The sequence below is a fragment of the Thamnophis elegans genome, chromosome 16, assembly GCF_009769535.1.
Source record: "Thamnophis elegans isolate rThaEle1 chromosome 16, rThaEle1.pri, whole genome shotgun sequence".
NCBI lineage: Eukaryota > Metazoa > Chordata > Lepidosauria > Squamata > Colubridae > Thamnophis > Thamnophis elegans.
Genome location: NC_045556.1, coordinates 6,188,347 through 6,293,250, shown reverse-complemented (window position 1 = coordinate 6,293,250; position 104,904 = coordinate 6,188,347). Strand labels below are relative to the sequence as shown.

Here is a 104,904-nt window from a genome sequence, read left to right as displayed (position 1 = left end):
TAAATTTTATTTACAAACATGTAAAATACACACACACACAACTTAGGTGTACGCCACATTTACACAATACAATACGAACAGGAGCTTCCTGTTCTTTCTCATAGCAATTGCCAATCGATATATCCTCACCTTATATTGTTTCCTCTTTTATTATATTTCATTTGTATTTCACCATTCTTAACCCTCTTATCTTACTCCTCTGTCTGCTATATTGGCTATTTACCTCTAGTAAGTTTAAACCACTTGGATACATATATATGTGTTAATTCTCCTTAACTACTATTTTTGGGCTTTGTTGTCTTCCTTCATTGATTCTTGTTTCTTTCCTCCATCCACCTATACCATTTATCCCATATCTGGTAGTATTCTGATTCTTCTTTTCCCTGGATTTCTTTAGTTAGTTTGTCCATTTCAGCACAGTCCATAACCTTTCTTATTATTTCATCTTCACTTGGGATTAATTTGTTTTCCATTTCTGGGCAAAGGCAATGATTGCCGCCATAATTATATGTAATATTAAATAATGAATTTCTTTTTTATATTTCACAGTCATTATTCCTAATAAAAAAAAACTTCAGGTTTCCATTCTATTTTAACACCTGTTATTGCCTCTAGCCACTTCGATCCTTTTCCAAAAATTTTTAGCAGCCTCACAGGTCCACCGTAAGTGGTAGCATGTTCCATGTATTGATTCACATTTCCAGAATTTGGGGGAGGTATTTGTTGAGATTTTAGCTAACCTTGTTGGTGCCAGGTGCCATCTGTAAAACATTTTGTACTGGTTTTCCTTGTATGCAACTGATAGTGTCATTTTTAAGTTTGTTCCCCAAATTTTTTTCCCATTTATCCAATTCAATATTATAGCCAAAGTCCTGTGCCCGTTTTATCATTTGTTCTTTCATGATTTCCTCTTCCATTTTATCTACATCTATCTTAACATGATTTTGGAACTGCTTTTCCCCCATCCAATTCAAAAAGCCTGTATTTTCTCAGTGCCTCCAGTTAAGAGGAATTCTCAAGGCTCTCAAAACCTTTTACACCAGCATTGAAAGAATCTGAAGATACCTGTGAACCAGTGACCCTTCACTTCTCTCTTGCCCTGCTTGCAACGCTGTTGAGTTTTGAGAGCTGCCCTTGGATATTTTTAATTTTCAATAGCTAGCAAATTTAACCCTGCCAACGTGATTCATATTGTCCAGGCCTGTTCCCATAGAAACAGCAACATTTTCTTGGGCTGATCGGAATATTGTTTCCGTCGTCCTTGCACGCTGGAACATTTTTAATCACTTCATTAAATAATGAACAAATGCAAATTTTGCAATGGGTGCACTGAATAACAGACCTTCCTGAGCACCACAACCAGGCTTACCAATAGGCATTGTAGGACAGTGTTTTTTTACTGCATCCCGGGTAACCAAGTTCCATTAAATGCTGCTTAATGATGGATGTTTACAATCCAACCTAGAAGAACAGGTTAAGTATGAAGGAAGAAGACAAGCACTTCTACCTCCTAGTTATGCAAGCTCTCCTTTGAACTGTGTGCCCTATTTAAAGCTTGAATGAAGTCAACGCATATATTTTTTCCTCGCAACAGGTGAGGGCTATAAATTTTTGTCCTCCTGCCTCAGACATCCGAGAGTTCTTAATTGTGGTCATCATAAGGAATAAACAAAACCTGAATAGCTGCTTCCGCTTCACTAAATTTGCTGTTTTAATCTTTATAACAATCTATGCAAATCAAAGAGCATGTAAGACTGACTTTCAAACTTGGCCACAACAGTACCTGGGCACAGCAGAAAGACTGTGGCAAAAGAAAATGAAAATAGTCATAGGCACCTTGGGTGTGATGTTAAAACATCTGGAGCACCACTGGAACACCATCACAGCATTGAAGAGATCACCATTGGTCAATTGCCAAAGGCAGCCTTGCTTGGAAACAACTTCCACCCTGCAGCGATATCTTTCGCACCATCAAACGTCCACCTCTGCCTATCCCAGGTCTTTGGGAAGGATTCAATAGATCAGTGGTAGTCAACCTGGTCCCTACCACCCACTAGTGGGCGTTCCAGCTTTCATGGTGGGCGGTAGGGGTTCGCTGTGACTCTTGCTATTTTATAAAGTAAAGTTACTTCCCTACTTTATAAATCACCATTGCTGTGGAACCGGTGGGCGGTTAGAAAATGTTACTACTAACAGAGATACAAAAGTGGGCGGTAGGTATAAAAAGAGCCGAGGTGGCGCAGTGGTTAGGGTGCAGTACTGCAGGCCACTTTAGCTGACTGTGATCTGCAGTTCGGCTGTTCAAATCTCACCGGCTCAAGGTCGACTCAGCCTTCCATCCTTCCGAGGTGGGTGAAATGAGGACCCGGACTGTGGGGGCAAGTTGCTGACTCAATTTGCTAAAAAAAATATATATTGTAAACCGCTTAGAGAGGGCTGAAAGCCCTATGAAGCGGTATATAAGCCTAATAAATAAAATAAATAAATAAAAGGTTGACTGCCCCTGCAATAGATGGTTAAAAATGCCAAATCCAGACTAAACACCAGGTTGACTTCAATACAGAATGAGAATAGAACTGGAAGGGACCTTGGAGGTCTTCTAGTCCAGCCCCTTACTAAAGCAGGAGATCACGCACACGCATACATATGGGAGAGGGTCTCCTGCTTGAACAGAAGGCTGGACTAGAAGACCTCAAAGGTCTCTTCATATATACATAAGGTTGGAATGTTTACAATCCAACCTTATATATATATAAAGCTCTCCAGATGGAGCGATCCCCCCCAAAAGGGCAATTCTAAGACTTTTCAGACTGAAAAAAAAAATATGGAAACTGGCTTCAACCTCAGAAATTTTAGGTACATGGACTTCAACTCCCAGGTTACCAGGTTCAACTCCCAGGGAATTCTGGGAGTTGAAGCCCACCCATCTCAAAAGTTGCCAAGTTTGGAAAAGTGCTTTGAAGGGCATCTCAGTGTTTGTGGCTATAGAAACTCTTGCAAAAGTCTGGAAATCCCAATGCAATTTTTTTTTTAAAGCAATCCTTTTGGCATTTGCAAGGATTTTAGACGGAGCCATAAAAATGCAAAGTAATGCCTATAAAAAAAATCCGATTCCTCAAACGTTAACAGGACGCTCAAAAGGAAAGGCAAAGCGTTTCTATCTTGCAAGGGGATTTTGGATCATTTTTTTTCGTCCCCCCCTCTGGCTGTTCAAAATAGTTCACTCCCTCATATTGCCACCAATCACGGTGGGCGAGTCCAATTCACAAAAACGGGGGGCGGGGAGGAGAAACCTGAAGAAGCCAGCCAACCCTTGGAACCTCCCTTTCCTCGTGCCCGCCCTAATCCAGATCGAGATGCGTGACGTCACTTCCGTTCTCGACGCCGCGGCCCCCTTCAGGGTTCGGAACCGACCTACCCGGAGAGAGGTTACAGCTCAGAGAGACCGGAAGTTCGGGTTACCCTTGGCAACAGGACATCCGGGCCTTCTGTCCTCGGAGTGGAGCGATTACTTCCGGTCCGGCTGGTCACCTAGGCAACGGGGCCTCTTGGTGGAGGCTTGTAGGAGCCGAGGCGCGATGGCGGAGGTGACAGCTCGGCCGGTGAGCGGGATTCTCCGTTCTCCACTGTTGCGCCTCTTTCCCCTTCGCTGAGGGCCGAGGGAGGGCCCTGGAGGGACGGGACCCTTTTGCCCGGGGATTCCGTGGCCTAACTGTGCCTCTCACCCTTTCTACCACCGCCTTCCTGGGCTGCCTCACCCACCAGGCCCTGCCCTGTCCTGCCCTGCTGGGTTCGGGGTGGTTCTGAGTGGGCGGGATCCCGGCTAACTATGGTTTCTTAGTTATAGGCCATGGTTGTATGCCATTCGGCCCATTGTGGCTTTTCCAGCAGACCGTGGCTAGGCAGATTATGTGGGGTGTAGGAGCCTGGAAGGGGGGGGCATATTATGGGGGTCCCAGGCTAGGCAGATTAGTGCTTATATGGGGTGCAAGACCTGGGGGGAAGTTTATGGGGGTCCAGTTGGCAGATTATGTGGGGTGTAGGAGTCGGGGGGCATTTTATGGGGTCTCAGTCTGGGCAGATTAGGGCTTATATGGGGTGCAAGACCTGGGGGGCAGTTTACGGGGGTCCCAGTTGGCAGATTATGTGGGGTGTAGGAGCCTGGAGGGGGGGCATGTTATGGGGTCCCAGGCTGGGCAGATTAGTGCTTATATGGGGTGCAAGACCTGGGAGGGGGATTTTATGGATTCCCTTGATTCCTGTGAGGGTCTCCCTCCTTTTTTCTTTTCCTTTCTCCTCTCTTTACAACACCTGCAAAGACACGCTTCATCTTTGCTTGGTCCCCCTGCCAAGCCCCTCTGTCTTTTAAAAAATTAGCCTTTCCATCTTGTATTTATTTTATTCCACTGGAACCCTCTCTTTAAGCCTACCCTCTGTTTTGGTGGCAGTACAGTACAAAGGAGAAGTATTGATGTGGGGGATTGGCCAACTGGAGAGCTAGTTTGGTGTCGTGGTGAAGGGCCTGTTCCAGAAACCAGGAAACTTGTGACTCATTACAGCCAGAAAAAGTCGTGCCTTCATAACAAAGGTGGGCTTTGGGGCAGATACCTGAAAAGAAGCGTGAACCTCTTGGCTGCACTGTTCTGATTTCTGGATTTTGGCAGCTAATATATAGTAGTCTTTATTTGGTGGAGGAGTGTTTGTTTATTATCATGCGCACATATATAAATTAGTGTCCTGTGGTATCCTAAAAACCAAGTCTTTGGTTTAGGGAAAGGCCAAGGTCTCCTCACTTTCCCTGGAAGGATCTCAACAATTGTTAGTTGCGAAGTCGTGTCCGACCCATCGCGACCCCATGGACAAAGTTTATCCAGGCCTTCCTGTCCTCTATCATCTTCCAGAGTCCATTCAAGCTCATGCCTGCTGCTTTGGTGACTCCATCCAGCCACCTCATTCTCCGCCGTCCCCTTCTTCTTTTGCCCTCCATCATTCCCAGCATGAGGCTCTTCTCCAGGGAGTTCTTCCTTCTCATTAGGTGGCCAAAGTATTTTGAGTTTCATCTTCAGGATCTGGCCTTCTAAAGAGCAGTCAGGGTTGATCTCCTCTAGGACTGACCCAGTTTAATTACCTTGCAGTCCAAGGGACTCGCAGGAGTCTTCTCCAGCACCAGAGTTCAAAGGCTTCAATTCTTTGGCGCTCAGCCTTCCTTATGGTCCAACTTTCACAGCCATCCATTGCAACTGGGAAAACCATCACCTTGACTAGATGCACTTTTGTTGGCAGGGTATATCTCAACAATACTTAAAAATATCTCAACAATGCTTAATGATAAATAAAAAGAAACCATTTTTGCAGTGAAGTCTAGAGATTAAGAAAATGATATAAAATGAAAAAGACACAAGAGTAGGGCATGAGAAGGAAAAGTAGAGCGGAGGTGGCGCAGTGGTTAGGGTGCAGTATTGCAGGCCACTTCAGCTGACTGTTATCTGCAGTTCAGCGGTTCTAATCTCACCGGCTCAAGGTTGACTCAGCCTTCCATCCTTCCGAGGTGGGTAAAATGAGGACCCAGACTGTGGGGGCAATATGCTGACTCTGTAAACCGCTTAGAGAGGGCTGAAAGTCCTACGAAGCGGTATATAAGTCTAACTGCTATTGCTATTGCTAAAGTAGAGACTTTGCATACCATTTCTAGCTACCCTGTTTCCCCAAAAATAAGACCTCCCCGGATAATAAACCCGATTGGGCTTTTGAGCACATGCGCTAGAAGAAACCCTCCCCCCCAAATATTGCAACACAGCAGCAGCCATGAGGTGACCACGCACCTCAAAAATAATAAGACCTCCCCAAAAATAAGCTAAGTGCTTATTTCGGGGGTCAAAAAAAAATAAAACCCTGTCTTATTTTGGGGAAACACAGTATTACATAAATTTCATTTCCCCCCCCCCCCCCCCCACTATCTGATGTAATGATTGCTGGATAATCACCAAAAATGGTTTAAAAAAATCAACTGCTTTCCCATTGTAATACCCAGAAGGGTGATGATAATCTTTTTATTGTTCTCTGGGCTCAGTACTGTACTGTAAAAATTTTAAAAAATCTTCCCTCCCTTTCCCAGTGGTGTTTCAAAAATGATAATACTGTAGTCCATTCTACAATTTCAGAACTTTTACATTTTACTCTGCTGTGAATAAAAAACCAGGCCTTAGTAAAGACAAGATCACACACACACACAAATCCATCTGTACCTTTGCAATTTTTAAACTCTGCTCTCTGTTTATGGCAACCTGGTTTAATACGGAATTTGTTAAAATATTTCTTTCAGTATTTCTTTTCAAAAGACATGACTCATGGATGTGCCTTTTTTTCTTCTGATGGTCACAGTTGGAGAGTGTACTTAGAATCTTGGTTCTTCATGAACACATTCCAGGATTTTTAATAGTTCTTTTAATAAAAGCTCCAGCACAGCATGCTGTCTTTGGCAAAAGAATTGCAATGTAGGAGCCAACTGATTATCTCTTCTGCTTGACTATATTTTGTGCCTCAATAGGAAAGTTTGATATTTTAATTGGAGTAAGATTTTTAGACTGAATTTTTCACTGGAACACCATTCTCATCCAGCATAGTTAATTCGGCATCTCAAGGTATTATGGAAAAAGCTTCAAATTGCTTTTAAAAAAATCTCTCTGTTCATTTGTTCTGTATTACCTTAGAGTACTGTTTAAGTCGGAAGTGCTTAACAGCTATGATTCTGTTGAAATTTAAATGTAAAAATTCCTCTCTGACTACTAAAACACATGGGCTATGAGAAATCGAAGCGTACTGGAAGATATATATATATATACACACACACATACATACACACACACACACACACACACACACTTAAAGTCACAACCCCTGGTATGCCCAAGTATGGGAGGAAGGTCACACTTCCACTCTCTGTCATTAGGCTCGTCACAAGAGACCATCCAGACAGAAACCCAATATTTTTTACTGTTGCCTTTTTTGTTACATTTGTTATATTTATGCTGATAAATAAATAAAGGGAGACTAGTATAGATCTATTTCAAGCTATTTAGCTCTCATCAGCTAGCCATACCCAAGTTTGGGAATCGAACCTGTGCTCCATTCCCTCCCAGGCAGGGAGCTCAAATGGTTAACTCCCTGCCTGGGAGGGAATGGAGCACAGGTTCGATTCCCAATCTTGGGTATGGCTAGCTGATGAGAGCTAAATAGCTTGAAATAGATCTATACTAGTCTCCCTTTATTTATTTATCAGCATAAATATAACATATATATATATATATATAATATAATATATATATATATATATATATATATATATATATATATATATAATAAATAAATAATTGGGGGAAAAAGAAAGAATCAAAGCAACAGTTTACTTAAACAAAGCTTATTCTTGTTTCCAGTGTTTTATCCTAGGTACAAACCCTTTTGCCTGAATTCCAAGCTATTTTGAAATTAATTCTATCTATCTATCTATCTATCTATCTATCTATCTATCTATCTATCTATCTATCTATCTATCTTAATCACAAATGAATATATCTTTTAAAACAGCAACAAACCATAGCAGCATATAAAGTCTTACAAAATCTCACATTTTAGAATAATCTGGGAAACATCCTTTAAATGTTTACTATTGGTTATAAATTTTTATCCCATTCTTTTAATACATAATATTCGGGCCTCTTTTTCCAGCAACAAAAACACTCCTGTGAGGTAGATTGTGTCTGGCCCATCAGGACTTCAGGTGGCTTTTATGCCTAAGGCAGGACTAGAACTCACAGTCTCCTGGTTTTATGCTGGCATCTTACCCACCACACCAAACTAGCCCTTTTAAAAAGTCTTAGAAGAAAGATGGAGTTGCTGCCAGCTAAAATCAGCCCAGGAAAAGAAAATCATGTCATCATAAGCAGTGAAACCTAACTGAAATTGCCCTTTTACGGGTCATCGGCAAGGAATCCAAATGAAAGCATCTAAAGAGACTCTCAGGCACCCAGAAAGTTTGTGCGAGAGGTTGTAAATAAGGCCATTTCCTTTTCATACGCCATACTGCAAGGTTCAACTTTTCTTTGAAAAGAATTCTTCCATTCCCTCAGCTGCCTATTTTTAAGGCTGCCACGAAAAAGGATTTTGCTCTAAAACAGTCTTTGCAAACCAAGCTACAAACCGCAAATGCCTTTGGAGTAGCTGAAGTTGTTTTGTGGTTGACAAGGTGTATTCCCTATGGGTTTTTATTAGGTAAACACTTATATCACCCATAAACCAGTGGTGGGATTCAATTTTTTTTTACTACTGGTTCTGTGGGCATGGCTTGGGTGTGGCATACCTTAGTGGGTATGGCAGGGGAAGGATACCGTAAAATCTCCATTCCCTCGTGATCAGCTGGGACTCCGGTGGCAGAGAATAGATGGGGGCGGGGCCAGCCAGAGGTGGTATTTACCAGTTCTCTGAACTACTCAAAATTTCCGTTACCGGTTCTCCAGAACTGGACAGAACCTGCTGAATACCACCTCTGCTATAAACCTAGCTGATGGTGCCTGTATCGTGTTTCTTATTCTTATCTTATCATGGCCCGCAGCCCACATATCAGCTGATCCAAAGAGGTCCGGAAGTTCTGTCTCTGTTTCTGGCACATTCTTGCCAGCCTAGTATGGCTGGGCCTGCTGCTCATTTTGCGGCCGCCACTAAGAGAAGCAGCGTGGTAGCTAGGGTATGTGGGAGCAGCCTCCGTGAGGCTGTTCCGCATGGATCCCAGGGGCATATGGGGTGCATGGGGCATGTTCCCCCCCCCCCCAGGAAATGGCAGGGACCAGCTGCATTTAAATATTTTAGAGGAGGGCTTATTTTTGGGGGGAGGGCTTATTTTAGCACATGCACTCAAAAGCCAATTGGGCTTATTATCCGGGGAGGTCTTATTTTGTGGGAACAGGGTATTGTTAGAGAAGGGGGTAGAGCTTGTTTATGGGAACTTTGGGGCTAAGGCTAAATCAATTGAACTGAAAAGGAAAACGAGTTTCCTGCTTGCTTTGAGTTAGTGATGTCACTGCCTGTGATTAATATCACCATTTCTTCTCGAAATGGCCAGGCAGGCCTCAACTGAATGCTGAGCCTACAAAGGAAGACTCGCTCACAAAGAGATTAGCGACTCCTTTTTTAACGCTTTGCTTTGAACCTAATCAGCAGTTCTGGCCCTTCTTATATCCCTGGTGTGTCTTCAGCCTTCGGAGGAGAACAGAGGTGGTTTAAAAAAAGCAGCATGCGCTTGCTAAAAGAAATGCAGCTCAGCACCTTGGGCTGTTCTTAAGATGTGTGTGTGTGCGTGCGTTCCCAATTTCCAAATGGGTAGCAGAATTAGGTTGTCGCAGTAACAAACAAGGTCGTGTCCGAAGGCACCTTAATGTCTAAGAATTATATTGTGCCATGATATATATACAAGATGTTATTCGAAGTAATGAAGTCAGAGGCAATGAAATGCAGGAAATATTGGCTGTGACAATTACCTTATTAATAGTTAGGTAATTATCACTCCCTGTGTTCTCGGCATTTCATTTATCTGATCTCATTGTTATCCCCCTCGATGAGTGCTTATAGGTGCCTAGAATGACACTTCGTATATTTAATTACATAGTTGGCAGTTGCTATACATTTATGAATTTTATTAGGAACTTGGTTGTGTATTTGTGAATGTATGGAGAGAGAGAGAGAGAGAGAGATGATGGATGGATGGATGGATGGATGGATGTATATAGATATAAGATATAGATATCTTTTACTTGCTATTTATATGTACACTGTGAGTTTATGTGTCGGAGACAAATTTCTTGTGTGTCCAATCACATTTGGCCAGTAAAGAATTCTATTCTATTCCTATCCCTATCCTATCCTACGTGCATACACACAAACACATGCATACACACACACACACACACACACACGAAAACATGACTTCTGCTCTCCACAATGAAAAAAAACAAAACCCAAAACTTTTCTGGATTTTTTTCATGTCCTTTCTGTTGGTAGCCCCCAGGCAAGAAAAAACACTATTCCACATTTGAAAATTCTGCACCTCGTAATCTTCAGATTTAATAATAACAGAGGGAAGATAGCAAGCAGAAGGGAATTAAATTATTATATTGCTAATGATAGCTAATCAGCTAATACCCAGCCAATGAGCAGCAATTTTGTTGTTAACAGAGAGCATTTCGGTATGTTCTCTTGCAGCGCTTCTAAACATCCATTCTATAGAACTGGCAAGCTGTAGGAAAGAGCCCCCACAATTACTGAGCTTGTGGGTTTGTTTATCTCCCCCCTAAGAAAATAGTCCTGTTTGGAAGGGGATGCTATTTTGGAAAAGGAATCAAAAAGTGATAAGATGGCAAAGTTGGATACAATTTGTAGCCTAATTCAGTTACTGTAATTCAAAGAGTTTCTGCTTCCCAGGAACAAAATTCAAATATGTGAGATATTTAGAAGAGGCAAGATAAAATACAGTCTCATATAGAATGCCATTTGTGTTTGGGAATCGCAGGAGCAAAAGAGTTAAATAACTTTTAAAAAGGCATCAGAATTTAAATATATTAGCTAAATCGGACCTTTGTGTCCAGAGGCAAGTACTACAATGCATTTAAATTCTCACAAAAAAAAAAATCCTAACAAAAAATAGACATGAGAATGGGCTGTTGGCTTTCTCCTCTTTGTTATTTCCTATAGTGGTTTCTATTTTCTGATCTAAAGCTTGGAACTCATGGAGGGTGAATAGGGTGATTTCTTTTAAAGTTTATAATTCTGACATTTGCTACTTTTTTTTTTTTTTAATATTATTTCAGACTGCATCCCTACCAGCAGCAACAGAACTTCCCAGAGGCAGGTCAGGAAGAGGTTTGTTCTGATTTATTTTATTCATTTATTTAGTTAGTTAGTTTGTCAAACCTGTACAAGGTAGCAGGTATAAGTATAAACATTGACATGAACAAAGGAAATGAGTGCAAATAAATAGGGACAGTACGACATGGGTGATAGGCACACTGGTGCGCTTATGCACGCCCCCTTTACGGACCTCTTAGGAATTATATCTCTATAGTTATTTTAGCCATTTTTAACTACTGTCTCCAAGGCGTTCTTTGCAGAAAACACTTCAGCTTAGTAAACTTCAATTAATAATCCCAAATTGGTAATTTAGGGCACAAACTGATTCTAGTTATTCACTGATATTAAACTACAGTTGCCTCAGCTCCCATTAAATGGCCAACTGTGTTTTCCTTAAACAAGAATGCTCATATCGTTTCCTAGGGAAAGCCTAGGCAGTTGAAGACAATGGTGGCACCCTCTTTGATTGTTTTCCTAGTTTGGGGGTCTTCAGGTGACCTAGAGCAGGCATCACCTGGTGGGCCGTAAGAAAATGTTGGTGGTTCGCAAAAAAGTATTTGCATTTTTTTAATATTGCACTAAATCAGAGGTCCTCAAACTACATGGGATGGACACGTGCAATGAATGTTTGTGTTGCTGCAGAGAGTCTCCCCATTCGGAGTGTTTTTGTGTGGCTTGGAGAGGGTCCGCTTCGACCTCCTGGTGTGGGGCTTTGGGTGAAGGCTGGATGGAAGCGCTGCTGGTGGCAAAGAGCCGGAGGGCCTCGTTCCAGTGGGACTGCATCATGGCCTGGAACTGGCTGACCATCTCAGCCTGCTGAGCCTCCAGGCGTCGGTACCCTGGCCTTGCACTCCACAGGTCTTCCCTCTGCTTGGGAAGCCTATGCTCGTAGTCCTCAGTGAGGTGCTTCTTCTGAGCCACTGCCTCGGTCAGATCCAATTTGAACTGAGCTGTTTTGCCAACTCTTTCTCATGGTGGCTGCTTAGCTCCAGCAACTGCTTCCTATTGGGGCCTTAAGGAGCCCGGGTGTGCAGGCGAGGAGAGAGTGGGAAGGGGGGTGGTGGTGAGTAGAGGCTGGTGAGATGCCCCTTGATGTGAGTGACATTGAGTTGGCCATGCCCACCCAGTCACATGACCACCTAGCCACGCCCACCCAGCCGATCATTAGTCAGATCACATTAGTGGTCCCTGGGTTTTAAAATTGGAATGTAGTGGTCTCTGAGGTCTGACCCCTGACCTAGATTTCAAGACCAAGGAGGTAGGGGGTTGGTCATTTAATCTCAGAATACCCACCCAGCCATATGATCCTGAGCTATTTAACCCTTAGTTTTGTGGGTGCTTCGATTAATCTTAATAAGTGGTATTATTGCCAGTATAGTTTTATAGCCATTTATCCACTGAAGTCCATAACTCCTTTAAAGGTCTTGTATTACTCACAACGGTGATGTTACCTAACTGCCCATCCAGTATATTAAAGATGATTTTAATAAATATATATATATATATATATATATATATATATATATATATATATATATGAAGGTTTTAATAAGTAACACAGTGAGATAGATGGGTTTATTGGGCAATAGGATGCAATAGTGCCTGTTTTATCCCTTCATAATGTACGGTACCACAATCGGAAGAGGTGCCATCTCAGTTTTATTTCGAAGCTCAATAGCCTGCTTTGTGCACTGTTTCCAAACAGGCAAAGAAGAACAGAGAAATCTTTCTTTCTGGAATTTATGAGTAATGCAAAGGCAGTTGAGTATTCAGAATAAACTTCCTCCCTTTGAAATAATTCAAACCAAATGTTGCAGGGGGGGAAAAAGAGGGGCGATTCTGCTGTTACAACGTTTTTTGTAGCTTAGCAGCAGCAAGAGCAAATAACTGTGGCTGAAATAGTTTATTGGAAACTGAAGTTGTTGGAAGTAAGCTTGGGAAATGTACTAATCCACTCTTGTCTTCTGGGCATTTGCGGCCTAGAATTTAACTGGTACCAAGTTCTGTAAAAACTTCAGATCACTCGGAGTCTATTTTGCCTTAGAGTTGGAAGGGACCCTAGAGGTCTTCTAGTCTAACCCCCTGCTCAGGCAGGAAACCCTACACCACTTCAGACAAATGGATATCCAACATTTTAAAAACTTCCAGCGTTGGAGCATTCACAAATTCTGGAGGCAAGTTGTTCTACTGATTAATTGTTCTAACTGTCAGGAAATTTCTCCTTAGTTCTAAGTTGCTTCTCTCCTTGATTAGTTTCCATCCATTCCTTCTTGTCCTGACCTCAGGTGCCTTGGAGAATAGCTTGGCTCCCTCTTCTTTGGGGCAGCCCTTGAGAGATTGGAAGACTGCTATCATGTCTCCCCTAGTCCTTCTTTTCATCAAAGTAGACCTACCCAGTTCCTGCAACCATTCTTCATATAATTCAGCCTCCAGTCGCCTCATCCTCTTTGTTGCTCTTCTCTGCACTCTTTTTAGATTCTCAACATCTTTTTTACATTGTAGTGACCAAAACCTGGATGCATTATTAAAGCCTTGCTGTAAGCCATCCAGTACTTCGACCACCGTAGTCAGCCAGTTTCCAACAGGCAATGGAGCAAGCTGGATTCACTTAACGGCCACTGGATTCGCTTAACCTCAGTGATTCGCTTAACAACTGTGGGGACAAAAAAGATCATAGAATCAGTTGCAACTCTTTGTCCACCTGTGGCCTTACTCCCAAGTCGACCCCTGTTCTTTAGCTCTTCCCTTCATCTGGCAGCTCTGCGCATGGGCACACTGGGAACAGGCTCCAGCTGTTCTTCTGCCTCACTGATGTCTGAGTCCGAAGGCAGCTGATAACTGGCATACGGCTCTGGCCCTCTCTCTGCCCTCCGACACAGAGGCCCCATCAGAGCCTTCCCCAGACCCCAGGACTGGCCCAAAAATAAATTAATACCAAGCGAAGTTGAAATAAGGTTATGGACTGTGCCGAAATGGACAAATTAACAAAAGAAATCCAGGGGAGAAAAACATCCCATATTTTCTTTGCTGGATATTTGCAGCGGAAAGAAAAGATGAATGTAAGAGATCGGTCGGAGAACCCAGGATAAGGCAATTAGATGGTGACATTATGCATAAAAGTCTGTGAACGGTTTCAGAGGCCAACGAAAGGATCAGCCGGAAGGATCCGGGGTTTTCAGGCAGATTCATCCCAGGCTTTTTAACTGTACACCGAAGCAGAAGACTCAGTGGAAATTGCTGGTTTGAATTTTCCTCACTGAAAGAAATGCGGAACAGCCGAGCGGAGTAAATCTTTTTCCGATGGAATACGGTTGAGGTACATCGAATTTCCCGCTGGGTTGAACGCAGACACCGTGGATAAAATTATTCATGAGGATGCCTTTTTCTTTTGCTGCGTTTTATTTTTATTCGTTTTTTTTTGTCATAACGTTTCCAGAGCTGCATTTCGTAGCATTTCCCACATCCAACGCGTTAGCAATCCCACCCACCCCGAGAGATTTGGAGCATGCCAAGCGACGACTTCAAAAAAAAGGGCCAACGGTGGTAGGGGATTTTAACTGCTGCCACTTTCGTCTTGCGAGATTGTAGCACAACAAAAAAGTTTTCTGTTATAAAGACCCTCTGGGCCTTTTGAAGCATTGAAGGGTAGAGCCTGCCTGTTTTATAACTCTGTTCCAGTGGAAAGATTAAGACGGTGGCAGATTTCCGTGGAAAACAAATACTGTATGCTTAATGGGCCGGATTGTATACTTTGGAGGTTTATGTTTCCACACAAGCCTTATGAAAGCTGATTAACTTTGTGGAGACTTTGTAAGAATAACCGTTGCGTAGATAAGCACCGCCGTTTATATGATATATATATTTTTAACCCTTCTTTTTTTTAAAACACCATTCAAAGATGTGAAGTTATAAATTGGTCTTAATATTACCGGAACACTCAGACCTAAAGAAGAAGGAAATAAATGTATAATCCTACATGAAATCCTGTTCTTTTTTTCCTTTTTTCCCCCCTGATCTGTTTTGAAACTCTTTAAAATGATTTGTATGCTCCATCTTCTGCCAGAGTAAAACGGCTTTAGATATCGCCCTAAGCCACCATCGCTTTATGGGCTTAATGGGATGTGTGAACGGGAGCCCTGTCAGACGGAAGTAATTCGTCTGGCGGAGAGGGTAGCTCTAACCGTAAGACCACCTGCTCAGTTCGCTTTCAGCCACGGTGGATGTTTCTAAATAATTTCGATACTTGCAAATGCTGCTGTTGGTATAACTGCAGGCAGTCCAGTCCTTGGCTTACGACACAACTGGGACCAGGATTGGAGTTGCTAAGCAAGGCAGCTGTTAAGTGAATTGCACCTAACTTTTTTTTTTGCCACAGCTTGTAAGCAAGTTACCCTAGTCGTTAATAGCAATAGCACTTAAGACTTATATACCGCTTCGCAGGGCTTTACAGCCCTTTCTAAGCGGTTTACAGAGTCAGCATGTTGCCCACCAATAATCCAGGTTCTCATTTTACCCACCTCAGAAGGATGGAAGGCTGAATCAACCTTGAGCCAGTCAGGATCGAACTCCAGACTGTGGGCAGAGTTTGCCTGCAATGCTGCATTCTAACAGGAAGGAGGGAGGGCGGGAGGGAGGGAAGGAAGGAAGGAAGGAAGGAAGGAAGGAAGGAAGATAGCAATAGCACTTAGACTTATATACTGCTTCACAGTGCTTTTACATCCCTCTCTAAGTGGGTTACAGAGCCTCTTGCCTCCAACAATCAGGGTCCTCATTTTACCCACCTCAGAAGGATGCAAGACTGAGTCAACCTTGAGCCTGGTGAGATTCAATCTGCCAAATTGCAGGCAGCCGGCAGTCAGCAGAAGTAGCCTGCAGTACTGCACTCTAACCACTGCGCCACCGTGGATTCAATTAACGACTGGTTCACCCTACTCGTTCATTGAATCATGCGGTCGTTAAGCGAACCCAGCTTCCCCCAAACTGGCTGGAAAGGTCGCACAGGATGCTCGCATGACCCCGGGACACTCCAACCATCGTAAATTCACGACAGTTGCCAGGCGCTCCAAATTTTGATCAAATGATTATGGGGGGGTGCCTTGCGCACTGTAAGTGCGAGGACCGGCCATAAATAACCTTTTTCAGTGCCGCTGTAAATTCCAACAGTTGCTAAACGAATGGGTGTAAGTCGTGAACTACCAATATATTAAGAGATAAATGATTTCTAATAACAGCGGAAAGTCTCCATGCTGTATAAAATCTGGAAAGAAAAAAGAGATTTTGCCATACTGCTTGTTTTCCACTAAGGGGAGATACAGAGTCAGAAAATACCTTCTTTTTCTTTGTTTGCTTAAATGCTCTCTTTCTCTCTCTCTCCCCTCCCTCCTGCTCCCATTTCAATCACACTTTTTGCCTTTCTGGTGTACGGGGACTGTTAATACAGGATAGCGCGATAAATTACAGCTTTGTGTGCAAGCCTCAGAATTGTTTATGACGGGTTTTATTAAACCCAGTTGACTGTAAATAACTGTAAGCCACACAGGTTTATTGTTTGATTTAGAGTTGATTCTGGTGGCTGTTGGGAAGAGGGGAAAAAAGTGTGCAAAGAGAACATTAAGCACGGAGACAATAACAGTGGTTTGGGAATACAGAGATCTCAAAACTACCTGCTCCGCGTTGCTTAGGGGAAGAAATAGGCCTCTAACCTTCGGATACCGTATCTGGATTATGTACAGCGTGATGCAGTTAAGACCCCTCCGGTTAGAGAATTGATTGGGCATCACTGATTAACCTCCACCCTAGGTAAAGGGAACCGCATATAAATCACCCCTTACCAACTGGAACTTTGCAGAAATGTTGTACGGCAACGCCAGTCACCGATCTTTGCCACTTTTAAAGCAGCCAGATATAATATTGGGTACCTTTGTTGATTTTTTCCATTTTCCCTTCTTTTAAGAGAAGCATTGGTTTAACAGAATAACAGAGTTAGAAGGGACCTCGGAGGTCTTCTAGTCCTACCCTCCTGCTTAGGTAGGAAACCCTACACCACTTCAGACAAATGGTTATCTAATCTCTTCTTAAAAACCTCCAGTTTTGGAGCATCCACAACTTCTGGAGGCAAGCCGTTCCAGTGAATCATTGTTCTCACTGTCAGGATATTTCTCCTTCGTTCTAGGTTGCTCCTCTCCTTGATTAGTTCCCATCCATTTGTCTCTTCTGCTGCCCTCAGGTGCTTTGGAGAATAGCTTGACTCCCTCTTCTTTGGGGCAGGCCCAGAGATATTGGAAGACTGCTCTCATGTCATAGTCCTTCTTTCCTGAAAAGAGAACCTATCCAATTCCTGCCATCAGTCTTCGTATGGTTTAGCCTCCGGTCCCTTAATCAGCTTTGTTGCTCTGTTCTGCTCACTTGTGTACACGTCGTGGGAACCAAAGTGGATGCACAATTCCAGCGATTTTAAAATGATGGTCTGCAAAGAAAATGGCAGCCGACATATTGAGATTAAGATTAAGATTTAGTTTATTTGTATGCCGCCCTTCTCCGGGAGGGACTCAGGGCGGCGAACAACTCAAAAGGGGAAAGGGGATACAAACACAATACACGTAATTATTGACATGTTCTCAGTGGTGGGTTTCAAAAAAATTTCGAAGCTACTCTGTGGGTGTGGCCTCCTTTGTGGGAGTGGCTTGCTGGCCATGTGACCTGGTGGGGGTGGCTTGCCAGCCATGTTTTCTTTCTCTCTCTCTCCCCCCCCCCACTCTCTCTCTCCTTCCTTTGTCTCTCTGTCCCTTTTTCCTTTTTTTCTTTCATCTCTCACTCTTTCTTTCTTTCTTCTTTCTCTTTCTCTCTCTGTGTAAGTCTGCCTGTCTGTGTGTGTGTGTGTCAGTGGTGGGTTTCAAAAAATTTGGAACCTTTTCTGTAGGTGTGCCTGCTTTCTTGTGGAACCTCTTCTAACCGGTTCAGTAGAATTGACGAACCGGTTCTACCGAACTGGTGCGAACTGGCAGGAACCCACCTCTGCATGTTCTCCTTCTCCCTTGTTCCTTGCTGAGGGGAATGAAAAGGCACCTGGCTGTCAGCGTAAGACCAATTCACAGAAGCCTCAGGTTGGGTTGGACGTGTGCCAGGGCCCTTTCCTTGGCACCTCTGCTGCTGTCATCTCTCTCCTTGTTCCTGCAGTCCTCTTGGCTTCTTCGGAAGTTGAAGCACGAGTCCCACTGACCTAGAAGATTCAAAAGCGGGCACAAAATGGAAACGTTCGTGTTTTCATTTTATTTTTTAATTTTCCTCGTATTTTTAGCGTAACGAAGCAAAGCTAAAAGCAGGAGAAGCCGCAACAGTTGTCGTTCTCTGAAACCAGGAAAGCAAACGTTCCATATTTGGAGCTGCTAAAGCTGGAGGCTGCCAAGATTTTTTTTGCGCTTTAGAGGGATTTATCGATGCGTTTCTTGGCCCGCCTGCAGGACAGAAACGGGCTTGAGGAAGAAGGACGCAGCGAAGGATATGTTGACATATTTGTTTCACTGGAAGTGTTTGTCCAATCTTTTATTGAAAACCTCCAATGTTGGAGCATCCGCGATTCCTGGGGGGGGGGAAGCTGTTCCACTGATTAATTGTCCTATCTGTCGGGAAATTTCTCCTTAATTCCAGACTTTGCTCCTTGATTAGTTTCCACCCATTGCTTCTTGTCCTGCCTTTGGGTGCTTTGGAGGATAGCTTGACTCCCTCTTCTTTGGGGCAGCCCCTTGTTCTCATTGACGGGACTTTCTCCTTAATCCTAGGTTGGATCTCTCTTGGATAAGCTTCCCCCCCCCCGTTGCTTCTTGACCTGTCCTCGGGGGTTTGGGGGAATAGCTCGACCTTCCTCCTCTTCTCTGCAAAGGTTTTTGCATCGCGAGCCGCCCGCTTCCAACACCTGGCCTCGACGTTCTTCCCCACCACCTCTGCATTTGCTGCCTCAGCAGCCCTTCTCCCCCCCCCCCCCCCGCCCCTTGTTTTCTGCTGAGCTCCTTTATCATCATATCCACTTGCACACATTTTTTTGGGGCCTCCCTGTGAGTTGCTATGGTTACCTTGGCTCATCAACCTCTCGGATGCAGGGATGAGTTTGGCGCACTCCCGAGTCATGTTGGTTGGATGTGAATGGCGGCGCCTTCTTAAAAACTTCCAAGCCAACATAGAGGTGGTTGAAAAAAAAAAGCCATATCGGATCAGGGTTAGTTGCTGGGGGCTCTCTCGCCTATTGATAGTATGGGAGCCAGAGTTCCACCCCCTCTCCTTCTCTTTTCTTTCTTTCTTTCTTTCTTTCTTTCTTTCTCTCTCTCTCTCTCTCTCTCTCTCTCTCTCTCTCTCCTTTCTCTCCCTCTCTCCTTTCCCTCCCTCTCTCTCCTCTCTCTCTCTCTCATTTTTTCTCTCTCTTTCCTCTCTCTGTGTCTCTCTCTCTTTCTCTCCACCTCTCTCCATCTCTCTTTCTCTCCTCTCTCTCTTTCTCTCTACCTCTCTCCATCTCTCTTTCTCCTTCTCTTTCTCTCTCCATCTCTCTCCTCTCTTTCTCTCCTCTCTCTCCTTCTCTCTCTCTTTCTCTCTACCTCTCCATCTCTCTTTCTCCTTCTCTCTCTTTCTCTCTCTCTCCTCTCTCTCTCCTTCTCACTCTCTCTCTCCACATCTCTCTCTCCTCTCTCTTTCTCTCCTCTCTCTCTCTTTCTCTCTCTCTCTCCATCTCTCTCCCTCTTTCTCTTTTTCCCTCTCTCTTTCCTCTCCTTCCATCTCTCTCTTTCTTTCTCTCTCTCTTTCTCTCTCTCTTTCTCTCCATCTCTCTCTGTCTCTCTCTCTCTCTCCTTCTCCCCCCCCCAAAAAAAAAACAACCTCTGGTAAGAGCAGAAGATTTGTCATGCTATCTCAGTCTCACTTCCCTTCTAGCGATAACCAGATTGATGCTCCACAGAATTCAAAAGAGGAGTGAAATTGACTCCAGTTCAGTTCCCCGCTTTAAAGTATCGGTGATTCTCTCTAAAAGACTTTATATGGTTGGTTGGTTTTTTTTTTAAACAGGAACCAGTCACTATTTCCAAGCCAGCGGCTATCATCTTTTAAAAAAAAAAAAAGTGTGAAGCGACAGGACCGGAATAAGAACTAAATTTGGCATTAACCTGCATGTCGTTAAAAATAAGAGAAAATCATTTGACGACGATTTTGTAAACGGCAAAAATCACGCAATGACAACCCGGGCATGGAAGGTCGTTTTCCCATCTCTCCTGGGAAAATCAGCATGCCTCGCCTGGTTTTAGAAGGGCACGGGGGTTGACAAGATGGGATGTACAGATGTATCTGATCTGTATCTGATAGGAATAGTGCAGTGGTTATCATGACTATCAGGACATCTTCAGCATCACTGGCTCTCCAATCTTTCAAAAATCTTCTCCCCTTACATAGCCCGGCCTCTGACTCCTGCTGGCGCCTTCTGCCACGTTGGAGCAAGAAAAGCAAATTTTGCTTCATGTCACCCTGGTTGGAAGCCTGAGTCAGTGACTTATTTAAATTTCAACCTTGGCAGGTTTTAAGATCGCTGGCTGGGAAATTCTGGGAGTTGAAATCCCAACATCTTAAAAGTTGTTAAGGTTTGAGAAACCCTGCACTAAAGATTTGTTCTTCCCGTGTTTTTCCGCAGTGCCCGACCTTCCCATTCTGGAGAAGAGAAACTGGCTGATCCACCTGTACTACGTGCGCAAAGATTACGACGCATGTAAGGTAAGGAACGAGTTTGGCGACGTGATTAAATCCCCAGGGCTTACCCATTGCCTTAGGCATGGGTGGGAGGCTTTGAGCCAGTCACTCTTTCTCAGCCCGAGAAAGAAGGAAAGGGCCGCAATATTACTGGCAAAAGGGTTGCCAGGATGATCGCAGGGAGTTGTCTAGGCCAGGGGTCACCAACATTTGGGACCTCAGAGACCACTAAATTCATAATTTTAAATCCCGCGGAACACTAATACGATTGTAAAAAAAAAAGATAAATAGTATTTAGTGCAAAATAAAAATTGCAAATAATTTTTCTGCAAACCACCAAAATTTTCTCACGGACCCCCAGTGATCCGTGGATCACCAGATGGTGACCACCGGTCTAGGCAGTCATCGGTTAAAACTGAGCGAAGCGCCAACCACAGAGGAACATGTCATACCTTAAAACAACCGTTCTCAACCAGAGAAGAGGAAAAAAGGTCTTTGTTCCCAGGATGGCGTTCGGTTCCGTTTTCCATGACTCTCCAAACCAGGATTTGGCTTCCCCTCCTTTCTTTATGCACAATCCAGTGGTGGGGTTCAAAAATTGTTCGAACCTACTCAGTGGGTGTGGCCTCCTTTGTGGGAGTGGCTTGCTGCCCATGTGACCGGATGGGAGTGGCTTGCAACCCATGTGACCGGATATGAAGATGCCAACGACACTTGTAGTTTTTGTAGTTTTATTGACATTTATAGGCCGCCCTTTTCCCTGAGGGGACTCAGGGCGGCTTACAATCAATGGGGAGGGAGTGTAAGACAAAACACAAGAAAGAAAAAAAATGTGAATAAAAAAAAATAAACCGATAAAACACAACATTCATTCAGTATTCGGGTGGGGCGAGAACCACCTTAAATGACCTCACCCACAGCACTGGCATGCATAAGAATATGATGTAAACTTGTTTTTTAAAAGGCACCTTTGGTTTGCGTTAAAACAACTTCAACACACGCAATGTTCTGATTGCACCACAAACGCAGTAGTCATCCTTCCCTTTCACAGAGGCACTGAGTTTTATAAATAGGAGCATGAAAGTGTAGAATAATCACATCCAAGGATCAGTGGTGGGTTTCAAAAAAATTTGGAACCTCTTCTGTAGGTGTGGCCTGCTTTCCGGGTCCACTGGTGGAACCTCTTCTAACCGGTTCGGTAGATTTGAAGAACCGGTTCTACCAAATAGGTGCGAACTGGGAGGAACCCACCTCTGGCACAATCCATCCCCCCCCCCCCCCCAAAAAAATCTTAACTAGTGTGGCTAACACTAACCAGGATTGCCAGCCAGTATGTTCTGAAGTCAATTGGGGCACTCTTTGGGATAACTCTTAAAATTGCGGGCAATGCCACACAGTGTGTGGGAGAGAAGAGGGGGGAATAAGTCTTCCCTAGCCAGCACTTTGTCAGAGATATCTGGCATCAAGTTGCAAAGTGTTGTGTGGCAGTATGAAACCTGTCACGGCAGAGGGGAAGAAATATGTGACGCGTAAGTTGTGTTTCACTCGAATGGCCTTTTTCCTGACAAAGGGCTGTTTTTACTTAACAACACTTGCATGCCAAAACCATTAGACATAAAGATCAGTTTTTCCCTCCCGGGCCATCACTCTGCTGAACACTTAATTCCCACAGCACTTGTCTTATTTCTCATCTTCCCTGCTCTCCTATTGGTTACTTGTGATTTATCAAGTTGTTCCTAATTTACGATTAATGATTGTAATTATTTTATGACCTATGACCCATGACTTGCTATTTATGTGTACACTTATATACCGGAGACAAAGCCCAGTAAAGAATTCAGTTCTGTTCTGTTTTGTTCTGCTCTGCTCTGCTCTGCCTGTCTCGTCCCACCCACCCCACCCCACCCTATCCTATCAAATCACTTGTTACCATTCATCCCACCCCCTCAGGCACAGCTGGATCTGTCTGCTTCCTTCTTTGTTCTGATTTCACAAACTCAGTGTTCCAGATGGTCTTTGGTTTGATGAAAAATGTAAGGCAACATTGTCATAATATAAAACATAGCGATAATAAAAGCATGCACACATCCTGTACCCTACCTAGCCCATCCCTTACTCTTAAAGGTAAAGGTTCCCTTGACTCTAGGGGGCGGTGCTCACCTCTGTTTCAAAGCCAAAGAGCCAGCGCTGTCTGAAGACGTCTCCGGGGTCATGTGTGGCTGGCATGACTCATTGCCAAAGGCGCACGGAACACTGTTATCTTCCCACCAAAGGTGGTTCCTATTTTTCTACTTGCATTTTTTACCTGCTTTCGAACTGCTAGGGTGGCAGAAGCTGGGACAAGTCACAGGAGCTCAGTCCGTTACACGGCGCTAGGGATTCGAACCGCCGAACTGCCGGCCTTTCTGATCGACAAGCTCAGCGTCTTAGCCACTGTTCCACCACGTCCCTTCTCTTACTCTTAGGAGACCCATTTTAAGTTCCAGTGCCAACTTCCCCCAAAAGACTCACCTACCGTAACTGAAGGTTGAGTGGCTATTGTAAAAGGTCAGTCGGACAGTTGATGACATTCTGCCTCTTCTGCAAAATAAAATAAAAAATGCTCACGATTTGAATCTCTCTTCCTTTTGGGGTTCAGATTGCCATAAAAGAGCAACTGCAGGAAACCCAAGGAATGTGCGAATACGCCGTCTACGTTCAAGGTAAGCGGAAAACCACTCCGTGATTAAAACAAGCTTCAAGCTGACTTGAGGTGCTTTGTAAGAAGACACGGCCACCTCCATGGGGACCATCAGAGCTGACAGTGCTTTAATAATCCAGCCCCTCCTGTTTGATAGCAAAACCAGAGAGCGGAATATTTGCACAAGTCTCGCTGGTTGTTTGGTGAAGGCTAGACTCGAAATTCAAAATTCAAAAATGAATTTACCTCCAGTGACTTAAGAGAATCTTGGATCACACCTCCAGGCAGCTTTGGGGCAATCGATACGTTACTCATTAGCTTATTTGCTGCAACTTCAGTGTGTTTTCAAAATTAAAAATAGTTCTGGGGAAGGGGTAATTTTGGAATAGAGGTATAACCAAGAGAAGGATACCTGAGCTTCTGGTTCATTCATGCATTCTTCAGTGGTGAAATGTAAAGATTTTTACAACCGATTCTCTGGGCATGGGTTGGTGGGCATGGCTTGGCGTGGGGGGGGGGGGGTCATGTGACTGGGTGGGCATGGCCAACTTTGTTTAATTTTTAAAGCATTTTTTTTTTACCACCAGTTCGGGCGAATAGGCAGTAAAAAAAAATCTTTAAAAAGTGGAAAGAAAAGATTCCCACAATTGCACGGCACAGCTGAACTTTTCCCCCCCACTTCTTAAAGAATTTTTTTCCTGCCGGTTCGAGCGAATAAACAGGAAAAAAATACTTTAAAAAGTGGGGTGGAAGCTTCCGACGATTGTGCGGCTTACAGCTGATCCGTGCGATCATTGGATGCTTTCCCTCCCGGCTTTTTAAAGCATATTTTTCCTGCCTATTCGTCCTAACCGGTAGCATTTCACCACTGCTCTGAAACATTTTTAGGATGCCCTTTAGGACAGGATGGTTCCGTAAAGCCTTAGCATAAATTAAAGTATTAATATTAAAATATGATACGGGAGCCTTCTGATTAACGTGCTGTGGCAATGCTGCTTCCAGCTTTGATCTTTCGCTTGGAAGGAAAAATCCACGAATCTCTGGAGTTTTTCCAGACGTGTGCTATTCTCAGGCCTCGATCTGCCGACAACCTCAAGCAGGTGGCTCGCTCCCTGTAAGTGTAATTTTGTTCTTCCTTATCTAAGAGGTCATACGGAGTGGGATGGGACTCCTCATGAAGGTGTCGGTGGCATTGGCATCCCTACGGGCACCATCATCTTCTTAGAATGTAGGCCCAAAGCAGTGGTGAGATTTTAAAATTTTTTACAACCGGTTCTGTGGACGTGGTGTGGCAAAGCCAACGCTGTCCAAAGACGTCTCCGTGGTCATGTGGCCGGCATGACTAAACACCGAAGGCAGACAGAATGCTGTTCTCTTCCCACCAAAGGTGGTCCCTATTCATCCCACTTGTTACCATTCATCCCACCCCCTCAGGCACAGCTGGATCTGTCTGCTTCTTTCTTTGTTCTGATTTCACAAACTCAGTGTTCCAGATGTCTCTGGTTTGATGAAAAACCAACGTTGTCATAATATAAAACATAGCGATAATAAAAGCATGCACACATCTTGTACCCTACCTAGCCCATCCCTTACTCTTAAAGGTAAAGGTTTCCCCCTCGCACATACGTGCCGACTCTAGGGGGCGGTGCTCACCTCTGTTTCAAAGCCGAAGAGCCAGCGCTGTCCGAAGACGCCTCTGTGGTCATGTGGCCAGCATGACTCAATGCCAAAGGCGCACGGAACGCTGTTCCCTTCCCACCAAAGGTGGTTCCTATTTTTCTACTTGCATTTTTTATGTGCTTTCGAACTGCTGGGTTGGCAGAAGCTGGGACAAGTCACGGGAGCTCACTCCCTTAACGCGGCGCTAGGGATTCGAACCGCCGACCTTTCTGATTGACCAGTTCAGTGTCTTAGCCACTGAGCCACCATGTCCCTCGTTTCTGGTGGTAAAAGAATATAAGTCTTCAGGCAGCTCTTGGCTGCTCTGTTATGTCTGAGAATACAAGTGTGGCTTCTTCAAAGCTCCCTTGATCTCATTCTGAGAAACCCTTAATCTCCAGTAAACAAGCAGAAGAAAAAAATACGAACGAATGAATGTGTTGCAGGTTCCTTCTGGGCAAGCACAAAGCAGCCATTGAAGTCTACAACGACGCAGCTCAACACAACGAGAAGGACTGGGTATGTGTGAAGAAGCTCTCCTTATTATTGCAAAAGAGGATTGTCGGGGTTGGATAGGGACAAATTGCTTTTTATACACATTTTTTTCCTCCTCCTTTAAATGAGTGGCAGCCACTTCTTAAAACATGACTCGGGTGGAGAAATGTCTCAGATGAAACTGGTGGGTGGCTTGCAGGAGAAAATGCAGTTTCAGTACCCCCCCAGAAGTTTCTGCTGTACAGGTAGTCCTCGACTTACAACGTTTCAGTTTCCAATGACCGTTCAAAGTTACGATGGGCCTGAAAAAACAGGCTCCATTCCCTCCTCACTCCAGGGGAAGGATACTGTAAATTCTCCATTCCCTCCCCACTCCAGGGGAAGGATACTGTAAATTCTCTATTGCCTCCCCACTCCAGGGAAGGATACTGGAAAATCTCCATTCCCTCCCCACTCCAGGGGAAAGATACTGCAAAATCCCCATTCCCTCCCCACTCCTGGGAGAAGGATATTGCAAAATCCCCATTCCCTCCCCACTCCTAGGGGAAGGATATTGCAAAATCCCCATTCCCTCTCCACTCCTGGGGGAAGGATATTGCAAAATCTCCAATCCCTCCCGATCAGCTTGGACTCGGGAGGCAGAGAATAGATGGGGGCAGGGCCAGTCAGAGGTGGTATTTACCGGTTCTCCAAACTACTCAAAATTCCTTCTACCGGTTCTCCAGAACTGGTCAGAACCTGCTGAATTTCACCCCTGCCACTGTACCATAGAGGCTGCTGGCCTCAGAAGAAGGTTTAATGGACCCTATTTGATTAAATCTTCACTATGTTGCCCTTTCCATTATATTTGTGTCCTGGCAATCTTTGCCAACTTCCTGCCCTTCAGATAGGTTGGATGTCAACGCCCAGAATTCTCACCTAGGATGTCTTTCAAGGGAGCAGCAGGTTGGGAAAAGCTTATCTTAATGTCTTGGTCATGTTTGGCTGAAACTGAATCGTTCCTGGGTTTTCAGTGATTTGCAAGGCGTGTGCTTGCTTGAATTTTGTGGTCGATTGCCAGCTTCACAATCAGCAGTTTGCGATACACAACGAGAAATGGTTTCCGCTCACTTTGTAAACCTCCCTTCTTTTTATAACCAGGAGATCTACCATAACCTGGGAGTGTGCTACATGCAGCTGAAATATTTCCACAAGGTAAAAATCACCCGTTCAGCTATATTACCTGTGTTTCCCTGAAAATAAGACAGGGTCTTATTTTCTTTTGATCCTCGAAATAAGCCCTTGGGCCTTATTTTTGGGGAGGTCTTATTATTTTTGAGGTTGAGACAGTGAGCATGGTCACCTCATGGCTGCTGCTGTGTTGCAATGTTTTCAGGGAGGTCTCATTTTGAGGGGAGGTCTTATTTTAGCACAGGGGTCCCCAAACTTGGGAACTTTAAGACTTGTCGACTTCAACTTCCAGAATTGAAGGGGGGGGGGGTGTCTCCAAACTTGGGAACTTTAAGACTTGTGGACTTCAGCTTCCAGAATTGAAGGGAGGTCCACAAACTTGGGAACTTTAAGACTTGTGGACTTCAATTCTTGAAGTCCACAAGTCTTAAAGTTCCCAAGTTTGAAGACCCCTTTCAAGAGCCCGATCGGGCTTATTATCCAGGGAGGTCTTATTTTCAGAGAAATAGAGCATACGCCAAGCAATTCATGATGGCTCAAAGTCCCAGCTTTGCAGAAATCCTCCAAAATCCCAAGTGGCTTAAAAAGCCGGACTCTGCCTTTCATCACTTCATGCCTTTAAGCAGTGGCGGAATCTATTAGCAGATTTTTTATTATTATTTTTTCCCTTCTACAACATCTTACAGTCATTACATCAACATTGTTATGTCATCATACCTGTACATGTATATAATATTTTGCTTCTATATTTACACACCTTTATACACAGTTCTATATATATTTATATATATATTGTTTTTTTGGCTTAATTAATTTTATTCTTGTTTTGCAGCACTAATGCTAAACTTTGTACTAATTGTTCCAAATTTCATAATATTCCGACTCTTCTTTATCTTTTAATTTCAGTGTTAATTTGTCCATCTCTGCACAATCCAAAGTTTTTTTTTATCACTAATTCATCCGGAAAATAGATTCATAACGAACATTTACAAATATTTATTAGAAGTAACATTAGAAGAAGAAAAAGTTAAAGGTTGAATGATAGCGTGGGCCAAAATCTTTGGTTACAACATAGATCTAGTGGATTGGGAAAGAATTTGGAACACAAATTATAAACTAACACGATCAGCAGCACTTAAAGAAAATATATACAAAATGTTTTATCATTGGCATTTATCACCAACAAGATTGGCTAAAATGTACCCAAACATGAAGCCGACCTGCTGGAAGTGTAAAAAAGTATAAGGGACCTATTATCACATACGGTGGATCTGCCCGGAAACACAAAAAATATTGGACAAAAATTTGGAAATGGGTGCAAGAAATTACAGGAGAACAGATAAAATACAAACCCGAAATCTTTCTTCTGGGACTAATCAAAGGGAAATATACAAAGAAAATTAAGTACATATTAAGACATCTGCTAACTACAGCTAGAATAGCATTTGCCCAATGCTGGAAACAAAATAATACCCCCTCGGACGAATTAGTGAGCAGTGGCGGAATCTAATTTCACCACCACCACCACCGGTTCTGTGGGCGTGGCTTGGTTGGGTGTGTGTGTGTGTGTCATGTGACTGGGTGGGCGTGACCAACTTTTTTTCCACTTTCAGCTATTTTTGAGGCATTTTTTTCCCTGCCAGTTCGCACAAAAAAATGCTTTAAAAAGTGTGTGGGGGGGGATGAGGAATCAGCTGTGAGTCCCGCGATCTTCGGAAGCTTTTTTTGTTTTTTACTACCAGTTCACAGAACCAAGGACAATTGTCCCTATCGGTTTGGCCGAACCGGGAGGATTTCACCCTTGCCTTTAAGCTGCCCTGCGAAAGAGAACCTCCAAGTGAGACTTATGCCATCTTGAAGCTTTAGCTATCCCTCTTAAGAGCCCGATTCTCCCGTCTCTTCCCAATTCAGGCCTTTGGGTGTTAATGATGCTCCCTGGTCCTCGTACCGAGGTTTGATTCTTCCAGTAACGTTGCAGTTCCCGGGTCAGAACCTGCCAAGACCAAGCCAAGATTTTATTAAGGGAGAATTCTTGGCTTGCGTCACTCGAGCCATGGGGGAAAAACCGCGCTCCCTCCCTTCCCTCTGGGGTGATGTTTACCCTTTAAAAGGGAAGCTTTCTTGTGTATTTTGCTGTCAGGCTGAGGAGTTTCCTGTGTCCCTCTTATGCTAACACGCCAAGCCCATCAAATATAATGAAGTCTACAGAGGGCTGTGCTATTTATACCTTTTAGTAACAAATATGCTGTGTTACATAAAGGCATCCCTTTTTAAGAAAAGAAAAGGAAAACGATAAGCCTTTCTCTCCCTCTCCCTCTCTCTGTCTCTCTATCTCCTTCCCTCCCTCTCTCTTGCTCTCTCTGTCTCTCGCTCTCTCTCTGTCTCCCCCCCTCTTTGTGTCTCTGTCTTTCTCTCCCCCCTCTCTGTCTCTCTCTGTCCCCTCTCCCTCTCTCTGTATCTCTCTGTCTGTCTCCCTCCCTCTCTCTTGCTCTCTCTGTCTCTCGCTTTCTCTCCCCACTCTGTGTCTCTCTGCCTCTCCCCCCCCCTCTCTCTCTGTCTCCCTCACTGTCTCTCCCTCTGTCTGTCTCTTTGTCTCTCTCTCCCCCTCTCTCTGTCTCTGTCTCCTTCACTTTCTGTGTCTCTCGCTCTCTCTGTCTCTCGCTCTCCCCCTCTCTGTGTCTCTCTATCTCTCGCTCTCTGTCTTTCTCCCCCCTCTCTGTCTCTGTCTCTCTCTCCCCCCTCTCTGTCTCTGTCTCCCTGTCTCTGTGTCTGCACCTCTCTCTGTCTGTCTATCTGTCTCTGTCTGTCTGTCTGTCTCTGTCTCTCTCTCCCCCCTTTCCCTGTCTCCATCTCTCTCGCCCTCTCTCCCTCTCCAACCCCCTCTCCCTGTTTTTTAAATGGGCCTGGGGGAGAAATATCAAAACTGGCAACCTTTTCCATCCTTCCCACCAGCTGGGTCTGGGGGAGAGGCAAAGAAGGCTTTCCAATCGATGCCTTTCCATGGGGGAGGGTTTTTAGCAGGAAGAAACCGCGTTGTCTCCGTGCCCTTCATCAATTCTGAACTTCATGCTGGCGTCAGCACTTTTGGGCAGGATGACCTATAAAACCCTGCTGGGATCTTTTGTCTCTTCCTCACATTTGCTGCAGCTCTAGTCTCAGCCCGTTTATTAAAACGGGCCCAGTTTTTTTTTGCCAAAAACGGGGCGTGCAGAGAGTTTGGAAGGCCTGCGGTGCTCTTGGGGGCTTGGGAGGGCAAAAACACCCCCATTTGTGAAAAACAGGTCCCTTTTCACTCACTTTTGCCCTCCCCAGCCCCCAGGAGGACTTTGAAGGCCTCCCAAACCTTCTGCACATCCATTTTTGCGAAAAAAGGGATGCGCGGGGCGGGATTTCGGGAGGCCAAAATGCCGTATTCAGTGTATAAGATACACCCAGTTTTTCACCCTCTTTTTGGGGGAGAAAAACTGTGTCTTTGAAAAATATGGTAGTTCCACTGTTGAATTGTTCTTACTCTCAGGAAATTTCTCCTTTGTTCTAGGTAGCTTCTTTCCTTGATTAGTTTCCATCCGTTGCTTTTTGTCCTGCCCTCAGTTGCTTTGGAGAATTGGTTGACCCTCTCTTCTTTTTGGAAACCCCTTAGATATTGGAACCCTGCCATTATGTCACCCCTAATTAGTTTTACAGGAGGATGGGGGGGGGGTTAAGCCACCAAGACTCTTCCCTTGAGCAAAGGGTTGGACTAGAACCGTGATGGCGAAACTATGGCACGCGTGCCATAGGTGGCACCTAGAGCCATTTGTCAGGGCACGCGAGCTGTTGCCCTGTCAGCTGGCCAGCGCACATGCCCGCGTTGGCCAGCTGATTTCAGCCTTCTTTTCAGCCCATTTTTCGCTCTCCTGAGGCTTTCTTGAAGCCTCCAGAGCGTGAAAAACCAGCCCTATGGGCGAACCGAAAATTCAGGAACGTACTTCCGGTTTGCTCATGGGCTGGTTTAAGCCCTTTGGAGCCTTCAGGGACCTTCAGGAGGCTTCCCTGAAGGCTCCGGAGGACGAAAAACGGCCCTACAGACAAACTGGAAGTACATTCCCAAACTTCCGGTTTGCCCATAGGGCTGGTTTTTCGCGCTCCGGAGGCTTCAGGGAAGCTCCTGAAGCCTCCCGGGGGTGGGGAGGCTGTTTTAGCCCTCTGCAGGCTCCTATAAAGCCTCTGGAGCCTGGGGAGGGAGAAGAAAGCATGTCAAAAATGGGGGGAAGTGCTGGTCGTGCATGTATGCACACTGGGGTCGTGCGCATAGCATTATGGGTGTGGCATGCCCGTGCGCAACACACACCCCTGCGCACCCCACTCTTGGCATGCGAGCCAAAACACCGTCACTGGACCAGAAGATATATTTGATGTATTTTGTTCCTTCTTTCTCGTCTCCAAGCAGCTGCTTAACATGATTGGGGAGGGTGGGACCTTCAGCTCAAGAATAAGAGCCCCATGTTCGGACTGGCTCAGGGTCACAGTGACGAAACCAAGCCCATCCTCTCGCTTGCATCCAGGCCAAAGATCAACTGAACAACGCCTTGCAGCTCAACCAACATGACCTGACGTACATGACACTGGGGAGAATCCACCTGATGGAGGGGGATCGAGACGCAGCCATTGAAATCTATAAAAAAGCAGTGGAGTAAGCTATCTTCTTGATTTCTACTTCCTACAGGATAGAGGGAGAGACGTCCTTTTTCAATGAGTGTTCAGCTCCAGTTAAAAGCTTCCTTTTGGCTGTGTTGTTATTTTTATTAATTCAAGAAAGCAAGGAGCCTTCCCATCCTCCAGGAAATCCTTTGAGCCTCACATTTAATTTGCAGAAGGGGCGCTGGTGGCTCAGGGGCCAAGATGCTAAGAGCTTGTCAATCAGAAACGTTGGCAGTTCGAATCCCTAGCATAATGGGGTGAGCTCCCGTGACTTGTCCCAGCTTCTGCCAACCTAGCAGTTCGAAGCACGTAAAAAATGCAAGTAGAAAAATAGGAACCACCTTTTGGTGGGAAGGGAACAGCGTTCCATGCGCCTTCGGCATTGAGTCATGCCGGCCAAATGACCACGGAGACGTCTTCGGACAGCGCTGGCTCTTCGGCTTTGAAACGGAGATGATCACTGCCCCCTGGAGTCAGGAACGAGTAGCAGATATGTGTAAGAGGAACCTTTATCTTTACCTTAATTTGCAGACCTATAGTCCTTCCCAATACCCCAATTCAATAACAGAGCTAATGGGGGCCACCACGGAGAAGACCGCCCACCCAGCCGAAGTCTCACAGATCTCCCCGAAGAAAAAAGAATCCTCTGGAGGTCTCCCAACCAGACGAATGGAGTGAATTGTGGCAATAACTAACAAATTGGGATTGGATTTTCATCAAAATATTGCACGCTAAAGATGGGAAGTGTCGAAGAATGACATCAAAGCCAACTTTTTTCTTTCCCCTTCCAACGCAATATCTCAGTTGAGAGAAAAGGAGAGGAGACGGGTTGGTTTTTTAAAAAAAATCCTGAATCCACTCAGCCTAGAACCAGGGATCTTGAAATTAAATGTGAGGCAAAAGGGATTTCCTGGAAGACGGGAAGGCGCTTGACTTTCTTGAATTTGGGAAGATTATGAAAGACGTCCTCCTCCCCCCTCCCAATTTTGGACAGCAGCCTCCTCCATCTGCCATCCTAGAGCAAAGCCCAGCACAATCTCTGGCACGCTCATGGGTGGGTAAGCCCGTAAACCTCTAATCCAAAGCCAATTAAATTGGCTTTCACCTGGAGGCAGGCCTATTTTGACTGGCTCATTATCGGTTTCCATTAAAAAGGGGGTGTGTTTTTAAATCATCAGCATAGAAAACATTGATATCCCTCAAGTACTCTGATATTTTGGGTCACTTTCCTTCCTTCCCCTGCAGAAGAATGAATGAGGGTTTGGATTTAATGATGGCAACAGACACTTTAAAACCCTGCAATCTGTATTTCTGCGTTTTTCAGATTCTCTCCTGAAAACACAGAGCTGCTTACAATTCTGGGCTTGCTTTACCTCGAGGTATGAAAATTTGGTAATTCATTCATTGGAATAGTATAGTAGAATAGTATAGAAAACTGAGTAGGAAGGACCTTGTAGGTACTTATAGCCTTCGGCTTAAAACCACAAATGAGCCCAGAATTTCTGCTGCTAAGCCAGACAGTTGTAAGGTGAATTTTGCCTCATTTTACCACTTTCCCACAGTTGTTAAGTGAATCACTGCAGTTGTTAAGTTAGTCACATGGTTGTTAAGCGAATCTGGATCCCCTGTGAACTTTGCTTCGTCAGAAGGTCGCAAAAGGGGGTCGCATGACCCAACGGCTCCACGGCCGTCATAAATATGAGTCCATTGCCAACATCTGAATTTTGATCTCATGACCTTGGAGACGCTACAAGGGTCTCCAAGGGTGAAAAACAGTCGTAAGTCCCTTTCTTCAGTGTTGTTGCAACTTTGAACAGTCACTGAATGAACTGTTGTAAGTTGAGGACTACCTGTAGTTGGCAGTAGATGTTTTTCCCTTCTTTGCATTGAAAGTAAACCTCCACTGTGTTGCCCCCTCCACCTCACATCTGACTTGTAAACTGAAGACTCTCCCTCTTTCCTCTTAAGCCCAAAATATAATATGTAGGGATGTGTTGTGACCCCTCAGCTGCCACCAGAGCTGGCACAGACTCGGACGATGAGGAGTTTGGGGAGGAACTTAGGCCAGTCCTGGAGTCTGGGGAAGGCTCTGATGAGTGCTCTGTGTCAGAAGCAGAGATAGAGCCAGGGCCGTCCAACATTTCCCAGCTGCCTTCGGAGTTGGAGATAAGCGGGGAGGAAGAACAGCCGGGGGCCTGTTCCAGATTTGCACATGCACAGTTAGGAGAGGTGAACAACGGAGGATAAGGAGCCGACTCGGGAAACAAGGCACACATGGTTCCACCACAAAACCGCGTTCGACTAAAGGGCGCTCGACGAAACCGTGTAGCTGATGTCATCACAGGGCGACAACAGCGCGGAGACAGAAGCACGCTGTAAACGCTAAACCTAAAATTAACCCCTAACCCTAAACCTAACCCCCCTAAACCTAACCCTAAACCTAACCCTTAACCTAACCCTAAACCTAACCCTTAACCTAACCCTAAACCTAATCCTAACCCTTAACCTAACCCTAAACCTAATCCTAACCCTTAACCTAACCCTAACCCTTAACCTAAACCTAACCCTAAACCTAACCCTTACCTTAACTTGAATCGGCTTGCTTTCAAAGCGCTATTTAAAGCGCCCTTCTTTCTCCGCGCTCGCTGTTGTCGCCCTGTTGATGACGTCAGCGACGCGGTTTAATCGGGCGCGCTTTAGTCGAGCGCGGTTTTGTCGTGCCACGGGCTCACATGGATGCTGAATTGCCCCTTCCTGGCTGGGGAATAAATAGAAGGGGAGTGGTGGTCGTAGAAGACAACAGTTGGGATTTCTTTCACAGGATTTGCTTATCATGTTTCCTGCCTCAGAGACTGCTTGCCAGAACTTAATTTACAGCTTTGCGGCTGGATGCCCCCGGCCTAGCAAGTATCCCAAAGAACTGATACGGTCTCTTACTGCAATTAACCCTTTGAAGGATTATTGCCTGCACTTTTTAGTGCGTGAATGCCATTAATTCAGGGTAGATAAATAAAGAGGGGGTTTTCGGGACGAGTCTGTTTCGTGGTTCTGTTAAGGCTGGGTCAGAACAGAATGCCTCTCTCCAGATGCAATGACAGTAGAATAATCCACAGGGATAAATATGTCAAGTCCTTTACACATTTTTATTCTTTTCTTAGCTTGAGATTTATCAGAAGGCCTTTGAATACCTTGGAAACGCTCTTACCCTCGATCCCTGCAACTATAAGGTAAGTTGGAGAATAGATACAGAAGCTCAAGTTATGAGTGTTTTTGTACCTGCATAAAATTAATTGTTGAGTGCACCGAGGAATAGTCCAAGGCGGAAGGAAAGGAGGCCTGAAAATGCATGGATTGCTTAACAAATGGCTTGATGCTAAGACGGAATTAAGATATCATATATCCCCTTGTTGGTTTAATGTATTTACGATGAAATGTACAAATGCGATGGGTTGTTAGAGGTTAGAGAATGAATAACTGCCCGTTATGCATACATGACAAGTCCATTAATTTATCTTGCTAGGCTATTTACAAAAAAACTGGAAACCAGAGAAATATTAACGTGTGCAAATGAGGGTAAAAACGTTCAGAGTGATGAATGTTTTATTTTTATTTTTATTTTTTTGAAATTAGCAGAAAAACAGCAAGGTGTGAAACGGGTTTCTGTCCCCTTTGTTACATGGAAAATCAGAGCTGAGTATCTTAGCAGCAATGGGGAAGTAGGTTGGATACAGCAAGAATGGGATAGTTGAGGCTTGCAGTAAAAATGAAAGAACCAGAATGAGAGGGTGGTAAACGCATATAATATATGTGGGTATATGCATAATTTTGTGGGACGCAGTGGCTCAGTGGCTAAGATGCTGAGCTCGTCGATCAGAAAGATCGGCGGTTCGAATCCCTAGCGCCGCATAACGGAATGAGCTCCCGTTAACTTGTCCCGGCTTCTGCCGACCTAGCAGTTCGAAAGCAGGTAAAAAATGCAAGTAGAAAAATAGGGACCACCTTTGGGTGGGAAGGGAATACCGTTCCGTGCGCCTTCAGCGTTGAATCATGCCGGCCACATGACCACACATGTCTTCGGACAACTCTGGCACTTTGGCTTTGAAATGGAGATGAGCACCACCCCCTAGAGTCGGGGACGATAGCAGATATGTGTAAGGGGAACCTTTATCTTTACCTTAATTTGCAGACCTACAGTCCTTCCCAATACCCCAATTCAATAGCAGAGCTAATGGGGCCACCGCGGAGAAGACCGCCCACCCAGCCGAAATTCCACAGATCCTCCAAAGGAAAAAAAGAATCCTTCTGAAGGTCTCCCAACCAGAGGAATGGAGTGAACTGTGGCAATAACTAACAAATTGGGATTGGATTGTTACTAGGACTAGATGACCTACAAGGTCCCTTCCAACTCTCTTAATCTGTTCAAGGTTTCTTTTGCTGGCCATCTTCATTGGGGCTTCTTGTCTTTCAAAGGCCATTTTGGCAGCTGGCAGTATGATGCAAACCCACGGGGACTACGATATGGCTCTCAGCAAGTACCGGATCGCGGCTTGTACCGTTCCCGAGAGCCCCCTGCTCTGGAACAACATCGGGATGTGCTTCTTTGGCAAAAAGAAATACGTGGCGGTGAGCGTCTTGCCTTCCTGTTACTTGTCCCCTCCCTGCATGTTTCGATAGGAGGAAGAACAGAAATTCTCTCCCTCCCGTTTCCCGCTTGACTCTCTCTCCTCCTCTGTGGCCGGGAGGTGTATATAAGTAGTCCTTGACTTACGACCGCGATTGGGGACAGAATTTCCATTGCTAAGCCAGGCAGTTAAGGGAGTCGTGCTCAATTTTACACCTTTAATAGCGAAGTAATAGCAAAGCACTGAGACTTATATACCGCACTCACAGTGCCTTACAGATGGAAGGCTGAGTCAACCTTGAGCCGGTCAGGATCAAACTGCTGGCAGTGGACAGAGTTAGCCTGCAATGCTGCATTCTAACCATGGGAAGGGGAGGGAGGGAGGGAGGGAGGGAGGGAGGGAGGAAGGAAGGAAGGAAGGAAGGAAGGAAGGAAGGAAGGAAGGAAGGACGGAAGGAAAATAGCAATAGCACTTAGACCTATATGCTGCTTTACAGTGCTTTTACCGCCCTCTCTAAGCGGTTTACAGAGTCAGCCTATTTGCCCCCAACAATCTGGGTCCTCATTTTACCCACCTCGGAAGGATGGAAGGCTGAGTCAACCTTGAGCCAGTGAGAATCAAGCTCATGGCAGTAGGCAGAGTTAGCCTGCAATACTGCATTCTAACCAGAAGGAAAGAAGAAAGGAAGGGAGGGAGAGGGAAGGAAGGAAGAGCAACAGCACTTAGCTTTATATACCGCTTCACAGTCCTTTACAGCCCTCTCTAAGCGGTTTATAGAGTCAGCCTCTTGCCCCCAACAATCTGGGTCCTCGTTTTACCCACCTCGGAAGGATGGAAGGCTGAGTCAACCTTGAGCCAGTGAGAATCAAGCTCATGGCAGTAGGCAGAGTTAGCCTGCAATACTGCATTCTAACCAGAAGGAAAGAAGAAAGGAAGGGAGGGAGAGGGAAGGAAGGAAGAGCAACAGCACTTAGCCTTATATACCGCTTCACAGTCCTTTACAGCCCTCTCTAAGCGGTTTACAGAGTCAGCCTCTTGCCCCCAACAATCTGGGTCCTCGTTTTACCCACCTCGGAAGGATGGAAGGCTGAGTCAATTTTGAGCCTGGGGAGATTCAAATTCATGTCAGTGGGCAGAGTTAGCCTGCAATACTGCATTCTAACCACTGAGGGAGGGAGGAAGGAAGGAGGGAGGGAGGAAATGCACTTATATACTGCTTCACAGTGCTTTACAGCCCTCTCTAAGCGGTTTACAGAGTCAGCCTATTTGCCCCCAACAATCTGGGTCCTCATTTTACCCACCTCGGAAGGATGGAAGGCTGAATCACTCTTGAGCCAGTCAGGATCGAATTGCTGCCAGTGAGCATTCTAACCACTGCGCCACCATGCCATGATTGTTAAGTGAATCCCTGCAGTTGCTAAATGAATCCAGCTTCCTCCATTGACCCTGCTTGCCAAAAGCTCTCTGGGAAGGTGGCTCAAATGTTGACCCCCAGGACACTGCAACCGTCCTAAATAACAACAACCAAGCAGCCAAGTGAATGTCGATCGCGTGACCATGTCGACGCTGTGACAGTCGTTAAGTGTGAGGACCGGCCGTAAGCCCCTTTTTTCCCCAACACCGTTGTGACTTCTAACGGTGGCTCAACGAATGGTTGTAAGTCGAGGACTACCTGCCTGTTTTTCTCTTGCGACTGGACTCCTTGGGCGTGGGGAAATTAGGTGCCCTTTCTTCACCCAATTTATTTTCTGGTGCATTGCTTTCCTTTCAAGGCCTCTGGCTGAGGGGAAGGGGGGGGGCTTCACACACACACATACAGAGGAAGAGAGTGGGGAGGAGGGAATATCTTGCTCACCCTCAGACGACACTTGGAGAAAATAAGAAACAAGAAGGAAGGGACCCCTGCTGTTTCTCCCTCTCCCCGTGCCTTCTGCCTCTGGCGTCTTCTCTCCAGAGTCTCCTGATTTGAAGGATTTGCGAAGACTCGATCAGGCGCCAGAGCCTCTCCGTCACCGACCCCCCCCCCCCAACCTCGTTCTTGAGGGCTTGGGGCCATCCGCCTCGGAGGGGCACAGGCGCTGTTTGATTATGCAGCTGCTCCAGGCGAGGAGCATCCCCGTTGCAAGAGGATTCATTTCCCCGTTAAGCAATTAACTGTGACACCTCTTTCCTTCTTTAAAAAAAAAACTGAACTATTTAGCTACATGGCCACATTCAACACTCGACGGGGCTCTTTTCTAGCAAAAAATAAAATAAAATAAATGACCATGAATGAACTCTGGTCTGTATGTCACACCTTTGGAGCTTCTGCTGTGCCACCCAAACCCCGATCCACAGATTGCCCTGTTGCTGGGGTTGGGAGCACCCTGGAACTGGGGAAGAGGAAAAGCAAGGGAAATTGTCCTTTTCCCTTCTCCAGTTCAGCTCAAGACAAAAAGGCATGTGTTTCTTCCATGGCACTCATGTACCTCTGTATGCCCCTGGATTTACTCTCAGCACTGATGGGATTCTTAAGGGGGAAGCAGGTTTTCATGGATATGGCAGGACTAGCTGCCTTTCAGGCTTAAGGTGGGAGTAGAACTCACCGTCTCCTGGTGGTTGGCCCCAAGTCACCCAGCTGCCTTTCAGGCTTAAGGTGGGACTAGAACTCACCGTCTCCTGGTGATTGGCCCCAAGTCACCCAGCTGCCTTTCAGGCTTAAGGTGGGACTAGAACTCACCGTCTCCTGGTGATTGGTCCCAAGTCACCCAGCTGCCTTTCAGGCTTAAGGTGGGACTAGAACTCACCGTCTCCTGGTGATTGGCCCCAGGTCACCCAGCTGCCTTTCAGGGTTAAGGAGGGACTAGAACTCACCGTCTCCTGGTGATTGCCCCAAATTCATCCAAACTGGCTTTCATGCTTAAGGCGGGACTAGAACTCACAGTCTCCTGGTTTCTAGGCTAGCACCTTAACCAAGACACCAAATTGTCTCTCAGTGGATGGATCAATCAGAGTAGATTGAATTACATCTCGTTCTCTTCACCTTAGCCACGGTTTGTAAGTGAAGAGTAGGATTTCTTTTGGAGAAGGACCGTGTTGTGTTGAAGAGGCAGCCAAGGCCCAGTAGGTGGCCTTGGGGACATCCAGGGATTCTCCCCTCCTGTATTTATTGTAATTGTATTTATTTGTCTTGTATGCCGCCCACTCCCGAAGGATTCCGGGCGGCTCACAATAGACAAGGGAAGGGGGAAGACTAGACCAAGACAACACTTTAAAAACAAAACCGCAACATTCACAATTTCCGCGGGGCTGGATGTTTCACAGCCCCCCCCCCCCCTCCCCGGCCTGCTGGAGCAGCCAGGACTTGGTGGCTTTGCGGAAAGCCGGGAGGGTCGTAAGAGTCCGGATCTCGACAGGGAGATCATTCCAGAGGGCTGGAGCTGCAACAGAGAAGGCTCTCCCCCGGGGGGGTCGCCAGCCGACATTGGCTGGCGGATGGAATCCGGAGGAGACCTAACCTGTGAGATCTGATCGGTCTATGGGAGGTGATTGGCAGGAGGCGGTCTCTCAGGTACCCAGGTCCGATGCCATGTAGGGCTTTATAGGTAGCGACCAGCACCTTGAAGCGGATTCGGAGACTAATGGGTAATCCTGACCAAACAATGTTCTTCCACAGGCCATCAGCTGCCTGAAACGGGCCAACTACCTCGCACCCTTTAATTGGAAGACCCTGTACAACCTCGGACTGGTCCACCTGACGATGCACCAATACGCCTCCGCCTTCTACTTCATCAGCGCAGCTGTCCATCTCCAGCCAAAACTGGCAGAACTTTATATGTTGTTAGCAGGTATCTGTTGTGGCCCACCAGTGGCCTGTGGAGCTGGCAGCAGATTCGGACAGGGAGGAGGTCGGGGAGGAGCCTGGGCCAGTCCTGGAGGCTGGGGAAGGCTCGGACGAGGGCTCTGGATCAGAGGCAGAGATGGGGCCAAGACTGTCTGGCAGTGATCAGGTGCCTTTGGAGGTAGGCAGCAGTGAGACAGAGGAACAGCTGGAGCCTGTTCCCAGTGTGTGCATGCGCAGAGCTGCCAGAAGAAAAGAACAGCTCAGAAATCAGGGTCGACGTGGGAGTAAAGCCACAGGTGGAAGGTGATTGGCCCCTCCCATAGGACATAAAAGAGGAGCGAAAGGGGAGGGGGCTTTTGCAGGAAACAATTTGTTCATTCATTGAATCAGATCTGAATCTCAGATACTCTGTGCTCAATCTTTCCTTGCACCGCACCTCATTTGGAAAATACTTACATGGCAGCTTTCCAAGCTAGATAAAGTCTGTAGTCATAAATATTCCTTTGAAAGACTGTTTACCAGGCTTTGGCTGAATGTGAATGAGAGGAATTCACCTTTGTTTAATGAAAGGGGTTTTGTCGGGACCAGGAATCTGCCTCCTGCTTTTTGTGGAAACCTAGGTCAGTATCAGTATCCATGCTGCACCTGCCCTCCATGCCTCCTTACTTAAATTTCTGATTCCTGGCCTCCAGAAACATCTGCTTTGCTACAATCATGCATCGATAATAATATTTTAGACATACAGTTCTTATTAATGATCTTCTTAAAACAATTATGCTAAGATCATTTCACCGTTACGAGTCAGGACGAGGTTCATTCTTTAAATTGAAAGTGTCATTGGTTCACCGGTAAAATATAATTCAATACTCTTCCGTATTAGGAAAATAATAAACCCTTCTGGTTCCCCCCCCCCCTTTCTTTCCTTATTTTAGTTGCCTTGAGAAATCTTGAAGATCTTGACAATGCGAGGCTAGCCTATCAGAAAGCTTTGTCGCTGGACACGTACGTCTTCTCTATTTACTTAATGTTAGGGAGGGCATCTTCTGAGCTCAATGGGAAGTGATGCTGTTAGAGCAGGGAGTGTCCAGCCTTGGCAACTTTAAGAGCTGTGGACTTCAACTCCCAGAAGAGCAGGATTCCACTATTTGAGGGGCTGCCACAGAGAAGAGGAAGTCAAGCTATTCTCCAAAGCACTTGAAGGCAGGGCAAGAAGCAGTGGATGAAAACATACCAAGGGGAGAAGCAGCCTAGAATTAAGGGGAAATTTCCTGACAGTGAGAACAATTAATCAGTGGAGCTGGTTGCCTTCAAGAGTGGTGGATGCTCCATCACTGAAGGTTTTTTAAGAAGAGACTGGACAGCCACTTGTCTAGAATGGTATAATGTCTCCTACTTGACCAGTGTTGTGGCCCACTGGTGGCAGCAGAGTCGGACAGTGAGGAAGTTGGGGAGGAACATGGACCAGTCCTGGGGGCTGAGGGAAGCTCAGACGAGGGCTCTGCGTCGGAGGCAGAGAGGGAGCTAGACAGCAGTGAGGCAGAGGAACAGCTGGAGCCTGTTCCCAGTGTGTGCATGCTCAGAGCTGCCAGAAGACAAGAACAACTAAGAGAGCAGGGTTGACTTGGGAGTAAAGCCACACCTTGGAGGTGATTGGCCCTTCCTATAGGAAACAAAAGAGGAGCAAATGGGGAGGGGGCTTTCGCAGGAAACCATTCATTCATTCGGTCAGTTCAAGAGTGAAAAGTTCTGTTTGTGACTATAAGAGGCTCTGTGCCAAGTGCTGCCTTGCCTGCGTTTGGAAACTAGTTATCTGGCAGCTCTCCAAACGAGATAAGGTTTGTGTTCATAAACATTCCTCTGAAAGACCGTTTGCTAAGCCTTGCTGATGGTGAATGAAAGGAATTCACAGTCGTGTAAATCAGAGGGGTTTTAATGGGACCAAGCTTCTGCTTCTTGCTTTTTAAGGAAGCCTGGGTCAGAACAAACGGGGTTAGACTAGAAGACCTCAAGGGTCCCTTCCAACTCTTGTTATTTTACTATTCTCTCTCTTCCTATCCGTATTCTGATCCACGGCCTTAAATCAAGCCTCTGTAATACTTGCTGTGTGAAAGAATTTGGGGACTACCACGCAGTTGGTCGCATTTGTCTACTTTTGCTAGTGACTGGCCAAATAAACCCGAGGTTTGTTATTTCAAGGTTAAAACTGTGTTTCCTCTTACAGGAGCAACCCACTCATCAGTCTGAATTACGCAATCCTGCTATACAATCAAGGTGATAAGAAGGAAGCTGTTGCCCAATACTACGAGATGCAAAGAAAGGTTAATGCGTTAAAAGGGAGCACGCTGGATTTTGACCCCGAGGTATGTTGATTGCAAACTACTAATGGGAACTTCCACAGCAGGGGGGAGCGGAGTGGCTGACTTACATCAGAGGTCTTCTGTTAGAGAAGATACCTCTGTTACTGAGAGTGGGCGTCTTAAACCTGTACCTTATTAAATGTCAGAGGACTCAATTTGTGTCCCTCTCAAATATTAAAATGGCTTCTGGCAACCGCCGATAAATTGAGACCTTTTTCTGAATGGATATATAAGCATCTCTCGTGGTTCTCTTATTTCCTTCAGTGAAGGCAAAAATTGGCGCAGGTCTCGGGTAAAATCTGCCACTGTTGTGGCCCGCCAGCAGCTAGTGGAGCTGGCAGTACATTCGGACAGTGAGGAGGTTGGGGAGGGACATGGGCCAGTCCTGGAGTCTGGGGAAGGCTCTGATGAGGGCTCTGTGTCAGAGGCAGAGAGGGGGCCAGAGCCGTATGCCAGTTATCAGCTGCCTTCAGAATCAGGCATCAGTGAGGAAGATGAACAGCTGGAGCCTGTTCCCAGTGTGCGCATGCACAGAGTTGCCAGACGAAGGGAACAGCTAAAGAACAGGGATCGACTTGGGAGGAAGGCCACAGGTGGACGGTGAATGACCCCTCCCAGAGGGAATAAAAGAGGAGCGAAAGGGGAAATGGAGTTTGCAGGAGACAATTAGTTCGCTTCATTGGTTTGTGACTCTCCAAGACTCCTTGCCAAGTTTTGTAGATCTCGGCCTGGCAGCTCTCCAAGCCAGAGAAGGTCTGTGACTGTAAATCCTCCCTTGAAAGACTTTGCTGGATGTCAATGAGCAGAATTCACAGACAATTAATAAAAGGGGTTTTTGTTGGGACCAGGAGTTTGCTTCATGCTCTTGGGAAGCCTCGGTCAGAACAGCGGCCAGATTTGACCAGGCATTGAATTTTCCTTCTTCTTTTACTCTTACGTGGTCAGATGGTGGACATAGCCCAGAGGCTGGGCGCTTCCTTACAGCTCGGAGAGGTTGCGATCTGGAATAAACCCGGTAAAGACTCAAAACCGAAGCCACGAGGGGCTGCACCCAGTGCGCAGCCATTGGGTTCCAATCAAGCTCTGGGGCAGGCCATGTCTTCTGCGGCTGGCTACGCAAAGACCATGAGTCAAGGTAGGTCTTCGGGCCCTCGTTGACAAGCAGAATCCGCCCTGCCTTCTCGGTTCTTCTCAAGAAGTCCAAGAAGTAGGAGCTACTCAATCAAGCTTGGCTCCTGACATAACTTGGCAATGGTTGGTTTAAACTTTAAGACTTTGGCACATCTGGGGAATTCTGGGAGTTGAAGTCTACAGGACTTAAAGTTGCCAAGTTTGGAGAACCCTGGTTTAGCCACACCTTTGTATCTAGTGTTTCTCCTGCCTAGATTAAAAGGAAGGGTGACCATAACTAGAGATAGGAAGAGCATTATATCTTGATTCCATAGCTGTGTCTTCTTCATATCAGTTATTTATTTATCTATTTCGATTGGGAGCTGCCCGGATTGAAAGATGGGTGGCTGTATAAGTGTTTAAAACAAATAACTATTTACATCACATCACCTCCCATCTCACAAAAGTGACTCCAGGCAGCATAAGGTAAAGGTAAAGGTTTCCCCTGGCACATATGCGCTAATCGTTCCCGACTCTAGGGGACGGTGCTCATCTCCGTTTCAAAGCCAAAGAGCCAGCGCTGTCCAAAGACGTCTCCGTGGTCATGTGGCCGGCATGGCTCAACGCCAAAGGTGCACGGAATGCTGTTACCTTCCCACCAAAGGTGGTTCCTATTTTTCTACTTGCATTTGTATGTGCTTTCGAACTGCTAGGTTGGCAGAAACTGGGACAAGCAACGGGAGCTCACTCCGTTACACTAGGGATTCGAACCACCGAACTGCCGACCTTTCTGATCGACAAACTCAACGTCTTAGCCGGCAGCATAGAAGGGTTAAAAACCACAACAGTTTAAGCACAACTGGGGCCACAAGCACAACCGGGGTCAAAAAAAACATTAAGCAGCAGAACTCTTCCCCCAAATAAGGGGAAGGATAAGAGGGAAAAACCTCCGATGAAATCTCGGCTTCGCAGAAGGGAACTTTTTAATTAAAGGAGGAAGCAAATGAAAAAGGGAGGCGGGGCAGAATGAGAAAGTGGAAAAATTCTTCACTGACTAGTAAGCCCTAATTGTGTCCTTCCGTGCACCCCCCTCTCTGAGGGTGATGGGCGGTTAAGAAATGCAAAATATAAACTAATCCTAAAGGGACATCCAGATGTCTCCAACATCTGTGGCAATTTAGGTCCTTTGCCATATTTCCGGTCCTTTGGTAATAGAAAGCATAACAGATCCATAAAATAAACATAAGTGGTGGAGATCAAGAATGAAGGATAGGAATGTTGACCTTCCAGCATCATAAAAGAAGCGGTAATATCAGTATGCGTTTCACCGCTTTTTAATCGGAAGCAAAGGATATAGGTATCACTGCTTTGTGCTCTCTCTCCTTCTCCAGTTATTGGAAGCTCAACAACACACCTGGCAAAGGTTCCTTCCGTACCTTTGGCCCCTAAACCCGACGAACCTCCTCCTCCTGAGGAACTCTCGTCTACTCTAAAACCGCAGGAGCAGACTCAACCCATCGCACAAGCCGAGGAATCTTGAAGAAATGGCCAACTTGGAACTGCCTATTCAACCTATTGGATGCATAGGGACAAAGTGCATTTCGCGTCCTACAAACTTTGCACCAGACCAAAGAGTGCAGCAGTCCTCAAGCTCACAATTAGCTGAGCAGATCCTCAGGAGTTGGGTGGTTTCCTTAACATTCCACATGTCGGCTAATGAAAGATAGGGGCAAGGTTTGAGTAGCTTTCCCTGGAAGCCATTGGACCTTCCCGACAGGAAGAGAAGTGAGTTTATTAAGTTTCTACTACGCGATGTCTATAGATTTTTGAGAGTAGTAAGCCCTTTGTAGTTTAATATTTTTCTAGTGAGGCCGAGTTACTTTTTGGTTGCATTACCAGCCGTGGTGGCACAGTGGTTAGAATGCGGTGTTGCAGGCTAATTCTGCTGACTGCCATCAGTTCGATCCTGACCGGCTCAAGGTCGACTCAGCCTTCCATCCTTTCTGAGGTCGGTAAAATGAGGACCCAGATTGCTGGGGGGCAATATGCTGACTCTGTTAACTGCTTATAGAGGGCTGTAAAGCTCTGTGAAGTGGTATATAAATCCATGTGCTGTTGCTATTGCCCTTCCTTCTTTCCTTCCTTCCATCCATCCATCCATCCATGATGTGCAGTTAGAATGCAGCATTGCAGTACCATTCTGCCCACTGCCAACAGTTCGATGCTGACCAGCTCAAGGTTGACTCAGCCTTCCATCCTTCCGAGGTGGGTAAAATGAGGACCCAGATTGTTGGGGGCCATAGGCTGGCTCTATAAACCGCTTAGAGGGGGCTATAAAAGCACTGCGAAGCGGTATATAAGCGTGCTATTGCTAGTGTGAGTTCTGGACTCGTCACCCAACTGTTCTGTTGAATGGCAACCAGAGGGATCTATTTGTATATTCTGCAAACAAATAACTTTGGGTAGAATCCATCTACTTTTGTATGACTTCTGTTTTTCCTGCCGCTTTTGAACCCCGTGGAAGCCCCTAAGAGGCGCAAATTTCATTTTCCTTCACCAATCCCTTGATGGTGGAATTTACTACTAGATGATATTCATAGTAGAGAAGTACGTATGTGCTCGCTTCGGCAGAACATATACTAAAATTGAGAAGTATGTGTATTGGATGAGTTAAGGATTTTTTTGTATAAATAAAAAATGTGATAAATTAACTAAAATCCCGTCTATATATTATTTTCCCCATGTTATTGAACTCACATACATACATACATATATACATACATACATAAACAGCTCTGTGTGTGGTGTGTGTGTGTATGTGTGTTCCAGCATAACTGTGGAACGCTTCAAGCAATTTCAAGCAAACTTGGTACACAGATGACTTAACTCTCTGGAAAAAAACACTGTGGGCGTAAGAAACCCCTAATACCTCTCAGGGTGTGTGTTCTGTTAAGATGCAGCCTGTTGTGCCTTTCAGTGGCTTCTCCCGTACTGCCGTAAAATGGCTTCTACTGTACAGTGCAGTGGAGTTGCCATGGTAATGGCTCCACAGTACTCCACAAGGGGGCTCCCTCTGGTATGGGGGAAAATCCAACATTAGAAACTATGTTTGATCCGGACATTTTCCCACTATAAATACCCGGAAAACGCCAGGTTATCAGCTAGTTGTGAATATAGTAAGGTCATTAGGCTAGTGCAGAACCAGAAGTAGCTGTGGGGCACGTGTGTGTATCACATCCTTTTTGTACACACAGTGTGATGGCATTTTAACAGAAGCATCAGCTCCTTTGGATGTCTCTATCCACACCTCTCTCGGAGAAATACTTAACGGCTGGAAAACAGCCAACAGAAATTACCCTTGGGAAATAAGTATATACACATTTGATCCAGCTGACGACACCCCTAAAACTAGTTACAACTCCTGAAGCAACCAAGAGAGTTCCCATACAGGTTACCTTGATCAAAGCTTTTCCTGGAAAATCTGGGCTACCTCTTTGAAGGGGACAGCAGAGACCAGACTGTCTTAAAAGGTAAAAAGGTTTCCCCTCGTACCTTTCTGAATTCCAGTATTTGAGGGGCTGACTCTGTAAACCGCTTAGAGAGGGCTGTAAAGCACTGTGAAGCAGGATGTAAGTCTAAATGCTATTGTGCTTCTCTATTTTGGTGAGAAGCAGCATCTCGTTCCCTTAGCTTTTGGGGGTATCCGTGAAGTATTAAAAAAAAAAAAAGAGGCCACTTTTATATATTAAATGCAAAACAACATTTATTGAAAACACAGTTGCACAGCATCATAAGATTTGTTTCACACCCATATATATATTATAGAGACCTCGTACATGATTAAAAAAATACTTATTTCATAGGAACTGTGCAGGCAGAATACTTTGGCAAGAAAAGTAATTCAAGACATCTCTTTAGAGAAGGCTTCTAATATGGTCCACTCAATCCCTGCTATCATTTATTGGAAAGAAGAAAGAAAGAAAAGAAGGAAGGAAGGAAGGAAGGAAGGAAGGAAGGAAGGAAGGAAGGAAGGAAGGAAGGAAGGAAGATGCAGTTTTCATATCACAGTTGAGTTTTTCAACTGTTATGTTTCACAACTGCCTGGCACCAAGAAAACGGATGCCAATGCTTTACCCCAGGGGTGGTCCAACCTTGGCAACTTTTAAGACCTGTGGACTTCAGCTCTCAGAATTCCCGAGCCACCTGCCTGGGGAATTCTGGGAGTTGAAGTCCACAGATCTTAAAATTTGCCAAGGTTGGACACCTCTGGTTTACCTACAGTCGTGGCCAAAATTGTGGAAACCTTTTGGGAAAAGTGTATTTTTGAGGTTTGATGGCTAATGACACCACTTTTGTTTTTGGAGTAGTACCATAATATTATACATCAATGGAAAGATAATTTAATCAAGAATGTAATGCAACAAAGTTTGTTCAATTATCTGTATTCTATGGAAAGTTATAGCCAAATATAGCCAGCAATAAAATCAGAAGCAATCATTCAATCTTGGTTTCATATTATAACAGCTGCAGAACTAAAAGACTTGGTTCACTCCAGGGGAAGATGTCGTAAGGCCGTAATTCATGCTAAAGGTTACCCAACTAAGTATTAACTGACGTGGTGATAATTTTTGTATACCTCGTTTTTTCTACGTTTCACTTTTCTTCTTTGTAACTGCTATTCTAATAGCAAATCCTTCATAAACGTTACCGCATTACATTCTTGATTAAATTATCTTTCCATTGATATATAATTTTATGGTACTACTCCAGTGGTGGGTTGCCAATTTTTCTACTAGTGGTTCGGGCATGCTCGCGGGAACGCATGACACTTATGCGCAGAAGCATCCGGGCGGGTGGGCGGAGCCTTCCGCTGCTGCTACTACCGGTTCGGTCGAACCAGGAGCAACCCACCTTTGTACTACTCCCAAAAATAATGGTGTTATTAGCCATCAATCCTTAAAAATACTGTACGCTTTTCCCAAAAGGTTTCCACAACTTTGGCCACTACTGTATTTAATCTGCACCATTTAAATCACTCATTTGGACCTCCAGCCATCAACTCCCTGAGATTTTGGCTAATATGATTGCAATGAATTAATTTTGATTTGAATGAAAAACGATCGGGCTAATACTATCTACAAGGGAACCATAGGAAGCAGCCTCCGGGGATTCCGAAAAGCTCCCAAATCTGTAATTATAATTTCTCTAGGAGTCATCTTGAGCCATCGTAGCTCAATTCTCCCCTTCAAATGTATTTGGGCAACTACGGAATTTCTATCTCATGTGTCAGTTGGGAGTTTTAACTCCCCCCACACTTAAAGGAGGTGTGTAAATCTTCAGCTGGTGTTGCTTTAGTGCAGCGTTCACCAAACTTGGTAACTTTTAAGACTCCTAGACTTCAACTCCCAGAATTCCTCAGCCAGCACGGCTGGCTGTGGAATTCGTCTTAAAAGTTGACAATTTTTCGAAGCCTCTGCTCTACCGTGGTGGTGTTTCTCAGCCTTGCCAAGTTCCTCCGTCAGAATTCTAGGAACCGAAGTCTACCCACTTTGACCAACGTTGAGAAACAGAGTTCCAGTGGAATGGATAAGGAAAGCTATCAAGGAGCTACCAAAAATGGGCACTTTTAGTTTTAACAATTTGGGGTACAAACAAATACACTTTCAAAAGATCTCCAGTAAACTTAGCTACTCCAAAGTAGAAGGAATGCAGTGAAGCAGAAAGGCCACAGATGAGGAAATATTGTGAGCATGGACAGGATGGATGGGTAACTAGGATTCATGATCTAGCCAGGATGAGTGATTTAACTAGGATTAAATTGCTGAAACAAAAAGGCTCCCTCGGTTTGAACAAGATGAAACAGACGTGAAATCTAGAAGGAACTGAGACAAGGAGCGGAAGCGACAACCACGGAGTGTTTTTCCCCCCCATGTAGCCACCACATAGTGGCCCCCGTGGAATTAAAGCAGCGCATCGTTATAAGCAGCGCAGAATCCGTACAAGGAAGCTGCACATTTAACTGCCGCCATTTCTCTCATTTAAAAAAAAAAAACACCCCACCACATATTCAAGTTTTCTAAGTCTGCAGCTTCTGATTCCTCAATGCCCAGAGGTGGTTTCAGGAGTGAAATCTACTTATCTTCACTACTGGTTTGCAAATGTGAGCGCACGCACCACCTCCGCGCATGCGCAGAGCGTCAAAAACGGATGTGATGACGTTTGGGTGGGTGGGCGGAGCCTGCTACTGAGCGCGCCTGCAAAGGTTAGAAGAACAGCGGGGAGGGGGGAATCCGCTGTGCCACGCGATTTAGATTAGTTCAAAAGCAAGAAATCCTGCTTCCTAGCTAATCTGAATCTCATGTCACAGCTGATCCGTCAGAAATACCGGTCCAAGCATTTTTTTTTACTACCAGTTTGGGCGAACTGGTCCGAACCGGTAGCATTTCACCACTTGTTGGTATTCAGCCGATTTTCACAAATTCAGGCGCGGACAGTAGTGGGATTCAAATAATTTAACAACCGGTTCTCTGCCCTAATGATTTCTTCCAACAACCAGTTCACCAAACTGCTCAGAAACTTAACAACTGGTTCTCCCGAAGTGGTGTGAACTGGCTGAATCCCACCACTGGGCATGGAGCAGTAGCGGCGGCTGTGGGAGGCTCCGCCCACCTGCCCCAACGTAATGCACAAGGGCTGGGCACGCGCAGGTGTGCTCACATTTGTGAACTGGTAAGGGAAGGGAAGCGAATCCCACTGTTGCCAACGCCACTGTTCCGGCGGTCACTCTTCCAACTGGACTTCGAGCAGAAGCCCACCCAAAGCGCTCCCATTTCCATGGGAGTTCTCGCACCTTCAGTTGGGCCAAGAAAACGGCACCTTGGAAATGACAAGTACAAAACAACACACACACACACACACACACACACACACACACACACACACGATGCAAGCCATATCATGGGGCTTTCCGGAGGAAAAGATGGGGGCAATTTCTTAGAACTGGATCCAAAGAAGCGTTTGAAGTGAACACCTTGAAACTGGAGCACTGGAAGCCAGAAGAGAGCAGTTGGCCGATGCGTACGACAGAACCCGGAGGAGCAGCCTGGCGACGGCGCATGTGCCCACAAAGAGGGCTCTGCCTACCACCTCTGGCATGTGTGCCATAGGTTGGCCATCACGGATCAATCCCTCCGTCACTTTTTATGAGCCTAAAAGGAAAACGTTTCCCTTGCCTATTAATGCGAAGGTGCCCCGTTGGAATTAGGAGAAATTAAAGTAAATATGTTGGTCTTCCAAAGAAGCAGAAGGTTGGGTCTTCTTCCTATGTCAGAAATGTGAAGAAATAAAAGAGATGTGTAGGTATGCTGGTCTTGTTGTATTCGGGTCTTTTCCCGTGTAAGATTGAGATTGTCTTGGCAACGTTTCGGCGAGGTCTCACTCACCATCTTCAGTCTGGGTTTGGAGCTTAAAGCGTGGTCAGAGCTGCCGTCTTTCTATAAATCTTGGTGGGGGTGTGTGGAGTGCTGGCTTTGTTTCTTAAGACAGCCTTCAACACTGACCCAAAAATAGCCAACATCTTAAGAAACCCCAAAGACAAGATCCAGCTAGAAAACCAAGGAGTCTACAAAATACCATGCAAAATCTGCCCTGCAACATACATGGGACAAACGAACAGGAGAATAAATGCACGCAATGCAGAACACAAGAACGCAGTAAGAAAAAGAGAAAAAACGTCCTCCCTTTTTCCAGCACCTTGAAGCTACAGGACATGAAATTAATTTTGAAGGAACCAAATTAAATCTCCAAAACTGAACACTTCAACAAGAGAATAATTATGGAAGCTATCGAAACAGAGAAACACCCCCACAACATGAATAAACGTGACGATAACTCCCGCCTACCAGACATCTGGAAACCAGCCCTAGTCAACAAACGAGCCCCACCCACCACCTAGGCCGTTACAACACAAAACAACAACGGACACACAGCCAGCACCAATCAGCACCAATCTACCAATCATGATACAACCACACAGCCAATCAATCCACTTACTGAAACAAAGCCAGCACTCCACACCCACCCACCAAGATTTATAGAAAGATGGCAGCTCCGACCACGCTTTAAGCCGAAAACACCAGCCTGAAGATGGCGAGTCTTTTTAGAAATCATAGCAAATTAAATGGACTTAATCAAAAATAAATAGAGCGCTTTGCTTTCTCGCTGCAGCTCCTTCAGATGAACCTTCCTCCCTGACCGTTGCGTTGCAAACATTCCTATGGCAATAAATCCAAGTTCTGGATCGCATTTATTGTTCCCCTCTTCCCAGCTCTGGTTCCTGGTCCCATCTGATGTCCAGTCTGTAACCTGCTTGGTCCGAATTTTGGAGCGATCTCTTTATTCAGTGCTTAGTGAGGATAGACTTCGGAATACATGAGTCCTTCGGCAGAGATGGCGTCTCCGAGGCCCACAGTCCGCAGGGGGCTTTTACACACCAGCACCGGGGTGTAATGGAAGGAGATGCCATTCCGGCGCCACACTGATATGGGCTCCTTTGGGTTTAAGGAGACTCTGGAGGCCCCGTCCGTCTTGGAAGTGGCAAACTCCAGTGGTGCCTTCAGGAAGACTTTGTCGGCGTCAATGATCTGGGTGGCACAAGCTTGGGTCCCCGCCACCCTGGCTCCGGCAGCCACCGCCGCCACCTGGTTGGCCCAATACCCATCCACGGTAACCAGGAGGTGGTAGGCCAAAGTATGGAAGTGGATCGGGTTAAGTCCCGAAGCCTTGGCTGAAGTCCTCCCGTGTTCTTTCAAGATCCAGAAAAGGATGTCGCTGACCACGGCCACGTCGGGGACGCCGTTCCAGGAGGCCAACGAGGAGTGAGGTCCCGAGGCTGCCTGGGTGAGGAAGAGCAGCTCTTGCTCGTTCAAACCGATGGAGCTCACGAGAGGGAAGATCTGCTAACAGAGAGACCAAGCGATAGGTTGGCAACGATAGGAGGTCCAACTTCTAAAGATTGAGGCGGGAGGGGGGGGTGTCCAACCTTGGACTTCAGCTTCCAGAATTCGTGCATGGCTGGGCGAGGAATTCTGGAAGTCCACAAGTCTTAAAAAGTGTCCAAGGTGGGAAAACCCCTGGATTAAGGCATACAATATACTGGAAATTAAAGCATAGCTTTGGATCAAGCATGTCAAAAGTCAGCTGGATATCCTTACCAATAGAATAGAATAGAATAACAGAGTTGGAAGGAGACTTGGAGGTCTTCTAGTCCAACCCCCTGCCTAGGCAGGAAACCTTCTACCAATTCAGACAAATGGATATCCAACATAAAGACTTCCAGTGTTGGAGCATTCGCAACTTCTGGAGGCAAATTGTTCCACTGATTAATTGTTCTGACTGTCAGGAAGTTTCTCCTTAGTTGCTTCTCTCCTTGATTAGTTTCCACCCATTGCTTCTTCTCCTGCCTTCAGGGGCTTTGGAGACTAGCTTGACACCCTCTTCTTTGGGGCAACCCCTGAGATATTGGAAGACTGCTATCATGTCTCCCCTGGTCCTTCTTTTATTAAACTATACCTTCCCAGTTCCTGCAACTGTTCTTCCTATGTTTTAGCCTCCAGTTCCTTAATCCTCTTTGTTGCTCTTCTCTGCACTCTTTCTAGAGTCTCCACATCTTTTTTACACCGTGGTGACCAAAACTGGATGCAGTATTCCAAGTGGGGCCTTACCAACGCCTTATAAAGTAGTATTAACACTTCACGTGATCTTGATTCTCTCCCTCTGTTTATGCAGCCTAGAACTGTGTTGGCTTTTTTGGCAGCTGCTGCACATGGCTGGCTCCTATTTAAATGGTTGCCCACTAGGACTCCAAGATCCCCTCTCACAGTTACCACCTATACTGTAGCTGTGCATTTCATTTTTCTTGCCTAACTGTAGAACCTTACTTTTTTCCGCATTGAATTTCATTTTGTTAGATAGCGCCCAATGTTCAAATAATAATTGACTCATAATAAATAATTGACTTTGGGCCCATGGGGTCTGTGGCGACCTGCCTTTTGGTACTGTACGCCTGCATCTCGACCTACGACCATGCGGGTTCCTGACTCATCATATATAAAATAGGCAGGTCGTAATCTCCAACCAAGGTCTTCCCTCCCCGTGAAACAATTTAACTCTGTCTACCGCATCCCAGTTATTTAAATTCATCTCACATCTTCCGTATCGTCTGAAGGTGAGAAGAGACCCCACCATTGTGATTACCTGGTGAATTATGTCTCTCATGAGGTCTGGATCGGTCATACCGGCTAATTCCAGATGGATCGGGACGTCGGTGGGAATGTCAGAAATGGAAGTTACGGCCTGCAGAAACACACACATACACACACCAAACAATTCAGATCAGGAGAAACCAAAGGCATGTGGGAAGACAGCAGAGGGGGGAAACCATCAAATGGGGTGAGCTTCTTTCTGACTGAATGGCTCTTGTGTCAATGAGTGGCTGGGAAACATTCAAACGTATCTCCTTACAGAGCAAAAGAAAAGGTTGGATTCATCTTCCTAGACCAGGGGTTGCCAACCTGTGGCTCTGGAGCCGCATGTGGCTCTTTCATCCTTTGCTGAGGCTCCCTGTCGCTGGTCGGCTCCACAATTGATAGGGCTTTTGGTTAGGACAGGTGGAGGAAAAAGGACGCTGCGCTAGGAGGAGACTCTATGGTGGGGGGAACCGGACTTCTGGTCAGCAGAGGAAAAAGGACGCCACGCTAGGAGGAGACTCTATGGTGGGGAAAACAGACTTCCGGTCGGCAGAGGAAAAAGGATGCCATGCTAGGAAGAGACTCCATGGTGGGAGAACCGGACTTCCGGTTCGCTCCAGAACTGAACGGGGGGCTTCCGGTTACGACCTTTGTGGCTCTTTGAGTGTTTAAGGTTGCCGACCTCTGTCCTAGACCATCATGCTGGATTCCCACTCCCATCATCTTCAGCATGGCAGTCAGGAGATGCGCCAAACTGGAAGATAATGGATTGGACCAGGAGTCGGCAGGCTTTATCCATAAAGGACCAGATCCTGTCCTTCCTCCATCTTTACGGGCATGGCTGACAGATCCCTGGGCCAAGGAGCATGGCAGCCATTGGACAGCATTGGTGCACCAGCGAGGAGGCAGCTGAGAGGCCCAGGATGCTCCATCCTGGCTCTCCCCTCACCTTAGGAGCTTGCTTGAGGCTCAGCCTTGTACCATCTGCTATCGGCCCAAATATTCCAACTCGTGGACCATATAAAAACCGGATGGGCGACATTTGGCCTGCAAGCCCATCATTTGCCAATCTCTGGACTGCAGCATGTATCACTCCCAGCACCCTGACGATAAAAGCTACATCTGAAGTCCTTTTTAAGTAACCAAATATTTACGGGGAAATTTTGGAAAGAGAAAGGCAAAGCACTTCGGATCTCACCTCTCGGAGCCTCCTCTGGCGTAGCTCTCTGGTCTGACCTTCCATCATATGGAAGCCCGAAAGCACCACCAGATCTGGCTGAAATTCCTCCAGGCTGGATACAAAGACTTCTAGCATGTTCATGGCCCCGTTGGACAGGTCGTGGGAGAAGATGAATCGGTTGGCGTTGGGGGCTCTCAGCTCTCCCCATTCTTCACCTGATGAGCACATTCCCCACCCCCCAAGACAAAAAGCCCACATTACACAGAATCTTTGCATTCGCGACTCTGTAAACCCCTTAGAGAGGGCTGTAAAGCACTGTAAAGTGGTATATAACTCTAAACGCTTTTGCTATTGATATAATCAATCTGTGATGTGATGACCAAACCTGAACCCAAGATCTAATGGTTAAGCAGTGGATTCGTGATGGTGTCCTGGTTACAACCAGGGTTGTTCATTGGACACATCCGTGCTGTGTTCCTCAACCTTGGTGACCGTTAAAACCTGGCTGTTCCGGCAGGCCTGGGGCTGTTGACCTTAGTGTTAAGGTCCAGCCCCGCTTAGAACATATGTGTGTTGTGAACTTTAAACTATTTTTTACTTATTTTGCTTTTCTTTTTTCTTCTTTCGTTGTAAGCCGCCCGGAGTCCCCCAGGATTGGGCGGCCTATAAATTTAATAAATGAAATGAAATGAAATGACTTGAAGACATGTGGACTTGAAGCTGAGTGCTTAAGTCTTCACGTAGCCAAGGTAGTTAGTAATTATAATACATTAATAATGATACTCCTTTACGCTGTTCCACCAATGACCTTTTTTGGATCTTCAACAAGCACACACCTGCTTGGTATTCCAAAATAAGATGATATTCATCTAATTCTTGCAGTGATTCCGGAGGGACCATTACGTTCTCGTCAAGCAATTCGTGAAGCTTGGGCCCAATTGGGCCACAAAGTAGAACCTACAAGAAAAACAGAACGGCAATAACTTCCCGCAAACTTAACTGCATTCTTTTCGGATTTCCCCATTTTGATCCTGGTCATTTAGAGGCGATGGGCATGCTGGCAAAAACATTACCCTATTGATGAATTAAAAACAGGACCTAAAAATCCATCACGCATGTCTGCAGAGCTACATTTCTTTTTTCGGGGTTCTGTTGCTGAAGATCTAAATTTGGTGAGCAGACGGATGTCACTGTGCCTGTATTATCGTAATACAGAGAGGTATTACGATAGTACAGACACTACAATAATACAGGTAAATTATATCGTGTTTCCCTGAAAATAAGACAGGCTCTTATTTTCGTTTGACCAACGAAAGAAATAAGCACTTGGCCTTATCTTCGTGGAGGCCTTATTATTTTTGTGGTGCAGGAGGTGGCGAGCGTGGTCACCTCATGGCTGCTGCTGCGTTGCAATATTTTCGGGCAGGGCTTATTTTAGCGCATGCGCTCAAAAGTCCGATTGGGCTTATCATCTGGGGAGGACTTATTTTCAGGGAAACTGTTGTGGCCCAGCAGGAGCCGTTGGAGCTGCCACCAGACTCCGACAGCGAGGGGCCCTATGAGTCGGCCCTGGAGGATGTGGAGGAGCCGGGACAGGGTTCCGACTCCGAGCAGGGCGCAGAGAGACTGGTTGGCCACCAGGTGGCGCCTGAGCCTTGGACCAGTGGGGAGGAGACAAGGGAGAGTGATCCAGAAACCAGCAGTGAGTTGTTCCTGGATGCACGCCATCAAAGAGCTACTCGGGCGTCAAGAACAATTACACAAGTACTGGAGGTAATTGCGCTCAGCTGGTGGTCATTAGGCTCCTCTCCAGACTATAAAAAAGACTGCTTGTGACACGCCCTTCTTGCAGAAGTCAACTCATTGACTAAAGAGAACGTAACTAACTTGGCAGGCCTGGATTGCTGCCAAGGTTTGTCTGAATTGCTGCCAAGGTTTGTCGGACTTGCTGCCAAGGTCCTTATCTGTTTGTTTGCTTGGCTTTCAGCCACTGAGATTCTGGTCTTGCTATTAAAGGACATTCTAATTAAGCTTGTCTCGGCTTTCGTTACTGGACGGAGGAGGGGGTCAGAACAGAAACAGGGTAGAAAAAACCAGTGGGACAATACAGTGTACAGTTACAGGCAAAAGAACAAAGTTTACCTTTAAGTCTGGATGAGATGCGATTTTCTGGCCAATGAGAGCAGCATTTCCTCCAACATACAACTGCAAGAGAGTAAGAAGTCACTGAACCTCCCTCTCCAGTGAGGGGGCATGGTTAAGTCTTTGGCCAGTACCATCAGACAGGGAGATAGGTGGCATTTTAAAAACTGACCAATTACATGCAAGTATAAGGGTTCACCAGTCATTTCCCAGTTCTGCAGATATCTGCGCAGGAAATTTTACAAGGGCACAAAATTGAAGATGCAAATCTAGACAGCAGACTAAAAAGCAGAGACATCCCCCTGCCAACAAAATTGCATCTAGTCAAGGCGACGGTTTTCCCGTTGCAATGGATGGCTGTGAAAGTTGGACCATAAGAAAGGCTGAGCGCCAAAGAATGGAGGCCTTTGAACTCTGGTGCTGGAGAAGACTCCTGTGAGTCCCTTGGACTGCAAGGCCATCCAACCGGTCAGTCCTAGAGGAGATCAACCCTGACTGCTCTTTAGAAAGCCAGATCCTGAAAAGGAAACTCAAATACTTTGGCCACCTAAGGAGAAGAAAGGACTCCCTGGAGAAGAGCCTCATGCTGGGAAAGATTGAGGGCAAAAGAAGAAGGGGACGGCAGAGAAGGAGGTGGCTGGATGGACTCACTGAAGCAGCCGGCGTGAGCTTAAATGGACTCCAGAGGATGGTAGGGGACAGGAAGGCCTGGAGGAACATTGTCCATGGCTTTGCAATGGGTCGGACATGAGAGTGGGGGAGGAGGATAGTGAGAACAGGCAGGATTGTTTGCTAAGTTCTCCTGATTATGAATTCTCAGTTCCTGGATATATCTCTTTATTCAAGCTTTCTGTTTCTTGACATATTTGCTGACTCTTGCAGCTATTTTCAGTTCTTCGTTGCTTTCAGTTTTATTTTAGCTGTCTCATCCGCTGGGCATATTCATTCGATGAAGAACAGAATGCAAACTCAATTTTAAAGAAAAAGGCAACTAATCTCGACAAGCAAACACTCCCACTGCCCAGAGAGGGCCAGTAGTTTTGCCTACTTCCAGAAACACATTCTGGATCAGCATCAGATATCATCTAATTCCAGTCTGCTATTAAACACCCCCCCCCCCCCAAATAAGTACAAATGAGATAACTGTGTGCTTGTTTGTATAGAACCGGGGAAAACGGACGTACAAATAAGAGTTCCTTTAACCTCGTGCAAAAGCCCTCCAACCTCTCAAAGGTCTCGTAAACGCAAGCGTGATAAAATGAAGAATTTTAAACGCCTGACCCAAATTCAAAGTGAGATTGAGCAATGATAAAATAAGCTGTCAACTCACAGTGGATTTAGAGCTGCCTGTGCATTTGGCAGCCGCCAAATAGCATGACTTTGCAGAAATTTACATACCAGTAACTGTAAATTTTAGGAGATTCACTATCGGCCTGAAATTATTGAAGAAACACTGGATTAAGGTAGCCTTGGAAAACTAGCATGCTCTGTAGCACCAGGATGGATAAAAATTGATGATTATAAATACATATATATTCAAAAAATCATATATATTTTTTTAAAACAAATTTTTTAAATTTTTATCAAATGTATTTTAGTAAAACGCTTTTGGAGTAAAAAAAATCTAACCAAAGATAGTTTTCTATTTAAGATACATCAATAATTTAGTTTATTCAACATGAAATAGAGCTTAGTTATGTACCATAAGGAGGCTGTATATTCTGCAATATTGGGACTGTCGGTGACTTGACAGTGGGTCAGAGGAGGGGCCACCGCGGGACGGAGATGATAGTCGCTCTTTAAAAATGATGAATTAAAGCGAGTTGATTTAAATCAAATCCACCCTGCTGGGCACTTTCACATTTTCATCCTTTAAACCAGCAGAACAATGGTTAAAGGTTTAATTTAAAAAGTTGATTTGCTGACACCAATTTCATCCTCACACATTTGAATAGATTGATGGATGGATAGGCTGTTCTGACCGAGGCTTCCCAAGAGCCTGAAGCAAACTCCTTGTCCCGACAAAAACCCCTTTTATTAATTAACTGTGAATTCTGTTCATTCACATCCAGCGAAGTCTTTCAAGGGAGGATTTACAGTCACAGACCTTATCTGGCTTGGAGAGCTGCCAGGCCGAGATCTGCAGAACTTGGCAATGAGTCTCGGAGAGTCACAAACTAATTAAGCGAACTAATTGTCTCCTGCAAACTCCCCTCCCCTTTCACTCCTCTTATTTGCTCTGGGAGGGGCCATTCATTGTCCACCTCTGGCCTTACTCCCAAGTCGACCTCTGTTCTTTAGCTCTTCCCTTCATCTGGCAGCTCTGCACATGCTCATACTGGGAACAGGCTCCAGCTGTTCTTCTGCCTCACTGATGTCTGACTCCGAAGGCAGCTGATATCTGGCATATGGCTCTGTCCCCCTCTCTGCCTCCGACACAGAGCCCTCCTCAGAGCCTTTCCCAGACTCCAGGACTGGCCCAGGTTCCTCCCCAACCTCCTCACTCTCCGAATCTGCTGGCATCTGCTCCACAGGCCACTGGCAGGCCACAACAGATACCCACTGAACCAGGTGGACTTCCTTGCCAAGGCAAGAGCTCACCTGTGCGCCAGGATAACTGGACGCCGTTTGCGCGATGCGGTGGAAGGCATCGGCGTCGTTGAAGAACCGTTCCGCAGCAGCCCCCTTCCCCATAAAATGGACGAAGGCTTCTTCCAGTTCAGCAGCGGAACGCAAGACCGAATGGTCTTTCCCAACCTCACCGCGGAAGCCGAGGGCCTGCAGCAGCTTCACCCCGGAGAGCACCACATCCACACAGGCATTGACCCTGAAGAAAAAGGGAGAAGGGGTCATCTCGGGCCAAGGCTCCGGACAAAACCCTCCCATTCGTTGATGAAATTTCATCAATGGTTAGAGAACAAAAAGGGAAACTTGAAAAAAAAGGAGATTAAAGAAGAATAGAAAACATTTTAAGATAGAGGTATAAATAAGATGATGTTAGTATGAAGAGGAGCTTTAATGCTATTATATTTTTATTAGAAGATACGTTAAGAGGAAAATGAGGAGGTTAATGATGTTCAATTGCTTAATATACTATAGTTTTAAGATTAGAAAAATTAATATTGATGTGTATTTGTATTTGTATTTTGTATTTTATTATTTGTATGCTGCCCTTCTCCGGGAGGACTCAGGGCGGCGAACAATTCAAGGGGGAAAAAAAGGGGGAACATAAAAGACAAAATACAAATAATAAAAGTAGACAACAGTCGCACAACCATACATGTCGAGAGGGGAGGGAACTCATCACCCCCAGGCCTGCCAGCAAAGCCAGGTTTTGACGGCTTTTCGGAAGGCCTGGAGAGAGGTGAGGGTCCGAATCCCTGCAGGGAGTTCATTCCAGAGGGCCAGAGCTGCCACAGAGAACCATGTGAATGGTTATAAATGCTGAAGGCTGTTGCGCAGAGGTATTTGCACCCAGACAACACACTGTTTAAGGAAAGACAGAGTGTTTATATGTTGAAAAATAAAAAACCTTTTATTAAGAAAAACCCTCCCATTCGCACGGCGTCTTCTGCCTTAGAATGGATGACAATTGTACTTTGGAAAAACGAAGACCAGGCCTCACACACACACACACCGAAAATTCCCCATGATGAAAATTCCCCATGATGACCTTGTGCCATAATTCCAACTCTTATGCTGATAACACAAAACCTCAAGAGCCGTTAAATTTGGGATGTTCTTCAACTCTACATCACCCCAAGGAATCGGTCGATCACTCCTTACCCCACAGCAACTCTGTTCCATTGCTTGGCCGGCCGGGTGATGACGGCATCCCAGGCCTCTGCCATGCTGCCTTCTGGGGACCCCAGGTCCCCCCGAAGTTGGTACAGGAAGGGCCCCGAGAGATGCTCCCACAGGAAATCCGGCCAAGCGGGATCCAGCCAGAAGACAGAGCCGGTGGCCAGGGCCAACACAGCCACACACAGGGCCTTGTGCCACATGGCGAAGCCTTGGACTCTACCGAGAGGCTGGCGGCGGTCGAAGCGGGTTCAGGGGTCACCATCCATCTGGGAACAGATCCCACTCTGAAGAGAAAGAAGAGGAAGCCAATAAGCGGAGTATCCGGCCTGCAGTTTTCTTGTGGCTCTTTGGCCAGCCACGCTTTCTATTATTCTACTATGCCTTTTCTATGGTGGGAAAATGGGAGGGAGGATAGTACGGAGTTTAGATGCTATGTAGCCATAACAACATTCTTTCTAGAAAGCCAAGGTCATCTTTTGTCTCTGCACCTCTGCACCTGACCGGAACTGGATGGGTGGAACTGCCAGCAGGGCAGTGGAAGATTGGACCATGGGATGGACTGGTGGATGTGGGGATGCGAGATCTTGAACTTTCAACTGGGGGGGGGGGGGAACCTGGAAGCTTTCAGATTCAGGTTTCCCCAGATGTGCCAACATGTCATAAATTGGAACTTTGAGCAATACTTTGCCTTGGACTCTGATTTATTTTTACGGTGGGTCATTTCCCCTTCTTAGGGGGAGAATTCCAGATGTTTCCGTTCTCAGTGGTGGCTCCGTTTGGTACTTTGGCAACTTGAAAACAAGAGAGAGAGGAATGGCAGGTGGAAGGGAGGGGTGGGAATTGCAAAAAGCAGAAGAAAAAATTCAAACAGCGATGACTACCAGCTTTGCAATGGCCTGTACGGGATTTAAAAGTAACTGGGTTTTATTATTTTTATTATACAGGTAGGCCGCGACTTACAATCCCCCCCAACGGAGCCCCAAATTTCTGTTGTTACGTGAGACGTTTGTTAAGTGAGTTTTGGCCCCTGTCACAGTTGTTAAGTGGATCACTGCAGCAACCTAGTTGTTAAGTGAATCCGGTTTTCTCCATTGACTTGGCTGGTCAGAAGGTCACCATAGATGACTGATGACCTTGGGGGGGACACAGCAAAGGTCGTAAGCACGAACCAGTTGCCAAGTACCTGATTTTGGATCACAAGATCCTGGGGGATGCTTCCAAGGTCATTAAGGTCCGAAGTCCCCTTTTCTCCAGTGCCGTCGTAACTTTGAACAGTCGCTAAATGAGTTGTAGGTCGAGGACTCCTTAGCTTTGGCGATCCTGCCTTACCAAAGAAACAGTTTGGCTTTGTGAATGAGTATTATTCACTTTTGAGGGCGGTGTGTGTGTGTGAGAGAGAGAGGTCTGTGGATGATGGGTTTTTTTAGTCCTTAAGCATCTGGATCGCGCCGCTGTCTGGAGGTCTCGCGGGTTGGGGATGATGGGAGAGGCAGAAGAGCCCATCTCCAGGGGAAAGAGGCTGTCATGGCTGGGGATAATGGGAGCTGCAGAAAGGGAAAGGGCTTGGGACGATGGGGGCTGTAGTCCAGGAAAGAAGGGCAAGCGGGCTGGGGATGATGGGAGGTGCAGTTGCATAAGTCCGGAAGTCGATAGGAAGAAAGGAAGGGGTTGAGATGCTGGGAGAAAAGGAAGGGAGCATGTTGGCTGGGGATGATGGGCGGCTGGGAACCATGCCCAAGCCCATCTGGGGAAGGCTAGGAGGAAGGGGGTGGGGATGATGGGCTCTGGAGTACTACTCGAGGTCCTACAGGGGATCCTGCCTCCCCCCCCCCTTCCACTGCCAAGCAGGAACCCCGGATTTCTGCCTCCCTCCCGCCGAGAGACCCGGGGAGGCCTGGCAGCAGGAGAGCCGCAGGGAGAGTTACCGTCCTGGGCCGCCTTCGGCTGGGGGCTCCGTCCTGCCGCCGCCACCACGTTCCACCGCGGGCGCCCGCTACGCCGTTTGCGTCCCTCTGCCGCGCCGCCCCGCGCCCGCCGCCGTAACTTTCAGTAGGGAATAAGCGGAGCTCCCTGCGGAAGCGGCGTAGCGCCGTCGGAAGGGGCGCCTCTCAAGGGCGCAGCGGCCTTTCCAGAATGCGGCAACGGAAGCGTAAAAGCCTTCGGGCGGAATATACCAACTTTCCGCAAAAACGTGGGGGGGGAATTGAAAACGACTAGGAAAGAATACGAATCGTACAATAAGCGGATGGGATAAAAGGAAGCCCAGCCTTTTTCGGAATAAACCATTGGGAAGCGGCGGGGGGGGGTAAACCATGAGACTATATAAAGGGCGAGACGGCGTGATGTAGGGCGGTTTTTATGATGTTTCTCCTCCTTCCCAGCTTGCATCGGTAACACAGATTTGGTCTGATGGCTCTCTCCGTCCAGAGAGGCGAGATTTAAAACGTGCATCCATCATGCCTTTGCTAACCTTGGCTCCCATTCAGCAAAGCGGTTCAGAATCAGCGAAATTTAGGAATAGAATAGAAGAACAGAGTTGGAAGGGACCTTGGAGGTCTTCTAGTCCAACCCCCTCCTTAGGCAGGAAACCCTATACCGGTCCAGACAAATGGCTATCCAACATCTTCTTAAAGACTTCCAGCGTTGGGGCATTCACAACTTCTGGAGGCAACTTCTGTTCCACTGATTAATTGTTCTAACTGTCAGGAAGTTTCTCCTTAGTTCTAAGTTGCTTCTCTCCTTGATTAGTTTCCACCCATTGCTTGTTGTTCTACCCTCAGGTGCCTTGGAGAATAGCTTGACTCCCTCTTCTTTGGGGCAACCCCTGAGATATTGGAAGACTGCTATCATGTCTCCCTTGGTCCTTCTTTTCATTAAACTAGACCTATCCAATTCCTGCAACCGTTCTTCATATGTTTTAGCCTCCAGTCCCCGAATCCTCTTTGTTGCTCTTCTCTTCAGAGCTGAAGAAGCTTCTTGGATGAGAAGCAAAATGTCTTCAAAGAAAAAACAGAAAGCCCCAATTGCCCTTTAAAAAAAAGAACTTTGGGGATTTGCAAGCGATTCTTACGCTAAATGCTCATAGCAGCCTTCCCACAGCCATGCCTTCAGAATTTGGGTGTTTGGCAACGCATGTATTTAAAACAGTTGCAGTATCCTGGAGTCATGTGATAGCCACTTTTATAGTTGAACAGAGTCAGAAGGGACCTTGTAGGTCATCTAGTCCAACCCCCCCCCCACCCAAGCAGGAGACCCTACCCCATTTCTAACTGATGGCAGTCCAGTCTCTTCTTCAAAGTCTCAAGTGATGAAGCTGCCACAACTTCCGAAGGCAACTTCTGTTCCATGGGCTGATAGTTCTCAGTGTCAGAAAAATTCCTCCTTATTTCCAGGGTGAATCTCTCCAGTTTCCATCCATTATTCCTTGTCTGGCATTCGGGTGCTTTGGAAAATAGCTTGACCCCCTTCCTCCTCTCTATAGCAGCCCCTCAAATATTGGAAGGCTGCTATCCTGTCTCCCCTGGTCCTTCTCTTCCCTAGACTAGCCAGACCCAGTTCCTGCAACCGTTCATCGTATGTTTTAGCCTCCAGTCCCCTCATCATCCTGGTTGCTCTTCTCTGCACTCTTTCTAGAGTCTCAACATCTTTTTTTATAGTGTGGTGATCAAAACTGGATGCAGTACTCCAGGTGTGGCCTTACTAGGGCTTTATAGAGTGGTACTAGTACCACACTTGATCTTGATTGTATCCCTCTGTTAATGCAACTGAGGATTGCATTGGCTTCTTTTGGCTGCCGCTGCACACTGCTGGCTCATATTTAGCTGGTTACCCACTAAGACTCCAGTCACAGTTGCTACACTTGCAACCTTTCCAACAAGAAAGTCAACGAGAAAAGCCTGATTTGAATTGAATTGAATTGAATTGAATTTATTGAATTTCTATGCCGCCCTTTTCCCCAAAGGGGACTCAGGGCGGCTCACAATCCAAGTCAAGGGGGGGGGGGTACAAATAAGGAATAAAAAAGACGAACAGAACAATACACAATTTAAAAGCACACAGCAACCATACCATTCGAGGGGGGACAAAAGCTCATTAGCCTGTCAGAACAGCCAGGTTTTAAGGGCTTTGTGGAAGGCCTGGAGGGTGGTGAGGGTTCGAATCTCCACGGGGAGTTCGTTCCAGAGGGTCGGAGCAGCCACAGAGAAGGCTCTCCTCCGGGTGGTCGCTAGTCGGCACTGGGCAGCGGATGGAATTCGGAGGAGGCCTAATCTGTGGAATCTGATTGGTCTATTGGAGCTGATTGGCAGCAGGCGGTCTCTCACTTAATGACTGCAGAATTCACTTAATGACTGCAGAATTCACTTAACAAATGTCGTCAAACCGGGTGCAACTCACTTAACAATCACCTCATTTAGCAACAGAAATTCTCAACTCCGTTACGGTCCTAGTTTAGAACTACCTGTATACGATAAGCATTCATGAAACAAATGGTGGCTTATAAACATCCACGTTACAATAAAAAGGGATTTTTTTCCCTTCCCCAGTCAGTAGAACTGTCTGTGGTCCAGTTGGAGGTTTTACATTTGCAAAGATCAACCGTTCTAAAAAAAAAAAAAGCTTCTCTTTTATTTGCAAATCCTTGCTTTTCGGTACTGCCTTTCTCCTTTCTCCTTTTGTGATATTCCCCCACCCCACCTACTTGGGGCTTGAATTGTTGTGTTTGTTCTTTAAAGCCGTAAAGAAAAATGAAGCGAAAAAGCACGTTAAGAAATATCCCCCTCCGTGCTTTTCATTAGCTGTTGGTTTCTCTTCCAGAACTCCCCTCCCGCCTTCTCCAGCCTTTGCAGCCTCCTGAAAAATCAAAGATATATATAACACCTGGGAAGGGAAATTGCCCTGGAGAAACCCTTAATAAAGCTCACAATCTTTTTTACTATAAGCTACGGTAAATTTCACTGAAGTGGCGAAGATGGAGAACCGAGCCCCCTGAAGAAGCAAAGCAGGCGTTTTATCCGGTGGCTGCAGAACACAACTCACTCATCCCATTCCTCGCATAACCGTTTGGTCCCCTTAGATACAGGTGACGGATCAGTGACAGGCAGCAGAGGCTTACCTATCCATCACCGCCAGAACGGGGAATTTACGGCCCTTGCGAAAATAAGGCTGGCTGGAAATTGCTCCGATCAGACCCATGGCTAAAAAAAAGGCAAGCTTTTTTTCTTACACCGGCAGTCAAGCGAAGTCTACCTGCAAATAGGAAGACCAGCACCGGTCAATCAATCAGAATAGAGAGTGGAGAAAGGGACCTTGGAGGTCTTCTAGTCCAGCGGTCATCAACTGGTGGCCCGCGAGAAAATTTTTGGTGGTCCACAGAAGGATTATTTGCATTTTTTTATATGGTGCTAAATCAGGGGTCCTGGAGCACCTGGGACGGATACGTGCAATGAATGTTTGTGCTGCTGGAGAGAGTCTCCCCCCTTCGGGGTCTTTTTGTGAGGGTCTGAGGCAGTGGTGGGATTCAAAATTGTTTACTACCAGTTCTTTGGCATGGCTTGGCAGGCGTGGCTTGGTGGACATGGCAGGGGAAGGATACTGTAAAAAATCCATTCCTTCTCACTCCAGGGGAAGGATATTGCAAAATCCCCATTCCCTCTCCATTCCAGGAGGAAGGATACTGCAAAATATCCATTCCCTACGTACTCCAGGGGAAGGATACTGCAAAATTCCCATTCCCTCCCCACTCCAGGGCAAGGATACTGCAAAATCCCCATTCCCTCCCCACTCCTGGGGAAGGATACTGCAAAATCCCCATTCCCTACCTACTCCAGGGGAAGGATACTGTAAAATCTCCATTCCCTCCCCACTCCAGGGGAAGGATACTACAAAATCTCCCTTCCCTCCCCACTCCTGGGGAAGGATACTGCAAAATCCCCATTCCCTCCCCACTCCAGGGGAAGGATACTGTAAAATCTCCATTCCCTCCCCACTCCAGGGGAAGGATACTACAAAATCTCCCCTCCCCACTCCTGGGGAAGGATACTGCAAAATCCCCATTCCCTCCCCATTCCAGGAGGAAGGATACTGCAAAATATCCATTCCCTACGTACTCCAGGGGAAGGATACTGCAAAATCCCCATTCCCTCCCGATCAGCTGGGACTTGGGAGGCAGAGAATAGGTGGGGGCGGGGCCAGCCAGAGATTTGCCAGTTCTCCGAACTACTCAAAATTTCCTGCCTTCGGATGCTTTGGAAAATAAGCCAAGCCCATCTTCTTTGTGGCGACCCCTCAAATATGGGAAGGCCCCTCAAATCATGTCACCCCCTGGTCCTTCTCTTCATTAAATTAGACATACCCAATTCTGGCAACCGTTCTTCTTCACACGTTTCGGCTGAATGACCACGCCGTTCGGTTTAACAACTGCAGTGATTCATTTCACCGTGGCCAAAAACAGGTGGCAGAATCAGGCGTGACTCACTCAACAACCGCCTCGCAAAGCCACAGAAGTCCTGGCTCTCCAGTTTTGGCCGTGAGCCAAGGAGTATCTGCATCGGTGCGCCTGACTTCCAGGAATTTCATGGCTGGCCTTGGCTGAGCAGCCAGAGGGAAAAAAACGGTGCCAGGGTTATTTTATTGGAGTTGCCAGATTAATTTTCACTTGTCACCTAAACAGGATACACAAGCCTCCTTTTGCAAATGGGCTGTCAGCTGCAAGGAAGAACTCTTTCCTTGACGCCCCGCTGGGCTGCTAATTATACCGCAAAGTGTTAATGGCAGAACACGTCCAACAGCTACAACTGTAAAACGCGTGACAGTTTCGCAGTCACTCACATTGTACTCGACAAGGTGCACTGTCTTTTTTTTTTTGTCAATGAATGCGATAACGTCGCTGAAGCCGCCTTGTCAATATTTGGAATTTAGGACTGAACTGGGAGCCACCGAGCTTCTCAGCCCGGAAATCGGAATCGCACCTGTTCCGGAAAGTTTGACTATCCCGACTGGTGATGGGCAATGAAGAAATCCTTCCAAACCTCCCTTCCTTCTTCCCTTCCTTCTTCCTTCCCTCCTTCCCACTTAACAATAGCACTTAGACTTATACACCACTTCACGGTGCTTTCCAGCCCTCTCTAAGGAGTTTACAGAGTCAGCCTCTTGCCCCCAACAATCCTCATTTTGCCAACCTCAGAAGGATAGAAGGCTGAGTCAACCTTGAGCCTGTCAGGATTGAACTGCTGGCAGTGGGCAGAATTAGCCTGCAATACTGCATTCTAATCACTGTGCCATCGCAATCCTCCCTCCCTCCTTCCTACTTACAATAGACTTTTATACCGCTTCCCAGTGCTTTACAGCCCTCCCTAAGCCAGTGGTGGGTTGCAGGCGGTACGCCCTGGTGCAGGCATACCGGAGCCAGCCCGGAGCACCGGATACTATTCCGTTACGGTGCTCCAGAGGGCCCGCCCAAGCTCCTTACCGGTTTTTTAAGTCTTCTGCGCTTCCCCGCATGTGCACGCCGCATACAGCGCCTGCACGACGCTCCGCTGAGCAACTGGAGTGTTGCAGAGGTGCTAAGACGCATGGGCGTGCTGCGTGCATCCATGTGGACGCCGTTGGGCCCGTTCCAACCATACCAATTGGAACAGGATCCACAACCCACCACTACTCTAAGTGGTTTACAAAGTCAGCCTTTCTTAATGAATGCGTTGACCTGTTGGGCTCGGCCAAATTCATTGGGAGAGTTTGTTTAATTCTCCTTATTCATGCCTGAGGAAGCTTAGGGGCTCAAGGAAGGGGTTTTCTGCCTGCATCAAACAATCAACGTATCGATGGCCTGTTTAGAACGTGGTTGGGAAGTCAATGGCCTTGGGAGAATCCAGGTTTTCAGACAGCAGGGCGCTCCTGCAGTGCGCTGGGCAAACACCAGAGGGCGCTCTGCCCTTTCCCTTTCCTGACTCCCTTTCTGGTATTCCCGACATGGCAAACCCTGTTTTCCTCGCAGATTTGATGGCCACGTTTCATATTTCATGGATTAGTAACGGCAGACAACAAGAAACGGGCGATCTCAAGCCGAAAGCAGGGACTGAAGGCTTCATCGTGAGGCGCCCGTAAATTGAAAGGGATGATGGTGAGGGATCCAGGAGGTGGCTAAAGTCTTTGGGATCCCAGGAGATGGGAAGGAAGAGGTGGTGGGATATAAGGAGGTCCTAGGTGGCTCTCTCAGCTTGCTTGTTTACTTGAAGACATTTCACAACCCAACTAGGTAACATCATCAGTGCTAGAAAGGAGAGGAGGAGGAGGAGGAGGGGAGAACCGTGGGGTCCCTGGTGCCCTCTGAGCTTGGTTGTTTTCCTGCAGATGTCCCTGCAGGACCCAACTAGGTAACATCTTCAGTGCCAGAAGGGGCTGAGATTTGCGGTTGAGGAAGAAGAAGACGGTGAGGGCCTTGGTGGTCTCCGAGCTTGGCTGTTTTCTTCAAGACGTTTCATCACCCAACTAAGTGACACCATCAGTACTAGAAAGGAAAGGAGGAGCAGGAGGAAGAGGAGGAAGACTGTGAGGTTCTTGGTAGTCTTGGCTGCTTTCCTGCAGACATTTCTCTACCCCACTAAGTGACATCATCAGTGCTATAAGGGGTTTGCTCTCACTTGATAGTCTAGTGCCTTGGTTCTCAACTTTTTCTGTACCCTTTATATGCCTTTTGTAGCCAGGGACTCAAGATTCAAATCGTAACAATTTTTTAAAGACTTCGTGGATCCCCAGTGATGACATTAATACCCACCCACCCCCGCCTCCAGGGGTCTAATGACTTAATGACTTGCCCCGTCAGTGTTGGTGAGAAAGTTCTTGGCGATTCCTTGATTAGGCTGTTGTTTAAAGTGAGTTTGTTTAGTGCAGTGTTTCTCAACCTTGGCAACTTGAAGATGTCCGGACTTCAACTCCCAGAATTCCCCAGCCAGCGAATGCTGGCTGGGGAATTCTGGGAGTTGAAGTCCGGACATCTTCAAGTTGCCAAGGTTGAAAAACACTGGTTTAGTGGGTTTTGGGGGGTTAGGGTATTGTTTATGTCTTGATTGTTCATCTGCTGTTCATCTTGATATTAATCTGTTCTGACCCCCCCCCTCGTCCCACACCAACACACTCCAAGCCAGAGAGAATTTATTACGAGAATTTATTAACAGACAGACAGGTCCTTGGCAGCAATCCAGCACAGATAAGCCGTGGCAGCAATCCAGCCTGCCAAGCTCACAATAATGTTCTCCGACATTAGTTCCTGCGTTGACTTCTGCAAAAGGGGCGTGTGCACAAGCATTCCTTTTATAGTCTGGAGAGGAGCCTAATGACCACCAGCTGAGTGCAATTACCTCCTGTACTTGCGCAACTGTTCCTGACCCCTATTAGCTCTCCAGTGCCAGGCATCCAGGAACAACTCACTGCTGACGTCCGGATCACTCTCCCTTGTCTCCTCCCTACTGGTCCAAGGATCAGGCGCCTCCTGGTGGCCAACCAGCCTCTCTGCGCCCTGCTCGGAGTCGGAACCCTGTCCAGGGTCCTCCACATCCTCCGGCGCCACAATTCACTTCCTTAAATGTATGCTATGTTGGCTGTTAGCTGACTATGTATTATTACTTCCTGTAGACATAATTTTACTGTAATTCAAGGGCACATCTTGGGGGATGTATTCAAAATCTAGCCGGTGGCTTAGCTAAAAGCTAAGGACTATAAAAAGGAATTTCCTGATGTCATTCGGGGTTCAGGCCTTTGTCTCTGGACCTGCGCAATAAACTATTCCTTCCCTGAAGAGCTGGCTTGTGTGTCCTGTTTTTTCCTACAACATTGTCGATTGTCTCTTTCGCCCAGTATGTAGATGTTGTTGATGTCTATATGCCTGTTGATGGCCAACTTGTGAGAGAGTGCCAAGCTCCCAAGAATTCTCTCATGTTTTTGGATTTGGCTTGGTCTGGGATGGCAGGATACCTTCTGAGAATGGTGGACATGACTGGACACGATGCATGGATAAAATGGTGAGCCAAAGGCCACTGTCTCCTTCTTGAATGTACCTTAAATGCAAATTCTAACGCTTACATTTTGATGCGCCGATGTTGATATTCAGAAACCCAAGATGAACGGAGGAAACAGCTGCATTCAATTTTGGTGGCCACCATGTAAAAAAAAGATGTGGAGACTCTAGAAAGAGTGCAGAGAAGAGCAACCAAGAGGATTAGGGGACTGGAGGCTGAAACATACGAAGAACGGTTGCAGGAACTGGGTATGTCTAGTCTTATGAAAAAAAAAGGACTAGGGGAGACATGATAGTCTTCCAATATCTCAGGGGTTGCTCCAAAGAAGAGGGAGTCAAGCTATTCTCCAAAGCACCTGAAGGCAGGACAAAAAGCAATGGGTGGAAACTAATCAAGGAGAGAAGCAACTTTGAAGTAAGGAGAAATTTCCTGCAGAAATTTCCTTGCTTCCAGAAGTTGTGAATGCTCCAACACTGGAAGTTTTTAAGAAGATGTTGGATAGCCATTTGTCTGAAGTGATGTAGGGTTTACTGTCTAGGCAGGGGGTTGGACTAGAAGACCTCCAAGGTCCCTTCCAACTCTGTTATTCTATTCTATTGTAAACTCAAATGGAATCACACATCTTTAATCTGTAGTTTATCTGGATTTTAGCCTGGCAGCGAACTCTTCAGTTGCTGGGCTAAGCATTGGTAAGCACACCTGAGTGTAAACTATTTTCTTTTAATTCATTCGTTCATTCTTCCATCACCTTCTTTTTTCAGTCTCAACTGGAATTTGAAAACACCTTGAAACGTTACTTTCCCTTGTCTCTCCTCCCCACACCCAGTGCCAGCCCCTTAAGAGAGGGGGTAAGGATCAATGGGGGCCCTTTGACAGCCCTGATTAATTAAAACCCACCGGTCTCCTGGGGGAATTGATTCGTATCACTCCCCAAGCATCCTCTGCTGTGCATTATAAACCAATAATTCCCTCCAATGAGGAGGAGGAGGGGGGGGTGGTTGGCATAGGAAAAAAGCCAATTAATTAAGAATCTAAAGAATTCCCATCTGAGAGACGGGTAAATACAGACAAGGACACGATCCGCGGGGCCAAAATTGTAAAAAAAAAAAAAAAATTAAAATTCCCAGCAAAACAAAGGCACATTTGAGCTCTGTGTTCTGGGAGTGGATGATGGAACGATATCCGTCCCTGTTGTTTCCAGTTTATTCATTTCTCTCCCCTGCAAAATTAGTTAAAACATTAAATTCCTTTTAACCTGGAGGAGCTGAGATGCGAATGGATCTGATCCTTTCATGCGGACTGGAGAAGTAATGGCGCTCTCTCTGAGCTTGGCTGTTTTCTTGCAGGCGTTTCGTGACCAAACTAGGTAACATCATCAGTGCTAGAAGGGAGTGGGGTTTTTGGAGAGGAGGAGGAGGAGGAAGAGGAGGAGGTGAAGGACTGAGGAGTCCTTGGTGTTCTCTGAGCTTGGTTGATTCCTTGCAGGCGTTTCGTGACCCAGCTAGGCAACATCATCAGCGCTAGAAGGAAGTGGGGTTTGTGGAGAGGAGGAGGAGGAGGAGGAGGAGGAGGAGGAGGAGGAGGAGGAGGAGGAGAACTATGGAGTCCTTGGTGCTCGCTGAGCTTGGTTGATTACTTGCAGGCGTTTCATGACCCAGCTAGGTAACATCATCAGTGCTAGAAGGGAGTGGGGTTTGTGGAGAGGAGGAGGAGGAGGAGGAGGAGGAGGAGGAGGAGGAGGAGGAGGAGGAGGAGGAGGAGGAGGAGGAGGAGGAAGAGGAGGAGAACTGTGGGGTCCTTGGTGTTCTCTGAGCTTGGTTGATTCCTTGCAGGCGTTTCGTTACCCAGCTAGGTAACATCATCAGTGCTAGAAGGGAGTAGGGTTTGTGGAGAGGAGCAGGAGGAAGACTGTGGGGTCCTTAAGGATTTTGAAGCATGGTTATTTTGCTTCAGACCAACTAGATAACACCATCAGTTCTAGCAGGAAGGGGAATTTGCTCTCTTGTTTATAGACCAGGGGTTTCCCCCGTGAGTGGGTCCTTAGTTCTTAGTGATTCCTTGGTTAGGTTGTGGTTTAACTGTTCGATTGCTTGTCTGAATTGATAGTTCCTTGATTTGGGATAGTGGGGTAGAGCTTACGCTGTGTGCATTTTTGTGCGTGTGACTTGCACACACACACACACACACACACACACACACACACACACACACACAGAGAGAGTTCAGCAGGCCCTGATACATATTTCCGGAGATTTCCACTTGCCCGTTTTTTTTTCCACTCGTGTCATTTGTTCAAAAGCTGCCCCGTGGATTCTGCAAATGGGAAGAAAGCTGCTTTTTTTTTTAAAGAGAAAATGTGTTGGACAGATGGGAGAATTCTGCCCCCCCCCCCCATTTTTCAGCTTGAATTCCCCGATTGAATCCTGCTTTTGCAGAACCCGAGGAAGCAAATTGGAGAACAATTCAATACACGCACCCCGCCTGCCTCAACGCAGTGCTAGGCAACTAGATAGGAATAGCCTCCCAGACGTTTGTCAAAAAGGGGGAGGGAATCCCATCCAAACTCTGAGAATGGCAGATGACTCCCTACTCACTCTTTAGCCTTTTCTGACAGCCCAGATGCCCCAAGTCTTCCACGCAGCCATCACGGGAGCTCCATTAGTCTCGCTCCTTCTTCCTAACAGCCCCTGTGCCCCCTTAAGACAAATAGATCTGTCTTGGCATTGAGAGGAGACACTCCAGCAGCTTGGAGGAGAGAGAGAGAGGGAGGGAGAGGGAGAGGCAGAGGGGGAGGCAGAGAGGGAGGGAGGGGGAGAGAGAGAGATCTTTGTTATGTAGAATAGGCTGGCTCAGGGCTTTTAATGGCCCATTGACAAAGGGTTGGGGGCTGTTAAGAGTGAGCCCGTTTCCTGCCTAAAGAAACATGTTTCTCCGTTCCTTATCCAGGGAAATATAATATTCTGCCTTTTCAATATTTCCTAGGATATTTCATTCGTCTAGGAGAGGGGTGGGTAACTAACATCCTACATAACAATCCCCCAAAACTTTATTAGTCTGAGAACCCTTGCTGATTTGTGGAACTCTTCCTGGGGAAGGAGGAGGCAGAGGAAGAGTGGAGGAGGAGGAGGAGGTGTGGAGGGGGAAGAGGAGGAATGGAAGAGGAGGAGGAGGAAGAAGTGGAGGAGGAGGGAAGGAGGAGGAGGGAAGAGGAGGAAAAGTAGTAGAAGTAGAAGGGAAGGAGGAGGAGAAGGAGTTAGAAGAGAAGGAGGAGGGAAGGGGGAGGATGAACAGAAGGAGTGGAAAAGGAGGATGGAAGGAGGGGAAGAGGAGGAGAAGGGGGAGGAGGAGGAAGAGCAGGAATGGAGGAGGAGGAGGAAGAGGAGGTGTGGAGGGGGAAGAGGAAGAGGAGGAATGGAAGAGAAGCAGTAGAAGAGGAGGAGGAGGAACAGAAGGAGTGGAAGAGGAGGAGGGAAGGAGGAGGAAGAGGAGGAGGAGTGGAGGGGGAGGAAGAGGAAGAGGAGGGGAAGGAACAGAAGGAGTGGAAGAGGAGGAGGAGGGAAGGAGGAGGAGGAGGAGGGGAGGAGGAGGAGAAGGAGAAGGAGTGGAAGAGGAGGGAAGGAGGAGGAAGAGGAGGAGAAGGGGAGGAAGAGGAGGAGGAGGATTTGAAATGCCAAGAGGCCCTCTGTCCAAATTTAAGGAGGCCCCAAAGGAGAGAGGCAGATACTATGCCCTCATGTTCAAATTTCACCAACAAACTGAAACGATTTGAAGGCCCCTGATTTGATACGTAGCCCTTATTCGGGGATTCAGTGCGGAGAAAGAAATGACCTTATTCGCATGGCTCAATATCGAGGCCAAAGCTTTGCAGAGTGCTGGCTTCCACCCGGGGTTTAACCCCTTGAGATAAGCAAGATTTGCAAACAATTTACTGTGTCACTCAAGGACGGCCAAGGACTCCATTCCTCTGCAGATTCATTCCACGGTTTCTAGTTATTGACAATGAGGCCAGCCCTCAAAATCTCCTTCAAATGGGATGTTCCAACCCAACAGAGAAAACCTGCAGTGGAAAACGATTATGCCGGAGAGATTTTGCTGCCCATGTACCTTCACATTCACACGAATGTGCTTGTAAGGACACTTTGCTCTTATAAACAGCCTTTACAGCAAAGTAATTGCCATTAAATTCAATGGGACTTACCCTCAGATAAGCTTTGGTAAGGCCACACTTGGAATACGGCATCCAGTGTTGGTCGCCACGATGTAAAAAAGATGTGGAGACTCTGGAAAGAGTGCAGAGAAGAGCAATGACGAGGATTAGGGGACTGGAGGCCAAGAGGACGTAGAATAATAAGATTGGATGGGACCTCGGAGGTCTTCTAGTCCAACCCCCTGCTAATGGCAGGGGATCCAATTCCATTCTGCACAAAGGGCTGCCCAGTTTCTTAGAGGAGAATTAGACTAGAATAGAGCTGGAAGGGACCTCGGAGGTCTGCTCAACAAGGAGAACTTATGCCCGTGATGGCAAAACGAGGGCGCATGTGCCAGAGGTGGCATGCAGAGCTCTCTCTGTGGTCAACAGCCCCAGGCCTGCCGGAAAAGCCAGGTCTTAATAGACTTTCGGAAGGCCGAGAGAGTGGGGAGGGTCCGGATCTCTGGGGGTAGATCATTCCATAGGGCCGGAGCAGCTACAGAGAAGGCCCTCCCCCGAGGAGCCGCCAAACGACATTGTCTAGTTGACGGCACCCAGAGGAGGCCCACCCTGTGAGATCTTATCGGACTCTGGGAGATATGTGGCAGAAGACGGTCCCGAAGATATCCAGGTCCTAAGCCATGTAGGCCTTTAAAGGTGATAACCAGCACCTTGAAGCGCGTTCGGAGACCGATCGGGAGCCAGTGCAGCTCGCAGAGGATGGGTGTAACATGGGTGTATCTAGGTACACCCAATATCGCTCACGCGGCTGCATTCTGGACCAGTTGTAGTCAGGGGTGGGTTTCTCGCCCCGTTCCAACTGTTTCGGTTGGAATGAGGCCGGTGGCGTCCTCGCGCATGCGTGCAGCATCCTCGCGCATGTGTGCGGCATCCTCGCGCATGCATGCGGCATCCTCACGCATGCGCGCGGCGTCCTCGCGCACGCGTGCGGTGCGCGATGCACACATGCGTACTAGCATCTGTGCGATGCTCCAGCTGCTCCTGGAGGATCGCGCAGGCACTGTATGCGTCCTGCGCATGCGTGGAAGCGCAGAATTCGTGAAAACCGGGTAAGGAGCGCGCACGGGCGCGCACGGGCACAGGTGGGCCCTTCACCGTTCCCGGAAGTTACTTACTTCCGGGTTCGGCGACCAACCAGTTCGCAGGGACCGCCGCGAACCGGTTGAAACCTACCCCTGGTTGTAGTCTCCGAACGCTTTTCAGGGGCAGCCCCATGTAGAGCGCGGTATACCACTGGTATAGGGTCTCCTACTTGGGCGGGGTTGAACTAGATGGCCTCCGAGGTCCCTTCGAACTCTGTCCTTCGGTTAACGGAGAAGAGGGTGGCAGCTTTCGAAAACTTTGCAACAGGCAAAATCACACACACACCCCCGGCCACTGCCCAATGCCCTCAGGGCTGCTTATTGTAAGTTATTCTGAGCCCCGGAATTGCCTCCCCTTCTTTCTCCTGTTGAAAACCCGTCTGCAAAAAGCGAATATTGGACTCTTGCGAAAGGAAGGAGCTAAAAACGGAGTCAGAGGGAGAGCCAACCCCCTTCCCCGTGCTGAACGCAGGGGCTGCAGGGGGTTCCTTCTCCGTCGGTTCACAACCTCTGCCTGTGCCGTGTGCGCCGTGTCTGCTTGTGTCCCTGTACACATAAAAGAAAAGGAGTGTGCCCGGGGGGGGGGGGGGGGGGGACGAATTAATATCCTTCTATTCTTCTGGCATGACATCACCGCCAGCCAATCGGCGAGCCCCTTTGGTCTGCTACCTTTAAATAAGAGGAGATTCATGGCCATCATGTGCAAGATATCGCAATGTGTTAAGGCCTGTGCACACATTCAAATGCACACATGCACAAACACACACACACACACATACCCTTGTCACATTGGCCGACAATCTGTTCATTTCTCAGCCAATGATCATTGCCTCTGCAGAGCAAGTGGGGGGGAGGGGATTTTGCAGTGAACCCCCCAAAATGGGCCTATTACTGGCACAAAAAGAATTGGTGTTTTAATTTTCCTTCCTTCCTTCCTTCCCTCCTTCCTTCCTTCCTTCCTTCCTTCCTTCCTTCCTTCCTTCTTCCTTTTCCTTCCTTCCTTCCCTTCCCTACCTCCCCCTTCCTTCCTTTTCTTTCTTTCTTTCTATCTTTTTCTTTCTTTCTTTCTTTCTTTCTTTCTTTCTTTCTTTCTTTCTTCCTCCATTCCCTTCCCTCCCTCCATCCCCTTCCTTCTCTTTTTTTCTTCCTTCCTTCCTTCCTTTCTTCTTTCCTTCCCTCCATCCCTCTTCCTTTTCTTTCTTTCTTTCTTTCTTTCTTTCTTTCTCTTTTTTCTTCCTTCCTTCCTTCCTTCCTTCCTTTTCCTTCTTTTCTCCTTCTTCCCTCCCTCCCTTCTCTTTCCTCCCTATCCCTTCCTTCCTTCTCTTTCTTTCCCTTCCTTTTCCTTCCTTCTTCCTCCCTCCCTCTCCCTTCCTTCCTTCCTTCCTTCCTTTCTTTACGTCATGCCTGCCCTGTGTTTGCGTTTCTTCAAACTACCAGAGGAATCTTCCTAACTTTTTAAAACCATATTATTAACCATTAAATTAAACTACTAAACCACTTTTTAATGCATGCTCCTTTGGGCATGTTTGACTACCTTATTCTTTGTGCATTTTTCTTCCTTTCCGGTATGCATTGTCGCTTTTTTTTTTTTTTAGAATTGTAGGGCCTATTCTCAGCTTCCAGGAAGTCCAGATTTCAGCTTATAAATTGTCCATTCTCGGCAGTTCCCAAGTTGTGTTTTATTGTCTTAATCGGTTTGTACGATGTGTGTGTGTGTGTGTGTGTGTGTGTTACAACATTTGTCCGCCCTCTGATAAATACATTCCTAGAAAGGTTTTGATTTCATCCACCTTCAAACCATCCCTGAAAAGCCAACTTGCTTTTAGAGGTAAATAAATTGCCAAGTGGATAGATAGATAGATAGATAGATAGATAGATAGATAGATAGATAGATAGATAGATAGATAGATAGATAGATAGATAGATAGATAGATAGATAGATAGAAGATAGATAGAGGTTTATTTATATGCCCCCCTTTTCCCTGGGGGGACTCAGGGCGGCTCACAATCCAAGGGGGAGGGGGAGACAAACTTTTTAACATATAAGACAATACATAATTAAAAAACACAATATTCATACCATTCGGGCGGGTTACAGTCTTAGCCCCAGGCCTGACGGGATAGCCAGAGTCTGAGGGCTGTGCGGAAGGTCTGGAGGGTGGTGAGGGTACGAATCTCCACGGGGAGATCGTTCCATAGGGTCGGAGCTACCACCGAGAAGGCTCTCCTCCGCGTAGTTGCCAGTCGACATTGACCGGCAGATGGGACTCGGAGGAGGCCTAATCGATGAGATCTAATAGGTCGCGTGGAGGTAATTGGCAGAAGGCGGTCTCTCAAGTACCCAGGCCCACTACCATGGAGGGCTTTATAGGTGGTAAGTAGCACCTTGAAGCGCACCCGGAGATCGACAGGTAGCCAGTGCAGCTCGCGGAGGATAGGTGTTATGTGGGTGAAGCGAGGTGCACCCACAATCGCTCGTTCTGTTCTCTCTTGCTGTATTATTTTTTTTTACACAACAAAAAAAAATCCATTTCTGGAGCGGTTTGTGCCTTATCACAATTGACAAGGCAGCAACGAGTGCAAGTGTGGCCGATGGAGGCTATTTTGTTAACAACACACAACTCCTCCGAAGGGTCCCCCCCCCACCTCCTGCAACAACTGCCCGTCACAGTCCCGTCTTAAACTGACACTTCAACCTTCCCTGCCTGGAGAAACAAGAAAAAGGTCATCGTTCAATTGCACAATTTGCCATTTGCTCCCAACAGGTGATTTAAAACACAGGCGGTGGAAGTTTGGCAGATGGGAAAAAGAAATAGCCACGGCAAGAGCCCGGCGGTGCCGAAGAAGTCTTTGCAAGCTTTCAACCTCTCTCAGCTTTAAGCAGAAGGATTTTCACTCTTCCGCTCAATGGTCGGCCTTGACACTGGAGCGGAGAACAGTCCCTGCAGGAGAAACAGTCGGTGGAGTTTCGACTGTTCCTCCAGGAAGTATTTATTGAGCAGTCCGCAGACTCTCAAGGACTCTCTTAATTCTCGGCCTTAATGGAGCAGATCAAATCAGTTCCCCTTCAGGCGCAGAAGGGAGGACTCTTCAAGGACCATCTGAGAAGGTTTCCCTTGTGGAGAATGTAGACTTCGTTGTCGAGGTTGAATACTGAGGTTGTACCCATTCTTGGGGACGCGGTGGCTCGGTGGCTAAGGCGCTGAGCTTGTCGATCAGAAAGGTCGGCAGTTCAGCAGTTCGAATCCCTAGCGCCACATAATGCGCTCTACATGGGGCAGCCCTTGAAGAGTGTTCGAAGACTTCAGTTAGTCCAGAACGCAGCCGCGCGAGCGATTATGGGTGCACTCAGGTACACCCACGTCACACCTATCCTCCGCGAGCTGCGCTGGCTACCCATTAGTCTCCGAATCTGCTTCAAGGTGCTGGTCGCTACCTATAAAGCCCTACATGGCATCGGACCTGGGTACCTGAGAGACCGCCTCCTGCCGATTACCTCCCATAGACTGATTAGATCTCACAGGTTAGGTCTCCTCTGGATTCCATCCGCCAGCCAATGTCGGCTGGCGACTCCCCGAGGGAGAGCCTTCTCTGTTGCAGCTCCAGCCCTTTGGAATGATCTCCCTGTCGAGATCCGGACCCTTACGACCCTCCCGGCCTTCCGCAAAGCCACCAAGTCCTGGCTGCTCCAGCTGGCCGGGGGACTTGTGAAACATCCAGCCCCACGAAAATTGTGAATGTTGTGGTTTTTGTTTTTAAAGTGTTGTCTTGTCCAGTTTTCCCCTTCCCTTGTCTATTGTGAGCCGCCCAGAGTCCTTCGGGAGTGGGCAGCATACAAGACAAATAAATACAATACAATAATGGAGTGAGCTCCCGTTGTTTGTCCCAGCTTCTGCCAACCTAGCAGTTCGAAAGCACGTAAAAAATGCAAGTAGAAAAATAAGGAACAGCTTTGATGGGAAGGTAGCAGTGTTCCGTGCGCCTTCAATGTTTAGTCATGCTGGCCACATGACCACGGAGAAGTCTTTGGGCAGCGCTGGCTCTTTGGCTTTGAAACGGAGATGAACACTGCCCCCTAGAGTCAGGAACGACAAGCACATATGTGCGAGGGGAACTTTTACCTTATCTATTCTTGACACTACGCAAGACTGAATTAAAATGAGTGAAATACCCACCTGGCTACACCCAGAACATCAGGAGGTTTTCCCAGTATCGGCTCACAGAGTTCTCTTTAGCGAGATTTATTGAGATGGATGAGTTGGGACTTTGATTTCCCTTCTAACAGTGCTTGTTTGAAGGCAAGCCCCTTTAGAGAATCTTCCAGCGTGTTTGCCACGTACAAGTCTCCCATTATGGATCTTTTATCCATCTGTGAACCAACGCGTTACTTTATGCTAAGTGAGGTTTTCAAATCTAGCCTTCAGATGTGGGAAATGGTAGCGCTGAAGAGCTAGAAAAGTACCACGTTAAAGTTGATCATTCCTTTCACAATGGAAAAGGGTGGAAAAGAGATGCTCTGGCTTAGAGAAGGTGCATCCTGCTTCGCGGAACAACTAACCCAAGGATTGGCAACCCGTGGCTCTGGAGCCGTATGTGGCTCTTTCATCCCTCTGCTGTGGCTCCCTGTCGGCAGTCGGTAAAAGGAAAAAGGATGCCGTGTTAGAAGGATATGGTGGGGGAATCAGACTTCCGATTGGCAGAGGAAAAAGGATGCTGCGCTAGGAGGAGACTCTATGGTGGGGGGAACCAGACTTCCAGTCAGCAGAGGAAAAAAAGGTGCCACACTAGGAGGAGACTCTATGATTAGGGAAACCGGACTTCCGATCGGCTCCAGAATTAACAGGGGCTTCCGGTTAGGACCTTTGTGGCTCTTTGAGTTTTTAAAGTTGCCGACCCCTGAACTAATCTCACGCCAAGTGAGGCTGGAAGATCTCCTCTGTTACCCACCAAAAATATTCAGAAACTTTGGGGGATCAATTACCACTTTATGAATCCTTTTCTGCTTTGGAACTTATTGCTTTCCTCAGATCCAGGTCACCAGAAGTTAAGAAGGATTCCTTCAAAACCAGAAAAGGACCAAAGGAGGATAATGTCAGGGTTACAAAGAACATTAAATCAGAGTCCAAGGCAAAGTATTGCTCAAAGTTCCAATTTATTAAGAGAGGCATGTTGGCACATCTGGGGAAACCCGAATCTGAAAGCTTCCTGGTTTTCCCCACCTAGTTGAAAGATCTTGCCCCCACACCCACAAGTCCATCTCCCATGGTCCAATCTCCCACTACCACGCTGACAGTTCCGGTCAGATGCAGAGATGCAGAGACAAAGGATGACCTTGGCTTTCTAGAAAAGAATTTTGTTTTGGCTACATATTCCTTTTGGATCTTTGGCCTGCTAAATAATCCATTTGACCACAGGACCGGGAACTCCCTGTTTTGAAGGCAGTATCTGAAGATGTTTAGTCTCAAGAATGAGGAAGGAAAGAAGAGGGGACTTCCATCCCCAAAGAGATGCAACCTTGAAGACATCTCCAAGCTGTCCTCTATCGTCCTGGAATTTAGGAGGAGATGGAACTTGAGTTACAGAAAATCAGGTTCCAGTTGAGCGTTAGGAGAAATCTCCTAGTAATATTTGTGGAGTTGGTTAAGCAAAGGAAGTAGTGGTTGCCTTCCTTCGGGCACTGTAATTTGAATTCCTGTCCCGAGGCCGAGTTGGACCACTGGCCCTTTTCAGCTCTGCAATTCCTGTGAATTTCGATCCTTCCCGCCCCCGGCCGCAATTTCTAAACCACGTTGAGAATTCCAGCACATGGAATGTGAAACGCAAACCACAGGAAGCAGCAGAATTTTTGTATCACGGTTTATTCGCGACCTCTCTCAGCCTGGGCTGCAGGATGGCTTCCGTTTGCCATGCGCTGGAGGCGAGAACGCCCCCTAATTTCTCGCCAGTTCTCCCTGCCAGAGGACCTCGCCTCAGCTCCTCGGGAGTGGAAAGGCTGACAAAGTTCTCAGCGGGCAAACGCCAGGCCTGTGACTCCGACGCAAAGCGCGGCAATGTTTCGTGTGGCTTTTGCATTCAGGAAAGTGTGAGTCAGTGGTGACTTAAGTTGGCGGTGCTCTCTTAGTCTTCTCCAGAGGAAACCCTGGACTTTGCCTTGGATCCTCTTATGGTTTCAGAAACAAGGAGGACCAAACAGAGAGTTTCTTTCCTTGCTGCACCATCTTCCCCTGTTCTGGCATGAGGTGACAGGCAGGATCTAGAATAGAATAGAATAGAATAGAATAGAATAGAATAGAATAGGGATTGGTTTGGCAATGGCAATGGGAATGGGAATGGGAATAAGATAGAAAAGAATAGGATTAGGAGTAGAATGGAATAGGTGGTGGGTTTCAAAAAAATTTGGAACCTCTTCAGTAGGTGTGGCCTGCTTTCCGGGTCCCCTGGTGGAACCTCTTCTAACCGGTTCGGTAGATTTGACGAACCGGTTCTACCAAATAGGTGCGAACTGGTAGGAACCCACCTCTGGTTGGCGCTCTCTTGAACAAGCTTCCATCCATCACTTCTAATCTTGCTCTCAGGTTGCTTTATAGCAGGGGGTCTCCAACCTTGGCAACTTTAAGCCTGGAGGACTTCAACTCTCAGAAAGCAAAGCTGGCTGGGGAATTCTGGGAGTTGAAGGCCCTTTGGCCTGCAAGGCGATCCAACCGGTCAGTCCTAGAGGAGATCAACCCTGACTGCTCTTTAGAAGGCCAGTTCCTTAAGATGAAACTCAAAGACTTTGGCCACCTAATGAGAATGAAGGACTCCCTGGAGAAGAGCCTCATGCTGGAAACGATGGAGGGCAGAAGAAGAAGAAGGGGACGACAGAGAATGAAGTGGCTGGATGGAGTCACTGATGGTGTTCTGCTCAAAGACAACTCTAGCTTTGGAGATTTAAAGCTTGATCTCTGTTGTGTCAGTTGTGGTCCAAACCGCAAGTATGAAAAACATTCCACGCAGTGCCGGCATCCAGCTGGGGAACTGTTAGAATGAAGTTTTCAAAGGAAGGTCAGCCCTTTCTCTGTGGTTCCCAGGAAGAGTTGAGATGTTTGGGTAGCAAGGAGCTTCTACGATGCAGAGAGGGGAACAACACTGGGGCCTCAGAGTTAATGGTTTTGCAAAGCTCAGGCACGGCAAGGGGTGACGGGCTCCACCATTTACCCAGACAGATGATTTATTTTGGGGGCGGAATGGTTTCCCCCCCCCTTCTGTTTTTCAAACCACGTTAAGTCTATTTTCAGCCTGCATTGCGGCTTCTATGGGTTTCTTTCCTTGACATGGCAGGGAACCAGAAATCAGTGGTGCCTCTGGAGGAAGTTCTCGGCTTTGGCCCAAAGCTTTTTTGTTTTTCCAAGAGGCAACTGGACTTTCTGGGTTTTTTTTTTCTTTCTTTTTTTGAAGACATTTCGCTTCTCATCCAAGAAGCTTCTTCGGCTCTGAATGCCGGAGCTGAAGAAGTTCCTTGGATGAGAAGTGAAACACGTCTTCCAAGTGTGGGAAGTTATCATCCAGCCCTCTCCCAGAAAAATGAAATATCCTAGGAAATATTGAAAAGGCAGAATATTTCTCTGGATATGAAAAGAAATAAACATGTTTTAAAAGACAGAATAGTTGCCTGTAGCTTCCTGCCCATCCACACTGTTAATGGGCCATTAAGAAGGCCAAGCTAGTCCCTTTTACATAATAAAGACTTCTCCACTGCAGCTCCAGGGGGGAATGGGAGTAAAGGCATGATAATATTGACCACATGGCATCTGAGAACTCAACTAAACCTGGATTCAAAACGCAGCCTAGAGAGTTGCCCCTGCATGGCACCATGGGAGTCTGACAACCAATCAGAATACATTTCTTACACAGGAACAGGAAACAGAGAGGTGGGACTAAACAGGGTATAAAAAGCCTAGCGAGCCCCTCCCTCAGCCCTTCTCTTCTTCTCCACCAACATTGAAGCACGTGATCCCCTTTTCTGTTCAGAGCTCAAGCCATGTGGTCCTGTCCACCAATAAACCATCTTTCCAAGCAGCCTCCATGTCTCCAGTGTCTTTTCCCCCACTTGGAGCCGAACCCAGAAGGACACTTCTTTCATCAAAAGAAAAAAACAAAAAGAGAAAACCCAGTTGCCTCTCGAAATTTGTATTTTTATTTGTTTGGTTTTATTCGGTTTGTCGAACATGTACGAGATCACAGGTGTCGGTATAAACATGGACACGAACACAGGAAATGGGTACGAATAAATGGGGACAATAGGACAGGGACGGAAGGCACGCTGGTGCGCTTATATCCATCCCCTTTACGGACCTCTTAGGAATGGGGTGAGGTCCACGGTGGACAGTTTGAGGTTGAAGTTATGGGGGTTTGGTTATGTAACAATGGAGTCGGGCAGAGCATTCCAGGCGTTGACCACTCTGTGGCTGAAGTCGTATTTTCTGCAATCGAGTTTGGAGCGGTTTACCTTGAGTTTGTATCGATTGTGGGCTCGTGCATTATTGTGGTTGAAGCTGAAGTAGTCATTGACAGGTAGGACGTTGTAGCAGACAATTTTGTGTACGACAAAATTTGGGTACTTTGGGCACTTGAGAGACCGCCTGCTGCCAATTACCTCCAACAGACCGATTAGATCCCACAGATTAGGCCTCCTCCGAATTCCATCCACTGGCCAATGCCGATTGGCTACCACCCGGAGGAGAGCCTTCTCTGTGGCTGCTCCGGCCCTCTGGAACGAGCTCCCCATGGAGATTCAAACCCTCACCACCCTCCAGGCTTTCTGCAAAGCCTTAAAAACCTGGCTGTTCCGACAGGCCTGGGGCTGACGAGTTCCTGTCCCCGCTCGAATGGTGTGGCTGTTGAGTGTTTTTAAAATTGTGGTGTTGTGTTGCCCGTTGTCTTTCTTTACCACCACCCCCCCGACTTGATTTGTGAGCCGCCCTGAGTCCTTCTGGGAATAGGGCGGCATAGAAATACAATAAAATCGAAATAGAAATCGACACTTAGGTCCCACCGTATTATTGAGGTCCTACTGCCCCGTTTCTTTTTTTTTTTTAATAGAATTTATTTTTAATTTTCAAAACAAACACAACACATGAAATCTTCCTTCTTTACATACTGTAGAAAGCGTATCAGTTGGTTACAAAAAGACTTTCGTACATCTCTTCCACAGTCCTCAAGCATAATTCATATTAACTCAAGTATTTTAACTCAAATATGTTAGCCTTATACCTCCATTTTTATTTGACTGTAATTATTTAAACGTCCTTCATCATAAAATATAACAAGATTTAATACATAATCACATACTGGCATTTCATTTAACATTTCTAAAATCCTCCAATAGCACTGAATCCTATTCTAGCTAAACATCCATAATATTTAATAACAAACTTTTCTAATCCTCCTTTCCAAATCGCTGTTGGCAATTTTCATCTAGTTTCCTTATATTATACTCATAAATATATATAGGTTGTCATCATTATCCCTCTTTTGTTTCTATATCCTGTATCATAACATTTTACCCCTAATAATCAAGACAACTGTATCTAACTTAATTCTTTTTTTTATTAACCTTTGTATATAATCCAAAAGGATTTCTAATCTTCCTTTCATGGGTACCATTCAATATTCATATCCAATTATTACTTATCACAACACTACACATTGTATACATTATTATCATCATCAATTATTTATTTCATTATATCTATTATCACTAAATTTCGCTAAGTTTAACTAGTTTTAAGTTATATTCTTCCATCTATCAACCTGTATCTTTCCAATAACAAAACAATCTTATATCTTCTGCCATAGTATTTTAACTCAGATATTTATACATGTTACCCTTCCATTTTTATTTGATTATAATTGTTTAAACGTCCTTCATCATAAAATATACCAAGATTTAATACATAACGGCATACTGGCATTTCATTTAATATTTCTACAATCCTCCAATAACACTGAATCCTTGTGTCCTATTCTAGCTAAACATCCATAATATTTAATAACAAACTTTTCTAATCCTCCTTTCCAAATCGCTGTTGGCAATTTTCATCTAGTTTCCTTATATTATACTCATACATATATATAGGTTGTCATCATTATCCCTGTCCCCATTTCTTTGTACTCATTCCCTTTGTTCATGTCCATTCTTATACCTGTTATCTCGAACACATTTGACCAACTAAATAAAAATAAACGAATAAAAATAAATAAGGGCATTTTTCTGAATGTGTGTGGATGGAAGGAAGATGGGGACTTCCCCACCCCGCTTGGGACTTCCCCACATAATGAGGGAATGCAAAACCCCAGGAGTGAACACAAAGCCAGCTGTTTTTGCTCTGTCGTTCCTTTTGAGGCAGGGTAAACAGTTTACAAAGGTTTTTTATATATATATAATAAAATGCACGGCTTGTTTAGAAGACGGGAAGCCTTTCCAACTTCCCAGCGACTGCAGAAATTCTGACCTAGCTAGCATCTGTCTCTACTTGGGCCAACAGAAGAAGAGCGAAGGAGCCATTGCACGGAGAAACATCTGGACTTGTTGCCTGTGTCTGGTTGGTTCTGAGGTTGGGGTGGAGGGAAGTTTACGCCCAGGGAGTAGCCCCTTTCGTGGGTAGATTCTGAGACAGGAAGGAGCTGTATACACAAGGAGCTAAGCAAGAAGCTTAGAGGGATTAGGATGAGGAGTTTGTGTTGAGGAGGTCCACAGGGAGGCCGGACCAGGGCTTTCTAGCACAGAAAGCTCAGGGGGAGAAGGAAGGTCTCTCAAGGGGCTTTGTATTAAGTCATTCAGATGAGATTCACAAGACCAGCCTTACTAGTAGTCAAGATGAGCCAGGTGCTTCGGGCAACAGACTACTGGCGAATGCTGCAAGAATGTGGCGGTTCAAATACTTGTGAGTAGAAAGGCGCTGTCTTGAAACCAGGCGGTAACTGCGCTCTGCCCATGTGGTGGGAACATCTCAAGAACGTCTGCTCAGAGGCTCTCCTCTTTCGGTGGTTGGGGAGACAGGGACAAGATGAGTGGCCTTCTCTGTGGTATCCCCCATATTTTGGAGTCCATACTCTTACAAGTCCAGGGGTCGGCAACCTTAAACACTCAAAGAGCCACAAAGGTCCTAACCGGAAGCCCCCCATTCAATTCTGGAGCCAACCGGAAGTCCGGTTCCCACACCATAGAGTCTCCTCCTAGCATGGAGTCCTTTTTCCTCTACTGACTGGAAGTCCAGTTCCCCCACCATAGAGTCTCCTCCTAGCATGGAGTCCTTTTTCCTCTACTGACTGGAAGTCCAGTTCCCCCACCATAGAGTCTCCTCCTAGCATGGCGTCCTTTTTCCTCTACCTGTCCTAACTGAAAGCCGTATCCATTGTGGAGCCAACTAGAAAACTTGCTCCTTGCCATAAAGTCTCCTCCTGGCGTGCCATTCCCCCCCCCCCACTTGGCTACCAGAAGCTCCTCTCAAAATTGTGGTGCCAACCAGCAACAGGGAGCCACAGCAGAGGGATGAAAGAGCTGCAGGTTGTCAACCTCTGTACTAGTTCATAAAGCTCCCTTCTTCTGAGCATTTCAGACAGCTGAATGAATTTTGGTGGTGCTTACAGTCATCTTGTAAGGAAGATTGACTGTATTTACTATATTGTGCTTTTTTTTAAAAGAAAGAAAGAATTATGACTACACCCACCCAAAGTCTTTAATTTATGAAAACTGAAGTAACCGTTGAGCCAGAAGACCAAACCTCTTCCTCCTGGTTGACTCGGCCAGCCTTCTCCTTTGACATCCTGCGACAATGGCGTGCGAAGAATGAAGTTGTATCAGCCTGTGGTTGAAGGAACAATCAAAAAGCTCTTAAGTTTTACTGGTATTCCTCAACCGTAACTGTTTTTTTTACTGTAAAACAGTGTGTTTTCACATCAACTGGATGAGTGATGACAGGCCAGTGGGAAAAGGGCAGGAGATACCACAAGTCATACAAGTGGTCTCTCCAACCATGGCAACTTTAAGACTTGTGGACTTCAACGCCCAGAGTAGAATTCCGGGTGCTCAAGTCCACAAATCTTAAAACTGACGAGGTTGGAGTCCCCTCCTTTAGAGTTCTCACCTGGAATGAGGAATCATGCATAGTGTGACTTCCTTAATTTTTCTGGAACAAAAATCTACACGGGTCAAACCATTCCTCGCATTAATAAACTGTGGCAAGTCTGTCAAATAAATAATATTGTAAAATTGTGATATTAGCAATAGCAGTTAGACTTATATACCGCTTCATAGGGCTTTTCAGCCCTCTCTAAGCGGTTTTACAGAGTCAGCATATTGCCCCCAACAGCAATCCGGGTCCTCATTTTACCCACCTTGGAAGGATGGAAGGCTGAGTCAACCTTGAGCCGGTGAGATTTGAACAGCCGAACTGCAGAACTGCAGTCAGCTGAAGTAGGCTGCAGTGCTGCATTTAACCACTGCGCCACCTCGGCTCTATATTTCACTTGGCAACCGCTTTGCTTAAGGACCAAGTGGCCGGTCACATTGTGGTCATTACGCGAGGATGTCCTTAAAGTACGTGGAAGACCAGAGGCATTATCACAAGCCTTTGGGTGACCTCCTTTGTGATGTTACAAAAATATAACTTTTTCCACACAAAAAAAGAAAGAAAGAAAGTGAAGTTTTTGAGGCTAGAATCAGGGCGTTGCGCATATTTGCGAATCTGCTTGGCTAAGCACACTGATTTTGCTTCTGTAGGTCCTCGGATATTTCCCTGAAGGGTTTTTTTAAAAAAAAATTTAAAAAGAAATTGGGAAAAAGTTGACCTAGAAAAATATTCAAATCAATCAATTGGAACAGTTGCTCCAGAACGTCTCATAAACATTCCTGCGTGATACAGTTTGATATGCTAAGCATAAACAGTTCAATGTAGATTTTGCAGCCAGCGAAAGAAGTTTAGAGTTAGTAAGAAAGTCAGCACTTTTTATATATATCAGGTAGTAGTTTCCATCTGTTGCTTCTTGTTCTAACTGTCAGGAATTTTCTCCTTAGTTCTAAGTTGCTCCTCTCCTTGATTAGTTTCCACCCATTGCTTCTTCTCCTGCCTTCTGGTACTTTGGAGAATAGCTTGACTCCGTCTTCTTTGGGGCAGCCCCTGAGATATTGGAAGACTGCTATCATGTCACCCCTAGTCCTTCTTTTCATCAAACTAGACCTATCCAGTTCCTGCAACCGTTCTTCCTATGTTTTAGCCTCCAGTCCCCTAATCCTCTTTGTTGCTCTTCTCTGCACTCTTTCTAGAGACTCCACATCCTTTTTACATCATGGGGACCAAAACTGGATGCAGGATTCCAAGTGTGGCCTCACCAAGGCCTTATAAAGTGGTATTAACACGTCACGTGATCTTGATTCCATCCTTCTGTTGATGCAACCTAGAACCTAGAACTCGAAGGTTGATGCAACCTTCGAGACCGCCTACTGCCACATACCTCCCAGCGGCCAGTAAGATCCCACAGATTGGGCCTCCTTCAGATGCCGTCAGCCAGACAGTGTCGGCTGGCGGGCCCCCGGAGGAGAGCTGACTCTCTGGAACCAGCTACCCCCGGAGATCCGGACCATACCCACTCTCATGGCCTTCAGGAAAGCTGTATAAACCTGGCTGTTCCGGCAGGCCTGGGGCTGTTGACCTCATTGTTGAGGTCCAGCCCTGATTAGAATGAATGCATGTGGTTTTGTGATTTTAAACTGTCTTTTCTCTTATTTTTTCTTTCTTTTTTTTCTTCTTTTGTAAGCCGCCCGGAGTCCTTCGGGATTGGGCGGCATATACATTTTGATAATAAATAAAATAAAATAAATAACTGTGTTGGCTTTTTTGGCACCAGGATCTAGATGGACGAAGGTCAAGTAATGAGGCCTAATTCTCACACAGAGAAGAGAGCGATACCTGCTTTCAAAAATAGGGTGATTTTGGCTCCTGGTTCAGGCAGGAGTGGGGTGGGTCCTAAGCCCAGAGGCCTTTCCCCTCCCCCCCCCCAATTCATCTGGTTCTTAGATCTCTCTCTTGGCTTGCTGGAACAATTTGGCATCCGATGAGTAGAAGTTGCCAAATGCTGTTGGAAGCTCGTGTGAGATCCATATCTCCATATACGTCTCAGCCAACGAGCTTCCCAAGAAACAGCTTGCAAGGAAAAGGGACTCCCCGTTTCCCACCCCCTGAAACAATATTTCCCGTGCATACGTTGCCCTGGAATTGAGTTGCCAGAAGAAGCAAGCAGCGTGGCACTCGATCAAAGACTGGATGACTAACTTCAACTCAGCTGGAGCTGTTTCGACTTGCTCGGAAGAATTTGTTCTAGGAGCTTCGGCAGAGGTTCTTGGTGTCTCTGGTCTCAAACCATACTTCGGTGGGGTCCCCTTGCTGTAGTGGGACGGTGCAAGTTGGCGCAATCTAGCTCTTCTTGCTTCTCAGTGCTCCTGTTGTGACCCAGGCTTCCTTAGAAAGCAAGAAGGATCCCTTCTGGGTCCCTGCAAAACCCTTTGATTTATAGCAATAGCAATAGCAGTTAAGACTTATATACCGCTTCATAGGGCTTTCAGCCCCTCTCTAAGCGGTTTACAGAGTCAGCATATCGCCCCCACAGTCTGGGTCCTCATTTCACCCACCTCGGAAGGATGGAAGGCTGAGTCAACCTTGAGCCGGTGAGATTAGAACCGCTGAAACTGCAGATAACAGTCAGCTGAAGTGGCCTGCAGTACTGCACCCTAACCACTGCGCCACCTCGGCTTATACGATTGTGAATTCCTTTCATTCACAGTCAGCCAGGCTTGGCAAACAGTCTTCCCGAGGAATGTTTATCCACACGAACCTTATCTCGTGCGGAGCGCTGCTTTACAAGAAGAGGACTCAACTTCTTCTGCTCGTAATAAAATTCCGTATGCCACCAGGCTTGAAATTTTAGGCCTGGATAACCTTGAACTACGCTGTCCTGAGCTTAGTGGCTTAGGCCCAGGGTACCTGCGAGACCACCTACTGCCACCGGTAGCCTCCCACCGTCCAGTGCGATCCCACAGAGTTCGCCTCCTCGGGGTGCCGTCGGCCAGACAGTGTCGGCTAGCGACCCCCAGGGGGAGAGCCTTCTCCGTGGGAGCCCCTTCCCTCTGGAATGAGCTGCCCCCGGAGCTTCGTATAATCCCCGACCTCCGGTCCTTCTGACGCGCCCTAAAAGGTTGGCTTTTCCAGCAAGCCAGCCTGGCCTGAATCAAAACAAAATAAATGATTGATCATTGTTAATTTTAATTTGAATTTTTTTAAAAAAATGTTATTGTCAATTCTAATTGGGTTTGATTGGGATATTCTATTTAATTTTTTTTAAACTTTTGTATTATGTGTTTCTTTTAATGTTGTACGCCGCCCTGAGTCCTTGGGAGAAGGGCAGCATATAAATCTAATAAACCTAAACCTAAACCTAGTGCACAAGATAATCTGCCATAACATCCTACCTGTTAATGACTACTTTTACTCCAACCACAATAACACAAGGGCTATCAATAGATAGAAACCAAACGCAATCTTTTCTAATCTTGATTCAGGAAAAAAACATTTCAGCAATAGAATAGTAAATGGGTGGAGCACCCTACCCGATCCTGTTGTTAGTCCTTCTGGCCAGATTGGACCCAGATTGTTGGGGGCAATATGCTGACTCTCTGTAAACCGCTTAGAGAGGCCTGAAAGGCCTATGAAGCGGTATATAAGTCTACTGCTATTGCTATTGCTATTGGCCCCCATACCTTTTAACTTAAGGTGTCTACCGTGGACCTTACGCATTTCTTGAGAGGTGCCTAAGGGGGTGTGCAAAAGCGCACCAGTGTGCCTACCGTCCCTGTCCTACTGTCCCATTTATGTATGCAAGATAACTACTTTCCAAATTTCATTCACAGTCAGCAAGGCTTAGTAAACAGTTTTTCAGAGGAATGTTCATCTACACGCACCTTATCTCATTTGGAGAGCTGCCAAATAACTAGTTTCCAAAGGCACCTGGCACAGAGTTATAGTCACAAACAAAACTTTCCACCCTTGAACCGACCGAAGGAACGAATTGTTTCCTGCAAAGGCCCCCTCCCCATTCGCTCCTCTTTTGTTTCCTCTGGGAGGGGCCAATCACCTCCAAGGTGTGGCTTTACTCCCAAGTCGACCCTGGTTTCTTACTTGTTCTTGTCTCCTGGCAGCTCTGCGCATGCGCACACTGGGAACAGGCTCCAGCTGTTCTTCTGCTTCACTGCTGTCCAGCTCCCTCTCTGCCTCCGACGCAGAGCCCTCGTCTGAGTTTTCCTCAACCCCCAAGACTGGCCCATGTTCCTCCCTAAACTCCTCACTCTCCGACTCTGCTGCGGGCTACAATAGATCCTAAGTTGGCCTTCAACATCTTTGGGGGAGGTTGCTTTACCTTCCTTCAGAAAGAACATTTCCAACCCTCCGCCCCAGAAGAGCAGAATTTTTAATCTTCTCAACGAGAACCTTCCGCGTAGGCTTAAAGCTAAACGTGCAAAGTTGGTTCTTCTTCCCACCTGGGTGGAAGCCCCACGCAAGGCTGGATGAAAGGAGCCCAGATGGTGAGGCCGTTCTGAGTGGTTAGGCACGGCCTTTCGATTGATCCCAGCTGTCGGTGCCAAGAGGGGGAACCTGTAACTTTTGGGAAAGCTCTTGCTGGGTATGGTTACCTAACGTGGCCTGAAGTCATTTGAAGCCTCCTCCTTTCCCAGCGTTGGTGTCCTTCTGATGTTAGAGCAGGGCTGGATGTTGGAGTCCCTCAAGCATGGCCATAAATATTGACTTTCCAAACTCTCCTCTCGGCATTCCGTAACTGTAGAAGCTTCACAGATACGCTGTGGCTGGTTCGGTTGCTTTACCCGCAGACTATATATATATATATATATATATACCCACAGAAGATCTGTCTATTGACATATGCAACTCTTCCCTCCCCTTCTTTCCGTCCTTCCCTCCCTCCCTCCCTTTCTTTCCCTTCCTTCCTTCCCTCCCTCTGACTTCTTTTTTTATTTCCTTCCTTCCTTCCGTCCCTCCCTCCCTCTCTTTCTTTCCCTTCCTTCCTTCCTTCCCTTCCTTCCTTCCCTCCCTTTCTTTTCCTTCCTTCTTTCCCTCCCTCTGACTTTTTTCCTTCCTTCCTTCCTTCTGTCCCTCCTTCCCTCTCTTTCCCTTCCTTCCTTCCCTCCCTTCTTCTCTCTTTCCCTTTCTTTTCCTTCCCTCCCTTTCTTTTCCTTTCTTCCTTCCCTCCCTCCAACTTTCTTTTTTTCCTTCCTTCCTTCTTTCCTTCCCTCCCTCCCTCTTTCTTTCCCTTCCTTCCTTCCCTTCCTCCCTTTCTTTTCCTTCTTTCCATCCTTTCCTTCTCTTCCTTCCTTCCCTTCTTCTCTCTCTCCCTTTCTTTTCTTTCCCTCCCTCCCTTTCCTTTCCTTTTTTCCATTCCTTCCTTCCTTCCTTCCTTCTCTTCCTCCCTCCCTTTCTTCCTACCTACCTATGTATCCTATCCATTCAATCAACTTTTCTTTGTATTCCTTCCTTCCTTCCTTCCTCCCTCCCTCCCTCCCTCCCTCGGTCCCTTCCCTCCCTCCCTCTCCCAGCATTTAACGTGTAGATCTTTCCTTCTTTCATTTGGAGATACCTGCTACCCATTAATATAATATATCTGCCTGGCCTATACATGACTGAATCCTAGATGGTGGCCAGGATTGGCACCCCCTTTGCCCTCCTGTCCTTGGAACATTTTCAATCTCGGAGCTTTAATGCAGTCGTTTTTCCTTCCTTTGAGCCTCAACACTAAAAACACTACAAACTGAGCAGGAGCTACTACAGGTCTCCCCTCTTCAACTCCGACGTCACTAGAATTACCAAATTCATTCTGATCCCCAATCCAGCTGTTTTCGTGGCATCCAAACTTTTTGGACTGCAGGTCCCTGCCCTCCCTGACCTGGCTGGGCCTGATAGGGATTGTAGTCTAAAAAACCAGGGACAAATCCTCAGGTTGGGAAGGCCGCTTCTCCTAATTGAGCTACGCTTTGAATCCCGAATGTTCTCCGTTGGATAATGTGCCGTTTAGTCGATCTTTGCACAGAAAGGCATGGCGATAGATTAAATGTGGCTGACGCCTAGGCTCGCTTTGCTGCGGCTTTTCGGGGAACAAAAGGGATCAATATTTATTAGGGGCAGAGAGCAGGGCTGTGCAGAAGGCACATTGATCAGCCTGTCAGCGGAATCCATCCAGGACCTTATATATCTTCTCTGCGATTTGAAAGAGCATGGACGGCCATAGGGAGGAGGAGTGGGGGGGCAGAGTGACCTCAAGGAGGCAGGCAGAAGGGGCAGGGAGGGGGAAATGGGCCACTGTCTAGAGAATTGCCCTGCAGCTGTTGGGTCTGGGGTGAAAGGCTAGCTTGGACCCACCCACCCACTTTGGATGCACCATGCACGTTTCCAAGCTTCCCCGAAGAGAATTAGACTTGGCGTGTTTCTGAAAGTGGTCCTCATGGTCTTCTGCAGGAGAGGGAGCAGCGTGTCTTCTCCAGTGGAAGATCTCCAGATGGAAAAGCTCTACTAGCAGATGAGGCCCAGATCTTATGTACCCATCATAGCAGATGCTCTCCATCACAGCAAACATCCAGAGAGCAGAAGGTCTCCAGAGAGAAGATCATCTCCAGAAGGAAAAGCTCTGATGATATGTCCATCATGGTCTTCAGCAGGAGAGGGAACAGCAGGTCTTCTCCAGGGGCAGATCTCCAGATGGTAACGCTCTGCTAGCAGATAATGTCCAGATTTTATGAACTATTATAGTAGATGATCTCCATCATAGTACATCCAGAGAGCAGAAGGTCTCCAGAGAGAAGATCATCTCCAGAAGGAAAAGCTCTGATGATATGTCCATCATGGTCTTCAGCAGGAGAGGGAACAGCAGGTCTTCTCCAGGGGAAGATCTCCAGATAGCAAAGGTCTCTGGATTTCCACTGGATAATTGGCTATCCAACCTTTTCCACTGGAGATCTCCACTGCTAGCTAGAGATCTTTGCTCTCTGGAGACCAACTGCTATAAGGGCATACATTATATGATCTGGAATCACCTATCAGGGCTTTTCCACTGGAGATCTGCTGTCTGGAGAAGACCCATCTCCCAAATCAGAGAGATCTGTGACCAGTCATTGCCTCCATTGATTCAATGTGCCCACTTTCTTCCCCAATGTAGCTTATAACTGTTGTGGCCCACCAGTGGCAGCAGATTTGGACAGTGAGGAGTTTGGGGAGGAACCTGGGCCAGTCCTGGAGTCTGGGGGAGGCTCTGATGAGGGCTCTGTATCGGAGGCAGAGAGGGGGCCAGGGCCGTATGCCAGTTATCTGCTGCCTTTAGAGTCAGACATCAGTGAGGCAGAAGAACAGCGGGAGCCTGTTCCCAGTGTGCGCATGCGCAGAGTTGCCAGACGAGGGGAACAGCTAAAGAACAGGGGGCGACTTGGGAATAAGGCCACAGATGGAGGATGAACGGCCCCTCCCAGAGGAAATAAAAGAGGAGCGAAAGGGGAGTGGAGCTTGCAGGAGACAATTAGTTTGCTTAATTGGTTAGTGACTCTCTGAGACTCCTGGCCAAGTTCTGCAGATATTGGCCTAGCAGCTCTCCAAGCCAGATAAGGTTTGTGACTGTAAATCCTCCCTTGAAAGACTTTGCTGGATGTGAATGAGCAGAATGCACAGTCAATTAATAAAAGGGGGTTCAAGAAGTTTGCTTCATGCTCTCGGGAAGCCTCGGTCAGAACAATAACCCCTCCAAAAAATTACCCACCTGCTGCCTTGCAGTAACGTAATCCTCCTGATGGATTATCCTGCATGTGTGTTTAATATATGTGTGTTTAACCCCAGGCTAACATTAATCCTCTCTCCCATACGTGGCGACAGTAGCAATCTCAGAAGCAGAATGCCGTAACTATTGTATAAACCAGCTCTCCTCAACCTGGTCGTACGTCTTGGGGTTCTGAGAATCTTAGTCTGGCTCCTCCAGAGGATGCCGGGTTGGGGGAAGCTGCTCAGCTCCCTCCCTCCTTTGTCTCCTTTATCCAAAGGACAGCAAAATTATTAGCTCTGGCGAGTTCTCTTCCGAGGGTTATAAATTTTGAATTAGACCATAAAACTGGCCAGGCGGACTCACTCGGCAGTTCCATCTAGTCATATTCCTGTGTCTCCAGCAGCCAGCCAGGGCCGGAAATGGCCGAGCCAAGGCGTCAAAGGTCCAATAATGCCCCTAATTGTCAACTCTCATCCTTTGGGAGGGATTTCTGCTTTAACCCAGCTGGCTACTCATTGCAGCCCAACGGCGGAATCAATCGATAGCCTGTTATGACTCTCGGCATATTGAATGTCAGTGCAGATGCTACGGCTGTTCACATAAATGCCAGATCTTGTGAAGGTCACTCTTGCCTTGGGCTCTGGCCTTATCGTCGGCGCTTTGCTGGTGTTCTCAGATGTCCTGTGTGAATCCCTCCCCCTTCCCCTCGGCATCCTCAAGCTTGCCCTTTTTGTCCTGGTCCCCTGGGCCCGAGAAGGCTGGGGATTCTTGAAGACCTGGCATGCAGACAGATCAGCCATCAACCAGCACATAGGGATAAACCAAATCAGCCATCAACAGGCACATAGGGATAAACCAAATCAGCCATCAACAGGCACATAGGGATAAACCAAATCAGCCATCAACAGGCACATAGGGATAAACCAAATCAGCCATCAACAGGCACATAGGCGCCGAGGTGGCGCAGTAGTTAAATGCAGCACTGCAGGCTACTTCAGCTGACTGCAGTTCTGCAGTTCGGCTGTTCAAATCTCACCGGCTCAAGGTTGACTCAGCCTTCCATCCTTCCGAGGTGGGTAAAATGAGGACCCGGATTGTTGTTGGGGGCAATATGCTGACTCTGTAAACCGCTTAGAGAGGGCTGAAAGCCCTATGAAGCGGTATATAAGTCTAACTGCTATTGCTATTACTATTGCTATAAACCAAATCAGCCATCAACAGGCACATAGGGATAAAGTACATTTACACACCATTCAAAAGGCACCCAAAAGCTAAAAAGGAAACCAAAAGACCAAAACACCTCCTCACCAGTAATCAAACCCAAGATAAGCGGGGAATAATAGCAGGATTAATTTAGGTCCCTTAGTGCTCTCTGAACTTGGTTGTTTTGTTGCCGATGGTTCATTACCCAGCTAGGTAACGGCGTCCATGCTAGAAGGGAGTAGGTTTTGCTTTCTTTTTCTACACAAGTGGCTTTCCCTGTCAGGGCTGATGGGAGTGGCGTTGGTAGTTCCTTGATTAGGCTGTTGTTTTCGGTTTGATTGTTTGTCTGTGTTGGTAATTCCTTAATTGGGGTGTTGTTTACAGCTTGATTGCCGGTCTAGTGTTAACCTCGGTGTTAATCTCTGTTTATCCGGGTGTTGATTGCTGCCAAGGGGGTCTTGTGGTCTTTAAGCTTTCTGATTATCTCTTTTGAATGGTATGCAGATGGGGGCCCTGTAGATGCCTGATTTCTCTGTGTGCCTGGGTTTCCAGGAATTCTGTAGCGGTTTTGGATTTAGCGTGATCTGGGACGCTCACAGTTATCCAACTGTGGCGAAATCTGTCCATATGTTGTGCAATTGAGGAGTTTTCATCATGTCTCCTGACTTCTAGTTAGTGTTCATGGATGTGCTCTTACCTGTCTGCCGTACCTGCCGATGTCACAATCCTCACATCTGGAAGAGTAAAGAGCCTCACAACCAAATGCAGATTTAAAAGATAAAGGTTCCCCTTGCACATCTGTGCTAGTCGTTCCCACTCTAGGGGGCGGTGCTCGTCTCCGTTTCAAAGCCGAAGAGCCAGCGCTGTCCGAAGACGTCTCTGGGGTCATGTGGCCGGCATGACTCAACGGAGAAGGAGCACAGAACGCTGTTCCCTTCCCACCAAAGGCGGTTCCTATTTTACTACTTGCATTTTTTAATGTGCTTTCGAACTACTAGGTTGGCAGAAGCTGGAACAAGTCACAGGAGCTCACTCCGTTACGCGGCGCTAGGGATTCGAACCACCGAACTGGCAACCTTTCTGAATGACAAGCTCAACGTCTTAGCCGCTGAGCCACCGCGTCCCTCAAATGCAGATGACTTAACATCACATTTTTTTCCAGCTGCTACTTAGGGTTGAGAAACTGGGACTCTGAACAGTGCCCTAAATACGAATCGTTGTACATCAGGAACAACCTCTGGGATGTAGGCAGGAGGATCTCCTCTGTTCCTTCGCCCACCAGCTGTCCTTTAAAAGAAAAGGGTTCTTCCACGCTCCCCATGGTGCTGAGCAAGGAGGAATTCCAGATTCCGGGAGTGCAAATCCTTGCCCAGGTTTGACTGTCTTTGGAAATGAGAAATTCGCAGGCTGCTTCAGATGCTTCTCTAATAATTGGATTGATTTATAACCGTACCGGAGGAGCAAAGGTGGAAAGCAGGCGGCTTCAACAATGCTGCAAGCTGCAAATTCACTTCCCCGCTGTGCAAGTGCTGATATTAGCCCCTTTCTGAAGCTCAGTGTAGCCCCCTCCCTCCTGTCTCTCTCTCTCTTTTTGTCTGTCTCTCTGTCTCTCACTCTCTGTCTCCCTCTGTCTGTCTGTCTGTCTCACTCTCTCTGTCTCTCTGTTCTCTGTGTGTGTGTCTCTCTCTGTCTGTCTCTCTCTCTGTCTCCCTCTGTCTGTCTGTCTCTCTGTCTCTCACTCTCTCTGTCTCTCCGTTCTGTGTGTGTGTGTCTCTCTCTCTGTCTCTCTCTCTGTATATCTCTCTCTCTGTTTCTCTCTCTGTCTCTCTCACTCACTCTGTCTCTCTGTTCTCTCTGTGTGTGTATCTCTCTCTCTCTGTCTGTCTGTCTCTCTGTCTCCCTCTGTCTTTCTGCCTGTCTGTCTCTCTGTCTCTCTCACTCTCTCTGTCTCTCTGTTCTCTCTGAGTGTGTCTCTCTTTCTGTCTGTCTGTGTGTGTGTGTGTGTCTCTTTTTGTCTGTCTGTCTGTCTGTCTCACTCTCTCCGTCTCTCTGTTCTCTGTGTGTGTGTGTGTGTGTGTGTGTGTGTCTCTCTCTCTCTGTGTGTGTGTGTATCTCTGTCTGTCTGTCTCTCTGTCTCCCTCTGTCTGTCTGCCTGTCTGTCTCTCTGTCTCTCTGTTCTCTTTGTGTGTGTCTCTCTCTGTCTCTGTGTGTGTGTGTGTGTGTGTGTGTGTCTGTATCTCTGTCTGTCTGTCTCTCTCTCTCTGTCTCTGTGTGTGTCTCTCTTTGTTTCTCTCTGTCTCTCTCTGTCTCTCTCTTTCTCTCTCTCTCTCTCTCTCTCCCTCTCTGTCTCTCTCTTTCGCTCTGACAAGCTACAGTTTTCTCTCCTCCTTAACGTAGAAGCTGAGCTCACCCATCGCAGTCAAAACTAAGGCAGCTTATTTGATTTCGGGCTTAGTATTTCTGGCGAACGCCGCCACTGAGATTTCAAAAGGTGGTTGAAGGTTTAGCCCGATGTGAAAACCCAGCTACTCGTGGCTTATCTAACAGCCTAAGGTTAAACCATGGCTTAGCACAATGCAAGCCGGGACCACTGAAAGCAAGATTATGTCTGTCTTCATTGGTGGGAAATTACATTCTTCTCCCTCTAGAATTTTGAAGGATTCATGCAGTTCTTAGGTATTTGGAGCCCTCTAACTATAGGGGTAGTCCCTGATTTAAGGGACGCGGTGGCTCAGTGGCTAAGATCCTAAGCTTGTCGATCACAAGGTCGGCAGTTCAGCGGTTCAAATCCCTAACGCCACGTAATGGAGTGAGCTCCCATTCCTTGTCCCAGCATCTGCCAACCTAGCAGTTTAAAAGCACGTAAAAAATGCAAGTAGAAAAATAAAGGCCACATTTGGTGGGAAGGGAACAGCGTTTCATGCGCCTTCGGTGTTGAATCATGCCGGCCACATGACCACAGAGACGTCTTCGGACAGCGCTGGCTCTTCGGCTTTGAAACGGAGATGAACAGGAACGACTAGCACATATGTACAAGGGGGAACCTTTCCCCTTTTTTTAGTCCCTGATTTGGAAGAAAAGTCGAGAAATCGAGGTGATAGGCGGCTGCAATATTTTCTTTCACCGCATTCAATAGCAGTGGCAATAGCAATAGCAATAGCAATAGCAATAGCAGTGGACTTATATACCGCCCCCCCCTCTTCCTTTCTGGATGTAGATTTATGCAGATACAATTAATCAATGGCTTAATGAGCCAATCCCCCTGCAATTAATCAACTTAGTTTCCCTCGGCAATAGCTTTCGTTAAGGCAAGATTTTTACTCTTCTAATAGTCCACGGAGAAAACTCACGTTGTGCCCGCTTTGTGGGTTGGGGGCTCCCAAATGGGTCCAGGGATCAGAGTTGTCCAACTGCCTCCACTTTAAGACTTTGTGGACTGCAACTCCTAGCATAGCTGGCTGGGGAATTCTGGGAGTTGAAGTCCACAGGTCTTAAAGTGGCCACAGTTGGATGTTCCTGGGGAAAATGCCCCTCAATAGAATTCTTTATTGGCCAAGTGAGATCAGACACACAAGGAATTTGCCTTTTGGTGCATAGGCTCTCTGTGTACATAAAGAAAAATAAAGTAAAATACATTCATCAAGAATCATAAGATGCAACGGTTACTAATAAGCAATCAAATCATACTAGGAAACAAATAAAAGAATATAAATTGAAAAGATAAAAGCAACATGGTTATAGTCGTAAGTGGAAAGAGATAGGTAGTAGGAAAGAAGAGAATAGTAGTAAAATAGTCTTAGTATAGATAGTTATGTGGGGATTAGTTGTTTAGCAGAGTGATGGCATTCAGGAAAAAAACTGTCCTTATGTCTAGTTGTCTTGGTGTTCTCTGCCCTATAGAGTTTGTTTGAATGATTTATGTCCAGGATGTGTGGCAGGAGTGAAATTCAGTATGTTTTGAACCGGTAGTGGAAATTTTGAGTAGTTCAGACAACTGGCAAATGCCACCTCTGGCTGGCTCCAGAGTGGGGTAGGAATGGGGATTTTGCAGTATCCTTCCCCTGGAGTGAGGTGGGAATGGGGCAGTGGTGGGTTTCAAAAAATTTTGGAACCTCTTCTGTCGTTGTGGCCTGCTTTCTGGGTCCACTGGTGAAACCTTTTCTAACCGGTTCGGTAGATTTGACGAACCGGTTCTACCGAATAGGTGCGAACTGGTAGGAACCCACCTCTGGAATGGGGATTTTGCAGTATCCTTCCCCTAGAATGGAGAGGGAAGGGAGATTTTCCAGTATCCTTCCCCTGGAGTGAGGTGGGAATGGGGATTTTGCAGTATCCTTCCCCTGCCACACCTACCAAGCCACGCCCACAGAACCAGTAGTAAAAAAAAATAATTCACCACTGATGTGAGGAGTCAGTAGATATTTCCACAGCTCTCAATGGAAGGCACTTGGTAGCCATTGTTTTTTCTGCAGTTCTAATTATCCGTTGAAGTCTGTGTCTGTCTTGTTGGGTTGCAGAGCCAAACCAGACAGGTGTGTGTGTGTGTGTGTGTGTGTGTGTGTGTGTGTGTATGTATGTGTGTATGTGTATGTATATGTATGTGTGTGTGTGTGTGTGTGTGTGTATATATATATATATATATATATATATTTATATTTATATATTCCCAACAAGGGTGTGGCTAGCTGATGAGAGCTAAATAGCTTGAAATAGATCTATACTAGTCTCCCTTTATTTATTTATCAGCATAAAAATATAACATATATATATATATATATATATATTTAAAGTCACAACCCCTGGTATGCCCAAATATGGGAAGAAGGTCACACTTCCATTCTCTGTCCTTCGGCTCGTCACAAGAGACCATCCAGACAGAAACCCAATATTTTTTACTGTTGCCTTTTTGTTACATTTGTTATATTTATGCTGATAAATAAATAAAGGGAGACTAGTATAGATCTATTTCAAGCTATTTAGCTCTCATCAGCTAGCCATACCCTTGCTGGGAATCGAACCTGTGCTCTATTGCCTCTAATAATATAATATAATATAATATAATATTATATTATATTAATATATTATATTAATATAATATTATATTATATTATATTATATAATATTATATTATATAATATTATATTATATTATATTATATTATATTATATTATATTATATTATATTATATTATATTATATTATTATATTATATTATATTATATTATATTATATTATATTATATTATATTATATTATATTATATTATATTATATTATATTATATTATATTATATTATATAAAATGCAGATGAAACCAATTTCTCTTCTACGGCACCGCCCAGGAAAAAAGGTGAGGTGGGTGGCAGAGAAGGTATGGGGTGGAGAAAAGAATTTGCTGAGCTTCCTCCTTCGACTCCAACTTGACAATCGGGCTCAGAGCAAGTCCCAGCCTGAGCTTCAGGGCGTGAGCCAGTTCTCACCAGACTGATTAAAGCTAGCCATGATCCAGCAGCCTCTTACGCAACATGATTCAGAGAGTCTAGGTGCCCCTGGCAAGGATGCAGGGAGCATCCATCGTCCTTGAGTTGCTTAGGTGCCCAGAAGCATTTCCCGTTGCAGCTGGGCCCCTGTTGACCTCAGCAGATCTGCCCAAATCAGCCTCGTTTAACCCGAGGGCGACTGGTGGTACCCACTCTGCTAAACCGTAATGAGCCTTGGGTTGGGTTTAGAAGGTTCTGCAAACTCAGCGGTTATGGTTTATGAACCATGGCTCGCTGTGTAATGCTTGTGTGAACCCAGCCGGTTCCTCTTGTCAGCAGATCTGTCTGAACGGATGACATCAGGACAAGAGTCCTTCCTAAGAATGGATCTTGATGAAAAAAGACAGGCTCGGTCGAATGTGAAATACACACACACACACACACACTCCCTTCATCCTTACACTCGGCTGTCTTTGACGGTGCAAAGCAGAGGTGGTATTCAGGAGGTTCTGACCACTTTTTTTGGAGAACCAGTGGCGGAAATTTTGAGTAGTTGCGAGAACTTGGTAAAAACCACCTCTGGCTGGCCCTGCCCCCATCTATTCTCTGCCTCCTGAATCCCAGCTGAAAGGGAGAGAATGGAGATTTTGCAGTATCCTTCCACTGGAGTGGGAGGGAATGGAGATTTGCAGTATCCTTCCCCTAGAGTAGGGACGGAATGCGGATTTTGCAGTATCTTTCCCCTGGAGTGGGGAAGGAATGGAGATTTGCAGTATCCTTCCCTTGGAGTGCGGAGAGAATGAGGATTTTGCAGTATCCTTCCCCTGAAGTGAGGTGGGAATGGGGATTTTGCAGTATCCTTCCCCTGGGGTGGGGAGGGAAGGGAGATTTTCCAGTATTCTTCCCCTGGAGTGCGGAGAGAATGCGGATTTTGCAGTATTCTTCCCCTGCCACACCCACCAAGCCACGCCCACATAACTGGTAGTAAAACACCACGTTCCCTGCCTCCGGTGCTACCCTGTCCTATATCCAGTGTTGGGATTCAGCCAGTTCGCACCACTTCGGGAGTACCAGCTCTTAACTTTCTAAGCAGTTTGGTGAACTGGTTGTTGGAAGAAATCATTAGGGAAAAGAACCGGTTGTTAAATTATTTGAATCCCACCACTGCCGATATCTCTGTGTTTTGGAACTCCAAACTGTAGAATAGCTGGATCATTCTTCTTGCATGCCACTTCTGAAAAGCCAATATTTTTCAACCTCTATCCATCTTGTGGAAGCAATAAAGGGTGCATAGGTTTGGTTTGTTTAAAAGAGAAAAAAACCCACTATTGTCCATAGGGGGAAAAAAAACACAAATACTTGGAGTGTGTCTGAGTGTGTGTTGTCTCTGCAACTTGAAACATTTTCCTAGGATTCAAAGAGCAGATGACCTTTCTTTGATTTGCTCGAACTTCCTCTACAAATGAATGCGGCACGTTTAATTATGTTTCTCGTGGCCCTGTTTTCCCTCCTTGGCTGTTTGCGTTTGAGCGTGTGGGTGTGGATGGCATTGTCAGCTGCTTTTTCCTGCGTGGAAAAGCAGGATGCAAATTCAAAGAAATAACAGGGGAAAGTAATTAAAACCCTGCTGCTACTGCAGCTCAGTCGTGGGCAAGGACGAAGGGATGGGAGAATGAAAAAGCTGACATGCGCTGAAGACAAGAACGATGTGTGACTGGACAAGCGGTGGGAGAACGAACTTGTGTACCTGGAGCGACATTGGTTAAGAAACTTTTACGTATTTTATTGTCATTGCACCCCGTGGGACAAAATTAAACGCCCTCTTCAGTGTACATCATAAGTAAGAAAACAATAAAAATAAAACAAAAAGACACATCCTATGCAATTGAATTGAAAACCCTTGATATTGCATTAATATTGCACTTTAGAGTAGAATTCAATATAGTTACCGCTCTGGGATAGTAGCAGTTTTTCAGCCTCTTTGTCCTGGTTTTTATTCTCCTGTACCGTCTACCAGATGGTAATAGTTCAAAAAAAAGAAAGAATGCCCAAGATGAGATGGGTCTTTAAGGATGTTTTGAACTTTCTTAAGGCAGCAGGGGCTATCAAGCTCTTCCAAAGCGGGGGAGAGGGCAACCCAGTGGTGGGTTTCAAAAATTTTTCGAACCTACTCTGTGGGTGTGGCCTCCTTTGTGGGAGTGACTTGCCAGCCATGTGACCTGGTGGGAGTGGCTTGCCAGCCATGTGTTCTCTCTCTCTCTCTCTCTCTCTCTCTCTCTCTCTCTCTCTCCTTTTGTCTCTCTGTCCCTTTTTCCTTTTTTTCTTTCATCTCTCACTTTTTCTTTCTTTTTTCTTTTTTTATTTCTTTCTTTTTCTTTCTCTTTCTCTGTGTGAGTCTGTCTGTCTGTCTGTCTGTCTGTGTGTCTATCTGTCTGTCTGTCTGTCAGTGGTGGGTTTCAAAAATTTTTGGAACCTCTTCTGTAGGTGTG

General features: G+C 46.4%; 2 protein-coding genes across 9 annotated transcripts; one reads left to right on the top strand and one right to left on the bottom strand.

Annotated features, from left to right (window-relative positions):
* The first annotated feature begins 3,476 nt into the window (after window positions 1–3,476).
* On the top strand, window positions 3,477–45,186 carry LOC116519636 (Bardet-Biedl syndrome 4 protein-like). 4 transcript variants are annotated; one of them, XM_032233619.1, is made up of 16 exons: window positions 3,479–3,602; window positions 10,857–10,908; window positions 20,561–20,640; window positions 23,255–23,318; window positions 24,299–24,410; window positions 25,402–25,474; window positions 26,591–26,644; window positions 31,165–31,292; window positions 32,625–32,679; window positions 34,459–34,527; window positions 35,771–35,923; window positions 39,578–39,749; window positions 40,678–40,747; window positions 41,967–42,105; window positions 43,048–43,237; window positions 44,604–45,186. In XM_032233619.1, exons 1-16 carry the CDS (start codon window positions 3,579–3,581, stop codon window positions 44,750–44,752), a joined length of 1,584 nt encoding a protein of 527 aa, XP_032089510.1. In that variant the 5' UTR covers window positions 3,479–3,578; the 3' UTR covers window positions 44,753–45,186. The 4 variants fall into 4 exon arrangements, with proteins under 4 accessions (XP_032089513.1, XP_032089510.1, XP_032089511.1 ...); XM_032233620.1 differs by lacking the exon at window positions 10,857–10,908 and having other exon boundaries at window positions 3,504–3,602; XM_032233621.1 differs by lacking the exon at window positions 3,479–3,602 and having other exon boundaries at window positions 10,857–10,897.
* A 6,109-nt stretch (window positions 45,187–51,295) lies between these two features.
* LOC116519644 (ADP-dependent glucokinase-like) lies at window positions 51,296–62,676 on the bottom strand. 5 transcript variants are annotated; one of them, XM_032233637.1, is made up of 9 exons: window positions 62,511–62,676; window positions 61,769–61,909; window positions 60,568–60,869; window positions 59,383–59,608; window positions 56,782–56,844; window positions 55,476–55,596; window positions 54,658–54,854; window positions 53,467–53,565; window positions 51,296–52,169 (listed from the first exon to the last, which is right to left on the bottom strand). In XM_032233637.1, exons 3-9 carry the CDS (start codon window positions 60,783–60,785, stop codon window positions 51,618–51,620), a joined length of 1,476 nt encoding a protein of 491 aa, XP_032089528.1. In that variant the 5' UTR covers window positions 60,786–60,869; window positions 61,769–61,909; window positions 62,511–62,676; the 3' UTR covers window positions 51,296–51,617. The 5 variants fall into 5 exon arrangements, with proteins under 5 accessions (XP_032089528.1, XP_032089525.1, XP_032089529.1 ...); XM_032233634.1 differs by having other exon boundaries at window positions 61,769–61,905; XM_032233638.1 differs by having other exon boundaries at window positions 51,296–52,166; window positions 61,769–61,905.
* Window positions 62,677–104,904: the final 42,228 nt, after the last annotated feature.

What these genes read in the sequence shown, in the direction of transcription:
- LOC116519636 (XM_032233619.1), top strand. Translation starts at nt 3,579, where the DNA reads ATGGCGGAGGTGACAGCTCGGCCG. An exon ending in CGGAGGTGACAGCTCGGCCG is followed by an intron (nt 3,603 to 10,856) that starts GTGAGCGGGATT and finishes ATATTATTTCAG; the next exon opens with ACTGCATCCCTACCAGCAGC. An exon ending in ACTTTATATGTTGTTAGCAG is followed by an intron (nt 39,750 to 40,677) that starts GTATCTGTTGTG and finishes TCCTTATTTTAG; the next exon opens with TTGCCTTGAGAAATCTTGAA.
- LOC116519644 (XM_032233637.1), bottom strand. Translation starts at nt 60,785, where the DNA reads ATGTGGCACAAGGCCCTGTGTGTGGCTGTGTTGGCCCTGGCCACCGGC. An exon ending in CATCTCATCCAGACTTAAAG is followed by an intron (nt 55,597 to 56,781) that starts GTAAACTTTGTT and finishes TTTTTCTTGTAG; the next exon opens with GTTCTACTTTGTGGCCCAAT. An exon ending in GCCAGAGGAGGCTCCGAGAG is followed by an intron (nt 53,566 to 54,657) that starts GTGAGATCCGAA and finishes GTGTTTCTGCAG; the next exon opens with GCCGTAACTTCCATTTCTGA.